Genomic DNA, 139,279 nt, shown 5'->3' on the forward strand with positions numbered 1-139,279 from the left:
CTTGAACCCTTGTCATGGGTGCTGCCTGGAAAGGCAGGCGGCGCTAGGCTCATTTGAACAAGTCGGGCCGAAAGGGCCATAGTGACCCGTTATAAAAACTCCCACGGGTTGGTGTATCCCTATGTCCCTGAACCTCTCATGCAGGAAATAGAGGATCAGAGGGTGGGTGGTTAAGAGAGACCATAGAGATGTATATTGTTAACAGAGGTGGCGGATGCACTGGGCGCCGGGCAGAAGAGAGGATTTCTCAACTCATGAGAGTGTGGAGTATAGGGCGCATTATATACATGCATAAAGTAGTGTATAGACCAGAGAATGGGTTACCCCGGGAGTACAATGTGACTGTAACAGACATGGCTGTCCGGGAGGTAAAGAAGCCAGATCCCAGACACTATTATTAGGTACAGAGATAGTGGGGTCTGCTTTGGGTACAGTGCCATCTGCTGGTCAGTGAGCATCATAGATAATATATCATGAAAACTGTATGATATAAATTTGTTGTTCATAATTATGTGTTATGTTTTGCAGTGCTTCCTGGACGAAGGTACACCAAATTTAGGTCCCAGACGGGTCATTGGGATTCACCAGGGGGAGAATGTAGCCATGCTGTAAAATGGCATACAGTTTTTTCTCATGCTGGCAGTAAGCCTGGTAAGTTACAGGGTTGCCAGCATCAATCATGGAGGTTTGCCCTCACACCCTGGTGAGGTGTCATATGTACTCAAGGGGAGTGGTAACATGCTCTGAGTCCACCGTTAGTGACATCAGAGATGTGCCTGTTCCTGAGGTATATAAGGCACAGAACTGCCCAAAGTTAGGATGTCAAGTGTGTTTTACAAGGCTGAGCAGAGCAGAAGGCCAGAGTGTCCACTAGTGAAGTAACTAGTGACACAGCTCTAACTCAAGGGCCAGCAGCAAAGCTGGCCAGGCCTACACTATGTCCAGGGACCTGGCACAGGAGGTGATCTCCCTGAGGGGAGAGGTGATCCCACTTCATTAGGCGAGCAGACCTTTCAAAAGGGAAGCACAAGCCAAGATGAGCGGCTGAGTTGCTGGCTGTGAAGGGCAGCTTGCCCATACCAACTATAATAAAGATGCCCCTGATCAAAGACACTCCACTGTGTGAGACTGAAGTTACTCTCCAGCGGAAAGCACCACCAAGACGGAGTTCCTCATCAGAACCATCTCCTTGCGGACATAGAGATCCTGATGAGGTGGAGGCGCTGCACTGTATGTAGGTAGGACTCTAACACACTACCTCAGCTGCCTGTCTGAGTTGACATCCCCACACAACATCATGTGGGAGACTCAGGAGCTCTGTTGCCAACAGGTGTACCACCAGACACTACCATGTAATGGGTACTGGTTAGACCACAGGGGCCAATGTGAGATTAAGTGGGTCAGCCAGGTGAGAATATCAATTACATAGGCCTTTTTAAGGACAGGGGCCCTTGGAGTTTTTCATCAGCCTCATCCCATTGGCAAGGAATTATCTTCCTCCTATCAGAGCCTGCCATGTCACGTGGGAAAATCCTACAGCCAGCCCAGGTAACTCTGAGCATGCTCAGTAAGCAGCTTGGTAGCACTGCTGAGTAAAAAGGGGCCTCTCGTTTCTGGGGACGCAACGTCTGGAGTTTAGTCCCAAGGTGTGAAATATCCAGGATGAGTAACAGGATCTGCTACTCAGAAACATCCCGGTTAAGTCACACTTTTAAGACTCTGGGGTCTTTCATCCCCCCGACCCATAGGCATCGCCTCAACAGGGGGCTCATGTATGCATAACATTTGTTCCTGAATGCATTACAAAGGCAGGCAGAAAAAATATAAGGAATAAATGCTGATCCAAAAAATGATCTAATAATAATAAATATGAATTAATATATATAAAAAGAACAAGCCTCAGCTAGGGGGCGCTCAAACCAATAACATAAGGACAATATATAATGTACAAAAATACAAATAATAAATTCATATAAATATATAAAAACCATGGAGTTAGAAAGTCCAGTTTGTTCAGGGGGTGCTGCTTTTCCAAATGCTGGGAACAACCCAACGTTCCACAAGGGTACTAGAATAGAGAAAAACAAGGACAAAGCGCACACCTCATAGTGTAGTAAGTTAGTTTACTTGACAAGAAAAGATAAAAGTTGCACTTACAAAATGTCAGTGCAAAGAAAGCACTGAATATGAACACTTCTGGGGGTATCTCAGCATAGATGGCAGCTGTGTACTCCCCTTAGGGTGGTTCTGGCTGGTCAGGACACTGTGTGGGAGGGTGAGAGGCAGGCTCTGTGGAAGAAGGAGAACTCGAGGAGACGCTGATCGAGTTACACAATTCCCCCTGCTCCTCCCGATCTGCTCGTGGTGCCGGAGCTCTGAGGCCAGTGATGTCACTACGTGGGAACGCAGTGACGCATTAATACAGCGGCGCCCCACGTGGTGTGGAAGCACCTTGTACTTGGAGGAACCTACACCAGCAGGGCAGACCTGACGGACGCGTCAGTGGAGGAGGACAGGAGTACACAGACGCTATCTATGCTGAGATACCCCCAGAAGTGTTCATATTCAGTGCTTTCTTTGCACTGACATTTTGTAAGTGCAACTTTTATCTTTTCTTGTCAAGTAAACTAACTTACTACACTATGAGGTGTGTTTTTTTTCTTGTTTTTCTCTAGGCAGAAACAATAGCATCCGGCCTGTACATTTTAAACCTGCAACAGAAAGGCACTTCATCAAAAATATATGTTTCCCTTATGACAAAGTTATATGTTTAACTAGCTGAGAGACCCGGCGTTGCCCGGGATGTAATTTTGGGGGGGCGGATGACAGGGTTGGGCTTCCCCCGGGTGACTGGGTGACTGACTGAATGGGTGGGTGACTGAATGGGTGGGTGACTGGGTGAGTGGGTGGGTGGGTGACTGAGTGAGTGGGTGGGTGGGTGACTGAGTGAGTGGGTGGGTGACTGAGTGACTGGGTGGGTGTGTGGGTGGGTGACTGAGTAAGTGGGTGGGTGACTGAGTAAGTGGGTGGGTGACTGAGTGAGTGGGTGGGTGACTAAGTGAGTGGGTGGGTGACTAAGTGAGTGGGTGGGTGGGTGACTGAGTGAGTGGGTGGGTGACTGAGTGGGTGGGTGAAAGTGGGTGACTGGGTGAAAGTGTCTGGGTGGGTGTGTGGGTGACTGTGTGGGTGACTGGGTGACAGTGCGTGGGTGGGAGACGGTGGGTGACTTACCTTGACCCCGTGGCATCTGGCTGGGGCAGGAGGTGAGTTCGGGAAGCTGGCGGGGGGGGGCAAGAGTGGCAGGAGGCCTGCGCCGCGCTTACCCTCCGTCTGGGAGCCGGCGCACGTGAGGGGGAGTGCAGGAGGCCCGGGCCGCGCCCCGCTTCCCCTCCGTTCCTCGTTGTGAGCGAGGGGGGAGGAGCCTGGTGTTTGCTGCTGAGCAGGAGGGCCGCGCTTCCCCTCTCCGGGAGCCGGCGCACGTGAGGGGGAGTGCAGGAGGCCCGAGCCGTGACGCGCTTTTCCTCGTGAGCGAGGGAGGAGGAGCCTGGAGTTTGCTGCTGAGCAGGAGGGCCGTGCTTCCCCTCTCCGGGAGCGGCGCACGGTGAGGGTGATGGTGCGGCTGGGGATGTTGCGGAGCGTGGGGATTTGGGTGAGGTGGGGAGGGGGGGGGAGAGGAGGGGCACCGGGAGAGGAGTGGGGGGGTGTGTGGAAGGTGAGCTGCGGTCCAACTGACGGGGGAGAGTGAGGCCAAGCAACAGAGTGTGTGTGTGTGTGTGTGTGTGTGTGTGTTTGTCGTCACTCCGCCTCAGGCCAATGAGAGGTGCGGGGGCGGGCGGCCCAAGGGACCAATGAGATTTCCCCTAGGGACACAGGAAGATGCAGACAGGCATACAGTGCTTTCACAAATATATAATAAGATATGTATGTGCTTGGGGTGTTATACTGAGGCTGCACGCCAAAAATCAGGGTGCTGGCTTGCTCCATTCCTAAATTAGCAGTCTTAATGGAACAACTCCTGTTATTCAGCATTGCAGGTAGTGACAAGCCTGCAAAAAGGGGACAACAATGCATAGAGGGGAGAATGCTACATGGGAACAGCATATAAAATTAACCCCTTCATCCCCAATACGAAATAAGGGTAACCAGCCGAGCACACTGCCTTTTATTAATCCGCTGATTACCTCCATTTTCGCCACAGGCCCCTGTACATTTATTCTGCGTAGTAGAGCATGGATATCACAGAGTTTTAAAAACTCGGATTGGAAATAGTCGAGCGCAGAATCAGGGTCGGGAATTAAATCGATTCTGTGCCATGGGCAGTTGGTAAGGTCATCCAGAAACTGTTCTGGGTTAAAGTTTCTAAATGTTCTAGTGAGGAGAACTTTAGGGCTTGAATGGGGCGGTTTAATTTTCCTTACACAGTACACTATTGCATGGTCACTGAAAATGACAGGAAGGATGCCACAGGATTGGATTCTGCTGGGGTTTGAGGAGAGAATCCAGTCTAGCAAGGAATGGTTGTGAGATTTCAGGTTTATCCGTGTGGGTTGGGAAATGAGTTGCGATAGGTTAAGCGATTTAATTTGTGTGTGGATTTTGTGGTTTTTAGGGTCAAGCCAGTTGAAGTTGAAATCCCCAAGAACTAGCAGCTCACTCTTCTCATTCAGAGAGGAAATGGAGCCAAGAAACTGGGTGATATCAGCCAGGGATTGTAGAGGGGCTTTAGGGGGGCGGTAGATGCCAGCAATCAGGACGGGCTTAGAAAAGGGGAGGCATATTCTGCCAACTATGATTTCAAAAGAGGGCGGGCTTGGGCGGCAATGTAACAGTGTAAATTGTAATGTGTCTGCAATATAAAATAACACCCCTCCTCCTCTCTTTGACCTATCTCTCCTAAAAATGGAGTATCCCTGAATAGCGATATTAGCATCAGGGGTTTTAGGGGTTAGCCATGTTTCTGTGAGAACGATGGCTTTGGGTTTCTGCATAAGGCACCATGCTCTTAGTCCGTCCAGTTTGGGCAGCAGGCTCCGGATATTTATACGGGCGACAGATAGACTTTTTGGAATTTTAAGGGGGTATTCTCAGTTGTATGGGACAGAGTTGAAAAGGGAGAGCCTGGGTTAATTTCAATATCACCTGCTAAAGAGGGAGGACAGTGACCTGGGGCGACTCGCCCTACACCCCAAGTTACTCATCAACAAGAATGGTGCAATGCTCTGGAATAGTTAACGGCGTGACTTATTAACACACGGCTCTCTGGGGACCTTACTCACTAATAACGGTCTTCATTACACGCGAGCGATCGCACGCTGCAGGGTATTCCTCCCCGGCCTTCAGGGAAGGGGGCGGGGGGCGGCTTTCTCTTGGAAAGAGGAGACTGCAGCCAGGTGAAGGGGGGGCAGTACATGGTGTGAGGGGGGGCATTACATGGTGTGTAAGGGGGGGGGGGGCAGTACATGGTGTGTGAGGGGGTGCAGTACATGGTGTGAGGGGGAGCAGTACATGGTGTGTGAGGGGGGCAGTACATGGTGTGTGTGGGGGGGGGCAGTACATGGTGTGTTAGGGGGGCAGTACATGGTGTGTGTGGGGGGGGCAGTACATGGTGTGTAAGGGGGGGGCAGTACATGGTGTGAGGGGGGGGCAGTACATGTTGTGTGTGGGGGGGGCAGTACATGGTGTGTAAGGGGGGGGGCAGTACATGGTGTGTGAGGGGATGCAGTACATGGTGTGTGAGGGGGGGGCAGTACATGGTGTGTGAGGGGGGGGGCAGTACATGGTGTGTGAGGGGGGGGCAGTACATGGTGTGTGAGGGGGGGCAGTACATGGTGTGTGAGGGGGGGGCAGTACATGGTGTGTGAGGGGGGGCAGTACATGGTGTGTGAGGGGGGGGGGGGCAGTACATGTGTGTGAGGGGGGGGCAGTACATGGTGTGTGAGGGGGGGCAGTACATGGTGTGTGAGGGGGGGGCAGTACATGGTGTGTGAGGGGGGCAGTACATGGTGTGTGAGGGGGGGGCAGTACATGGTGTGTGAGGGGGGGGCAGTACATGGTGTGTGAGGGGGGGCAGTACATGGTGTGTGAGGGGGGGCAGTACATGGTGTGTGAGGGGGAGGCAGTACATGGTGTGTTAGGGGGAGGCAGTACATGGTGTGTGAGGGGGGGGGCAGTACATTGTGTGTGAGGGGGGGGAGCAGTACATGGTGTGTGAAGGGGGGGCAATACATTGTATGTGAGGAGGGGCAGTACATGCTGTGTGAGGGGGGCAGTAAATGGTGTGTGAGGGGGGGCAGTACATGGTGTGTGAGGGGGGGGGCAGTACATGGTGTGTGAGGGGGGCAGTACATTGTGTGTGAGGGGGGGGAGCAGTACATGGTGTGTGAGGGGGAGGCAGTACATGGTGTGTTAGGGGGAGGCAGTACATGGTGTGTTAGGGGGAGGCAGTACATGGTGTGTGAGGGGGGGGAGCAGTACATGGTGTGTGAGGGGGAGGCAGTACATGGTGTGTGAGGGGGAGGCAGTACATGGTGTGTGAGGGGGGGGCAGTACATTGTGTGTGAGGGGGGGAGCAGTACATGGTGTGTGAAGGGGGGGCAATACATTGTATGTGAGGGGGGGCAGTACATGGTGTGTGAGGGGGGGGCAGTACATGGTGTGTGAGGGGGGGCAGTACATGGTGTGTGAGGGGGGGCAGTACATGGTGTGTGAGGGGGGGCAGTACATGGTGTGTGATGGGGAGGCAGTACATGGTGTGTGAGGGGGAGGCAGTACATGGTGTGTGAGGGGGGGCAGTACATGGTGTGGGGGGGGCAGTACATGGTGTGTGAGGGGGGAGCAGTACATTGTGTGTGAGGGGGGAGCAGTCCATGGTGTGTGAAGGGGGGGGGCAATACATTGTATGTGAGGGGGGGCAGTACATGGTGTGTGAGGGGGGGGCAGTACATGGTGTGTGAGGGGGGAGCAGTCCATGGTGTGTGAAGGGGGGGGGGCAATACATTGTATGTGAGGGGGGCAGTACATGGTGTGTGAGGGGGAGGCAGTACATGGTGTGTGAGGGGGGGGCAGTACATGGTGTGTGAGGGGGGGCAGTACATGGTGTGTGAGGGGGGGGCAGTACATGGTGTGTGAGGGGGGGCAGTACATGGTGTGTGAGGGGGGGCAGTACATGGTGTGTGAGGGGGGGCAGTACATGGTGTGTGAGGGGGGGGGCAGTACATGGTGTGTGAGGGGGGAAGCAGTACATGGTGTGTGAGGGGAGGCAGTACATGGTGTGTGAGGGGGGAAGCAGTACATGGTGTGTGAGGGGGGGGGCAGTACATGGTGTGTGAGGGGGGGCAGTACATGGTGTGTGAGGAGGGGGGCAGTACATGGTGTGTGAGGGGGGGCAGTACATGGTGTGTGAGGGGGGGGGGGCAGTACATGGTGTGTGAGGGGGAGGCAGTACATGGTGTGTGAGGGGGGGCAGTACATGGTGTGTGAGGGGGGGGGCAGTACATGGTGTGTGAGGGGGGGCAGTACATGGTGTGTGAGGGGGGGGGGCAGTACATGGTGTGTGAGGGGGGGCAGTACATGGTGTGTGAGGGGGGGGGGCAGTACATGGTGTGTGAGGGGGGGCAGTACATGGTGTGTGAGGGGAGGCAGTACATGGTGTGTGAGGGGGGCAGTACATGGTGTGTGAGGGGGGGGGGCAGCACATGATGTGTGAGGGGGGGCAGTACATGGTGTGTGAGGGGGGGGGGCAGTACATGGTGTGTGAGGGGGGGGGCAGTACATGGTGTGTGAGGGGGGGGGGCAGTACATGGTGTGTGAGGGAGGCAGTACATGGTGTGTGAGGGGGAGGCAGTACATGGTGTGTGAGGGGGGGCAGTACATGGTGTGTGAGGGGGGGCAGTACATGGTGTGTGAGGGGGGGTAGTACATGGTGTGTGAGGGGGGGCAGTACATGGTGTGTGAGGGGGAGCAGTATATGGTGTGTGAGGGGGGGCAGTACATGGTGTGTGAGGGGGGCAGTACATGGTGTGTGAGGGGGGGGGCAGTACATGGTGTGTGAAGGGGGGGCAGTATATGGTGTGTGAGGGGGGCAGTAAATGGTGTGCGATGGGGGGCAGTACATGGTGTGTGAGGGGGGGCAGTACATGGTGTGTGAAGGGGGGGGCAGTACATGGTGTGTGAAGGGGGGGGCAGTACATGGTGTGTGAGGGGGGGCAGTACATGGTGTGTGAGGGGGGGCAGTACATGGTGTGTGAAGGGGGGGGACAATACATTGTATGTGAGGGGGGGCAGTACATGGTGTGTGAGGGGGAGGCAGTACATGGTGTGTGAGGGGGGGCAGTACATGGTGTGTGAGGGGGAGGCAGTACATGGTGTGTGAGGGGGGACAGTACATGGTGTGTGAGCGGGGGGGGGCAGTACATGGTGTGTGAGGGGGGGGCAGTACATGGTTTGTGAGGGGGGGGGGAAGCAGTACATGGTGTGTGAGGGGGGGGCAGTACATGGTGTGTGAGGGGGGGCAGTACATGGTGTGTGAGGGGGGGGCAGTACATGGTGTGTGAGGGGGGGCAGTACATGGTTTGTGAGGGGGGGGAAAGCAGTACATGGTGTGTGAGGGGGGGCAGTACATGGTGTGTGAGGGGGGGCAGTACATGGTGTGTGAGCGGGGGGGGCAGTACATGGTGTGTGAGGGGGGGCAGTACATGGTTTGTGAGGGGGGGGAAGCAGTACATGGTGTGTGAGGGGGGCAGTACATGGTGTGCGAGGGGGAGGCAGTACATGGTGTGTGAGGGGGGGGCAGTACATGGTGTGGGAGGGGGGACAGTACATGGTGTGTGAGGGGGAGGCAGTACATGGTGTGTGAGGGGGGGTGGCAGTACATGATGTGTGAGGGGGGCAGTACATGGTGTGTGAGGGGGGAGCAGTACATGGTGTGTGAGGGGGGGCAGTACATGGTGTGTGAGGGGGCAGTACATGGTGTGTGAGGGGGAGGCAGTACATGGTGTGTGAGGGGGGGCAGTACATGGTGTGTGAGGGGGGGGCAGTACATGGTGTGCGATGGGGGGCAGTACATGGTGTGTGAGGGGGGAAGCAGTACATGGTGTGTGAGGGGGAGCAGTACATGGTGTGTGAGGGGGGGCAGTACATGGTGTGTGAGGGGGGGGGCAGTACATGGTGTGTGAGGGGGGGCAGTACATGGTGTGTGAGGGGGGGGAGCAGTACATGGTGTGTGAGGGGGCAGTACATGGTTTGTGAGGGGGGGAAGCAGTACATTGTGTGTGAGGGGGGGCAGTACATTGTGTGTGAGGGGGGGCAGTACATGGTGTGTGAGGGGGGGGGGGGCAGTACATTGTATGTGAGGGGGTGGGCAGTACATGGTGTGTGAGGGGGGGCAGTACATGGTGTGTGAGGGGGGGGGGCAGTACATTGTATGTGAGGGGGGGGCAGTACATGGTGTGCGATGGGGAGCAGTACATGGTGTGTGAGGGGGGAAGCAGTACATGGTGTGTGAGGGGGAGCAGTACATGGTGTGTGAGGGGGGGCAGTACATGGTGTGTGAGGGGGGGGCAGTACATGGTGTGTGAGGGGGGGGCAGTACATGGTGTGTGAGGGGGGGCAGTACATGGTGTGTGAGGGGGGGCAGTACATGGTTTGTGAGGGGGGGAAGCAGTACATTGTGTGTGAGGGGGGGCAGTACATTGTGTGTGAGGGGGGGCAGTACATGGTGTGTGAGGGGGGGGCAGTACATTGTATGTGAGGGGGGGGGGCAGTACATGGTGTGTGAGGGGGGGCAGTACATGGTGTGTGAGGGGGGGGCAGTACATGGTGTGTGAGGGGGGGCAGTACATGGTGTGTGAGGGGGGGCAGTACATTGTGTGTGAGGGGGGAAGCAGTACATTGTGTGTGAGGGGGGGGGCAGTACATGGTGTGTGAGGGGGGGCAGTACATGGTGTGTGAGGGGGGGCAGTACATTGTGTGTGAGGGGGGAAGCAGTACATTGTGTGTGAGGGGGGGCAGTACATGGTGTGTGAGGGGGGGGACAGTACATGGTGTGTGAGGGGGGGGCAGTACATGGTGTGTGAGAGGGGGGCAGTACATTGTGTGTGAGGGGGGGCAGTACATGGTGTGTGAGGTAGGAGATTTAAGAGTCAGTTTATGGGGTCTCTGGGAGGCTGGCGTTACTGCTTCAAGGTCCTTCTGATTGCGTGGGGTGGGAGATGTGCGGGGGAAGGGTCAGGGGGGTATTAGGTCAGATAAGGTATTAGAGCAGGGGCGGGCAACTCCAGTCCTCAAGGGCCACCAACAGGTCAGGTTTTCAGAATGTCCCATCTTCAGCACAGGGGGGCTCAATCAGTCCCTGCTTCAACACGTCTTTGACTGAGCCTGTGACTGAGCCACCTGTGCTGAAGCTGGGATATCCTGAAAACCTGCCCTGTTGGTTGCCCTTGAGGACTCCCCTGTATTAGAGGGTAATTTTCACACCTCTTCTCCCCCTAGGATGCCTCTTCTAACATGCAGCACACAGCTAGCCGCCCTGCAGAGGGCGCTGGCCCGCAACTTCCCCGAGTCCCTGAAGGTAAGGTGCAGACTGAGACGCTGACCTCTGACCTCTGACCTCTCTGGCCCAGCTGAGCTCTCTTCCGCTCCTGACCCGCAGGTGTATGGGGCTCTGCATTATGTGACCCGGGATAACCCCTTCAGGCTGCAGGTCGTGGTGGATCGGTGGCCAGACTTCTCCTCCGTCATATGTCGCCCCCCGCAGGAGGTGAGCGGAACAGACCTGGAATAACCCCAAATAAGAATCTCTCAGAAGCGGGGATCAAAAGCACCTCGCTGTCTCTCATGTCTGTCTCTGAGATTGCTCTGGATGTCACTTTGTAATGCCTCTGTCTCTTCCCTTTTATCTCCCCTCTCTCGTATCGTTCTCTCCTCCCCATCCTTCCTTCCTCCCCTCTCTTCCTCCGCTCTCACTCCCCGCTCTCACTCCCTTCTCCCCCTCCCTCTCCTTCTCTCCCTCCCCCTCCCCATCCCCCTCTCTCTCTCCCCCCCGCTCCCTCTCCCCCCCCTCCCTCTCCCCCTCCCCCCCCTCCTTCTCCCCCTCCCCCCCCTCCTCTCCCCCCTCCCCCCCTCCCACTCCCCCCTCCCCCCTCCCACTCCCCCTCTCTCTCCCCCTCCCCTCCCACTCCCCCTCTCTCTCCCCCCCTCCCTCTCCGCCTCTCTCTCTCCCCCCTCCCCCTCCCTCTCCCCCCTCCCTCTCTCCCCCTCTCCCTCCTCCTCTCCCTCTCCTTCCTCTCTCCCCCTCCCTCTCCCCCTCCCCTCCTTTATTTGTCTGTCTTGTACGCTGCTCATCGCTTATACCTCTCTTCCCAGGAAAGGATCGACCCCTTGGACCACTACACCAACACGTACTTCCTGTTCAGCAGGGACCCCCGCAGCCTGAGCCAGATGTTGCAAGACCCCCAAACTGTAGACTGGACCCAGAAGTTACAGATACAGGGTGAGGGGAAGAGATAAGGGGAGAGGAGCTGGTAACTGCCGCCTATGAGTTTGTAAACTCGCCCCCCCATAGCTTCTCACCGTGGGCCCCTCCACCTTCTCTCCGTGCCCCCCCCAGCTTCTCTACACCCCCCAGTTTCTCACCGTGGGCCCTCCACCTTCTCTCTGTGCCCCCCCCCCCAGCTTCTCTACACCCCCCTCTCGCCGTGGCCCCTCTAGCTTCTCTACACCACCCCAGCTTCACGCCGTGGCCCCCCCAGATTCTCTACACCCCCCAACTTCACATCGCGGACTCCCCCCCCCAGCTTCTCTACACCTCCCTGCCTCTCTCTGTGGCCCTCCTCCCAGCTTCTCTACACCCCACCGCCTGTCTCCGTGCCCCCCCTCATGCAGGTAAGAGGTTGCCCTGGGGGGAGGGTGGGATTTACTCATTCAGATAAGAGGTCGAACAGGGGGGAGGGCTTAACTCATGCAGGTAAGAGGTGAGGGGGAGGCAGGGTGTTGGGGTGTATAGGGGGGTATAACGGCAGTGAGGGGCAGCAGGATGTTGGGGTATATAGGGAGGGGTATAACAGGGCAGTGAGGGGACAGCAGGATGTTGGGGTGCATAGGACGGGGTATAACAGGGCAGTGAGGGGACAGCAGGGTGTTGGGGTGGATAGGACGGGGTATAACAAGGCAGTGAGGGGGCAGCAGGATGTTGGGGTATATAGGACGGGGTATAACAGGGCAGTGAGGGGGCAGCAGGATGTTGGGGTATATAGGACGGGGTATAACAGGGCAGTGAGGGGGCAGCAGGGTGTTGGGGTATATAGGACGGGGTATAACAGGGCAGTGAGGGGGCAGCAGGGGATAGGGGTGTATAGGACGGGGTATAACAGGGCAGTGAGGGGGCAGCAGGATGTTGGGGTGTATAGGACGAGGTATAACAGGGCAGTGAGGGGACAGCAGGGTGTTGGGGTGTATAGGACGGGGTATAACAGGGCAGTGAGGGGGCAGCAGGATGTTGGGGTGTATAGGACGGGGTATAACAGGGCAGTGAGGAGGCAGCAGGGTGTTGGGGTGTATAGGACGGGGTATAACAGGGCAGTGAGGGGGCAGCAGGATGTTGGGGTGTATAGGGAGGGGTATAACAGGGCAGTGAGGGGGCAGCAGGGTGTTGGGGTGTATAGGGAGGGGTATAACAGGGCAGTGAGGGGGCAGCAGGGGATAGGGGTGTATAGGACGGGGTATAACAGGGCAGTGAGGGGGCAGCAGGGTGTTGGGGTATATAGGGAGGGGTATAACAGGGCAGTGAGGGGGCAGCAGGAGGTTGGGATTTATAGGACGGGGTATAGCAGGGCAGTGAGGGGGCAGCAGAGTGGTGGGGTGGATAGGACGGGGTATAACAGGGCAGTGAGGGGGCAGCAGGAGGTTGGGGTGTATAGGACGGGGTATAACAGGGCAGTGAGGGACAGCAGGATGTTGGGGTATATAGGGAGGGGTATAACAGGGCAGTGAGGGGGCAGCAGGATGTTGGGGTGTATAGGATGAGGTATAACAGGGCAGTGAGGGGGCAGCAGGGTTTTGGGGTGTATAGGACGGGGTATAACAGGGCAGTGAGGGGACAGCAGGATGTTGGGGTGTATAGGACGGGGTATAACAGGGCAGTGAGGGGGCAGCAGGATGTTGGGGTGTATAGGATGGGTATAACAGGGCAGTGAGGGGGCAGCAGGGTTTTGGGGTGTATAGGACGGGGTATAACAGGGCAGTGAGGGGACAGCAGGATGTGGGGTGTATAGGACGGGGTATAACAGGCAGTGAGGGGGCAGCAGGATGTTGGGGTGTATAGGACGGGGTATAACAGGGCAGTGAGGGGGGCAGCAGGGTGTTGGGTTGGATAGGACGGGGTATAACAGGGCAGTGAGGGGGCAGCAGGATGTTGGGGTGTATAGGACGGGGTATAACTGGGCAGTGAGGGGGCAGCAGGATGTTGGGGTGTATAGGACGGGGTATAACAGGGCAGAGACGCCATTTTTAAATGCCTCAGCCACCGGACATCTGGCCCGCCTGCCAATGGCGTCTCTGGCCCGGTGGCGAGATGTCCTTGCCTCGAAGTGCGTAGCGGTGGATCGCCGGTGCCGACTTGGAGCGTATAACTGGGCAGTGAGGGGAGAGATGGTTACATTCCAAAGCGCCCGATGCGTTCCGCTGTGAAGTTTCTCTATAATCATCGCACTTTCATCCTGCCCCCCCCCCCCCCTCAGGGTGCCAGCCAGCGCTGGAGGCGGTGCTTAGTGATGTCAGCGCCAAGCGTGGAAGCAGCATACGGACCACCAGCAACCGTCTGTATGTAATGGAGGACATCCAAAGCACGGGGGGGCCCGAGAGCAAGCAGTCCTGCACTGCAAGGTAATCTCTCCCCCCCACCCCCGTCTCTCCCCCCCACTCCCGTCTCTCCTCCCCCCTGACCCCACACACATCCTGCCCTGCAGCCCTCTCTGCTATTCCTGCGCGTCTGTGTCTGATTGACGTCACATGACCCCACAAAGTCATTTGACGCCAGAGCCATGTAGGGAGAGGGGTGCTAGCCGGAGGGGAGATGGGGCGCATGTTGAAACTTTGTGCACCCCTGCTCTACGGTCTCCTGTTCCCCAGCGCACCTCTCTCCCTGTTCCCCAGCGCGCCTCTCTCCCTGTTCCCCAGCGCGCATCTCTCCCTGTTCCCCAGCGCGCATCTCTCCCTGTTCCCCAGCGCGCCTCTCTCCCTGTTCCCCAGCGCGCCTCTCTCCCTGTTCCCCAGCGCGCCTCTCTCCCTGTTCCCCAGTGTACCTCTTCCTGTTCCTCAGCGCGCCTCTCTCCCTGTTCCCCAGTGCACCTCTTCCTGTTCCTCAGCGCACCTCTCTCCCTGTTCCCCAGCGCCTCTCCCTGTTCCCCCGCGCCTCTCCCTGTTCCCCAGTGCACCTCTTCCTGTTCCCCAGCGCCTCTCTCCCTGTTCCCCAGCGCGCCTCTCTCCCTGTTCCCCAGCGCGCCCTCTCTTCCTGTTCCTCAGCGCGCCTCTCTCCCTGTTCCCCAGTGCACCTCTTCCTGTTCCTCAGCGCACCTCTCTCCCTGTTCCCCAGCGCCTCTCTCCCTGTTCCCCCGCGCCTCTCTCCCTGTTCCCCAGCGCGCCTCTCTCCCTGTTCCCCAGCGCGCCTTTCTCCCTGTTCCCCAGCGCACCTCTCTCCCTGTTCCCAAGCGCACCTCTCTCCCTGTTCCCCAGTGCACCTATCTTCCTGTTCCCCCGCGCACCTCTCTCCCTGTTCCCCCGCACCTCTCCCTGTTCCCCAGCGCGCCTCTCTCCCTGTTCCCCAGCGCGCCTCTCTCCCTGTTCCCCAGCGCACCTCTCTCCCTGTTCCCAGCGCGCCTCTCTCCCTGTTCCACAGCGCACCTCTCTCCCTGTTCCACAGCGCACCTCTCTCCCTGTTCCCCAGCGCACCTCTCTCCCTGTTCCCCCACGCACCTCTCTCCTGTTCCCCCGCGCGCCTCTCCCTGTTCCCCCGCGCCTCTCTCCCTGTTCCCCAGCGCCTCTCTCCCTGTTCCCCAGCGCCTCTCTCCTTGTTCCCCAGCGCGCCTCTCTCCCTGTTCCCCAGCGCGCCTCTCTCCCTGTTCCCCAGCGCGCCTCTCTCCCTGTTCCTATCCTTCTGGTGTTTTACGGTTGTCCTGACATAGATCTTCCCATGATTTGTCGACCACAAAACATCTCTCATTTTCCACTGGATTCGCTTCTCTCTAAAAATCCCCAGCGCCTCCTGACCTCTGACTCTTCTCCCCCCATCTCTCCTCCCGTCGTCTCTATTCCCTCCCACCCCCATCTCTCCTCCATCCCCCCGTGTCTCCTACCTCCGTCTCTCATCCCTACCCCCTCCGTCTCTCGTCCCTCCCCCCCTCTGTCTTTCCGCCCTCCCCCCTCACAGTCTCTCCTCCCCTCTCGGTCTCTCCTCCCACCCCCCACAGCTCGGCAGAATTGCAGTTCTCCTCCCTGTCCCCCCATGAAGCCTCCATCGTTAACACGTTCTGGGGGTTTGGCGGTAACGAGCGCAGCCTGCGTTACTTGGAACGCTGTATCCGGAGTTTCCCCACCCTCTGCGCGCGGGAAAGAAGTGGAGGGCCGCCGGTCGCCTGGGCGCTGAGCGAGCAGTCTGCAGAGTTACGTATGGGTTACACGCTCCCCGACTTCCGGAGACGGAGACTCTTCCGCAAGCTCATAGCCACGTTGGGGGCCACATTACATAAGAGGGGGGCTCCTATGTACTGTCACGTGGCCTTTGACAATATGTTCAGCCACGCGGCCACCCTGGGGGCAGGATTCAGGCTGGGGGGCAGATGGGAACAGTGGGAGGTGCAGCCTCTCTGAGATCACTGTCCCTAACACCAGATACCCCTCAATCTGCGGCCCCCATACTGTTCCTGCGCTGACCCCCACACACATCCTGCCCTGTGGACCTCTGCTATTCCTGCGCTGACCCCCCACACACATCCTGCCGTGCGGCCCACTGCTATTCCTGCGCTGACCCCCACACACATCCTGCCGTGCGGCCTCTCTGCTATTCCTGCACTGACCCCCACACACATCCTGCCGTGTGACCCTCTGCTATTCCTGCGCTGACCCCCACACACAGCCTGCCCTGCTGGACCCTCTTCTTTTCATGTGCTGACCCCCACACACATCCTGCCCTGTGGATTCCTGTGCTGACCCCCACACATCCTGCCCTGTGGCCCTCTGCCATTCCTGCACACACGGATCCTGGACTTTCCAGGTACAGACGTCCAGCTTTGGCTGCCAGTTGTGGTCACTCATGTTATCTTTCCCAAAAATTACACCTAAAATCTTAATGTCATCTTGTGGTTCAGGATATCCACCAGCTACCTGGAAATCAGGGTCAGGAGACCCTGCCCAACAGGAGACACATTTCTCATGGTTTGACACCGCTCCATATTCATCAATCAAAGTTCTTGCTTCTTTCACTTCCTCAGAGTTTGTTACACATATTGTTACATCGTCTGCGTAAGCAAGACATTGTATATTTCCATGAGAAGGGACTGGTAACAAAAACCCTTTTTTGTTTAGATTCCCCTCCAAAAGTCTGAAACAAGGATCGCTCTCAAAAACATATAGTAGGGGACTTAAAGGACATCCTTGTCTGACGCCTGATTTTTTTATTGAACCTCTCTCTTGCCACATATTCACTAGTGGGGTTCCTGATGCTCCATTATACAAAGTCTTAACCCAAATATAAACTTATTGGGAATCCTATAGCTTTTTAGAACACAAAATAGAAACGTATGATTATCTGTATCAAAGGCTTTGCTTTGATCAATACTTAGTACATAGCCCTTCATAGCATCCATCCTGCTGCATTTCTCTTACCAATAACCGATTATTCAATGTCTTTCTCACTAATCAGTGTCTCTGACACACAACTTAACCTAATAAATACAATCTTAGCTAAAATCTTGTAGTCCACGTTTAATAACGCTGCGGGTCTCCAATTTTTAAACAATAATGTTTACTCCCCTTTTTATGTGCTGATACTACTACGGATTCCTGCTGGGAGCTTGGGACATGGAACTGTAAAGCTGAGCTAGAAGCGACACTGAAACATCCTTGAAGTATTTATAAAACTCCGCTGTGAGTCCGTCTGACCCAGGAGTTTCCTTTCATTGTAAAGATGCTATGGCATCGCCTGGCTCGGAGTAACTGATGGGTCTTACAGGGCTGCGCTTATAGTGCCGGCGACGTCAGGCTGCGCTTATAGTGCCGGCGACGTCAGGCTGCGCTTATAGTGCCGGCGACGTCAGGCTGCGCTTATAGTGCCGGCGACGTCAGGCTGCGCTTATAGTGCCGGCGACGTCAAGCTGCGGTCGCTGGGCAAATCAAATTGAGATGACTTCCAGCGATCGCGACCAAGCCGTCTAGTATAGGTACGCCCAGCCTCCTCTAGAAACAGCCTTTTATCCATCCTTAAGGTTTGCATCTCTACACTTTATTGGAAAAACTTCATCATATGACAACTTTCCATGTTTCCCTGACCGGTCCTGATTACGTGTTCCCTGACCGGTCCTGATTACGTGTTGCACAAAGGAAATCTCCAGCTAATAGCACTGTTTTTCATGTAACTAAATATTGTTTTATTTGCTGAAATAAAGTTTCCTCATACACATTTTGGGGGTTTATAACCATTAATTACCCTATAATGTCTTTTGTCAAAAACAATGTCAATTAATAGACACCGACCTGGTGACATTCAAACTAATTTTGTGCACTGAAAATGTGCATCGAAAATAATAGTGCAGCTGTGGTAGCCCATGTGGCTAGTGGACTTGCCACCCCTGGAATCGCCGCACTCCTTGCCTCATGGGGAGGGGGGGCGACCCTGGATGAAAGGGTCTGGCTGCTTGAAGCTGCACAAGAGACAGCAGCCCCGCGCTCCCACCTTGTTAACGGGGAGCAAGCCGCCCCCCGAGGGGACCACCACAGCTCCGGGAAATTCGTGGATGGCACGGGCAAAATTCACGGGGTTTTTGAGGAACTTTGAGGCCCAGTGTCACAGATACCGGGGGCCAGAATGGGACTGGGTTTTATGGCCTGACCCGTTATTGTCCTGCGTGGCCAAGGAGACAGTCCAGGAAATCCCCGCCGAGGATGGCAAGGACTATGGACATGTAAAAGCCCTATACATAAAAACACACAAAGGGAGAAAACAAAAACTAAATTAGTAACAAAATATATACTTTATATGTCAATAATTGAAACATAGCACTCACATTAAAAGAGGTAGTTACATAGTTACATTATATAGTTACATAGTAGAAAAAAGACGTACGTCCATCAAGTTCAACCTATGCTAAATTTAGACAACAGATACTTTATCCTATATCTATACTTACTTATTGACCCAGAGGAAGGAAAACAAAAAACCCCATTAAGGGGAAAAATGTATTCCTTCCTGACTGCAAGAATTGTCAATCAGATTAATCCCTGGATCAACATCCTTCCCATGTATACTTATTTGGTATATCCCTGTATACCTTTCCTATCTTAAAAAAAAGATGTCTAACCTTTTTTTGAACAGATCTATTGTATCTGCCATCACAGTCTCCATGGGTAATGAATTGCACATTTTAACTGCCCTTACTGTAAAGAACCCTTTCCTTTGTTGCTGGTGAAATCTCCTTTCCTCCAACCTTAAGGGATGGCACCGAGTCCTTTGTACTGCCCGTGGGATGAATAGTTCTTTTGAAAGCTCCTTGTATTGTCCCTGAATATATTTGTATATAGTTATCATATCCCCTCTTAGACGCCTCTTTTCTAATGTAAATAAATCTAATTTAGCCTGCCTCTGCACATAAGTTAGATTGTCCATCCCTTTTATTCATTTGGTGACTCTTCTCTGCACTCTCTCTAGTTCCATAATGTCTTTTCTTAGGATTGGTGCCCAAAATTGTACTCCATATTCAAGGTGTGGTCTTACTAATGCTTTGTAAAGGGGCATAATTATGTTTACTTCCCTTCCATCCATTGCCCGTTTAATGCAAGATAAGATCTTGTTTGCCTTTGCAGCTACTGCCTGACTTTGGGCACTATTGCTAAGCCTGCTGTCTACAAGCACTCCTAAATCCTTCTCCATCAAGGATTCCCCCAATTTATCTCCATTTAATTTGTAATTCGCCTTTTTATTCTTGCATCCCAAATGCATAACCTTACATTTATCTATATTAAACCTCATCTGCCATTTACCTGCCCACGTTTCCAGTCTCTCCAAGTCCTTCTGGGGAGAAATTACATCCTGCTTTGATTCTATTACCTTACACAATTTAGTATCATCAGCAAAGATGGAGACTATGGGGGCTGTGCACTAAGCTCAATGCTTTTGCGTCCGACTGAAATAAAAAAAGCACGTCCGTTAAAAAGTGAGTCCGGAGACGCGATTCACTAAGGCCTTGAGCCCATTTTCTAACGTACGTGCTCAAAACAGCCACAGCGTATGTGTTGCTTTTTTCCCCCCTGCTAGCGTTCTGAAACTTCACGTACGCTAGCTGATAGAAAAAAAGCCGTCTGTAACATTTGCATGGAGATTCTGTATTTCCATGCAAGGCTGTTACAGGCGATCGTACACTAAAAAAAAAAAAATTTTACCAATCTTTTTCGTTTATTGGGAACTTGCAATAGAAGATACAAAGAGTAACAACAATATAGGCTTGGGAATGAAGTCAGAGGCACATGACCGCAGGCTGGTACAAGACAATGCAATCAACCATTTTCAGTTTTAAGGTAGATAGAGGGGGAGACGAGGGACGGGGGATAGACGGGAACGACAGGGAGAGAAGAGCGGAGGGAGGGGGGTTCGAGGTAAAAGGCAGTTCGGAGGTCTCCAATCGCCCTCCCCTAGAGGGGGGTCAATTTGAGGCTAGGATCTGTAGGAGCGGTGGGGCTCCGGAGGTTTTATAGAACTGGGGCATTTTCTGCTTTAACATGGCTGTAAGCCTTTCCATGCTCATGACTGTATTTATTCTGTTAACAACTGTTCTCCTGGAGGGTGCTTTTATTTGTTTCCAGGCCGCTGCCACTGAGCACCTAGCGGCTGTTAGGATAAAGGAGATCAGTCTGATCAGTGGTGCGAGGAGGTCCTCTAGTGGTTTTCCCAGCACGTACGTCAGAGGGTCCAAGGGGACCTCCAGTCCAAGGGTTTCATAGAGGAGCTTCTGAACTCTGGTCCAGAACTTCTGGATCTCCGGACATGACCACCAAATGTGGACCATATCCAGTGGTGGGACTCTGCCGGTTCGCACCGGTTCGGGAGAACCGGAACCTAAAATTTTCTTAGTTCCTAGAACCGGTGCGACCAGCCCTCCCTACCCCCACAGAACTCCGCACTGTGTCCTGCTGCTGCTAAGCTGTGCAGGACCCCATGTGGAGAAGCAATCAGCCGGAGCTCTGCCTCTAACACTTCCCGCATCTTCACAGTGCCAGGTCAGGGGAGGAGAGGGGGGGGGGGTCAAAGGGGTGGGTATGGAAGCCCAGAGCATGCACAAGCTGTGAGACCCTGGCGTCACTCCAGCAGTCTCTCTCCCTCTTCCCCCCATCTCTCTCCCTCTTCCCCCCGTCTCTCTCCCTCTTCCCCCCGTCTCTCTCTCCCCCCGTCTCTCTCCCTCTTCCCCCCCACCCATCTCTCTCCCTCTTCCCCCACCTGTCTCTGTCCCTCCCGTCTCTCACCCTCTTCCCCCGTCTCTCTCCCTCTTCCCCTCCGTCTCTCTCCCTCTTCCCCCTGTCTCTCTCCCTCTTCCCCCCACCCGTCTCTCTTCCTCTTCCCCCTCCATCTTTCTCCCTCTTCCCCCTCCGTCTCTCTCCCTCTTCCCCCCATCTCTCTCCCTTTTCCCCCGTCTCTCTCCCTCTTCCCCCTCCGTTTCTCTCCCTCTTCCCCCCCGTCTCTCTCCCGTTCCCCCACCTCTATCTCTCCCCCCCTTGTTTCTCTTTCCCCCCCTTGTTTCTCTTCCCCCCCCTTGTTTCTCGCCCCCCCTTGTTTCTCTTTCCCCCCCTTGTTTCTCGCCCACCCCCTTGTTTCTCGCCCACCCCCTTGTTTCTCGCCCATCCCCCTTGTTTCTCTTTCCCCCCCTTGTTTCTCTCCCGCCCCCCCCCCCACCCGTGAGAGAGAACCTGTTGCTAAAAATTTTGAATCCCACCACTGGCCATGTCTCCCCTTTGACCACATCCCCTCCAGCACAGGTCTGGTGTGCCGGGGAAGATCTGGCTCAGTCTGCTCGGGGTCAGGTACCATTGGAATAGGATTTTATAGATATTTTCTTTTGTTATGGTACAAATCGACATTTTGGTAGCTGATTCCCAGACATCCTCCCAGTCCTCCATGTCCATCTGGAGGTTAAGATCGGCAGACCACTTTTGCATATAGGAATGGGATGGGGGGGGGGGGGGAGAGTTGACTCTATCCCTCTATAAATCTCGGATACAAGTCCCTTTTGATATTCGCCTTTGAGACAGGGATTTAAATTTAGTCAGGGCGGGAAACTTAGAGTTTTGGGATAGGGCTCGGATAAAATGTCTGATTTGTAGAAATTTAAACAGGTGAAGGTCGTGTGAGTGATACTTATCTTGGAGCTCTTGGAAGGACAGAATTTCCTCTTTCTTCAGCAGATCTGCAACCATTCTAATATTTAGGTCCTGGAACTGACCGAATTGATTGCGGGAGCACCCAGGCGGGAATTCTGGGTTTACGAAGATAGGGGTGGGTTGAGAGGGGGATGCTGATAGGCCATACTTCCCTTTGTTTTTAAGCCAAATGGACCATGTGCATCTCATTGCTCCGAGTTCGAATTTCTGGGGTCGCTTTTCTTTGTTTGCTTGGGACCATAGGATAACTGGGAGGGGGGTGGGGGATGCGTGATAAGATTCTATCGCCAACCAGCAGTTGGAGGTCGGGGGATTATTCCAGACCACCGCCTGGCGTAGTTGGGCTGCTTGGTAGTATCTGATCACGTCAGGTGCGCCTAAGCCACCTCTCGTCTTTGATGATAGCATAACTGACCTCGAGACCCTGGGCTTACACCGTTTTCCGATAAATCGGAATATGTGGGACTGTATGTTTTTCAATTCTGATAGGGGTATTGTTACTGGGAGGGTCTGGAAGAAGTATAGTAAGCGGGGGAGGATATTCATTTTGCAGGAGACAATTCTGCCAAACCAGGAGATTTGGTGGTTGTTCCATGAGTCTAAATCTTTTATGATTCGATCAAATAGGGGAGGGTAGTTTGATTGGTAAAGAGATTTGTAAGTGTTGGTTATCTTTACTCCTAAGTATTTTATGTGGAAGAGTTCCATGTGTATTTATAGTTAGACTGTAGTAGTTTCCAGACAGGATCTGGTAAGGAAAGGTTAAGCACTTCTGATTTTTCCATATTAACCTTGTAGTCAGAGACCTGGCTGAATTGATCTAGTATTTTTTGGAGGTTAGGGAGAGAGATGTGTGGGTCTGCGAGGGTCAAGATTACATCGTCCGCAAAGAGGGACATTTTGTATTCCGTGTCTCCGATCGGGATACCTTTGATACTTGGTTCGGCTCTTATTTGGGCCGCTAATGGTTCGATTGTGATTGCGAATAATAGTGGGGATAGGGGGCAGCCTTGCCTTGTTCCATTTTTGATTGGGATTGGGTTTAGTTGTCCGCCTGGTAATTTAATGTATGCTGTGGGATTTTGATATAGGGCGCGGACTCCCTCTAGGAAGGGGCCTGTGAAGCCGAATTTGAGCAGAGTTTGGTCGAGAAAGGACCATTTGATTCGGTCGAATGCCTTCTCGGCATCGAGGCTCAATTTCATGGCTTGGAGAGGCTCTCACCTTGACAAAGACTGCTTATACGCAGTCGAAACATTGGAATTTTTGCTGGATTAAATATTTCTTTATTTGCAAAGACCGAGTGCCTGGACCTTCCTTCCTACCTATGTGATTTCTTGGGGATTTTGCAGGACTGTCCCCCTTGACCCGTGGGCACCGGCGTGTTATATCATCATTGTTATATTGATTGTGTGCCAGATCACCCATCTCTTATCAAGTATTACGGTCGCCAGGAAACCAATAGATATTTTTCATTAGAGACCTTCCCCGAGTATCCTCACTCTGAGAGTACCCATATAGCCCCACCCTCTGCCAACAATTTTCAATTTGTCCCAGTATCCGAAGAGGAGATTACACAAGCGCTCTTCAAACCAAAACTAAGCAGCCAATGTGGACCTAACTTACTGCAATGTTTGTTCCTAAGGCTGCTGCCTGCGCTGCACGCGTGTCTGCGAGGCAGGCGGCGCGTACAGCTGAGTCCCCCGGTCTGCAGAGAGCTGCAGGGGGAATGATGGGGGGGGGTGTGATGGGGGAGTGACGGGGGCACGGCCGTGACAACACCTGGCAGATTCGCTCTCATTGGCTGAACCGCCGGGGGTGTGGCCTAGCGCTCCGTCACAAGTCCTGCTCTCAATTTTCTTGAGAGCAGGAGTTTCCCTCAGCGCAGCGCGGCGGCCCCCCCCTCGCAGCGGGCCCAGCCCCATTGTGGGGCGGATCTTGTCCCTGTAGCGTCCGCCACAGTGGGCGCTGCAGTAGCCAGCGGGGACCTGGCCTAAGACTTGGTGCCCCAGCCATTGCCAAACTAATTGCTTCCATAGTCAACTCTAAATCCGCTGGATTGCGCCCAGTGGCCTATGCAAGCAGAAGTTTGACTCCTAGTGAGAAGAACTACCCAGTGCATAAATTGGAGTTTCTTGCCCTTAAGTGGGCCGTATCAGGAAAATTACATGACTACCTATATGGGGTCACCTTTGAAGTCAGGACAGACAACAATCCGCTGACCTATGTTCAAACAACTGCCAAATTGGATGCGACAGGTCATAGATGGTTAGCTACCCTCTCCAATTATCAGTTCACTCTGAAATATAAACCTGGGCCCCTCAACATAGGAGCCGATGCTCTATCTAGGAGACCGAGACTGGATGAGACATCCGACGATGGTCCCTGGGAAGAAATTCCAGGGCCAGGAATAAAAGCTATGTATTCCACCATGGCCATCTTAAACAACCGAGTGGCGTTCTCCGAGCTGCGAGCCGCAGATTCCTTAGGGTGCCGACCTCAAGCCCTTCCCGAAGCCTACTGTCACCCCGATGGCATGGGCATCAACCAGAATGTCATTTTCACTTGGAAAGAAGTGGTACTGACGCAAATAGATGATCCAGCGGCTAATGCTGTCTTCATTAATAAAAAGGGCTCCTCCTGATACTGTGGGCCTCCTCCTGATACTGTGGGCCTCCTCATGAGGGAATGGGATACATTTGAGATGGTTAATGGCCTCCTCTATAGAGTTGTTCGATATCACGACCATCCTGACAGACGACAACTGTTTCTACCCCGGCGCCTCGTTTTAAGATCACTACATGATGATCACGGACATTTGGGGGTGGTTAAACCTTTGGCTTAGTGAGAGATCGTTTTTTCTGGCCTAGAATGTGGGAGTCAGTGGAGCAACACTGCAGGAAATGTCTACGGTGCATACATAGAAAGACACTCCCCACCCGTGCTGCCCCAATGGGCCATCTCAAAAGCTCCGGTCCTATGGATTTAGTGTGTATGGACTTTTTGTGCATAGAGCCCGATTCAAAAGGCATCAGCAATGGCTGGTAGTGACAGACCACTACACTCGATACACCCAAGCGTTTCCCACTAAAGATCAAAAAGCCATCACTGTGGCAAAGTTTTCCAGGTCTTAGGGATATGGCCTGCAGACAGGATAGAGTTGACTATGGAAGCAATTAGTTTGGCAATGGCTGGGGCACCAAGTCTTAGGCCAGGTCCCCGCTGGCTACTGCAGCGCCCACTGTGACAGACGCTACAGGGACAAGATCCGCCCCACAATGGGGCTGGGCCCGCTGCAAGGGGGGCTGCCGCGCTGCGCTGAGAGAAACTCCTGCTCTCAAGAAAATTGAGAGCAGGACTTGCGACGGAGCGCTAGGCCACGCCCCCCGTGGTTCAGCCAATGAGGGCGAACCTGCCGGGTGATGTCACGGCCGTGCCCCTGTCACTTCCCCATCACACCCCCCGTCTTTCCCCCTGCAGCTCTCTGCAGACCGGGGGACTCAGCTGCACGCGCCGCCTGCTTCTCAGACACGCGTGTGCAGCGCAGGCAGCAGCCTTAAGAACGTACATTGCAGTAAGTCAGGTCCACATTGGCTGCTTAGTTTTCATTTGAGGAGCACTTGTGTAATCTCCTCTTTGGATACAGGGCCAAATTCAAAATTGTTGGGAGATGGTGGGGCTATAGGGGCACTCTCAGAGTGAGGTTCATGTTTGTGGTTTGGGTTGCGTTTTGCTAATAAATTAGTGGCACACCCCACAAAGTAATCGTTGAATGCATTTGCAATGTCAGTGGGGTTTGTCAGAGTAATATCCCCCTTAGTGATATTACTTGGTTGTTGATGGTTAGGAGGCTGGAATATATTGTTGATAACCTTCCAGAAGTTAGCTGGGTTTGATGTATTCTGGAGGAGATTGTCAGAGTAATATTGTGCTTTTGCATGCCTTGTTTGCCTTGTGCACATGTTCCGCAGGTATCTGTAGTGATTGAGATCCTTGGTAGTGCCAGTTACTTTGTAGCTTTTCCACAAGGCATCCCTGAACTGGTAGAGTGCTATAAGGTCAGGTGTAACCCATGGAAGGTGGGTCCCCCGTACCCTTATTCTGCGTAGTGGAGCATGGGTATCGCAGAGTTTTAGGAACTCGGATTGGAAATAGTCAAGCGCAGAATCAGGGTCTGGAATTAAATCCATTCTGTGCCATGGGCAGTTGGTAAGGTCATCCAGAAACTGTTGTGGGTTAAAGTTTCTAAATGTTCTAGTGAGGGGAACTTTAGGGCTTGATTGGGGCGGTTTAATTTTCCTTACACAGTACACTATTGCATGGTCACTGAAAATATCAGGAAGGATGCCAGAGGATTGGATTAGAGGAGAGAATCCAGTCTAGCAAGGAATGGTTGTGCGATTTCAGGTTTGTCGTTGGGAAATGAGTTGCGATAGGTTAAGTGACTTGAGTTGTATCTGGATTTTGTTGTTTTTTGGGTTGAGCCAATTGTCCCAAGAACTAGCAGCTCACTCTTCTCATTCAGAGAGGAAATGGAGCCAAGAAACTGGGTGATATCAGTCAGGGATTGTAGAGGGGCTTTAGGGGGGCGGTAGATGCCAGCAATCAGGACGAGCTTAGAAAAGGGGAGGCAGATTCTGCCAACTAGGATTTCAAAAGAGGACGGGCTTGGGGGGCAATTTAGCAGCGTTAATTGTAAGGTGTCTGCAAAATAAAATAACACCGCTCCTCCTCTCTTTGACCCATCTTTCCTAGAAATGGAGTATAGAAAGTGGTTGAATGTGGTGCTCAGCAATCAGGTATCTATCTAATGAGCATATATTCCATAAGTGTCCAGATGTAAATAAAATGTCCACAGAGTAATCACTGACAATAACTGAGAGGGGTACGTGCCTAGTGGTGTCCACTTAACAACCACACAGATTGACCCACCAATACCCACCCAATCAGTATTAGTACATAAAGCAATGTCCAGTATGAACAGGAAGAATTACAGGCACTGAGGCCCTTTACCTGTTAACTTGTGGGACATCCATAGCATCTGCGGCGCGCAATCCGTCCGAGTGGTAGGTCCAGGTGATAGCGTGTGAGACAGAGCACAGCCAGCGACTTCCAACGCTGAAGAGAGGAACAAGTCCAAGGCAACTCCAAAATAGCAAAATAGCAGATCAACATGTATTGCAAGCTATAAACAATACATGGACATGAGAATACATATAGTCCATGTATTGCAAGCTATAAACAATACATGGACATGAGAATACATATAGTCCATGTATTGCAAGCTATAAACAATACATGGACATGAGAATACATATAGTCCATGTATTGCAAGCTATAAACAATACATGAACATGAGAATACATATAGAATACATATAGTCCATGTATTGTTTATAGCTTGCAATACATGTTGATCTGCTATTTTGCTATTTTGGAGTTGCCTTGGACTTGTTCCTCTCTCCAGCGTTGGAAGTCGCTGGCTGGGCTCTGTCTCACACGCTATCACCTGGACCTACCACTCGGACGGCTTGCACACCGCAGATGCTATGGATGTCCCACAAGTTAACAGGTAAGGGCCTTAGTGCCTGTAATTCTTCCTGTTCATACTGGACATTGCTTTATGTACTAATACTGATTGGGTGGGTATTGGTGGGTCAATCTGTGTGGTTGTTAAGTGGACACCACTAGGCACGTACCCCTCTCAGTTATTGTCAGTGATTACTCTGAAGTCGCTGGCTGGGCTCTGTCTTCACACACTATCACCTGGAAATGGAGTATCCCTGAATAGCGATATTTGCATCGGGAGTTTTAGGGGTTAGCCATGTTTCTGTGAGAACGATGGCTTTGGGTTTCTGCATAAGGCACCATCCTCTTAGTCCGTCCAGTTTGGGCAGCAGGCTCCGGATATTTATACGGGCGACAGATAGACTTTTGGAATTTGAAGGGCGTATTCTCAGTTGTATGGGACAGAGTTGAAAAGGGAGGGCCTGGGTTAATTTCAATATCACCTGCTAAAGAGGGAGGACAGTGACCTGGGGTGACTCGCCCTACACCCCAAGTTACTCATCAACAAGAATGGTGCAATGCTCTGGAATAGTTAACGGTGTGACTTATTAACACACGGCTCTCTGGGGACCTTAGTCACTAATAACGGTCTTCATTACACGCGAGCGATCGCACGCTGCAGGGTATTCCTCCCCGGCCTTCAGGGAAGGGGGCGGGGGGGCGGCTTTCTCTTGGAAAGAGGAGACTGCAGCCAGGTGAAGGGAGGGCATTACATGGTGTGAGGGGGGGGGGCAGTACATGGTGTGTGAGGGGGGGGGGCAGTACATGGTGTGTGAGGGGGGAGGCAGTACATGGTGTGTGAGGGGGAGCAGTACATGGTGTGTGAGGGGGGGCAGTACATGGTGTGTGAGGGGGAGGCAGTACATGGTGTGTTAGGGGGGAGCAGTACATGGTGTGAGGGGGGCAGTACATGGTGTGTGAGGGGGGGGGCAGTACATTGTGTGTGATGGGGGGGCAGTACATGGTATGTGAGGGGGAGGCAGTACATGGTGTGTGATGGGGGGGCAGTACATGGTGTGTGAGGGGGGGGACAGTACATGGTGTGGGAGGGGGGACAGTACATGGTGTGTGAGGGGGGGACAGTACATGGTGTGTGAGGGGGGGCAGTACATGGTGTGTGAGGGGGGGACAGTACATGGTGTGGGAGGGGGGACAGTACATGGTGTGTGAGGGGGGGGGGCAGTACATGGTGTGTGAGGGGGGACAGTACATGGTGTGGGATGGGGGACAGTACATGGTGTGTGATGGGGGGGCAGTACATGGTATGTGAGGGGGAGGCAGTACATGGTGTGTGAGGGGGGGCAGTACATGGTGTATGAGGGGGGGGGGACAGTACATGGTGTGGGAGGGGGGACAGTACATGGTGTGGGAGGGGGGACAGTACATGGTGTGTGAGGGGGGGACAGTACATGGTGTGTGAGGGGGGGGTAATGTACATGGTGTGTGAGGGGGGGACAGTACATGGTGTGGGAGGGGGGACAGTACATGGTGTGTGAGGGGGGGCAGTACATGGTGTGTGAGGGGGGGACAGTACATGGTGTGGGAGGGGGGACAGTACATGGTTTGTGAGGGGGGGCAGTACATGGTGTGTGAGGGGGGGCAGGACATGCTGTGTGAGGGGGGCAGTAAATGGTGTGTGAGGGGGGCAGTACATGGTGTGTGAGGGGGAGGCAGTACATGGTGTGTGAGGGGGGGGCAGTACATGGTGTGTGAGGGGGGGCAGTACATGGTGTGTGAGGGGGGGCAGTACATTGTGTGTGATGGGGGCAGTGCATGGTATGTGAGGGGGAGGCAGTACATGGTGTGTGAGGGGGGGGGCAGTACATGGTGTGTGAGGGGGGGGACAGTACATGGTGTGGGAGGGGGGACAGTACATGATGTGTGAGGGGGGGACAGTATATGGTGTGTGAGGGGGGTGGCAGTACATGGTGTGTGAGGGGGGGACAGTACATGGTGTGGGAGGGGGGACAGTACATGGTGTGTGAGGGGGGGCAGTACATGGTGTGTGAGGGGGGGACAGTACATGGTGTGGGAGGGGGGACAGTACATGGTGTGTGAGGGGGGGGCAGTATATGGTGTGTGAGGGGGGGGACAGTACATGGTGTGTGAGGGGGGGGCAGTACATGGTGTGTGAGGGGGGGGGGCAGTACATGGTGTGTGAGGGGGGGGATTTAAGACTCAGTTTATGGGGTCTCTGGGGGGCTGGAGTGACTGCTTCAAGGTCCTTCTGATTGCGTGGGGTGGGGGAAGGGTCAGGGGGGTATTAGGTCAGATAAGGTATTAGAGCAGGGGCGGGCAACTCCAGTCCTCAAGGGCCACCAACAGGTCAGGTTTTCAGGATGTTCCAGCTTCAGCACAGGGGGCTCAATCCGTCCCTGCTTCAACACGTCTTTGACTGAGCCTGTGACTGAGCCACCTGTGCTGAAGCTGGGATATCCTGAAAACCTGACCTGTTGGTTGCCCCTGAGGACTCCCCTGTATTAGAGGGTACTTGTCACACCTCTTCTCCCCTAGGATGCCTCTTCTAACATGCAGCGCAACGCTAGCTGTCCTGCAGGGGGCGCTGGCCCGCAACTTCCCCGAGTCCCTGAAGGTAAGGCGCAGGCTGCGACGCTGACCTCTGACCTCTCTGGCCCCGCTGAGCTCTCTCCCGCTCCTGACCCGCAGGTGTATGGGGCTCTGCATTACGTGACCCGGGATAACCCCTTCAAGCTGCAGGTCGTGGTGGATCGGTGGCCAGACTTCACCTCCGTCATATGTCGCCCCCCGCAGGAGGTGAGCGGAACAGACCTGGAATAACCCCAAATAAGAATTTCTCAGAAGGGGGGATCAGAAGCCCTCGCTGTCTCTTTCTCATGTCTGTCTCTGAGATTGCTCTGGGATGTCACTTTGTAATGCCTCTGTCTCATCCCTTTTATCTCTCCTCCCTCTCTCGTATCGTTCTCTCCCTCCCCATCCTTCCTTCTCTCCCCATCCTTCCTTCCTCCCCTCTCTTCCTCCCTTCTCTCTCTGCTCTCACTCCTTTCTCTCTCTCCTCTCCCTCCCTTCTCTCTCTGCTCCCTCTCTCCTCTCCCTCCCTTCTCTCTCTCATTTCCCCCCTTCTATCCCTCCCTTCTCTCTGTGCTCTCCCTCTCTTCTCTCTCCACTCTCTCCTTTCCCCCCTTATCTCCCCTCCCTCCCCATCCTCCCCATCCCACACATCTATCCCTCCCTTCTCTCCCCTCTCTCCCTCCCTTCTCTCTCTCTCCTATCTATCCCTCTCTTCTCTCCCTACCTCCCCATCTTCCCCCTCCCTCACATCTCTCCCTCCCTTCTCTCCCTTTTCTCCCTCCCTTTTCTCCCCTCTCTCCCTCCCTCCTCATACTTCCTTCTCTCCTCCCTCCCTTCTCTCTCTCTCCTTACCTTCTCTCTACCTCCCTCCCCTCTCTCCCTCCCTTCTCTCTCCATTCCTTACCTTCTCTCCCTCTCTCCCTCTCTCTTCTCTCTCCCTCTACCTTCCTCTCTCCCTCTACCTTCCTCTCTCCCTCTCCCTTCTCTCTCCCTCTCCCTCCTTCTCTCCCTCTCCCTTCCTCTCTCCCTCCCCCTCCCCCTCTCCTCCTCCCTCTCCCCCCTCTCTCCCTCCTCTCTCCCTCCCCTCCTTTATTTGTCTGTCTTGTACGCTGCTCATCGCTTATAGCTCTCTTCCCAGGAAAGGATCGACCCCTTGGACCACTACACCAACACGTACTTCCTGTTCAGCAGGGACCCCCGCAGCCTGAGCCAGATGTTGCAAGACCCCCAAACTGTAGACTGGACCCAGAAGTTACAGATACAGGGTGAGGGGGAAGAGATGAGGGGGAGAGGAGCTGGTAACTGCAGCCTATGAGTTTGTAAACTCGCCCCATAGAAGCAATGTGAAATGCGTCAGGCGCCCGACGACTAACAGCGGGGAAATGTTTCTACCGGCCCCGGACAATTCCCCGGAGGGTTTGTTTTCATTTCGTTATTTTATTTTCACTCCACTGTGAATAGCCCCTACCCCTACTGCCCCCTCCCCCTACTGCCCCTACCCCTACTGCCCCCTCCCCCTACTGCCCCATACTTCTCTCCATGCCCCACCACTGCCCTCTACACTTCCTCTGTGACGACTCAGGAGATTCCTTCCCTTCCTCGTCCCTCTCTCCCATCTCCTGTCACTCCCTCTGCTCCTTCCCACTCCTCGTCCTTGCCTTCTACCTCTCTCCCATTGCCGCAGCGCATCCCCCGCAGGTCTCGCATACCCACGCGGTCCCTGAGTCCCTGCTATGATGCTCCCCGCTCCCTCTCTCCCGCGGTGCCCGCGTTACCTTCCCCAGCTGTTTCTCCCACTCCCTTACCTTCTTCCAGCATGGTACCCGAGGCACGGCGCTCTGCGCGCCTGGTGACGCGGCCGGTGCGTGCGCCCTCTTAACTCACGGAGGGCGCGCGCACACACTCCTCCTCTGGGCGCTGTGAACCGTCTGCCCCCTCCTCTCGGTCCCTGCGGGCTGTCTCCTTGGTGCAGCCGGTGCGTGCGTCTCTTCTGCCCATGGAGGCCGCGCGTGCACGCCCCTCCTTTGGGCTCTGTGCCCCTGCTGTTTCTTCCCCTCACTCCTTGCGGGCCGTCTCTGTGCTGCAGCCTGTGCGCGCGCATCCCCAGCTTACAGAGAGCGCGCGCACACACTCCTCTTATCCTGGCTGTCATGTCTCCGCCTCCCAAACCCTGCAGGTCATTCCCCTTACTGCCCCTTCTGTCTCCTCCTCTTCTCTCAATGACCTATCCCTATTGTCTCCCACTTCTCTCTATACTCCTCCCCTCTTTCCTATTGGTGTTCCCTCCTTTATTACCCCTGTCTGTCCACTTCTTCCCCGCTCTGCATAGTTCCTGTTTCCCTGTGTGTACCTGACCTATGCTGTGCTCCCTCTGTGTCCCTGCTGTTTCCTGCTCCTGTGTTATCTTGGATGTCCCTGGCTTTTGACCCCTGCTTGTCCTGGACTACTCTGCTCTCTGGTATCCCTGTGAACCTTGCTACGTACTCTACCTCGCTTACCTCTGGCTTCCTGGACCTGGCTTGTACTCTGACGACTCTACGCTCTGGATTCCTGAACATTGGCACACGGACACGACTATTCTGACGGACACCCCCAAGCGTTGCAAGTATATATCTAACTCTCTTCCAACAGACCCAGCAACGCTATACCACACTCCGGGCTTGCTCCCACTGCTGTGGGTGAATGGTGTCATACCGTTCCCACCTCAGTACTGGGGTCCTGCCAGGTCTGCGGGCATACAGGCGTGACATTATGCAGCGCCCAACAAACGCAGACCCCCTGAGGTGGGTACAAGTATTTCCATAGAGGCCTTACAATTTGTTAGCAATCAGCTGTCCACTGTCTCCCAGCAATTGGCTACCTTTTCCCTTCAGGAGGGTTCCACGGCTTCTACGCCACCAGTGGCTACCACCTACGCCAGTCCCGGCTCACGGATTCCCTCTCCAAATCACTACGATGGGGACCCCCTCACCTGCCGCGGTTTCTTAAACCAATGTGAGGTGCAGTTTGAGATGTCCCCCTCCCTGTTTCCAACTGGCTGTGCTAAGATTGCATATATATACGCTTTGCTCACTGGAGACGCTCTCGCTTGGGCCTCCCCCCTATGGGAGCGCAAATGCAAAGTAACGCAAGATTATCCATTGTTCAGATTTGAATTTCAACTTGTCTTTGATATTCCCGCACGGGGTGAGACAGCCGCCTTCTCCCTTTTTCATATTTCTCAGGGCCGAAGATCAGCTGCCAAATACGCCATCGAGTTCCGTACTCTGGCCGCCGAAGTCCAATGGAATGATGAGGCCCTCACCGCCGCGTACTGGCACGGACTCTCATATACGTTGAAAGACGACCTCGCGACTCATGCCCGGCATACAGCAGCGGCAGCTCTTATTCGAGCAAATGCCGCTGGCTGTATGAGGCTGGGAAGCGGGTAGCCGCGGCGCGTGGCGGCGCACTGTGACGTCACAGTCACATGCGCGCCCGTCTTCCCCGTCTTCCCCGGCTTCCCCAGGCTTCCCCGACACCCCTGGACATCAAATTAAGGTAAGCGGGGGTGCGGGGAAGCAGAGGGGCAGAGCAGAAGCCGGGCTCGGGGTCCGGAAGCATAATAAGTTGCGCGCGAGTTGGAGGGGGGGTGCGTGGGGGAAACGCAGCGGCGCGCGGTTATTACTGGCGGCAGCTGGGGTAGATCCCGGCATGCCGCCGGCATTTAGTGCGATAAAGTATGTCGCTACTGTACGTCCCTGGAGGAGTTAATCACTCTGAGCGTACGCATGGATCAGCGTACGCAGGAACGACGGCACGAAAGGCACTGTTCCCATTCTCCTTCCTCTGTTGTTTCTCACAGGTCACCCGCCACTCCTCTCCTGGCCCTGGAGGCCTCGGAACCGATGCAGGTCGGCAGTCAACAACTCCAGGCAACCGAGAGAGCGCGGCGCCGCCAGAACAGGCTGTATTTCTACTGTGCCTCTTCGGTACATCGTCTCCAGAATTGTCCCTTGAAGCCGGGAAACGGGCGCACCCAGTAAAGGTAGAGGGGCTTCTACTGGGTACTGTTTCTCCTTGCCCCTCTCCTTACGAAGCTCTCCCAAAGAAGTTCCTGCTTCCAGCCACGTTGGAAGGTCCAAACCTTTTCGTAAAGGTTGAAGCTTTCGTCGATTCAGGATCGGGTGGTAATTTCCTGGACCAGAAGTTCGCATTTGAGAATCAAATTCCCATGGTCAGAAGGAAGAGCCCTGTTGGCCTCGAGGCCATCGACGGACGACCCCTCCAGCCGGCATTCATCATTTGGGAGTCTATTCCTCTTACCTTGACCCTGGCTGATGGGCATAAGGAGGTAATTATCTTCGATGTTTTTCAATCTCCTACTGTGCAAATTATTTTAGGATTGCCTTGGCTTCAACTCCACAATCCGCGCATTGATTGGTCCGGCACTCTGCCTCTCCAGTGGCCCTCGTCCGCAGATGCCATTCCAGCAGGGACTCCCGTGGCTGTGCTTGCCGGTCTGGACTCCGTTTCTTCCAATCTATTGACCCTGCCTGCTGTGTACCATGAGTACTTGGATGTGTTCAACAAGGTACAAGCGGAGGTTCTTCCTCCTCATCGTCCGTACGATTGTCCCGTCGACCTCATCCCTGGGACTGTCCTGCCGAAGTCCAAGTCTTATCCACTCTCCGTCCCGGAAACCGAGGCCATGACTACCTAGATTCAGGAAAATTTGGAGAAGGTATTCATCTGCAATTCTACCTCCCCTGCCAGGACTGGCTTCTTCTTTGTGAAGAAGAAGGATGGATCACTGAGCCCATGCATTGACTTCCGCGGTCTCAATAAGATCACGGTTAAGAACCGGTATCCTCTCCCGCTCATTTCTGAACTGTTCATCCGTCTTCAAGGGGCCTCTATCTTCTCAAAACTTGACCTAAGGGGTGCCTATAATCTCATTCATATAAGAGAAGGAGACGAGTGGAAAAAAGCATTTACTGCTGCGGCACAGTTTATTCGAGCATTTGCCCGTTCTGTGCCGCAGCAGTAGCCTGGCGCGCGCCCGAGAGTGACGGGCGCACGCCGAAGCAGCGGAAGAGCGCCCTCCGATCGGGGCGCTCTCCCTACCGCTGCCGGGTCCGCCGGGTCCCCCGGAACCCCCTGCCGCTGTCCCGCGATCGCGGGACACCAGGGCTCCCTCGGGGAGCCCCTGGACGCGCGTGCAGGGGGCGCACGCTCCCGATGACGCGTGACCGCGCGTCTATGACGCGCGGCACGCCGAGGGGCGGCCACGAGCAAGCCGGGAGATTTCCCGGCTTGCGGTACCGACCACACTTCAATAAAGTGTGTCGGTAGTGTAACACACGTTCTGGACATTATGAATATCTTCTTATGCCCTTTGGGTTGTGTAACGCTCCTGCCGTGTTTCAGGAGTTCATGAACGACATCTTCCATGATGTATTGGGAACTTTTGTTATAGTCTACCTAGACGACATCCTTATCTTTTCTAAAAATCTGGAGGAACACATTCAACATACCAAACTTGTGCTGTCCAGGCTTCGTTCTAATCGCCTTTATGCCAAGATGGAGAAATGTCTGTTCCACCAGGCTTCTACTGCCTTCCTGGGTTATATCATCTCCAGCCAAGGCTTTTCCATGGACCCAGAGAAGCTGAAGGCGGTCCTCGACTGGCCACTCCCTAATTCACTCAAGGCTGTGCAACGTTTTCTTGGCTTTGCCAATTATTACAGGAAGTTCATCAAAAATTTTTATTCTATTGCTCTTCCCATCACCGCTTTGACCAAGAAGGGCGCCGACGTCTCATCCTGGTCACCTGAGGCCATCTCCGCCTTTGAGATTCTCAAGAAGGCGTTCGTGTCTGCTCCCATCCTTCGTCATCCGGATACCTCCCTCCCCTTCACTTTGGAGGTCGACGCCTCGGACGTAGGAGCTGGCGCAGTTCTTTCCCAGAGGACCTCCCCCCAAGAGAAACTTCACCCTTGTGGTTTTTTCACGGAAGTTCTCAGCGGCCGAAACGAATTATGATGTCGGTAACCGTGAACTTTTGGCCATTAAACTGGCTCTTCAAGAATGGAGACACCTTTTGGAAGGTTCCAAAGAACCAATCGCAATTTCACTGACCACAAAAATTTGTTATATATTGAGGGGGCTCTATGAGGGTTCGGGGATCGCGGCGCCCGTGGCCCGGCCCCTCCTCACCTTCTTCGCCTTCCGCTGCCGCTGTGGTGCGTGCCCCTCGCTGGCGCCGCTTACCTCCTGCTGTCCTGGAGGTTCCCCGCCGTCCCCGGCGGTCTGTCTTCCCTCCTGGGTCTTCCCTCTCCCATGTGGCTGCCGTGTGTCCTGGTCGCGCGCATGAACAGCGCGTGCCGGGTGAAGATAATTTATTCACTGCTCTAGCAGTGAAACCACACCCCCAGCAGACGAACAGGACCTCCTGCCAAAATAAAAGTACTCACCTGCCTGCCAATCAAGTGGACCTATCCAAGATAGCTCCACGCACTCCTCCAGGTCTGCCTCCACTTCTGATTGGTCAGCCGCACTTTATATTACCTGTCCTCTCACTCATTTCTCGACATAGTTTCCACTTGTGGATCACTACGCTGGCACTCTTTCTCATTTCTCTCAGGTCACGACTTGGCTCGGCGGACGTCTATCTCTGGCTCTCGACCCCTGCTTGGACAACGACCTTCCGGAATTCTCAAATCCCTGACCTTGGCTAAACGGCAACGACGACAGCACTTCTTTAGCGGTACCGGCAAGTATTGCTAGCTAACACCACCTGGCAACGCCTAAAAACACCACACTCCGGACACGCTCCTTTTGCTGCGGGTGCGTGCCCATATACGTTCCTCACTTCAGTACAAGGAACGGGTCTGGTCTGCGGGCAGCACCGGCGTAACATTATGTCGAGCCCACAAGACGCAGACCAGACAGACGTGGACTCTATGATGACGGCCATGTACCAACAAATCCAGGCCTTAACGGATCAAGTGGCTCTCCTCTCCCAACAGGTACAGAACCTTTCTCTTCAGGCACCACCTGTGGCTGCACCGCCGGCGCAGTCAGATTCAATATCCACTTCATCCCCAGGTCCGAAGATTCCGGCTCCGAAGCCGTACGCGGGGATCCCCACGCTTGTCGTGGCTTCCTCAACCAATGTGAGATCCAGTTCGAGATGGCCCCGCAGCTGTATTCCATGGTCGGAAAAAGGTAGCTTATGTGTACAGTCTGCTCACAGGTAATGCACTGGCATGGACCTCCCCGATCTGGGAACTGTGCCCCGATATTACCCGAGATTACGCAGCCTTCAGACGAGACTTTCGACAGGTCTTCGATACCCCCGCACGACAAGAGACTGCTTCTGATTCCCTGCTGCAGCTTACACAGGGACGTCGGCCTGTGGCCTAATACGCCTTGGATTTCAGGACCATAGCAGCTGAGACTCGTTGGGGTCAGGAGGCCTTAGTCTCCGTCTTCTGGAAAGGCTTATCGGACTCCCTGATGGATGAACTTGCTTCTCAACCCAGGCCGGGACTTCTGGAGGACCTCATCACCCTGGCCATTCGTATGGACCAGCGTCTTCAGGTACGCCGCGCTCAGCGTCAGCAACCCCGGTCTACTCCTTTCCGTGCTCCTTTCTCTAGGTTCTCTACTACCCCGAGACCCGTCTTCTCCCCGCTGCCTGCGCTGGAAGCCTCAGAGCCGATGCAATTCGGAGTCCAGCGTCCTCGGGTACCCTTACGACAATTTCGCTCAACCGGAGAGTCGTGTTATCATTGCGGATCTTCTGAGCAGCGTACTCGTGACTGTCCACAATCTCCGGGAAATGACCAAACCCAGTGAGTATGAAGGGGCTCTCCCTGGGTGCTAAATCTCCTTGTCCCCTATCCAAAAGGGAACTCCCTAAGAAATTGACCATTCCCGTTTCCCTCTCTGGCCCTACCTTCCGCACCTCCACAGCAGCATTTATCGATTTCGGCGCAGGAGGGAACTTCATGGACCAGACCTTCTCTGAACAAAATCAGATCCCACTTTCTAAGAAGAGGTCCCCCGTTGCCTTGGTCGGGATTGATAATCGGCCACTCACCCCGGCATATATCACCTTGGAGACCGGACCCATCACCCTTTCTTCTCAATCCCACAAAGAGACCCTGGACTTTGACGTGATTCATGCCCCGGGTACACCGGTCACGCTTGGCCTGCCCTGGTTGCAGAAGCACAATCCGCACATCGATTGGGTATCCCCTAATCCCATTGTCTGGAGGTCAAGGTCAGAGGAATCTTCTTCGTCTACGGAACGTCCGTCTCATCTACTAGCTAACACATCCAATCCTAAAAGGGAATTACCTTCCTCTTACGCTGAATTTTTGGACGTTTTTAGCAAGACGCAATCTGAGCTCTTACCCCCTCATCGTTCTTATGACTGTCCGATTGACCTGGTACCTGGATACACTTTGCCCAAGTCCAAATCCTATCCCCTCTCATTGCCCAAGACGGAAGCCATGGATGAATATATTCGTGAGAACTTGAAGCGTTGGCTTTATATGTCATTCCAACTCTCCCGCGGGGGCTGGATTCTTCATCATCAAGAAGAAGGATGGTACTCTCAGACCATGTATTGATTACCGGGGCCTGAATCACATTACGGTGAAGAATCGTTATCCACTCCCACTTATCTCCGAACTCTTCGACAGACTTCAAGGGGCCAACCTCTTTACCAAACTTGCCCTCCGTGGGGCATACAATCTCATCCGTATCCGGGAGGGCAATAAATGGAAAACTGCCTTCAACACCCGTAGCGGGCACTACGAATACCTGGTGATGCCCTTCGGTTTGTGCAATGCAACAGCAGTTTTTCAGGACTTTATCAATGACATCTTTCAGGATGTCCTTAATCGCTTTGTAATCGTCTATCTGGATGACATCCTTATTTTTTCCCAAAACTTACAGGACCATATCATCCACACGAAGTTTGTGCTTTCTCGTTTCCGAGAGAACCGGTTGTTTGCCAAAATGGAGAAATGCCTTTTTCACCAGTCTACCACTTCCTTTCTTGGGTACATTATCTCCAACAGTGGCTTGGCCATGGACCCATAGAAACTGAAAGCCGTAGTGGATTGGCCGCAACCCAATTCCCTCAAATCTATTCAGCGATTTTTAGGATTTTCCAACTATTACCGGAAATTTATTCGCAACTTTTCCACCATTATCGCTCCTATCACGGCACTGACCCAAAAAGGTGCAGATCCTTCATCTTGGTCACCCGAGGCAGTCACGGCTTTCAAAACGTTGAAACAAGCTTTTGTGTCTGCTCCCATCCTTCGACATCCGAACACTAATTTTCCATTCACTTTAGAGGTTGATGCTTCTGACTGTGGGGCTGGCGCGGTTCTATCCCAGAAATTTTCTCCCCAGGACAAACTTCACCCTTGCGGATTTTTCTCTAAGAAGTTTTCTCCAGCGGAGAGAAATTATGACGTGGGCAATAGGGAACTTTTGGCTGTCAAATTAGTTCTTCAAGAATGGAGGCACCTTCTGGAGGGGTCAAAAGAGCCATTCACGATTCTCACGGACCATAAAAACCTGTTGTACATCGAGAATGCCCGCCGCTTAGGTCCCCGCCAAGCCCGCTGGTCGTTATTTTTCTCCAGGTTTAATTTTATTCTGTCATATATTCCCGGCACAAAAAACGTCAAGGCGGATGCTCTCTCTAGACAATACTCTTCTGAAGAGAGACCGGAAAAGACCACAGAGTCCATCCTTCCTAAACAAAGGATCATAGCAGTTGCGGCGTTCAAGAATCTTGAGAAGATCATCAAATCTCAAAAACATCTTCCGACTGGTCTTGAGGTTCCGAAAGACACTTTGTACATAGAGCCCAAGTTCGTTCCTGAGATACTCGATTGGGGACATGCTGCCCGCTCGGCAGGACATCCAGGATTCAAGAAAACCTTGGATCTCATCCGTCGCACCTTCTGGTGGCCCAATATGGCCAAAACCATTCTCGAATTCACACGGTCCTGTCCGGTATGTGCACGCACATAACAAGATTCCTCGTCAGAAACCTCAGGGTCTTCTCTTACCTTTACCTATTCCGGAGCGTCCCTGGTCACATATCAATGGATTTTATTGTTGAGTTGCCTAGGTCGAATGGCATGAACACCATTCTAGTAGTAGTGGACCGGTTTTCCAAGATGGCACATTTTATCCCTCTCAAAGGATTACCCTCCTCACCCGCCCTAGCTGATATTTTCTCCAAAGAGATTTTCCGGATCCATGGGATTCCTACATCCATCGTATCTGATCGGGGCTCTCAATTCGTCTCCAGATTCTGGAGGACTTTCACCAAGAGACTGGGCATCTCTTCTTCCTTTTCTTCTTGATATCACCCTCAATCTAACGGACAGACCGAGAGGGTTAATCAATCCCTCGAGAAATATTTAAGGTGCTTCGTCTCTAACTCTCAGGATGACTGGGCAGAATTACTTACCTGGGCTGAGTATGCCTTTAATTCCTCCAGGAACGAGTCTGCCCGTGAGACTCCCTTCTTTATCAATTACGGATTCCACCCGGCTCGCCTACCTATTTCTAAAATCTCCTCTGGAGTACCAGCCGTGGACGAACACATCTCCCTCCTACAGGACTCTTGGTCCAGAATTCAATCTGCACTTCAAAAAGCCTCCTTGACATCTAAAACCCAGGCTGATCGTCACCGCCGACCTGCACCCAACTACAAACCCGGGGACAAGGTTTGGCTATCTTCCAAGAACATCCATCTCAAGACTCCTTCCCCCAAATTGGCACCTAGGTTTCTGGGTCCTTTTCCTATCGTGGAGCAGGTAAACCCGGTTTCCTTCTGACTTCAATTACCTCAAAGCATGAGAATCCTGAATGTCTTTCACACTTCGCTTCTCAAGCCCTTCATCTCCAGTAGCCTCTTTCTGGACCACACTTCTAAACCAGACCCTGTGATTGTACAGGGCAACGAAGAGTACGAGGTCCAGGCTTTACTAGATTCCTGTCTTTCGAGAGGTAAGGTCCACTTCTTGGTCCATTGGAAGGGTTTTGGACCCAAAGAGAGGTCATGGGTACCCCTTAAAGACATTCATGCACCCGGACTTCTCAAACGTTTCCGAAAGAAGTTTCCACCCAAACCATGGAAGGATCGTCCTGAGGCCGACCCTGAGGGGGGGGGGGGTACTGTGAGGATTCAGGGATCGCGGCGCCCGCAGCCTGGCCGCTCCTCACCTTCTTTGCCTTCCGCTGCCACTGTGGTGCGTGCCCCTCGCTGGCGCCGCTTACTTCTGCTGTCCTGGAGGTTCCCCGCCGTCCCCGGCGGTCTGTCTTCCCTCCTGGGTCTTCCCTCTCCCATGCAGCTGCCGTGTGTCCCGGTCGTGCGCGTGAACAGCGCGCGCCGGGTGAAGATAATTTATTCACTGCTCTAGCAGTGAAAAAACGCCCCCAGCATACGAACAGGACCTCCTGCCAAAATAAAAGTACTCACCTGCCTGCCAATCAAGTGGACCTATCCAAGATAGCTCCACGCACTCCTCCAGGTCTGCCTCCACTTCTGATTGGTCAGCCGCACTTTATATTGCCTGTCCTCTCACTCACTCATTTCTCGACATAGTTTCCACTTGTGGATCACTACGCTGGCACTCTTTCTAATTTCTCTCAGGTCACTACTTGGCTCGGCGGACGTCTATCTCTGGCTCTCGACCCCTGCTTGGACAACGACCTTCCGAAATTCTCCAATCCCTGACCTTGGCTAAACGGCAACGACGACGGCACTTCTTTACCGGTACCGGCAAGTATTGCTAGCTAACACCACCTGGCCTGGCAACGCCTAAAAACACCACACTCCGGACACGCTCCTTTTGCTGCGGGTGCGTGCCCATATACGTTCCTCACCTCAGTAGAAGGGACGGGTCTGGTCTGCGGGCAGCACCGGCGTAAAAGGCTCGTCGCCTGGGTTCCCGCCAAGCTCGCTGGTCACTCTTCTTTTCCCGCTTCAACTACACCATCTCATATATTCCTGGTACCAAAAATGTTAAAGCGGACGCCCTCTCTCGTCAGTTCACCACTGAGACTGAAGCTAAGGAAGTCTCGGAGCCTATTCTTCCTGCCAAGTGCATAATTTCTGCTAACAACTTCGATGTGTTGGACGAGATCAACAAGGATCAGGCCCATATTCCCAGCAGATTCAGGGTACCATAAGGACGTCTATAAACAGTTCCACGCTTTCGCCATAAACTGTTACTTTGGGGTCATTGCTCTAGAGCAGTTGGTCATCCAAGCTTCAAAAGGATGGCAGATCTCATTAAACTGACTTTTTGGTGGCCTAAGATGAATCAAGACATTCTTGAATTTACCACCGCCTGTCCTGTATGTGCCCAGAGCAAGACACTCCATCATAAACCTTCCGGACTTCTTTTACCACTTCCCATTCCGGAACAACCCTGGAAGCACATTTCGATGGACTTCAATGTTGAACTGCCCATTTCCAAAGGGATGAACACCATTCTGGTCGTAGTTGACAGGTTCTCTAAACAGGCACACTTTATCCCCCTCAAGGGTCTTCCCAACTCTGCTACTTTGGCTGACGTCTTCTCCAGAGAAATTTTCAGGTTACATGGCGTTCCCATTTCAATCGTCTCGGACCGTGGGTCTCAGTTCATCTCAAAATTCTGTCGGGCTTTCTCCCAAAGACTGGGTATATCTCTCTTGTTTTCCTCTGGATACCAGCCACAAACCAATGGTCAAACTGAAAGGATGAACCAAACCCTTGAACAGTATCTAAGATGCTTGATTACAGACTCACAAGATAACTGGGTGGATCTTCTGCCATGGGCCGAATTCGCCATAAATTCCCTGAAGAACGAGTCTACTCAGGAGTCACCCTTCTTTATCAACTTTGGTTTTCATCCCAGTAGTCTTCCTCTCTCACCTTCCCCTTCAGGTGTTCCTGCAGCTGACTCTCATATCGCCAAGTTACAAGAATGCTGGAAGAAGATCCTCAAGACCTTACAGACTGCGGTTGCCAAACAAAAAACCAAGGCAGACCGTCACCGTCAAAGGGGTCCTTCCTTCAAACCTGGCGATCTGGTGTGGCTGTCCTCCAAAAATATTAGGCTCAAAACTCCATCACCCAAATTATCTCCTAGATTCCTGGGACCATTAACATTTTTGGAGAAAGTTAATCCGGTAGTCTATCGTCTCGATTTACCTCCCACAATGAAGGTTCCGTCCGTGGTCCATGTGTCCCTCCTTAAAAGTTATATCCCCAGTCGTCATTTTTCTGACCCCTCTCGGAAACCCAATCCAGTGTCCACCCTGGGCCAACAGGAGTACGAAATACAGTCCCTCATCGACTCTCGCTGGTCTAAAAATAGACTTCAGTTTTTGGTACACTGGAAGGGTTACGGGCCTGAGGAACATTCCTGGGTACCTGCACATCACATCCATGCCCCAAGACTACTTTCACAGTTCCACCAGAAATTCCCCCTCAAGCCGTGGTTGGATCACTCGGAGATTGATCCTCAAGGGGGGATTCCTTCCCTTCCTCGTCCCTCTCTCCCATCTCCTGTCACTCCCTCTGCTCCTTCCCACTCCTCTCCCTTGCCTTCTACCTCTCTCCCATTGCCGCAGCGCATCCCCCGCAGGTCTCGCATACCCACGCGGTCCCTGAGTCCCTGCTATGATGCTCCCCGCTCCCTCTCTCCCGCGGTGCCCACGTTACCTTCCCCAGCTGTTTCCTCCACTCCTTTACCTTCTTCCAGCGTGGTACCCGCGGCACAGCGCTCCACGTGCCTGGTGACGCGGTCGGTGCGTACGCCCTCTCAACTCACGGAGGGCGCGCGCACACACTCCTCCTCTGGGCGCCGTCAACCGTCTGCCCCCTGCTCTCTGTCCGTCTCCTTGGTGCAGCCGGTGCGTGCGTCTCCTCTGCCCACGGATGGGGTGCGCGCATCCCTCTCCTCTGGGCTCTGTGCCCCTGCTGCTTCTTCCCCTCACTCCTTGCGGGCCGTCTCTGTGCTGCAGCCTGTGCTCGCGCATCCCTACCTTACAGAGGGCGCGCGTGCACGCTCCTCTTATCCTGGCTGTCATGTCTCCGCCTCCCAAACCCTGCAGGCCCTTCCCCTGACTGTCCCTTCTGTCTCCTCCTCTTCTCTCCCTGACCTATCCCTATTGTCTCCCACTTCGCTCTCTACTCCTCCCCTCTTTCCTATTGGTGTTCCCTCCTTTATAACCCTTGTCTGTCCACTTCTTCCTCGCTCTGCATAGTTCCTGTTTCCCTGTGTGTACCTGACCTATGCTTTGCTCCCTCTGTGTCCTTGCTGTTTCCAGCTCCTGTGTTTACCTTGGATTTCCCTGGCTTTCGACCCCTGCTTGTCCTGGACTACTCTGCTCTCTGGTACTCCCTTGAACCTTGCTACGTACTCTACCTCGCTTACCTCTGGCTTCCTAGGACCTGGCTTGTACTCTGACGACTCTACCCTCTGGACTCCTGGACATTGGCACACCGACACGACTCTCCATGCCACCCACTGCCCTCTACACTCCCTCCTACTTCTCTCCATGCCCCCCCCCACTGCCCTCTACACTCCCTCCTACTTCTCTCCATGGCCCCCCCCACTGCCCTCTACCCTCCCTCCTACTTCTCTCCATGCCCCCCCCCCACTGCCCTCTACACTCCCTCCTACTTCTCTCCATGCCCCCCCCCCACTGCCCTCTACACTCCCTCCTACTTCTCTCCATGGCCCCCCCACTGCCCTCTACACTCCCTCCTACTTCTCTCCATGCCCCCCCCCCACTGCCCTCTACATTCCCTCCTACTTCTCTCCATGCCCCCCCACCACTGCCCTCTACACTCCCTCCTACTTCTCTCCATGCCCCCCCCCCCACTGCCCTCTACACTCCCTCCTACTTCTCTCCATGGCCCCCCCCACTGCCCTCTACCCTCCCCCCTACTTCTCTCCATGCCCCCCCCCACTGCCCTCTACACTCCCTCCTACTTCTCTCCATGCCCCCCCCCACTGCCCTCTACACTCCCTCCTACTTCTCTCCATGGCCCCCCCACTGCCCTCTACACTCCCTCCTACTTCTCTCCATGCCCCCCCCCCCACTGCCCTCTACATTCCCTCCTACTTCTCTCCATGCCCCCCCACCACTGCCCTCTACACTCCCTCCAACTTCTCTCCATGCCCCCCCCCCACTGCCCTCTACACTCCCTCCTACTTCTCTCCATGGCCCCCCACTGCCCTCTACACTCACTCCTACTTCTCTCCATGCCCGCCACTGCCCTCTCCACTCCCTCCTACTTCTCTCCATGGCCCCCCCACTAGTCTCTCCACTCCCTCCTACTTCTCTCCATGCCCCCCACTGCCCTCTCCACTCCCTCCTACTTCTCTCCATGCCCCCCACTGCCCTCTACACTCCCTTCTACTTCTCTCCATGCCCCCCACTGCCCTCTATACTCCCTTCTACTTCTCTCCATGCCCCCCACTGCCCTCTACACTCCCTCCTACTTCTCTCCATGCCCCCCCACTGCCCTCTCCACTCCCTCCTACTTCTCTCCATGGCCCCCCACTAGTCTCTCCACTCCCTCCTACTTCTCTCCATGCCCCCCACTGCCCTCTCCACTCCCTCCTACTTCTCTCCATGCCCCCCACTGCCCTCTACACTCCCTTCTACTTCTCTCCATGCCCCCCACTGCCCTCTATACTCCCTTCTACTTCTCTCCATGCCCCCCACTGCCCTCTACACTCCCTCTTACTACGCTCCCCCATCAAGCTTCTCTACACCCCCCAGTTTCTCACCGTGGGCCCCCCCAGCTTCTATACACCCCCCGCCTCTCGCTGTGGCCCCCTAGCTTCTCTACACCACCCCAGCTTTACACTGTGGCCCCCCCAGATTCTCTACAACCCCCAGCTTTACATCGCAGACCCCCCCCAGCTTTTCTCTGTGGCCCCCCCCCCCAGCTTCTCTACACCTCCCACCCGCCTGTCTCCGTGCCCCCCCTCATGCAGGTAAGAGGTTGCCCTGGGGGGAGGGTGGGCTTTACTCATTCAGATAAGAGGTCGAACGGGGGGAGGGGGGCTTAACTCATGCAGGTAAATGGTGAGGGGGAGGCAGGTTGTTGGGGTGTATAGGAGGGGTATAACTGGGCACTGAGGGGGCAGCAGGATGTTGGGGTGTATAGGACGGGGTATAACAGGGCAGTGAGGAGGCAGCAGGATGTTGGGGTGTATAGGACGGGGTATAACAGGGCAGTGAGGGGGCAGCAGGGTGTTGGGGTGTATAGGACGGGGTATAACAGGGCAGTGAGGGGGCAGCAGGGTGTTGGGGTGGATAGAACGGGGTATAACAGGGCAGTGAGGGGGCAGCAGGATGTTGGGGTGTAAAGGACGGGGTATAACAGGGCAGTGAGGGGGCAGCAGGATGTTGGGGTGTATAGGACGGGGTATAACAGGGCAGTGGGGGGCAGCAGGATGTTGGGGTGTATAGGACGGGGTATAACAGGGCAGTGAGGGGGTAGCAGGGTTTTGGAGTGTATAGGACGGGGTATAACTGGGCACTGAGGGGGCAGCAGGGTGTTGGGGTGTATAGGACGGGGTATAAAAGGGCAGTGAGGGGGCAGCAGGATGTTGGGGTGTATAGGATGGGGTATAACTGGGCACTGAGGGGGCAGCAGGGTGTTGGGGTGGATAGGAGGGGGTATAAAAGGGCAGTGAGGGGGCAGCAGGATTTTGGGGTGTATAGGACGGGGTATAACTGGGCACTGAGGGGGCAGCAGGGTGTTGGGGTGTATAGGACGGGGTATAAAAGGGCAGTGAGGGGGCAGCAGGATGTTGGGGTGTATAGGACGGGGTATAACAGGGCAGTGAGGGGACAGCAGGGTGTTGGGGTCTATAGGACGGGGTATAACAGGGCAGTGAGGGGGCAGCAGGATGTTGGGGTGTATAGGACGGGGTATAACAGGGCAGTGAGGGGGCAGCAGGGTGTTGGGGTGTATAGGACGGGGTATAACAGGGCAGTGAGGGGGCAGCAGTGTGTTGGGGTGTATAGGACGGGGTATAACAGAGCAGTGAGGGGCAGCAGGGTGTTGGGGTGGATAGGACGGGGTATAACAGGGCAGTGAGGGGGCAGCAGGGTGTTGGGGTGTATAGGACGGTGTATAACAGGGCAGTGAGGGGGCAGCAGGATGTTGGGGTGTATAGGACGGGGTATAACAGGGCAGTGAGGGGGCAGCAGGGTGTTGGGGTGTATAGGACGGGGTATAACAGGACAGTGAGGGGGCAGCAGGGTGTTGGGGTGTATAGGATGAGGTATAACAGGGCAGTGAGGGGGCAGCAGGGTGTTGGGGTGTATAGGACGGGGTATAACAGGGCAGTGAGGGGCAGCAGGGTGTTGGGGTGGATATGACGGGGTATAACAGGGCAGTGAGGGGGCAGCAGGATGTTGGGGTGTATAGGACGGGGTATAACAGGACAGTGGGGGGGCAGCAGGGTGTTGGGGTGTATAGGACGGGGTATAACAGGGTAGTGAGGGGGCAGCAGGATGTTGGGGTGTATAGGACGGGGTATAACAGGGCAGTGAGGAGCAGCAGGGTGTTGGGGTGTATAGGACGGGGTATAACAGGGCAGTGAGGGGACAGCAGGGTGTTGGGGTTTATAGGACGGGGTATAACAGGGCAGTGAGGGGGCAGCAGGATGTTGGGGTGTATAGGACGGGGTATAACAGGGCAGTGAGGGGGCAGCAGGATGTTGGGGTGTATAGGGAGGGGTATAAAAGGGCAGTGAGGAGGCAGCAGGATGTTGGGGTGTATAGGGAGGGGTATAAAAGGGCAGTGAGGAGGCAGCAGGGTGTTGGGGTGTATAGGACGGGGTATAACAGGGCAGTGAGGGGGCAGCAGGATGTTGGGGTGTATAGGACGGGGTATAACAGGACAGTGAGGGGGCAGCAGGGTGTTGGGGTGTATAGGACGGGGTATAACAGGACAGTGAGGGGGCAGCAGGGTGTTGGGGTGTATAGGACGAGGTATAACAGGGCAGTGAGGGGGCAGCAGGGTGTTGGGGTGGATAGGACGGGGTATAACAGGGCAGTGAGGGGGCAGCAGGGTGTTGGGGTGGATAGGACGGGGTATAACAGGGCAGTGAGGGGACAGCAGGGTGTTGGGGTGTATAGGACGGGGTATAACAGGGCAGTGAGGGGCAGCAGGGTGTTGGGGTGTATAGGACGGGGTATAACAGGGCAGTGAGGGGGCAGCAGGATGTTGGGGTGTATAGGACGGGGTATAACAGGGCAGTGAGGGGGCAGCAGGATGTTGGGGTGTATAGGACGGGGTATAACAGGGCAGTGAGGGGGCAGCAGGGTGTTGGGGTGTATAGGATGGGGTATAACAGGGCAGTGAGGGGGCAGCAGGGTGTTGGGGTGTATAGGACGGGGTATAACAGGGCAGTGAGGGGGCAGCAGGGTGTTGGGGTGTATAGGACGGGTATAACAGGGCAGTGAGGGGGCAGCAGGGTGTTGGGGTGTATAGGACGGGGTATAACAGGACAGTGAGGGGGTAGCAGGGTGTTGGGGTGTATAGGACGGGGTATAACAGGACAGTGAGGGGGTAGCAGGGTGTTGGGGTGTATAGGACGGGGTATAACAGGACAGTGAGGGGGCAGCAGGGTGTTGGGGTGGATAGGACGGGGTATAACAGGGCAGTGAGGGGACAGCAGGGTGTTGGGGTGTATAGGACGGGGTATAACAGGGCAGTGAGGGGGCAGCAGGGTGTTGGGGTGTATAGGACGGGGTATAACAGGACAGTGAGGGGGTAGCAGGATGTTGGGGTGGATAGGACGGGGTATAACAGGGCAGTGAGGGGGCAGCAGGGGATAGGGGTGTATAGGACGGGGTATAACAGGGCAGTGAGGGGGCAGCAGGATGTTGGGGTGTATAGGACGGGGTATAACAGGGCAGTGAGGGGACAGCAGGGTGTTGGGGTATATAGGGAGGGGTATAACAGTGCAGTGAGGGGACAGCAGGATGTTGGGGTAGATAGGACGGGTTATAACAGGGCAGTGAGGGGGCAGCAGGATGTTGGGGTGTATAGGACGGGGTATAACAGGGCAGTGAGGAGCAGCAGGGTGTTGGGGTATATAGGGAGGGGTATAACAGTGCAGTGAGGGGACAGCAGGATGTTGGGGTAGATAGGACGGGTTATAACAGGGCAGTGAGGGGGCAGCAGGGTGTTGGGGTGTATAGGACGGGGTATTACAGGGCAGTGAGGGGCAGCAGGGTGTTGGGGTGTATAGGACGAGGTATAATAGGGCAGTGAGGGGGCAGCAGGATGTTGGGGTGGATAGGACGGGGTATAACAGGGCAGTGAGCGGGCAGCAGGGTGTTGGGGTGTATAGGACGGGGTATTACAGGGCAGTGAGGGGCAGCAGGGTGTTGGGGTGTATAGGACGGGGTATAACAGGGCAGTGAGGGGACAGCAGGATGTTGGGGTGGATAGGACGGGGTATTACAGGGCAGTGAGGGGCAGCAGGGTGTTGGGGTGTATAAGGAGGGGTATAACAGGGCAGTGAGGGGGCAGCAGGATGTTGGGGTGTATAGGACGGGTATAACAGGGCAGTAAGGGGGCAGCAGGGTGTTGGGGTGGATAGGACGGGTATAACAGGGCAGTAAGGGGGCAGCAGGATGTTGGGGTGGATAGGACGGGGTATAACAGGGCAGTGAGGGGGCAGCAGGATGTTGGGGTGCATAGGACGGGGTATAACAGGGCAGTGAGGGGACAGCAGGGTGTTGGGGTGTATAGGACGGGGTATAACAGGGCAGTGAGGGGGCAGCAGGGTGTTGGGGTGTAAAGGACGGGGTATTACAGGGCAGTGAGGGGCAGCAGGGTGTTGGGGTGTATAGGACGGGGTATAACAGGGCAGTGAGGGGGCAACAGGGTGTTAGGGTGTATAAGACGGGGTATAACAGGGCAGTGAGGGGGCAGCAGGGTGTTGGGGTGGATAGGACGGGGTATAATAGAGCAGTGAGGGGGTAGCAGCGTGTTGGGGTGTATAAGACGGGGTATAACAGGGCAGTGAGGGGGCAGCAGGGTGTTGGGGTGGATAGGACGGGGTATAACAGTGGAATGGGACTTTTGGCCGCCCCCGTGTTACAGTGAGCAGGCTGGCGCTCCCGCCACGCACCTTGACACAGGAACATCTCGTAAGTGAGCCGTCCGGTGGCTGCAGGCATTTAAAATGGCGTCTGTGACGGTAGGGCGTACCCGGCCTTCATTAATAGAGGTAAAGCCCGGCTGGCTGCCCCTAAATACTGTGTGGCAAGGGCTGAAGTGTCAGCTCCTGGGTCTCAATCTATTGTGACAATGTATTTTCCATCATATATCGGGTTTATGCCTTGTCGGGCGCGCCTGAGCTCAGGGACGTCTTGTGCGGGACTTTTAAGGGGGATATTTGGGTGAATCTGTTGTCAGAATGCGCCTACGGGGTCGGGAGCCAAGTTACCGGTTCTCCGGTAAAAGTACCCGGCGAGCAGGCACCGCCTGCGGGTACGCGTACGCACACGCCCCGGTAATATCTCCCCTTATAAACGTACCGTGACTCTTGGGTGCCCTGCATGGCACAGCCTGGCTGGCGTCAGCCATTTGAAAGTGTATTGTACCGATGCCGTGTGTCTGTAGCCGGGGTCCGGGTCACACGGTTATATCTATCCGCAGAAGGAGCGGTTACCCCGGGTCATACGGTTATATCTATCCGCAGAAGGAGCGGTTACCCCGGGTCACGGTTATATCTATCCGCAGAAGGAGCGGTTACCCCGGGTCACGGTTATATCTATCCGCAGAAGGAGCGGTTACCCCGGGTCATACGGTTATATCTATCCGCAGAAGGAGCGGTTACCCCGGGTCACGGTTATATCTATCCGCAGAAGGAGCGGTTACCCCGGGTCACGGTTATATCTATCCGCAGAAGGAGCGGTTACCCCGGGTCATACGGTTATATCTATCCGCAGAAGGAGCGGTTACCCCGGGTCACGGTTATATCTATCCGCAGAAGGAGCGGTTACCCCGGGTCATACGGTTATATCTATCCGCAGAAGGAGCGGTTACCCCGGGTCACGGTTATATCTATCCGCAGAAGGAACGGTTACCCCGGGTCATACGGTTATATCTATCCGCAGAAGGAGCGGTTACCCCGGGTCATACGGTTATATCTATCCGCAGAAGGAGCGGTTACCCCGGATCATACGGTTATATCTATCCGCAGAAGGAGCGGTTACCCCGGGTCACGGTTATATCTATCCGCAGAAGGAGCGGTTACCCCGGGTCACGGTTATATCTATCCGCAGAAGGAGCGGTTACCCCGGGTCACGGTTATATCTATCTGCAGAAGGAGCGGTTACCCCGGGTCACGGTTATATCTATCCGCAGAAGGAGCGGTTACCCCGGGTCATACGGTTATATCTATCCGCAGAAGGAGCGGTTACCCCGGGTCATACGGTTATATCTATCCGCAGAAGGAGCGGTTACCCCGGGTCATACGGTTATATCTATCCGCAGAAGGAGCGGTTACCCCGGGTCATACGGTTATATCTATCCGCAGAAGGAGCGGTTACCCCGGGTCATACGGTTATATCTATCCGCAGAAGGAGCGGTTACCCCGGGTCATACGGTTATATCTATCCGCAGAAGGAGCGGTTACCCCGGGTCACACGGTTATATCTATCCGCAGAAGGAGCGGTTACCCCGGGTCATACGGTTATATCTATCCGCAGAAGGAGCGGTTACCCCGGGTCACGGTTATATCTATCCGCAGAAGGAGCGGTTACCCCGGGTCACGGTTATATCTATCCGCAGAAGGAGCGGTTACCCCGGGTCACGGTTATATCTATCCGCAGAAGGAGCGGTTACCCCGGGTCACGGTTATATCTATCCGCAGAAGGAGCGGTTACCCCGGGTCACGGTTATATCTATCCGCAGAACGAGCGGTTACCCCGGGTCACGGTTATATCTATCCGCAGAAGGAGCGGTTACCCCGGGTCACGGTGGACCAGAACTTATTAACACTTTTATTTTTTTGGGATTCTCGATTTGAAGACAACAAGGAGGCAAAATAAATTGTCATTTATTTCCTTAATAGACAAACACACGACAACCTCAGAATACACGTAATACAACACTTACTGGGACGGGGAAACAAAATAAGTTGTCCTTTGCACGGAAGCGCAAGAAATAAAGTCTCTGGCTTAAAGTCCTCTTGGCTAGGTCGCAGGGCGCAGGGCGCAGGCCGCAGGGCGCAGGCCGCAGGTCGCAGGTCACAGGTCGCAGGTCACAGGGCGCCGAACTAATATTTCCGCCAAATGGAAGAAGTTTTTTCTTTTCCGTTGGAATTTGTCCGGGAGTCCCCAGGTCTAACGAATTCCTGAAGTAGGGGTAAATCCTTAGTTACCATGTTGTTAACCCCTTGCGTCCTGGAACCGCTACCGCTGTACTTGAACGGAATCTTGAGCAAAGCTTGGATAAGTCATGAATCACCCGGGGATAGCCCGGCAGGCAGGTTTATAGGCTTTTGCTCGCTCTCCCCCCGGCCCCCCCGAGCCCGCTCCCCGCTCGCTCCCCCCGGCCTCCCCGAGTACGCTCCCAGCCCGTTCCCCCCTGGCCCCCCCTAGCCCACTCCCAGCTCGCTCCCCCCGGCCCCCCCTAGCCCGCTCCCAGCCCGTTCTCCCGAGTCAGAGGAGGGCCGCAGGGTAGGAGCGCGCTCTAGCAGTGTGAGAAGTGTCTGCTGCTACAGCGAGCGCTTCTTACCCCGCGCAGTCCTGCCTGCCCTGCTCACACTATCCTGCTGCTACAGCGAGCGCTTCTTACCCCGCGCAGTCCTGCCTGCTCTGCTCACATTATCCTGCTGCTACAGCGAGCGCTTCTTACCCCATGCAGTCCTGCCCGCTCTGCTCACACTATCCTGCTGCTACAGCGAGCGCTTCTTACCCCGTGCAGTCCTGCCTGCTCTGCTCACACTATCCTGCTGCTACAGCGAGCGCTTCTTACCCCGTGCAGTCCTGCCTGCTCTGCTCACACTATCCTGCTGCTACAGCGAGCGCTTCTTACCCCGTGCAGTCCTGCCCGCTCTGCTCACACTATCCTGCTGTTACAGCGAGCGCTTCTTACCCCGTGCAGTCCTGCCCGCTCTGCTTACACTGTCCTGCTGCTACAGCGAGCGCTTCTTACCCCGTGCAGTCCTGCCCGCTCTGCTCACACTATCCTGCTGCCACAGCGAGCGCTTCTTACCCCGTGCAGTCCTGCCCGCTCTGCTCACACTATCCTGCTGCCACAGCGAGCGCTTCTTACCCCGTGCAGTCCTGCCCGCTCTGCTCACATTATCCTGCTGTTACAGCGAGCGCTTCTTACCCCGTGCAGTCCTGCCCGCTCTGCTTACACTGTCCTGCTGCTACAGCGAGCGCTTCTTACCCCGTGCAGTCCTGCCTGCTCTGCTCACACTATCCTGCTGCTACAGCGAGCGCTTCTTACCCCGTGCAGTCCTGCCTGCTCTGCTAACACTATCCTGCTGCTACAGCGAGCGCTTCTTACCCCGTGCAGTCCTGCCTGCTCTGCTCACACTATCCTGCTGCTACAGCGAGCGCTTCTTACCCCGTGCTGTCCTGCCTGCTCTGCTCACACTATCCTGCTGCTACAGCGAGCGCTTCTTACCCCATGCAGTCCTGTCTGCTCTGCTCACACTATCCTGCTGCTACAGCGAGCGCTTCTTACCCCGTGCAGTCCTGCCTGCTCTGCTCACGCTATCCTGCTGCTACAGCGAGCGCTTCTTACCCCGTGCAGTCCTGCCTGCTCTGCTCACACTATCCTGCTGCTACAGCGAGCGCTTCTTACCCTGTGCAGTCCTGCCTGCTCTGCTCACACTATCCTGCTGCTACAGCGAGCGCTTCTTACCCCGCGCAGTCCTGCCTGCTCTGCTCACGCTATCCTGCTGCTACAGCGAGCGCTTCTTACCCCGTGCAGTCCTGCCTGCTCTGCTCACGCTATCCTGCTGCTAAAGCGAGCACTTCTTACCCCGTGCAGTCCTGCCTGCTCTGCTCACACTATCCTGCTGCTACAGCGAGCGCTTCTTACCCCGTGCAGTCCTGCCTGCTCTGCTCACACTATCCTGCTGCTACAGCGAGCGCTTCTTACCCCGTGCAGTCCTGCCTGCTCTGCTCACGCTATCCTGCTGCTACAGCGAGCGCTTCTTACCCCGTGCAGTCCTGCCTGCTCTGCTCACGCTATCCTGCTGCTAAAGCGAGCACTTCTTACCCCGTGCAGTCCTGCCTGCTCTGCTCACACTATTCTTGTTCCCGCTGCCCCCCCCGCATCCCGGCATTTCCCCTCCGCCTGACTCCTGAGAGATGATCTGGGGGGATTATGATGATCGGAGGGGGTGATGATATGATGATGATGATGATGATGATGATGATGATGATGATCTGGGGGGGAGATGATGATGATGATGATGATCTGGGGGGGGAGATGATATGATGATCGGGGGGGAGATTATATAATCTGGGGAGTGGAGATTATATGATGCTGATGATGATCTTGGGGAGGGGAGATGATGATGATCTGGGGGAGATGATATGATGAGGGGGACTGAGGGAGATATGATGATGAGGGGGGCTGAGGGAAATATGATGATGATGAGGGGGGCTGGGGGAGATACGATGATCTGCAGGGGGAGATGATATGATGAGGGGGACTAAGGGAGATATGATGACGATGAGGGGGGCTGGGGGAGATATGATGATCTACGGGGGGAGATATGATGATGATCTAGGGGGGAGATGATATGATGATGGGGACTGAGGGAGGTATGATGATGATGAGGGGGCTGGTGGAGATATGATGATGATGGGCACTCCTGCAGCGTTGTTTGCTCTGGGCTGCAGGAGACTAGGGAGGACGTGGCGAACGCATCACAGAGCTGGTTGGCCCTCATTGGCTGAACCAGTGTCAGGTATCGGCGTTCTCCTCGCTCCCCACACAGAGCACTCCCTCCCCGCAGGGAGCCCCTGGACACACAAAACAATCCTGCCTTACCGGCCTCCATGGCTCCTCGCCCCTGCCGCCATCGCGGGATCACTCCTCTCGGCGATTCCTCTGCTCAGCGCCGGGCGCGCCCACGTCCTCCTACACGCACACCTGCACCATCAACTGTCTCGGTTCACACGCATACACGAGTTACTGAGCACGCTCAGTCTGCACACTCTTATTCCCGTCCCCCGGACCTCAGGCTCCGCCCCCGCACACTGCACGGGCATACTCAGGTTACTAACAAGACTCACCTGGCCTGTTATGCCTGCACCAATCTGCAGTGTCTCCCTGTAGCTCTTCCTGTCCCGCCTCTGTTCCTAATTGGACCTTCCTGCTTTATCTAGCTCCTCTCTGCTCTCAGTCTTTGCTCGACATAGTCTCTGTATGGAAGTACTTCTGGATTCTCTCAGTGTTTTCACAGGTTCTGATGCAGCTCGTACGACTACCCCCTCTGGCTCTCGATCTCGGCACTCCTTGGACAACGCTCACTCTGGTAACCCCTTGAACACGGCTTGGACTACGACCTATCTCCACTCTCCACTCCCTGACTTCGGCAAGGCATCATTCACTCTATCTCTACAACCGGTACCGGCAAGTATTGTCTACCTTACTACACCTGTCCTGGCAACGCTTCATACCACACTCCGGACACGCTCCCTTTGCTGCGGGTGCGTGTATTGCCACTTCCCCCTTCAGCTCAGGGGACGGGTCTGGTCTGCGGGCAGCACCGGCGTAACAACCAGCTCACGTGACGCTGACGTCACGCGACTGCAGCCTGGAAGACAAATTCACATGTCTTGGCAAAATGTCGCAGCGTCAACATGCTACAGCGCAGCGGGCACTTTTGGAACTACCCTTCGAGATCGTGTAAGTGTCCCAAAAATGCACGCGCGCGTCGTGACGCCGGCACCCTGAGCACGTGCGGTCCAAATCTGTTTTCCATGGAGCAGTTTGGCCCATCTCACTTTACAAGTTGTGCCGGCCTGGTCTATGCAGTCAGCCCGGGCAGTTACATAGATGCCAGGATGTCTGCACAGTCATTAAAGTTCAAAGGAGGAAGGAAGTCTGGAGCTCAGAGAACTGTTTGGTGAGCAGGGAAAGGCTAAGTGCCAGATCCAGAGGGGGCACCCCACCCTCTGGCCTGGTGAAGCCTGCGCAGCGGGGGAAATATGAATTAGCTGGGGGAAGTTGCTGCTCGGTGGCGCGTTTCCCATTGGCTAGTTCATATTTCCCCCTGTGACGGGAGCTTTGTGACAGGCTATTAATAATACACACAAAAAAAATAATATATATAACTGGGTTGAACTGGTACGAGACTTAGATATGATAAAATATAATTTATTCCTTGATAAAGGTGAACACACAAAATATACAAATAACAGGCAAAATATGGACACTTACTTAAAGATGGAAATGATGAAACAGTCACATCTGGACTGGCAGTTCATACCGCAATCTTTATCATCCCAAGACATTGCATAGCATTTCTCTCTGCAATCAAGATGGTATAAAAGAACCCAGGATATCTGGGTTACCACAATTTATATACCTTTGGTAACCCTATCCTTAACATTAAGTACAGGTGATTGGTTTGCAATTACCTCCAGCCACTCTCTAACGTGGGAACACATTTTGATACCCGCCCCCCAGCTAGTTGGCACAGGCGCAGTAGAACTCTGGGGTCTCATTTCTGCAGGCCCACATTTGCATCAGGAATGCCAGCCAGTCTACCAAACGGAATTCCTGGCAGGAAACCCTTTGTTGTAAGGTGTGAAATGGGACACTTAAAGCCTGCTCTGGTTTGAGTCGTCTCCGCCCTCAGGTAAACAGTGAAGGTGACAAAATCCTTTGAACAATACTTAAGTCCTAGACATTTGGTCGCCTCTCGGACCATATGCTGCCCTGTTATAAAAAAGAATTTCCTCTGGTTCCTGTCCATACCTTGGGACACAGTATTAAAGATAAAACACAAACCTATTAAAATATCTGGTTCCGTTGGGTCCTTGATAAAGGTGAACACACAAAATATACAAATAACAGGCAAAATATGGACACTTACATAAAGATGGAAAGAAATGATGAAACAGTCCCAGCTGGACTGGCAGTTCATACAGCAACCTTCATCATCCCAAGACACGAAAAGCCATGAAAAGACCTTGCATGCAGACATTGCATGAAGACATGAGGACATGAAAACATGAAGCACTGAGTAAGAGGGTGTTACGCCGGTACTGCCCGCAGACCAGACCCGTCCCTTCTACTGAGGTGAGGAATGTATATGGGCACGCACCCGCAGCAAAAGGAGCGTGTCCTGAGTGTGGTGATTTTGGCGTTGCCAGGTGACGTTTAGCTAGCAATACTTGCCGGTACCGGTGTAGAAGTGCCGTCGTCGTTGCCATTTTAGCCAAGGTCAGGGATTGGAGAATTCCAGAAGGTCGTTGTACAAGCGGGGGTCGAGAGCCAGAGAAAGACATCCGCCAAGCAAAGTCGTAACCTGAGAGAATGAGAGAGAGAATGCCAGAGTAGAATCCTAGTGGAAACTATGTCGAGCAATGAGTGAGAGAAAGTACAGGCATTATAAAGTGTGGCTGACCAATCAGAGGTGGAGGCAGGCCCGGAGGAGTGCGTGGAGCCATCCTGGATAGGTCCACTTGATTGGCAGGCAGATGAGGACTCTTGTTTTGGCAGGAGGTGCTATTAGTGTGCTGGGGGCGGGTTTTCACTGCTAGAGCAGTGAATAAATTATCTTCACCCGGCGCGCGCTGTTCAGGCGAGCGGCCGGGACACATAGCAGCTGCATGAGAGAAGGAAGATCTCGCAGGAGCGCGAGAACGCTGAGGACGGCGGGGAACCCCCAGGGCAGCAGGAGCAAACATCTCTAGCAAACATCTCTAACAAACATGTCTAGCAAACATCTCTTTGAAGCTTTTTGAAGCAGCTTTTTGACTTCCATTGAAGTGTGAAGTATCACATTTAAAAAAACATTCAGTTTCTTGGTTTCTGCCTCCAACATAAACAATTAGGCAATTTAGCCTTTGATCATTAGGCTATGTAAATTCTAGCATGATGTCCTTCCTGCTCATTACCATAATAGAGGGAGTCTGCAGTTTTCAGAACAGAACCAAAATTCCATATACACTCTAAATAACTTTATAACTTCAGTTCAGTAGTACTTACTGGCACGCGAGAAATTTTAATACATTCTGTCACACATGACGCTCCCAATGAGACTAAATATTACCGTGTAATACTAAAATTAAGCGAGATATTAATATCTGCCTCTTAGTATCTGTTAAACCTCAGGTGTCTGTATTAGTTAGTTGCGGGTAAGTCCCACGAATACACATACAGTATGTAGTTTTTAGCACGTTCAGCCGAGGACATCTCATAATATTCTTATATTTAATACGGTCACTCATCCTGATATCTCCCTGTGTAACCGCACTCCTGGCCCCCATCAAAAAATCCTTTGAAGCAGGGACCCCTGGGTAGGGAACATTTGTCACCTGGTGTTAGATGTCATACCCAATGCCCCAGACCTCCTGAATTAGAGGCGTTTGTAAGTGTGAGTTATAACGCTCACAACCCACTCTAGCTTCCTGCAAACAGGTATTAACATACTGTACACTAAAAACCCCTTCTGCTTTTTCCACCCAACTTCAATCAGCCCTTTGAAGCCCAGATTTTCTGAAAAGACACCCCACAGTTGTATTTGCTTAAACTGTAGCTTATTAACCCCTTAAGCCCCAGTGTGTGTGGTGCAGACACTGGCCCAGAAAAAATACATTTTTTACAGGGGAATAAGCATTTGGATATTGAAGCGAGGTAAAAACACATTACTGGACCTCAGTCCAGTTAACCCCTTGCTTCCCAGGTGAGGGTAGAGGGTGGCCAATTGGGGTGTAACCCCTTTAATCCCGGGCCAAATCCTCTCGATCGTCACACCTCCCCTGCTCAAGGGGTGCCTGGTGCCCCAGCTGCCTCCCCCTGGCACTGGGCTACCACTGGTGCCCTTGAAGCACTCAATAAGTCCTGAGGGGTTGGCCTGGCAAAATTGTCCTCCGGCATTGTCCAGTACATTGTCCTGGCCACAGTGGATCGTGAAGTCCAGATCCTGCGGAGCAGGGCTCCACCGTGGCCGCCGGGCATTCTCCTTTGCCTCCCTCTGCCTCCTACCCAGTGCCTGGTGAACCCAGTCCATGGTGAAGGGGCCCCTTTGCAGACCAGGCTGCACACTACCCAGAGACTGGCATGTCTCTGCACCAACAGGAGACTAGCTATCCAGCACAGACCGTCGCTTTCCTGTCAACCAAGTCTGGGACAGGGCTATGTCACCATTCTGTAGGGACCCTACCTGCCCTGGCCCTGTGCCCACCTGTAGCTGTTCTGCTATACTCCTGACTCTCCTCCCTGGCTGCCTATCTACCCACAGCCCGCCCTTTGGGAACCCTGGGGGATATGTCAGGGGGGTCACTCCTGGCCAGTCAGAACAAGGGACCTCCTGCCTACCTAGCCCACCCCTAGCTTCTACTAGCTGCCTGACACCCCACTGACTTCCTATCTCCCCCTGCTCCCCAGTGTCTCCTTGCCTAGCCTCCCCTAGGCCCAGCACCTCAGTCTGCTGCTTACCTCCCTGCAGCCCACCTGCACTCCTCTCCTCCCTGGGCAATCCTAACCCAGACCCTGGAACTACCTGAGTGCACTTACCTCCCTGACCTTGCCTCCCCCTTACCAGGGATGAGCTCAGGGGCACCTCTCCAGTTGCAACCGCCTTAGCTCTTGGCTGGCAGGTATCCCTGGGGTGGCACAAGCTGGCCACTGCCCATGATACCCCCAGCCCATAGCCAGGCTGCAACAGGGGGTTGCTGATCTGAGACACCCCCTGAGGCTCTGCCAGGGTAATGCAGACACCAGGTAGGTAAATAGAGAAAAATAATAAAATTTTATTTAAACTCATCTATTCCAAAAATATATATATATATATACATAAACACACTAATAAAAAGTTAAAACCAACGTCTCTCTTGTTTACACAGTATCTACCAGACTCTGCAAATATATTCAAACCTAGTGCCAAATGTCCACTGATTGTGATATTTTCTATGAAATGATATATATGCAAGATAGTCTGGGAAGTGTAGAGTACCCAAACTTGGGTTATGGCATGGGGAAAAGTATCAAATGGTTGCTACTAACGGTTTCAGTGTTTGAAACAAAGTAAGGGATAGTGTTGCAATCCTGACAGCTCAAAAAAGTGTGCGTGTCTGCTTCTGCTTGCAGCAGTGAATCCTACACATCCAATAACATTCTTGTGACCATTCAGCAGATGTATGTATTATTTAATCCTTCAAATACTTAAGATGTTCAGATTAGGTATATGCATTTGTCTTCATTTATGCAGTATAATCAAACAATAGACCATACAGTGCTGTCTAAGCTGTTTCTGAGGTCAGCCGTCACAGATGAACATCAGGGAGCATTGTCATTGCAGTTCATAACATATTTTTACCCCAATTAAATTACAGAAGTAGCAACTCATATACCAGTGAAACGCTATCTAAGCTGTTAGCCAACAGCCATCACAGATAAATTACACAAACTGACTCAAAAACGCAAATAGAGTGCCACGTGTTATACATGGGGTTAATACCCTCGTGGCATATATCAATCCTAATGCTTTAGTAGTATGACAAGGCTTAGTATTCCTGCGTTATACGAAAGTATATAGAGCCATACAACCGTGATTCTCCATGCCTCTGCTGTTAGTTCAATACACTGTGTACAGCGTGTTTCTCCAAGCTGACTGACATCATCAGTGGTGGCGTCGCCAGGCTGCCCTTAATATAATATAATAATAATGGGAAACTCTAGCTGCCATACCTGCTGCTGTCCCTCCCCGGCTACCACTAGCCCTTCTTCTCCCACTGAGATCTGATGCTGGCTACCTACCTGCAGCCTCCCCTCACTCCGCTTCTCCCTAGCTAATCCTAGCCTGGATCCTAGGGATACCTGAGTGAGGCCATCTCCCTGACACTGTCTCCCCATTACCGGGGATGAGCTCAGGGTTGCTGGTGCAGATGCACCCACCTTAGCTTCTGGCCGGCAGGTAATGTGGGGGTGGTCTAACTTTGCCACAACCCCTGATACCTCCAGCCCATAGCAAGGCTGCAACAGTGGGGCTCTTAACTGAGAGTCCCCTTGCTGCTCCGCCAGGGTAATGGGGAAGCCTGGCTGCCCTACAAGCTGCCCTTCCTTCCCCTCCCCTGGTACCCCTATCTCCTGCCACCCCCCGGTCACCCCTATAGTGAACAAACAGGGTACAGTCATAGGGAAAAATAAGTCAGAGTCAGTCTGTGACTTGGTCTGGCTTACCTCGCTGGTCCCCGCAGAGACCGCCGCCTTCGTTGGTCCCAATTGCAGGGGGACTGGAGTGGCCGCTGCCGGCACCATCTGGGCCGGTAAGCACCGGGCCGCTGCCGTGACAGCGTCCGGGTTGGGTACAGGTACAACGGTGCAGGACAAGGGTCCCAGGTCTTTGTGGAGGAACACAGCTCCATGCAAACTTGGTAAAATAACCCCTCCCGCAAACCCTGTCCCTCCCCCCAAATAAAATTGCCGCCGGCAGGATGCCGGAGTGGGGGCTTCTTCTCCGCCGCCGGTCCTCTGCCGGGATCAGGTGGATGGCCGCCGCTCTCCGCCGCTGTTGCTGATGCAGCCCGTCCAGGTTCTCCAGGAGACGTCCCGAGGAAGGTTGTCGCCCCGGCTGGGCGGGAGCCATCAGAGGATGCCGCTAACTGGGTCATCTTTTCCGGAGCTCGTGAGCGCTGGCCCTGAGGGGCGTCTTCGCCAGACCGTGCATGGTCAGGGCACCGGGCATTAATGTGGCCCGTTTGGTGGCAGTTCCGCAGCGCCTGCCGGAGCTTCTCCGCCACCGGTGGACTAACCCCAGCAAGGGGCAACGGAGTCCAGAGTGGAGTTGCTTGAGCGCCGGGCTCATTCCAGAGCTTCTCCGCTGCCGGTGGACTAACCCCAGCAAGGGGCAACGGAGTCCAGAGCGGAGTTGCTTGAGCGCCGGGCTCTGGGAGGGGATAAGCGGGTCGGTGTGGTACCGACGCCAGGAACTGGGTCCACTTCGCCGGGAACCACGTCTTGCCCAACGCACACACCAGTGCTAGCTCTTTCAGGGAAAATGGACGGACCACCACAACGGCCATTACCTCTCCTGGTGCAAGACTTCCGTGGTCTCCGAGACCACCCGCTCCCTCCCCAAGTCTCTGCCGTCCTGGAGCTGGGTCCATTCCCTGCTCTCCGGGGGGTTTGATGGTTACAGCAGCTGCAGCTGTGGATCTTTGCTCAGCCTGCCGGGTTTCATGCTCACCGATCGCTGACTCTCTCTCAGCCTTGCCAGCTGCTGGTCCCCGCGCCGACTTGATGCACTCCTCCGGTCTCGGTGCCCGGCTCCAGTCAGACGGATGGCCGGCACTTTGGTTCTGGAGGCAATGCTTCTCACAAGTAGGGGAACAGTGAGGAGGTGCCATATCTTGTGTTATATGTTGTACACTGTGTGTTCAATATCTTTAGTCCCAGGAACTTGCAATTACCATCAAGTTCCCACTATATTACAGTATCCCACAGTACACTAGTAATACAGGTCCAGTTCAATCCCACCGCTTGCCACCAGTTTTATTAATAAACCTGTGACGGGAGCTTTGTGACAGGCTATTAATAATACACAAAAAAAATATATATATAACTGGGTTGAACTGGTACGAGACTTAGATATGATAAAATATAATTTATTCCTTGATAAAGGTGAACACACGAGATATACAAATAACAGGCAAAATATAGACACTTACTTAAAGATTAGGACAAGAAAGCCATCAGGATACAGAATGGGCCATTTCTTCCGTATTTCAGCTGACATCACAGCAAGACTTGCAGCTCATGAATGAAGACACATGCATGAAGACATGAGGACATGAAAGACATGAAGCACTGAGTAAGGGGGGACTCTGGTTTATATACCATTTCCACCCTTCTCTTACATTCAAGGCACCGAGCTGTCTAGCAAACATCTCTTTGAAGCTTTTTGAAGCAGCTTTATGACTTCCATTGAAGTGTGAAGTATCACACTTAAAAAAACATTCAGTTTCTTGGTTCCTGCCTCCAATATAAACAATTAGGCAATTTAGCCTTTGATCATTAGGCTATGTAAATTCTAGCTGGATGTCCTTCCTGCTCATTACCATAATAGAGGGAGTCTGCAGTTTTCAGAACAGAACCAAAATTCCATATACACTGTAAATAACTTCATAACTTCAGTTGAGTAGTACTTACTGGCACGCGAGACATTTTAATACATTCCGTCACACATGACGCTCCCAATGAGACTAAATATTACCGTGTAATACTTAAATTAAGAGAGATATTAATATCTGCCTCTTAGTATCTGTTAAACCTCAGGTGTCTGTATTCGTTAGTTGCGGGTAAGTCCCACGAATACACATATGTAGCTTTTAGCACGTTCAGCCGAGGACATCTCATAATATTCTTATATTTAATATGGTCACTCATCCTGATATCTCCCTGTGTAACCGCACCCCTGGCCCCCATCAAAAAATCCTTTGAAGCAGGGACCCCTGGGTAGGGAACATTTGTCACCTGGTGTTAGATTTCACACCCAATGCCCCAGACCTCCTGAATCAGAGGCGTTTGTAAGTGTGAGTTATAATGCTCACAACTCACTCTAGCTTCCTGCAAACAGGTATTAACATACTGTACACTAAAAACCCCTTCTGCTTTTTCCACCCAACTTCAATCAGCCCTTTGAAGCCCAGATTTTCTGAAAAGACACCCCACAGTTGTATTTGCTTAAACTGTAGCTTATTAACCCCTTAAGCCCCAGTGTGTGTGGTGCAGACACTGGCCCAGAAACAATACATTTTTTACAGGGGAATAAGCATTTGGATATTGAAGCAAGGCAAAACACATTACTGGACCTCAGTCCAGTTAACCCCTTGCTTCCCACGTGAGGGTAGAGGGTGGCCAATTGGGGTGTAACCCCTTTAATCCCAGGCCAAATCTTCTCGATCGTCACACCTCCCCACCCAGTTTTTCAAACAGGCTTGGCACGCCCCCTCCTCTGACATCAGCAGCCAGACGAGCCCCGTTCTGATTGGCTGGTGGGAAAAGTTCCCACGCTCTGATTGGCCGCCAGTCCCTGTTCCATGTTAGACATAGGATACGAGGTCTATGTAAGGGACTGCCCAATCAGAGAGCTCCCTCTCTCTCTCTGTCTCTCAGACTGACAGGCAATCTTGGGACTGGGCCCAGTAACGCGCCGGCGGGTTTGCCCCAGTGTTTTGCTCGGAATAGCAAAGCTCTAGGCATTGAGGTGCCGGGGAGCCCAGCCGAGTGGAGGACAAGTTCTGAGGAATAATGTTACTTGCTCCAGTCCAGTGACGCGGAGAGGACGAGGTAAGCCTTTGCTGAAGCAGGCGCCCTGCACCTATTGGAGGCTAGTTGTCACCCCCAGACTCCCAGTGGATGATCCCAGAAAGGTATATGTGACATAGTGAAGTCAACCCCTATCAGTTATGCCTGGGAGACATATATCTGAGTGCTTCATCCAGCACTCATAAGGGTTAACTCAGGTGGAAGTTAGGTAAGCAGGATGTAAGCTGACACCTGATAGCCAGCAAAGTAGAAAAGGATCTTGTGACTGGCAGTAGCTGTCTCTCTCTCAGACCAGAGCACATGGATATATGTGCTGCTAGCCAGATGGATATAGTACACTACTTACTGCAACCAAAGAAAGAATTTTTCCTTTGTTTTTCTGACTGTTTAAAAGACTCTTATGGTTTGGTTCTGGTTTAGCCAGCCAGCCTGCTAGATAGGCCTGCTGTGTTAGTCATTTTCTCCCATTGTGGAGAAGGATTTGCTTTGTTTAAAGGGACAGTGTACCCGCATGTTATGTTGCTGTGGAGAAATAAAGCCACTGAACGTTTTCATTTACCCTGAAACTACACGTGTGGACTGTTCCCTGACCTCGGCTACAGGCCGTCCTGCCACAGGTGGTGTCAGAAGTGGGATGTCGGACGAGCCCTGTATCTGAAGGGCAAAAAAAAAAAATGGAGAAATTTTTTAATCAGTTCCTTGAGCAACAGCTCCAGCTAGCAGAGAAGCAAGCAGAGCGACAAGCCCAGCAAGATGAGCGAGAGGCCCGGCGAGAGGAAAAGCTACTCCAACTGCTGATCGAAGGCCGAGCCCCAGGCAGACCAGAGATTCCAAATAACCCACCGGTGATGCTGCATAAAATGAAGCCAACCGAAGACCCAGAGGCATTCCTCCTCACTTTTGAAACAGTAGCCACGGCCCACGGCTGGACAGTTGATCGCTGGGTAACGACTCTGGCTCCTCTCCTCATAGGAGAAGCTCAGGCAGCCTACCAGGCTCTTCCAGCAGATGAGGCCATGGACTATCAGCAACTTAAGGCTGCTATTCTGGATCGCCTAGGCCTTACTCCAGAGACCTACCATCAGCGGTTCCGGACAGTCAAATATACAAACCGAGACAGACCCCGGGTCGTAGCCCACCGCTTAGTAGACTTATGTACCAGGTGGATACAACCGGAGAAGCATACCCAGGCAGAGATCCTTGAACAGTTTGTGCTGGAGCAGTTCATACAGATACTGCCCCCCTCCTCCCGCTCCTGGGTAAAAAGACACGCTGCATTTTCCCTAAATTCAGCGGTCCGCTTGGTGGAAAACTTCCTTGGCGACGACATCCAACAGGATAGCTGGGAACGATCTGTGCAAACACCAGTTGCTTCCGGTGATGCTAGAGGCAGGAGAGCAGACAATCGAGGGGTCTACAACCCACCAGCTCGGGAGATCCAGTCAAGCCGATCGGAAGACCCTTTCCCATCTCGGAGGGTTCCTGGTACAAACTCCCGCAGAGACGCCCGTCCCGGGTCCGAGGCCATTGGATCACTCAAGGGAGGCCGCCACCCACAGTATTCCCCGAGAACCTGGACTCCTGTCACCCATCCGGTGGAGAGGATAACCCCACCAACCAGAAGGGAGGATCCCATCCAACAGCGGAGAGGTCCAAACACCGAGCCCCGTCGAGAGCTTCCGCTGACGACCGAGTTTGCGGACTCAGGAGATGATGAGGTGGACTGTTCATATGGCAGAACCACTGCCACAGCTTGTCTCCGAGGGGACCACAATCCGTGGTTAGTCCCAGCATCTCTGGAGGGGAAAAAAGTAAAAGCCATGCTGGACTCGGGATCTGGAAAAACCCTGATCCTAGAGGGCCTAATTCCAAGCAACAGACTATCTTATGACTCTCCTTGGAATATCTAATGTATCCATGGGGATACAAAGAGATACCCGACGGCAAACGTTCTACTGCGTATCCAGGATCAAGAGGCTAGCCTACTAGTGGGAGTTGCTCCCTGGCTACCTGCTCCTGTTCTACTTGGCCGAGACTGGCCCTACTTCGAAACATTCTTGGCCCCTACTCCTACGGAGCCTACTTCTCTGGTGCCAGAGAAGCCCGGAGACTTGTTTCCTTTTTCCCCAGAGATTTTCCCCCGAAGACACCACGTCCCAAAGACACGTAAACAGAGACGTGCGGAAAAAGAGGACTGGTTAAGAAAGGCTGGGACTCTTGGTAACATTAGTCAGCCCAAAGGACTGCAGGTCATGGCCGGGGATTACCAGGGTGGGGAACAGATAGATACGGGAATTTTGCCAAACCTGGATCTTCCTGACTTCTGTCAGAGGCAGAGGGAGGACCCAGCTCTGGCTAGACAATATGAGAAGGTGGTACAGGTCAACAACAAGATAATGGATGAACAAGGTGTAAAAGTGTTTCCACATTTTGAACTGTTGAATGACATCCTATATCGTGTAAATAAGGTTACACAAACAGGGGAGGTCATTCGACAGATGCTATTCCCTAAAGGGTTAATTAAAACAGTGTTCACCCTAGCCCATACTCTCCCATGGGGTGGTCATTTGGGCAGAGATAAGACCACGGACCGCATCTCGTCCCGGTTTTACTGGCCAGGCATACATGGTGACATCATGAAACTATGGGAGACATGTCCTGAATGCCAGTTAACTAGCCAAAAAGGACAGAAGCCGGCTCCCTTGGTCCCTCTGCCTTGGTAGCCGTCCCATTTGAGAGAATTGGGGTAGATCTGGTCGGACCTTTAGAACCCTCTGCGAAGGGACATAAATTTATACTCGTTGTTGTAGATTATGCCACCAGATATCCTGAGGCCTTCCCTCTGAGATCAGCCACTGCTAAACAGGTTGCCCACAGGCTGTTAGAACTGTTCTCTAGGGTAGGACTTCCCCAAGTAATGTTAACTGACCAGGGAACAAATTTCATGGCAAAGTTAATGCAGGATGTCCTGAAGTTATTGGAGGTAAAATCCGTCCGGACCTCAGTCAACCATCCTCAGACTGATGGATTGGTAGAGAGGTTTAACCGTACTTTAAAAACCATGCTTAGGAAGTTTGTGGACACTGAAAAGCGAGCTTGGGATGAACTTCTCCCTTTCCTGTTGTTTGCGGTACGAGAAGTTCCCCAATCATCCACAGGCTTCTCCCCGTTTGAGCTCCTATATGGACACCAACCTCTGGTTATTCTCGACCAACTGAAGGAATCCTGGGAGGAGGAGCCCTCCCCCTCCAAGAATACCCTTCAGTATGTCATAGACCTTAGAAACCGCCTAGACATGATAGGTCGGTTTGCTAAGGAAAACCTCAAATCTGCTCAAGAACGTCAAGAAAGGCAGTACAACCAGAATGCTCGCTTGAGGGTCTTCCAACCTGGGGACCAGGTAATGCTACTACTACCGACATCAGAGAGTAAACTCCTTGCGAAGTGGCAGGGTCCTTTCCAAGTTCTCCGCCGCACCGGGGAGGTGAACTATGAGATCTCTCAACCAGGGTCCAGGAAGGGTAAACAAATCTACCACGTGAACCTCCTGAAACCCTGGAAACCGATGAGATCGCTGTTCATCCACCCTCGGGAAGGAGAGACGGATTTGGGTCCACAGCTTCCAAAGGGTAGTACGTACAATGACCATCAGGTTCCCATGGGACGGCAGTTAACAACGGAACAAAGGTCAGACCTACTAGAATTATGTGACCAGTTCCCAGATGTTTTTTCTGAGCTGCCAGGGCAGACTGATTTAGTGTCCCATAAAATTGAGACAGAACCTGGCGTAAAAGTACGGTCCCGTCCCTATAGATTGCCAGAGGGCCGAAAAGACCTGGTAGAGAGGGAGATAATAGACATGTTGGAATTGGGCGTGATCGAGGAGTCCCACAGCGAATGGTGTAGCCCTATAGTGTTGGTCCCTAAACCAGATGGGAAGTTGAGGTTTTGCGTGGATCTGCGAAAGGTAAATGCTGTATCCAGATTTGATGCATACCCAATGCCTAGGGTGGATGAATTGCTTGACTCGCTTGGTAAAGCAGAGTATATCTCCACCCTAGATCTCACGAAAGGATATTGGCAGATACCTCTAGCGGAAGAATCCAAATGCAAAACTACCTTCGCCACCCCTCTCGGTTTATACCAATTCGTCACTATGCCATTTGGGTTACATGGGGCTCCAGCCACGTTCCAAAGGTTAATGGACAAGGTACTATGACCCCATAGGGCATATGCCGCGGCCTACTTGGATGACATTGTCATCTATAGCAGACACTGGCAGTCTCATATAAGAAGGTTAAGGGCAGTCCTAACGTCCTTAAGAGAAGCAGGGCTCACTGCAAATCCAAAAAAATGTGCCCTGGGTAAATCCACTACAAAGTACTTGGGCTATGCCGTTGGGGGAGGGATAGTAAGGCCACTAGCTAGCAAGGTGGCCGCCATAAAGGAAGTCCCCACCCCACAGACAAAGACACAGGTCCGCGCCCTTTTGGGGTTAGCAGGGTATTACAGGCGGTTTATCCCCAATTTTTCAGAAATTTCTGCACCCCTAACAGATCTGACAAAAAAGAGTGCCCCGACCCAAGTTAAATGGTCTTGGGAGTGCCAAGACGCCTTTGACATACTTAAAAGTGCCAGTCAGAGGGCCCCGCTCTTCGGAGCCCAGATTTTAAAGAGCCCTTCATCATCCAGACGGATGCCTCAGAGGTAGGACTGGGAGCAGTGCTGTCCCAGCAATTTGATGGTGTTGAACACCCCATACTGTTCATCAGCCGGAAGCCGTTCCCAAGGGAAGTGAGGTATTCTGTCATTGAGAAGGAGTGCCTCGCTGTAAAATGGGCAATTGAGGCCTTGAGACATTATGTCGCCAGAATACACTTCACCTTGGTCACTGACCATGCGCCCTTGAAGTGGTTAAACACCATGAAGTACACAAACTCAAGGTTGACAAGGTGGTATATGGCCCTCCTACCCTTCTCTTTTGATATTCAGCAGAGACCTGGAAAGGACCATGGAAATGCTGATTTTTTGTCATGAGAAGGAGTGGAGGGTCGGGCTTCAGCCGTGTGGGACACTAGCCACACACAAACAGGGGAGGTATGTGACAGAGTGAAGTCAACTCCTATCAGTTATGCCTGGGAGACATATGTCTGAGTGCCTCATCCAGCACTCATAAGGGTTAACTCAGGTGGAAGTTAGGTAAGCAGGATGTAAGCTGACACCTGAGAGCCAGCAAAGTAGAAAAGGATCTTGTGACTGGCAGTAGCTGTCTCTCTCTCAGACCAGAGCAGACGGATAGATGTGCTGCTAGCCAGACGGATACAGCACACTACTTACTGCAGCCAATGTAAGATTTGTTCCTTTGTTTTTCTGACTGCTTAAAAGACACTTACGGTTTGGTTATGGTTTAGCCAGCCAGCCTGCTAGATAGGCCTGCTGTGTTAGTCAGTTTCTCCCATTGTGGAGCAGGATTTGCTTTGTTTAAAGGGACAGTGTACCCGCATGTTATGTTGCTGTGGAGAAATAAAGCCATTGAACGTTTTCATTTACCCTGAAACTACATGTGTGGACTGTTCCCTGACCTCGGCTACAGGCCGTCCTGCCACAGTATAAATGTGTTAAAATTCCCGGTCTCCCATGTGCTGCGGCAGACACCAAATTGACCTAAGCCAGAGACGCAATTTTAAAATGTCCTTCTTCCCCTGACATCTGAGACGCCATTTTTAAATGCCTAAGCCCCGGACATCTGGCCCCCCTGCCAATGGCGTCTCTGGCCCAGCGGTGAGATGTCATTGACGCGAAGTGCGTAGCGGTGGATTGCCGGTGCCGACTTGGAGCGTATAACAGTGCAGTGAGGGGAGAGATGGTTACATTCCAAAGCGCCCGATGCGTTCCGCTGCGAAGTTTCTCTTTAATCATCGCACTTTCATCCTGCCCTCCCCCCCCCTTCAGGGTGCCAGCCAGCGTTGGAGGCGGTGCTTAGTGATGTCAGCGCCAAGCGTGGAAGCAGCATGCGGACCACCAGCAACCGTCTGTATGTAATGGAGGACATCCAAAGCGCGGGGGGGCCCGAGAGCAAGCAGTCCTGCACTGCGAGGTAATCTCCCCCCACGTCTCTCCTCCCCCCATCTCTCCTCTCCCCTGTCTCTCTACACTGACACCACACAAATCCTGCCCTGCAGCCCTCTCTGCTATTCCTGCGCTGACCCCAACACACAGCATCTGCGCGTCCGTGTCTGCGTGACGTCACATGACTCCACAACGTCATTTGACGCCGGAGCCAAGCAGGGAGAGGGGGTGCTAGCCGGAGGGGAGATGGGACGCATGTAGAAAATTTTGTGCACCCCTGCACTACGGTCTCCTGTTCCCCAGCGCCTCTCTCCCTGTTACCCCAGCGCCTCTCTCCCTGTTCCCCAGCGCGCCTCTCTCCCTGTTCCCCAGCGCGCCTCTCTCCCTGTTCCCCCGCGCCTCTCCCTGTTCCCCAGCACCTCTCTCCCTGTTCCCCAGCGCCTCTCTCTCCCTCTTCCCCAGCGCCTCTCTCTCCCTGTTCCCCCGCGCCTCTCCCTGTTCCCCAGCACCTCTCATCCTGTTCCCCAGCGCCTCTCTCTCCCTGTTCCCCAGCGTGCCTCTCTCCCTGTTCCCCAGCGCCTCTCTCTCCCTGTTCCCCAGCGCCTCTCTCTCCCTGTTCCCCAGCGCCTCTATTCCTGTTCCCCAGCGCACCTCTCTCCCTGTTCCCCAGCGCGCCTCTCCCCTGTTCCCCCGTGCCTCTCCCTGTTCCCCAGCACCTCTCTCCCTGTTCCCCAGCGCCTCTATCTCCCTGTTCCCCAGCGCCTCTCTCTCCCTGTTCCCCCGCGCCTCTCCCTGTTCACAAGCACCTCTCTCCCTGTTCCCCAGCGCCTCTCTCTCCCTGTTCCCCATCGCGCCTCTCTTCCTGTTCCCCAGTGCACCTCTCTCCCTGTTCCCCAGCGCACCTCTCTCCGTGTTCCCCAGCGCACCTCTCTCCCTGTTCCCCATCGTGCCTCTCTCCCTGTTCCCCAGCGCCTCTCTCCCTGTTCCCCAGCGCCTCTCTCTCCCTGTTCCCCAGCGCGCCTCTCTCCCTGTTCCCCAGCACCTCTCTCTCCCTTTTCCCCAGCGCCTCTCTCTCCCTGTTCCCCAGCACCTCTCTTCCTGTTCCCCAGCGCACCTCTCTCCCTGTTCACCAGCGCACCTCTCTCCCTGTTCCCCCGTGCCTCTCCCTGTTCCCCAGCACCTCTCTCCCTGTTCCCCAGCGCCTCTCTCTCCCTGTTCCCCAGCGCCTCTCTCTCCCTGTTCCCCCGTGCCTCTCCCTGTTCCCCAGCACCTCTCTCCCTGTTCCCCAGCGCCTCTCTCTCCCTGTTCCCCAGTGCACCTCTCTCCCTGTTCCCCAGCGCACCTCTCTCCGTGTTCCCCAGCGCGCCTCTCTCCCTGTTCCCCAGCGCGCCTTTCTCCCTGTTCCCCAGCGCACCTCTCTCCCTGTTCCCCAGCGCACCTCTCTCCCTGTTCCCCATCGTGCCTCTCTCCCTGTTCCCCAGCGCCTCTCTCCCTGTTCCCCATCGTGCCTCTCTCCGTGTTCCCCAGCGCACCTCTCTCCCTGTTCCCCAGCGCGCCTTTCTCCCTGTTCCCCAGCGCGCCTCTCTCCCTGTTCCCCAGCGCACCACTCTCCCTGTTCCCCAGCGCGCCTCTCTCCCTGTTCCCCAGCGCCTCTCTCCCTGTTCCCCAGCGCGCCTCTCTCCCTATTCCCCAGCGCAACTCTCTCCCTGTTCCCCAGCGCGCCTCTCTCCCTATTCCCCAGCGCAACTCTCTCCCTGTTCCCCAGCGCGCCTCTCTCCCTGTTCCCCAGCGCACCTCTCTCCCGATTCCCCAGCGCAACTCTCTCCCTGTTCCCCAGCGCCTCTCTCTCCCTGTTCCCCAGCGCCTCTCTCCCTGTTCCCCAGCGCCTCTCTCCCTGTTCCCCAGCGCACCTCTCTCCCTGTTCCCCAGCGCGCCTCTCTCCCTGTTCCCCAGGGCGCCTCTCTCCCTGTTCCCCAGCGCCTCTCTCCCTGTTCCCCAGCACCTCTCTCCCTGTTCCTCAGCGCCCCTCTCCCTGTTCCCCAGCGCCTCTCTCCCTGTTCCCCAGCGCACCTCTCTCCCTGTTCCCCAGCGCACCTCTCTCCCTGTTCCCCAGCGCCTCTCACCCTGCTCCTCAGCGCACCTCTCTCCCTGTTCCCCTGCGCACCTCTCTCCCTGTTCAACAGCGCGCCTCTCCCTGTTCCCCAGTACCTCTCTCCCTGTTCCCCTGCGCACCTCTCTCCCTGTTACCCAGCGTCTCTCTCCCTGTTCCCCAGTGCCTCTCTCCCTGTTCCCCAGCACCTCTCTCTCCCTGTTCCCCAGCGCACCTCTCTCCCTGCTCCCCAGCGCACCTCTCTCCCTGTTCCCCTGCGCACCTCTCTCCCTGTTCCCCAGCGTGCCTCTCCCTGTTCCCCAGTACCTCTCTCCCTGTTCCCCTGTGCACCTCTCTCCCTGTTACCCAGCGTCTCTCTCCCTGTTCCCCAGCACTTCTCTCCCTGTTCCCCAGCGCGTCTCTCTCTCCCTGTTCCCCTGCGCACCTCTCTCCCTGTTCCCCAGCACCTCTCTCCCTGTTCCCCAGTGCGTCTCTCTCTCCCTGTTCCCCAGCACCTCTCTCCCTGTTCCCCAGCGCCTCTCTCCCTGTTCCCCAGCACCTCTCTCCCTGTTCCCCAGCGCGTCTCTCTCTCCCTGTTCCCCTGCGCACCTCTCTCCCTGTTCCCCAGCACCTCTCTCCCTGTTCCCCAGCGCGTCTCTCTCTCCCTGTTCCCCAGCACCTCTCTCCCTGTTCCCTAGCGCCTCTCTCTGTTCCCCAGAGCGACTTTCTCCCTGTTCCCCAGCGCGCCTCTCTCCCTGTTCCCCAGCGCGCCTCTCTCTCTGTTCCCCAGCGCCTCTCTCCCTGTTCCCCAGCGCACCTCTCTCCCTGTTCCCCAGCACCTCTCTCCCTGTTCCCCAGCACCTCTCTCCCTGTTCCCCAGCGCACCTCTCTCCCTGTTCCCCAGCACCTCTCTCCCTGTTCCCCAGCGCCTCTCTCCCTGTTCCCCAGCTCCTCTCACCCTGTTCCCCAGCGCACCTCTCTCCCTGTTCCCCAGCACCTCTCTCCCTGTTCCCCAGCATCTCTCTCCCTGTTCCCCAGCTCCTCTCTCCCTGTTCCCCAGCACGCCTCTCTCCCTGTTCCCCAGCGCACCTCTCTTCCTGTTCCCCAGCGCACCTCTCACCCTGTTCCCCAGCGCCTCTCTCCCTGTTCCCCAGCGCCTCTCTCCCTGTTCCCCAGCGCGCCTCTCTCCCTGTTCCCCAGCGCCTCTCTCCCTCTTCCCCAGCGCACCTCTCACCCTGTTCCCCAGCGCGCCACTCTCCCTGTTCCCCAGCACCTCCCTCCCTGTTCCCCAGCGCCTCTCTCCCTGTTCCCCAGCGCCTCTCTCCCTCTTCCCCAGCGCACCTCTCACCCTGTTCCCCAGCGCGCCACTCTCCCTGTTCCCCAGCACCTCTCTCCCTGTTCACCAGCGCGCCTCTCTCCCTGTTCACCAGCGCGCCTCTCCCCCTGTTCCCCAGCGCCTCTCTCCCTCTTCCCCAGCGCCTCTCTCCCTGTTCCCCAGCGCGCCTCTCTCCCTGTTCCCCAGCGCCTCTCTCCCTCTTCCCCAGCGCACATCTCACCCTGTTCCCCAGCACCTCTCACCCTGTTCCCCAGCACCTCTCTCCCTGTTCCCCAGCGTCTCTCTCCCTGTTCCCCAGCACCTCTCTCCCTGTTCCCCAGCGCGTCTCTCTCTCCCTGTTCCCCTGCGCACCTCTTTCCCTGTTCCCCAGCACCTCTCTCGCTGTTCCCCAGCGCGTCTCTCTCTCCCTGTTCCCCAGCACCTCTCTCCCTGTTCCCCAGCGCCTCTCTCCCTGTTCCCCAGCGCGACTCTCTCCCTGTTCCCCAGCGCGCCTCTCTCCCTGTTCCCCAGCGCCTCTCTCCCTGTTCCCCAGCGCACCTCTCTCCCTGTTCCCCAGCACCTCTCTCCCTGTTCCCCAGCACCTCTCTCCCTGATCCCCAGCGCACCTCTCTCCCTGTTCCCCAGCACCTCTCTCCCTGATCCCCAGCGCCTCTCTCCCTGTTCCCCAGCTCCTCTCACCCGGTTCCCCAGCGCACCTCTCTCCCTGTTCCCCAGCACCTCTCTCCCTGTTCCCCAGCGTCTCTCTCTCTGTTCCCCAGCTCCTCTCTCCCTGTTCCCCAGCACGCCTCTCTCCCTGTTCCCCAGCGCACCTCTCTTCCTGTTCCCCAGCGCACCTCTCACCCTGTTCCCCAGCGCCTCTCTCCCTGTTCCCCAGCGCCTCTCTCCCTGTTCCCCAGCGCGCCTCTCTCCCTGTTCCCCAGCGCCTCTCTCCCTCTTCCCCAGCGCACCTCTCACCCTGTTCCCCAGCGCGCCTCTCTCCCTGTTCCCCAGCACCTCTTTCCCTGTTCCCCAGCGCGCCTCTCTCCCTGTTCACCAGCGCGCCTCTCTCCCTGTTCCCCAGCGCCTCTCTCCCTGTACCCTAGCGCCTCTCTCCCTGTTCCCCAGCGCGCCTCTCTCCCTGTTCCCCAGCGCCTCTCTCCCTGTTCCCCAGCGCGCCTCTCTCCCTCTTCCCCAGCGCACCTCTCACCCTGTTCCCCAGCACCTCTCTCCCTGTTCCCCAGCGCTCCTCTCTCCCTGTTCCCCAGCGCGCCTCTCTTCCTCTTCCCCAGCGCACCTCTCACCCTGTTCCCCAGTACCTCTCTCCCTGTTCCCCTGCGCACCTCTCTCCCTGTTACCCAGCGTCTCTCTCCCTGTTCCCCAGCACCTCTCTCCCTGTTCCCCAGCGCGTCTCTCTCTCCCTGTTCCCCTGCGCACCTCTCTCCCTGTTCCCCAGCACCTCTCTCCCTGTTCCCCAGCGCCTCTCTCTCCCTGTTCCCCAGTGCACCTCTCTCCCTGTTCCCCAGCGCACCTCTCTCCGTGTTCCCCAGCGCGCCTCTCTCCCTGTTCCCCAGCGCGCCTTTCTCCCTGTTCCCCAGCGCACCTCTCTCCCTGTTCCCCATCGTGCCTCTCTCCCTGTTCCCCAGCGCCTCTCTCCCTGTTCCCCATCGTGCCTCTCTCCGTGTTCCCCAGCGCTACTCTCTCCCTGTTCCCCAGCGCGCCTTTCTCCCTGTTCCCCAGCACGCCCCTCTCCCTGTTCCCCAGCGCACCACTCTCCCTGTTCCCCAGCGCGCCTCTCTCCCTGTTCCCCAGCGCCTCTCTCCCTGTTCCCCAGCGCGCCTCTCTCCCTATTCCCCAGCGCAACTCTCTCCCTGTTCCCCAGCGCGCCTCTCTCCCTATTCCCCAGCGCAACTCTCTCCCTGTTCCCCAGCGCGCCTCTCTCCCTGTTCCCCAGCGCACCTCTCTCCCGATTCCCCAGCGCAACTCTCTCCCTGTTCCACAGCGCACCTCTCTCCCTGTTCCCCAGCGCCTCTCTCTCCCTGTTCCCCAGCGCCTCTCTCCCTGTTCCCCAGCGCCTCTCTCCCTGTTCCCCAGCGCCTCTCTCCCTGTTCCCCAGCGCACCTCTCTCCCTGTTCCCCAGCGCGCCTCTCTCCCTGTTCCCCAGGGCGCCTCTCTCCCTGTTCCCCAGTGCCTCTCTCCCTGTTCCCCAGCACCTCTCTCCCTGTTCCTCAGCGCCCCTCTCCCTGTTCCCCAGCGCCTCTCTCCCTGTTCCCCAGCGCACCTCTCTCCCTGTTCCCCAGCGCACCTCTCTCCCTGTTCCCCAGCGCCTCTCACCCTGCTCCTCAGCGCACCTCTCTCCCTGTTCCCCTGCGCACCTCTCTCCCTGTTCAACAGCGCGCCTCTCCCTGTTCCCCAGTACCTCTCTCCCTGTTCCCCTGCGCACCTCTCTCCCTGTTACCCAGCGTCTCTCTCCCTGTTCCCCAGCGCCTCTCTCCCTGTTCCCCAGCACCTCTCTCTCCCTGTTCCCCAGCGCACCTCTCTCCCTGCTCCCCAGCGCACCTCTCTCCCTGTTCCCCTGCGCACCTCTCTCCCTGTTCCCCAGCGTGCCTCTCCCTGTTCCCCAGTACCTCTCTCCCTGTTCCCCTGTGCACCTCTCTCCCTGTTACCCAGCGTCTCTCTCCCTGTTCCCCAGCACTTCTCTCCCTGTTCCCCAGCGCGTCTCTCTCTCCCTGTTCCCCTGCGCACCTCTCTCCCTGTTCCCCAGCACCTCTCTCCCTGTTCCCCAGTGCGTCTCTCTCTCCCTGTTCCCCAGCACCTCTCTCCCTGTTCCCCAGCGCCTCTCTCCCTGTTCCCCAGCACCTCTCTCCCTGTTCCCCTGCACACCTCTCTCCCTGTTACCCAGCGTCTCTCTTCCTGTTCCCCAGCACCTCTCTCCCTGTTCCCCAGCGCGTCTCTCTCTCCCTGTTCCCCTGCGCACCTCTCTCCCTGTTCCCCAGCACCTCTCTCCCTGTTCCCCAGCGCGTCTCTCTCTCCCTGTTCCCCAGCACCTCTCTCCCTGTTCCCTAGCGCCTCTCTCTGTTCCCCAGAGCGACTCTCTCCCTGTTCCCCAGCGCGCCTCTCTCCCTGTTCCCCAGCGCGCCTCTCTCCCTGTTCCCCAGCACCTCTCTCCCTGTTCCCCAGCGCACCTCTCTCCCTGTTCCCCAGCACCTCTCTCCCTGTTCCCCAGCACCTCTCTCCCTGTTCCCCAGCGCACCTCTCTCCCTGTTCCCCAGCACCTCTCTCCCTGTTCCCCAGCGCCTCTCTCCCTGTTCCCCAGCTCCTCTCACCCTGTTCCCCAGCGCACCTCTCTCCCTGTTCCCCAGCACCTCTCTCCCTGTTCCCCAGCATCTCTCTCCCTGTTCCCCAGCTCCTCTCTCCCTGTTCCCCAGCGCACCTCTCTCCCTGTTCCCCAGCGCACCTCTCACCCTGTTCCCCAGCGCCTCTCTCCCTGTTCCCCAGCGCCTCTCTCCCTGTTCCCCAGCGCGCCTCTCTCCCTGTTCCCCAGCGCCTCTCTCCCTCTTCCCCAGCGCGCCTCTCTCCCTGTTCCCCAGCGCCTCTCTCCCTGTTCCCCAGCGCACCTCTCTTCCTGTTCCCCAGCGCACCTCTCTTCCTGTTCCCCAGCGCATCTCTCACCCTGTTCCCCAGCGCCTCTCTCCCTGTTCCCCAGCACCTCTCTCCCTGTTCCCCAGCGCGCCTCTCTCCCTGTTCCCCAGCGCCTCTCTCCCTCTTCCCCAGCGCACCTCTCACCCTGTTCCCCAGCGCGCCACTCTCCCTGTTCCCCAGCGCGCCTCTCTCCCTGTTCCCCAGCACCTCTCTCCCTGTTCCCCAGCACTCCTCTCTCCCTGTTCACCAGCGCGCCCCTCTCCCTGTTCACCAGCGCGCCTCTCCCCCTGTTCCCCAGCGCCTCTCTCCCTCTTCCCCAGCGCCTCTCTCCCTGTTCCCCAGCGCGCCTCTCTCCCTGTTCCCCAGCGCCTCTCTCCCTCTTCCCCAGCGCACATCTCACCCTGTTCCCCAGCACCTTTCACCCTGTTCCCCAGCACCTCTCTCCCTGTTACCCAGCGTCTCTCTCCCTGTTCCCCAGCACCTCTCTCCCTGTTCCCCAGCGCGTCTCTCCCTGTTCCCCAGCGCGTCTCTCTCTCCCTGTTCCCCTGCGCACCTCTTTCCCTGTTCCCCAGCACCTCTCTCCCTGTTCCCCAGCGCGTCTCTCTCTCCCTGTTCCCCAGCACCTCTCTCCCTGTTCCCCAGCGCCTCTCTCCCTGTTCCCCAGCGCGACTCTCTCCCTGTTCCCCAGCGCGCCTCTCTCCCTGTTCCCCAGCGCCTCTCTCCCTGTTCCCCAGCGCACCTCTCTCCCTGTTCCCCAGCACCTCTCTCCCTGATCCCCAGCGCACCTCTCTCCCTGTTCCCCAGCACCTCTCTCCCTGAACCCCAGCGCCTCTCTCCCTGTTCCCCAGCTCCTCTCACCTGGTTCCCCAGCGCACCTCTCTCCCTGTTCCCCAGCACCTCTCTCCCTGTTCCCCAGCGTCTCTCTCTCTGTTCCCCAGCTCCTCTCTCCCTGTTCCCCAGCACGCCTCTCTCCCTGTTCCCCAGCGCACCTCTCTTCCTGTTCCCCAGCGCACCTCTCACCCTGTTCCCCAGCGCCTCTCTCCCTGTTCCCCAGCGCCTCACTCCCTGTTCCCCAGCGCGCCTCTCTCCCTGTTCCCCAGCGCCTCTCTCCCTCTTCCCCAGCGCACCTCTCACCCTGTTCCCCAGCGCGCCTCTCTCCCTGTTCCCCAGTACCTCTTTCCCTGTTCCCCAGCGCGCCTCTCTCCCTGTACACCAGCGCGCCTCTCTCCCTGTTCCCCAGCGCCTCTCTCCCTGTTCCCCAGCGCCTCTCTCCCTGTTCCCCAGCACGCCTCTCTCCCTGTTCCCCAGCGCGCCTCTCTCCCTCTTCCCCAGCGCACCTCTCACCCTGTTCCCCAGCACCTCTCACCCTGTTCCCCAGCACCTCTCACCCTGTTTCCCAGCACCTCTCTCCCTTTTCCCCAGCGCTCCTCTCTCCCTGTTCCCCAGTGCGCCTCTCTCCCTCTTCCCCAGCGCACCTCTCACCCTGTTCCCCAGTACCTCTCTCCCTGTTCCCCTGCGCACCTCTCTCCCTGTTACCCAGCGTCTCTCTCCCTGTTCCCCAGCACCTCTCTCCCTGTTCCCCAGCGCGTCTCTCTCTCCCTGTTCCCCTGCGCACCTCTCTCCCTGTTCCCCAGCACCTCTCTCCCTGTTCCCCAGCGCCTCTCTCCCTGTTCCCCAGCGCGCCTCTCTCCCTGTTCCCCAGCGCCTCTCTCCCTCTTCCCCAGCGCACCTCTCACCCTGTTCCCCAGCACCTCTCACCCTGTTCCCCAGCACCTCTCTCCCTGTTCCCCAGCGCTCCTCTCTCCCTGTTCACCAGCGCGCCTCTCTTCCTGTTCCCCAGCGCGCCTCTCTCCCTGTTCCCCAGCGCGCCTCTATCCCTGTTCCCCAGCGCGCCTCACTCTCCCTGTTCCCCAGCGCGCCTCTCCCTGTTCCCCAGCACCTCTCTCCCTGTTCCCCAGCGCCTCTCTCCCTGTTCCCCAGTGCACCTCTCTCCCTGTTCCCCAGCGCCACTCTCCCTGTTCCCCAGCGCCTCTCTCTCCCTGTTCCCCCGCGCCTCTCCCTGTTCCCCAGCACCTCTCTCCCTGTTCCCCAGCGCCTCTCTCTCCCTGTTCCCCAGCGCCTCTCTCTCCCTGTTCCCCCGCGCCTCTCCCTGTTCCCCAGCACCTCTCTCCCTGTGCCCCAGCGCCTCTCTCTCCCTGTTCCCCAGCGCCTCTCTCCCTGTTCCCCAGCGCCTCTCTCTCCCTGTTCCCCCGCGCCTCTCCCTGTTCCCCAGCACCTCTCTCCCTGTGCCCCAGCGCCTCTCTCTCCCTGTTCCCCAGCGCCTCTCTCCCTGTTCCCCAGCGCACCTCTCTCCCTGTTCCCCAGCGCACCTCTCTCCCTGTTCCCCAGCGCGCCTCTCTCCCTGTTCCCCAGCGCGCCTCTCTTCCTGTTCCCCAGCGCACCTCTCTCCCTGTTCCCCAGCGCACCTCTCTCCCTGTTCCCCAGCGCGCCTCTCTTCCTGTTCCCCAGCGCGCCTCCCTCCCTGTTCCCCAGCGCCTCTCTCCTTGTTCCCCAGCGCGCCTCTCTCCCTGTTCCCCAGCGCACCTCTCTCCCTGTTCCCCAGCGCACCTCTCTCCCTGTTCCCCAGCGCGCCTCTCTCCCTGTTCCCCAGCGCACCTCTCTCCCTGTTCCCCAGCGCACCTCTCTCCCTTTTCCCCAGCGACTCTCTCCCTGTTCCCCCACGCCTCTCCCTGTTCCCCAGCACCTATCTCCCTTTTCCCCCGTGCCTCTCTCTCCCTGTTCCCCAGCGCCTCTCTCTCCCTGTTCCCCCGCGCCTCTCCCTGTTCCCCAGCGCTTCTCTCTCCCTGTTCCCCAGCGCGCCTCTCTTCCTGTTCCCCAGCGCACCTCTCTCCCTGTTCCCCAGCGTTTCTCTCTCCCTGTTCCCCAGCGCGCCTCTCTTCCTGTTCCCCAGCGCACCTCTCTCCCTGTTCCCCCACGCCTCTCCCTGTTCCCCAGCATCTATCTCCCTGTTCCCCAGCACCTCTCTCTCCCTGTTCCCCAGCGCCTCTCTCTCCCTGTTCCCCCGCGCCTCTCCCTGTTCCCCAGCACCTCTCTCCCTGTTCCCCAGCGCCTCTCTCCCTGTTCCCCAGCGCCTCTCTCTCCCTGTTCCCCCGCGCCTCTCCCTGTTCCCCAGCACCTCTCTCCCTGTGCCCCAGCGCCTCTCTCTCCCTGTTCCCCAGCGCCTCTCTCCCTGTTCCCCAGCGCACCTCTCTCCCTGTTCCCCAGCGCACCTCTCTCCCTGTTCCCCAGCGCGCCTCTCTCCCTGTTCCCCAGCGCGCCTCTCTTCCTGTTCCCCAGCGCACCTCTCTCCCTGTTCCCCAGCGCACCTCTCTCTCTGTTCCCCAGCGCGCCTCTCTTCCTGTTCCCCAGCGCGCCTCTCTCCCTGTTCCCCAGCGCCTCTCTCCCTGTTCCCCAGCGCGCCTCTCTCCCTGTTCCCCAGCGCGCCTCTCTCCCTGTTCCCCAGCGCACCTCTCTCCCTGTTCCCCAGCGCGCCTCTCTCCCTGTTCCCCAGCGCCTCTCTCCCTGTTCCCCAGCGCCTCTCTCTCCCTGTTCCCCCGCGCCTCTCCCTGTTCCCCAGCACCTCTCTCCCTGTGCCCCAGCGCGCCTCTCTCTCCCTGTTCCCCAGCGCCTCTCTCCCTGTTCCCCAGCGCCTCTCTCTCCCTGTTCCCCCGCGCCTCTCCCTGTTCCCCAGCACCTCTCTCACTGTTCCCCAGCGCGCCTCTCTCTCCCTGTTCCCCAGCGCCTCTCTCCCTGTTCCCCAGCGCACCTCTCTCCCTGTTCCCCAGCGCACCTCTCTCCCTGTTCCCCAGCGCGCCTCTCTCCCTGTTCCCCAGTGCGCCTCTCTTCCTGTTCCCCAGCGCACCTCTCTCCCTGTTCCCCAGCGCACCTCTCTCCCTGTTCCCCAGCGCGCCTCTCTTCCTGTTCCCCAGCGCGCCTCTCTCCCTGTTCCCCAGCGCCTCTCTCCTTGTTCCCCAGCGCGCCTCTCTCCCTGTTCCCCAGCGCGCCTCTCTCCCTGTTCCCCAGCGCACCTCTCTCCCTGTTCCCCAGCGCTCCTCTCTCCCTGTTCCCCAGCGCACCTCTCTCCCTGTTCCCCAGCGCACCTCTCTCCCTTTTCCCCAGCGACTCTCTCCCTGTTCCCCCACGCCTCTCCCTGTTCCCCAGCGCACCTATCTCCCTGTTCCCCAGCGCCTCTCTCTCCCTGTTCCCCAGCGCCTCTCTCTCCCTGTTCCCCCGCGCCTCTCCCTGTTCCCCAGCACCTCTGTCCCTGTTCCCCAGCGCTTCTCTCTCCCTGTTCCCCAGCGCGCCTCTCTTCCTGTTCCCCAGCGCACCTCTCTCCCTGTTCCCCCACGCCTCTCCCTGTTCCCCAGCACCTATCTCCCTGTTCCCCAGCACCTCTCTCTCCCTGTTCCCCAGCGCTTCTCTCTCCCTGTTCCCCAGCGCGCCTCTCTTCCTGTTCCCCAGCGCACCTCTCTCCCTGTTCCCCCACGCCTCTCCCTGTTCCCCAGCACCTATCTCCCTGTTCCCCAGCACCTCTCTCTCCCTGTTCCCCAGCGCCTCTCTCTCCCTGTTCCCCCGCGCCTCTCCCTGTTCCCCAGCACCTCTCTCCCTGTTCCCCAGCACCTCTCTCCCTGTTCCCCAGCGCCTCTCTCTCCCTGTTCCCCCGCGCCTCTCCCTGTTCCCCAGCACCTCTCTCCCTGTGCCCCAGCGCCTCTCTCTCCCTGTTCCCCAGCACCTCTCTCCCTGTTCCCCAGCGCACCTCTCTCCCTGTTCCCCAGCGCACCTCTCTCCCTGTTCCCCAGCGCGCCTCTCTCCCTGTTCCCCAGCGCGCCTCTCTTCCTGTTCCCCAGCGCACCTCTCTCCCTGTTCCCCAGCGCACATCTCTCTCTGTTCCCCAGCGCGCCTCTCTTCCTGTTCCCCAGCGCGCCTCTCTCCCTGTTCCCCAGCGCCTCTCTCCCTGTTCCCCAGCGCGCCTCTCTCCCTGTTCCCCAGCGCGCCTCTCTCCCTGTTCCCCAGCGCACCTCTCTCCCTGTTCCCCAGTGCGCCTCTCTCCCTGTTCCCCAGCGCACCTCTCTCCCTGTTCCCCAGCGCACCTCTCTCCCTTTTCCCCAGCGCGCCTCTCTCCCTGTTCCCCCACGCCTCTCCCTGTTCCCCAGCACCTATCTCCCTGTTCCCCAGCGCCTCTCTCTCCCTGTTCCCCAGCGCCTCTCTCTCCCTGTTCCCCCGCGCCTCTCCCTGTTCCCCAGCACCTCTGTCCCTGTTCCCCAGCGCTTCTCTCTCCCTGTTCCCCAGCGCACCTCTCTCCCTGTTCCCCAGCGCTTCTCTCTCCCTGTTCCCCAGCGCGCCTCTCTTCCTGTTCCCCAGCGCCTCTTACCCTGTTCCCCAGCGTTTCTCTCTCCCTGTTCCCCAGCGCGCCTCTCTCCCTGTTCCCCCACGCCTCTCCCTGTTCCCCAGCACCTATCTCCCTGTTCCCCAGCGCCTCTCTCTCCCTGTTCCCCAGCGCCTCTCTCTCCCTGTTCCCCCGCGCCTCTCCCTGTTCCCCAGCGCCTCTCTCCCTGTTCCCCAGTGCACCTCTCTCCGTGTTCCCCAGCGCCTCTCTCCCTGTTCCCCAGCGCCTCTCTCTCCCTGTTCCCCCGCGCCTCTCCCTGTTCCCCAGCACCTCTCTCCCTGTTCCCCAGCGCCTCTCTGTCCCTGTTCCCCAGCGCCTCTCTCTCCCTGTTCCCCAGCGCCTCTCTCCCTGTTCCCCAGCGCCTCTCTCTCCCTGTTCCCCCGCGCCTCTCCCTGTTCCCCAGCACCTCTCTTCCTGTTCCCCAGCGCTTCTCTCTCCCTGTTCCCCAGCGCGCCTCTCTCCCTGTTCCCCAGCGCACCTCTCTCCCTGATCCCCAGCGCACCTCTCTCCCTGTTCCCCAGCGCGCCTCTCTCCCTGTTCCCCAGCGCGCCTCTCTTCCTGTTCCCCAGCGCACCTCTCTCCCTGTTCCCCAGCGCACCTCTCTCCCTGTTCCCCAGCGCGCCTCTCTTCCTGTTCCCCAGCGCGTCTCTCTCCCTGGTCCCCAGCGCCTCTCTCCCTGTTCCCCAGCGCGCCTCTCTCCCTGTTCCCCAGCGCGCCTCTCTCCCTGTTCCCCAGCGCACCTCTCTCCCTGTTCCCCAGCGCGCCTCTCTCCCTGTTCCCCAGCGCACCTCTCTCCCTGTTCCCCAGCGCACCTCTCTCCCTTTTCCCCAGCGCGCCTCTCTCCCTGTTCCCCCACGCTTCTCCCTGTTCCCCAGCACCTATCTCCCTGTTCCCCAGCGCCTCTCTCTCCCTGTTCCCCAGCGCCTCTCTCTCCCTGTTCCCCCGCGCCTCTCCCTGTTCCCCAGCACCTCTGTCCCTGTTCCCCAGCGCTTCTCTCTCCCTGTTCCCCAGCGCGCCTCTCTTCCTGTTCCCCAGCGCACCTCTCTCCCTGTTCCCCAGCGTTTCTCTCTCCCTGTTCCCCAGCGTTTCTCTCTCCCTGTTCCCCAGCGCGCCTCTCTTCCTGTTCCCCAGCGCACCTCTCTCCCTGTTCCCCCACGCCTCTCCCTGTTCCCAGCACCTATCTCCCTGTTCCCCAGCGCCTCTCTCTCTCTCTGTTCCCCAGCGCCTCTCTCTCCCTGTTCCCCCGCGCCTCTCCCTGTTCCCCAGCACCTCTGTCCCTGTTCCCCAGCGCGCCTCTCTCCCTGTTCCCCAGCGCGCCTCTCTCCCTGTTCCCCAGCGCACCTCTCTCCCTGTTCCCCAGCGCCTCTCTCCCTGTTCCCCAGCGCACCTCTCTCCCTGTTCCCCAGCGCGCCTCTCTCCCTGTTCCCCCGCGCCTCTCCCTGTTCCCCAGCACCTCTCTCCCTGTTCCCCAGCGCCTCTCTCCCTGTTCCCCAGCGCCTCTCTCTCCCTGTTCCCCCGCGCCTCTCCCTGTTCCCCAGCACCTCTGTCCCTGTTCCCCAGCGCCTCTCTCTCCGTGTTCCCCAGCGCGCTTCTCTCCCTGTTCCCCAGCGCACCTCTCTCCATGTTCCCCAGCGCGCCTCTCTCCCTGTTCCCCAGCGCACCTCTCTCCCTGTTTCCCAGCGCACCTCTCTCCCTGTTCCCCAGCACCTCTCTCCCTGTTCCCCAGCGCGCCTCTCTCCCTATTCCCCAGCACCTCTCTCCCTGTTCCCCAGCGCCTCTCTCCCTGTTCCCCAGCACTCCTCTCTCCCTGTTCCCCAGTGCCTCTATCTCCCTGTTCCCCCGCACCTCTCCCTGTTCCCCAGCACCTCTGTCCCTGTTCCCCAGCGCCTCTCTCTCCCTGTTCCCCAGCGCGCCTCTCTCCCTGTTCCCCAGCACCTCTCTCCCTGTTCCCCCGCGCCTCTCTCCCTGTTCCCCAGCGCGCCTCTCTCCCTGTTCCCCAGCGCACCTCTCTCCCTGTTCCCCAGCGCACCTCTCTCCCTATTCCCCATCGCGCCTCTCTCTCTGTTCCCCAGCGCGCCTCTCTCCCTGTTCCCCAGCGCACCTCTCTCCATGTTCCCCAGCGCGCCTCTCTCCCTGTTCCCCAGCGCACCTCTCTCCATGTTCCCCAGCGCGCCTCTCTCCCTGTTCCCCAGCGCACCTCTCTCCCTGTTCCCCAGCGCACCTCTCTCCCTGTTCCCCAGCGCGCCTCTCTCCCTGTTCCCCAGCGCCTCTCTCCCTGTTCCCCAGCGCTCCTCTCTCCCTGTTCCCCAGCGCGCCTCTCTCCCTGTTCCCCAGCGCACCTCTCTCCCTGTTCCCCAGCGCGCCTCTCTCCCTGTTCCCCAGCGCACCTCTCTCCCTGTTCCCCAGCGCACCTCTCTCCCTTTTCCCCAGCGACTCTCTCCCTGTTCCCCCACGCCTCTCCCTGTTCCCCAGCACCTATCTCCCTGTTCCCCAGCGCCTCTCTCTCCCTGTTCCCCAGCGCCTCTCTCTCCCTGTTCCCCCGCGCCTCTCCCTGTTCCCAAGCGCTTCTCTCTCCCTGTTCCCCAGCGCGCCTCTCTTCCTGTTCCCCAGCGCACCTCTCTCCCTGTTCCCCAGCGTTTCTCTCTCCCTGTTCCCCAGCGCGCCTCTCTTCCTGTTCCCCAGCGCACCTCTCTCCCTGTTCCCCCACGCCTCTCCCTGTTCCCCAGCATCTATCTCCCTGTTCCCCAGCACCTCTCTCTCCCTGTTCCCGTGCGCCTCTCTCTCCCTGTTCCCCCGCGCCTCTCCCTGTTCCCCAGCACCTCTCTCCCTGTTCCCCAGCGCCTCTCTCCCTGTTCCCCAGCGCCTCTCTCTCCCTGTTCCCCCGCGCCTCTCCCTGTTCCCCAGCACCTCTCTCCCTGTGCCCCAGCGCCTCTCTCTCCCTGTTCCCCAGCGCCTCTCTCCCTGTTCCCCAGCGCTTCTCTCTCCCTGTTCCCCAGCGCTTCTCTCTCCCTGTTCCCCAGCGCACCTCTCTCCCTGTTCCCCAGCGCCTCTTACCCTGTTCCCCAGCGTTTCTCTCTCCCTGTTCCCCAGCGCGCCTCTCTCCCTGTTCCCCCACGCCTCTCCCTGTTCCCCAGCGCGCCTCTCTTCCTGTTCCCCCACGCCTCTCCCTGTTCCCCAGCGTGCCTCTCTCCCTGTTCCCCAGCGCCTCTCTCCCTGTTCCCCAGCGCCTCTCCCTGTTCCCCAGCGCCTCTCTCCCTGTTCCCCAGTGCACCTCTCTCCGTGTTCCCCAGCGCCTCTCTCCCTGTTCCCCAGCGCCTCTCTCTCCCTGTTCCCCCGCGCCTCTCCCTGTTCCCCAGCACCTCTCTCCCTGTTCCCCAGCGCCTCTCTGTCCCTGTTCCCCAGCGCCTCTCTCTCCCTGTTCCCCAGCGCCTCTCTCCCTGTTCCCCAGCGCCTCTCTCTCCCTGTTCCCCCGCGCCTCTCCCTGTTCCCCAGCACCTCTCTCCCTGTTCCCCAGCGCTTCTCTCTCCCTGTTCCCCAGCGCGCCTCTCTCCCTGTTCCCCAGCGCACCTCTCTCCCTGTTCCCCAGCGCACCTCTCTCCCTGTTCCCCAGCGCGCCTCTCTCCCTGTTCCCCAGCGCGCCTCTCTTCCTGTTCCCCAGCGCACCTCTCTCCCTGTTCCCCAGCGCACCTCTCTCCCTGTTCCCCAGCGCGCCTCTCTCCCTGTTCCCCAGCGCGCCTCTCTTCCTGTTCCCCAGCGCGTCTCTCTCCCTGGTCCCCAGCGCCTCTCTCCCTGTTCCCCAGCGCGCCTCTCTTCCTGTTCCCCAGCGCGTCTCTCTCCCTGGTCCCCAGCGCCTCTCTCCCTGTTCCCCAGCGCGCCTCTCTCCCTGTTCCCCAGCGCACCTCTCTCCCTGTTCCCCAGCGCGCCTCTCTCCCTGTTCCCCAGCGCACCTCTCTCCCTGTTCCCCAGCGCGCCTCTCTCCCTGTTCCCCAGCGCACCTCTCTCCCTGTTCCCCAGCGCACCTCTCTCCCTTTTCCCCAGCTCGCCTCTCTCCCTGTTCCCCCACGCTTCTCCCTGTTCCCCAGCACCTATCTCCCTGTTCCCCAGCGCCTCTCTCTCCCTGTTCCCCAGCGCCTCTCTCTCCCTGTTCCCCCGCGCCTCTCCCTGTTCCCCAGCACCTCTGTCCCTGTTCCCCAGCGCCTCTCTCCCTGTTCCCCAGCGCGCCTCTCTTCCTGTTCCCCAGCGCACCTCTCTCCCTGTTCCCCAGCGTTTCTCTCTCCCTGTTCCCCAGCGTTTCTCTCTCCCTGTTCCCCAGCGCGCCTCTCTTCCTGTTCCCCAGCGCACCTCTCTCCCTGTTCCCCACGCCTCTCCCTGTTCCCCAGCACCTATCTCCCTGTTCCCCAGCGCCTCTCTCTCTCTCTCTGTTCCCCAGCGCCTCTCTCTCCCTGTTCCCCCGCGCCTCTCCCTGTTCCCCAGCACCTCTGTCCCTTTTCCCCAGCGCGCCTCTCTCCCTGTTCCCCAGCGCGCCTCTCTCCCTGTTCCCCAGCGCGCCTCTCTCCCTGTTCCCCAGCGCACCTCTCTCCCTGTTCCCCAGCGCCTCTCTCCCTGTTCCCCAGCGCACCTCTCCCCCTGTTCCCCAGCGCACCTCTCTCCCTGTTCCCCAGCGCGCCTCTCTCCCTGTTCCCCCGCGCCTCTCCCTGTTCCCCAGCACCTCTCTCCCTGTTCCCCAGCGCCTCTCTCCCTGTTCCCCAGCGCCTCTCTCTCCCTGTTCCCCCGCGCCTCTCCCTGTTCCCCAGCACCTCTGTCCCTGTTCCCCACGCCTCTCTCTCCGTGTTCCCCAGCGCGCCTCTCTCCCTGTTCCCCAGCGCACCTCTCTCCCTGTTCCCCAGCGCACCTCTCTCCCTGTTCCCCAGCACCTCTCTCCCTGTTCCCCAGCGCGCCTCTCTCCCTATTCCCCAGCACCTCTCTCCCTGTTCCCCAGCGCCTCTCTCCCTGTTCCCCAGCACTCCTCTCTCCCTGTTCCCCAGTGCCTCTATCTCCCTGTTCCCCCGCACCTCTCCCTGTTCCCCAGCACCTCTGTCCCTGTTCCCCAGCGCCTCTCTCTCCCTGTTCCCCAGCACCTCTCTCCCTGTTCCCCAGCGCACCTCTCTCCCTATTCCCCATCGCGCCTCTCTCTCTGTTCCCCAGCGCGCCTCTCTCCCTGTTCCCCAGCGCACCTCTCTCCATGTTCCCCAGCGCGCCTCTCTCCCTGTTCCCCAGCGCACCTCTCTCCCTGTTCCCCAGCGCACCTCTCTCCCTGTTCCCCAGCGCGCCTTTCTCCCTTTTCCCCAGCGCCTCTCTCCCTGTTCCCCAGCGCTCCTCTCTCCCTGTTCCCCAGCGCGCCTCTCTCCCTGTTCCCCAGCGCACCTCTCTCCCTGTTCCCCAGCGCGCCTCTCTCCCTGTTCCCCAGCGCACCTCTCTCCCTGTTCGCCAGCGCCTCTCTCCCTCTTCCCCAGCACCTCTCACCCTGTTCCCCAGCGCGCCTCTCTCCCTGTTCCCCAGCGCGCCTCTCTTCCTGTTCCCCAGCGCGACTCTCTCCCTGTTCCCCAGCGCGCCTCTCTCCCTGTTCCCCAGCGCACCTCTCTCCCTGTTCCCCAGCGCCTCTCTCCCTGTTCCCCAGCGCCTCTCTCCCTGTTCCCCAGCGCGCCTCTCTCCCTGTTCCCCAGCACCTCTCTCCCTGTTCCCCAGCACCTCTCTCCCTGTTCCCCTGCACCTCTCTCCCTGTTCCCCAGCGCACCTCTCTCACTGTTCCCCAGCGCACCTCTCTCCCTGTTCCCCAGCGCCTCTCTCTCCCTGTTCCCCAGCGCGCCTCTCTCCCTGTTCCCCAGCGCGCCTCTCTCCCTGTTCCCCAGCGCGCCTCTCTCCCTGTTCCCCAGCGCCTCTCTCCCTGTTCCTCAGCGCGCCTCTCTCCCTATTCCCCAGCGCACCTCTCTCCCTGTTCCCCAGCACCTCTCTCCCTGTTCCCCAGCACCTCTCTCCCTGTTCCCCAGCGCGCCTCTCTCCCTGTTCCCCAACGCACCTCTCTCCCTGTTCCCCAGCGCACCTCTCTCCCTGTTCCCCAGCACCTCTCTCCCTGTTCCCCAGCACCTCTCTCCCTGTTCCCCAGCGCGCCTCTCTCCCTGTTCCCCAGCGCACTTCTCTCCCTGTTCCCCAGCGCCTCTCTCTCCCTGTTCCCCAGCGCACCTCTCTCCCTGTTCCCCAGCGCGCCTCTCTCCCTGTTCCCCAGCGCACCTCTCTCCCTGTTCCCCAACGCACCTCTCTCCCTGTTCCGCAGCGCACCTCTCTCCCTGTTCCCCAGCACCTCTCTCCCTGTTCCCCAGCACCTCTCTCCCTGTTCCCCAGCGCGCCTCTCTCCCTGTTCCCCAGCGCACCTCTCTCCCTGTTCCCCAGCGCCTCTCTCTCCCTGTTCCCCAGCGCACCTCTCTCCCTGTTCCCCAGCGCGCCTCTCTCCCTGTTCCCCAGCGCGCCTCTCTCCCTGTTCCCCAGCGCGCCTCTCTCCCTGTTCCCCAGCGCCTCTCTCCCTGTTCCCCAGCGCCTCTCTCCCTGTTCCCCAGCACCTCTCTCTCCCTGTTCCCCAGCGCGCCTCTCTCCCTGTTCCCCAGAGCGCCTCTCTCCCTGTTCCCCAGCGCCTCTCTCCCTGTTCCCCAGTGCGCCTCTCTCCCTGTTCCCCTGCGCACCTCTCCCTGTTCCTCGGCGCACCTCTCTCCCTGTTCCCCGGCGCATCTCTCTCCCTGTTCCCCAGCGCACCTCTCTCCCTTTTCCCCAGCGCACCTCTCTCCCTGTTCCCCAGCGCGCCTCTCTCCCTGTTCCCCAGCGCCCCTCTCCCTGTTCCCCATCGCGCCTCTCTCCCTGTTCCCCAGCGCACCTCTCTCCCTGTTCCCCAGCGCACCTCTCTCCCTGTTCCCCAGCGCACCTCTCTCCCTGTTCCCCAGCGCGCCTCTCTTCCTGTTCCCCAGCGCGTCTCTCTCCCTGGTCCCCAGCGCCTCTCTCCCTGTTCCCCAGCGCGCCTCTCTCCCTGTTCCCCAGCGCGCCTCTCTCCCTGTTCCCCAGCGCACCTCTCTCCCTGTTCCCCAGCGCGCCTCTCTCCCTGTTCCCCAGCGCACCTCTCTCCCTGTTCCCCAGCGCACCTCTCTCCCTTTTCCCCAGCTCGCCTCTCTCCCTGTTCCCCCACGCTTCTCCCTGTTCCCCAGCACCTATCTCCCTGTTCCCCAGCGCCTCTCTCTCCCTGTTCCCCAGCGCCTCTCTCTCCCTGTTCCCCCGCTCCTCTCCCTGTTCCCCAGCACCTCTGTCCCTGTTCCCCAGCGCTTCTCTCTCCCTGTTCCCCAGCGCGCCTCTCTTCCTGTTCCCCAGCGCACCTCTCTCCCTGTTCCCCAGCGTTTCTCTCTCCCTGTTCCCCAGCGTTTCTCTCTCCCTGTTCCCCAGCGCGCCTCTCTTCCTGTTCCCCAGCGCACCTCTCTCCCTGTTCCCCCACGCCTCTCCCTGTTCCCCAGCGCCTCTCTCTCCCTGTTCCCCAGCGCCTCTCTCTCTCTCTGTTCCCCAGCGCCTCTCTCTCCCTGTTCCCCCGCGCCTCTCCCTGTTCCCCAGCACCTCTCTCCCTGTTCCCCAGTGCGCCTCTCTCCCTGTTCCCCAGCGCGCCTCTCTCCCTGTTCCCCAGCGCACCTCTCTCCCTGTTCCCCAGCGCCTCTCTCCCTGTTCCCCAGCGCACCTCTCCCCCTGTTCCCCAGCGCACCTCTCTCCCTGTTCCCCAGCGCGCCTCTCTCCCTGTTCCCCCGCGCCTCTCCCTGTTCCCCAGCACCTCTCTCCCTGTTCCCCAGCGCCTCTCTCCCTGTTCCCCAGCGCCTCTCTCTCCCTGTTCCCCCGCGCCTCTCCCTGTTCCCCAGCACCTCTGTCCCTGTTCCCCAGCGCCTCTCTCTCCGTGTTCCCCAGCGCGCCTCTCTCCCTGTTCCCCAGCGCACCTCTCTCCCTGTTCCCCAACGCACCTCTCTCCCTGTTCCCCAGCACCTCTCTCCCTGTTCCCCAGCGCGCCTCTTTCCCTATTCCCCAGCACCTCTCTCCCTGTTCCCCAGCGCCTCTCTCCCTGTTCCCCAGCACTCCTCTCTCCCTGTTCCCCAGTGCCTCTATCTCCCTGTTCCCCCGCACCTCTCCCTGTTCCCCAGCACCTCTGTCCCTGTTCCCCAGCGCCTCTCTCTCCCTGTTCCCCAGCACCTCTCTCCCTGTTCCCCAGCGCACCTCTCTCCCTATTCCCCATCGCGCCTCTCTCTCTGTTCCCCAGCGCGCCTCTCTCCCTGTTCCCCAGCGCACCTCTCTCCATGTTCCCCAGCGCGCCTCTCTCCCTGTTCCCCAGCGCACCTCTCTCCCTGTTCCCCAGCGCACCTCTCTCCCTGTTCCCCAGCGCGCCTCTCTCCCTGTTCCCCAGCGCCTCTCTCCCTGTTCCCCAGCGCTCCTCTCTCCCTGTTCCCCAGCGCGCCTCTCTCCCTGTTCCCCAGCGCACCTCTCTCCCTGTTCCCCAGCGCGCCTCTCTCCCTGTTCCCCAGCGCACCTCTCTCCCTGTTCCCCAGCGCCTCTCTCCCTGTTCCCCAGCACCTCTCACCCTGTTCCCCAGCGCGCCTCTCTCCCTGTTCCCCAGCGCGCCTCTCTTCCTGTTCCCCAGCGCGACTCTCTCCCTGTTCCCCAGCGCGCCTCTCTCCCTGTTCCCCAGCGCACCTCTCTCCCTGTTCCCCAGCGCCTCTCTCCCTGTTCCCCAGCGCCTCTCTCCCTGTTCCCCAGCGCGCCTCTCTCCCTGTTCCCCAGCACCTCTCTCCCTGTTCCCCAGCACCTCTCTCCCTGTTCCCCTGCACCTCTCTCCCTGTTCCCCAGCGCACCTCTCTCACTGTTCCCCAGCGCACCTCTCTCCCTGTTCCCCAGCGCCTCTCTCTCCCTGTTCCCCAGCGCGCCTCTCTCCCTGTTCCCCAGCGCGCCTCTCTCCCTGTTCCCCAGCGCGCCTCTCTCCCTGTTCCCCAGCGCCTCTCTCCCTGTTCCTCAGCGCGCCTCTCTCTCTATTCCCCAGCGCACCTCTCTCCCTGTTCCCCAGCACCTCTCTCCCTGTTCCCCAGCACCTCTCTCCCTGTTCCCCAGCGCACCTCTCTCCCTGTTCCCCAACGCACCTCTCTCCCTGTTCCCCAGCGCACCTCTCTCCCTGTTCCCCAGCACCTCTCTCCCTGTTCCCCAGCACCTCTCTCCCTGTTCCCCAGCACGCCTCTCTCCCTGTTCCCCAGCGCACCTCTCTCCCTGTTCCCCAGCGCCTCTCTCTCCCTGTTCCCCAGCGCACCTCTCTCCCTGTTCCCCAGTGCGCCTCCCTCCCTGTTCCCCAGCGCACCTCTCTCCCTGTTCCCCAACGCACCTCTCTCCCTGTTCCCCAGCGCACCTCTCTCCCTGTTCCCCAGCACCTCTCTCCCTGTTCCCCAGCACCTCTCTCCCTGTTCCCCAGCGCGCCTCTCTCCCTGTTCCCCAGCGCACCTCTCTCCCTGTTCCCCAGCGCCTCTCTCTCCCTGTTCCCCAGCGCACCTCTCTCCCTGTTCCCCAGCGCGCCTCTCTCCCTGTTCCTCAGCGCGCCTCTCTCCCTGTTCCCCAGCGCGCCTCTCTCCCTGTTCCCCAGCGCCTCTCTCCCTGTTCCCCAGCGCCTCTCTCCCTGTTCCCCAGCACCTCTCTCTCCCTGTTCCCCAGCGCGCCTCTCTCCCTGTTCCCCAGAGCGCCTCTCTCCCTGTTCCCCAGCGCCTCTCTCCCTGTTCCCCAGTGCGCCTCTCTCCCTGTTCCCCTGCGCACCTCTCCCTGTTCCTCGGCGCACCTCTCTCCCTGTTCCCCGGCGCATCTCTCTCCCTGTTCCCCAGCGCACCTCTCTCCCTGTTCCCCAGCGCACCTCTCTCCCTGTTCCCCAGCGCGCCTCTCTCCCTGTTCCCCAGCGCCCCTCTCCCTGTTCCCCATCGCGCCTCTCTCCCTGTTCCCCAGCGCACCTCTCTCCCTGTTCCCCAGCATCTCTCTCCCTGTTCCCCAGCGCGCCTCTCTCCCTGTTCCCCAGCGCACCTCTCTCCCTGTTCCCCAGCGCCTCTCTCCCTGTTCCCCAGCGCGCCTCTCTCCCTATTCCCCAGCGTGCCTCTCTCCCTGTTCCCCAGCGCGCCTCTCTCCCTATTCCCCAGCGCACCTCTCTCCCTGTTCCCCAGCGCCTCTCTCCCTGTTCCCCAGCACCTCTCTATCCCTGTTCCCCAGCGCGCCTCTCTCCCTGTTCCCCAGAGCCTCTCTCCCTGTTCCCCAGCGCTCCTCTCTCCCTTTTCCCCAGCGCGCCTCTCTCCCTGTTCCCCAGCGCGCCTCTCTCCCTGTTCCCCAGCGCACCTCTCTCCCTGTTCCCCAGCGCCTTTCTCCCTGTTCCCCAGCGCGCCTCTCTCCCTGTTCCCCAGCGCGCCTCTCTCCCTGTTCCCCAGCGCACCTCTCTCCCTGTTCCCCAGCACCTCTCTCCCTGTTCCCCAGCACCTCTCACCCTGTTCCCCAGCGCGCCTCTCTCCCTGTTCCCCAGCGCGCCTCTCTTCCTGTTCCCCAGCGCGACTCTCTCCCTGTTCCCCAGCGCGCCTCTCTCCCTGTTCCCCAGCGCACCTCTCTCCCTGTTCCCCAGCACCTCTCTCCCTGTTCCCCAGCACCTCTCTCCCTGTTCCCCAGCGCACCTCTCTCCCTGTTTCCCAGCGCGCCTCTCTCCCTGTTCCCCAGCGCACCTCTCTCCCTGTTCCCCAGCGCCTCTCTCTCCCTGTTCCCCAGCGCACCTCTCTCCCTGTTCCCCAGCGTGCCTCTCTCCCTGTTCCCCAGCGCGCCTCTCCCCCTGTTCCCCAGCGCGCCTCTCTCCCTGTTCCCCAGCGCCTCTCTCCCTGTTCCCCAGCGCACCTCTCTCCCTGTTCCCCAGCGCCTCTCTCTCCCTGTTCCCCAGCGCACCTCTCTCTCTGTTCCCCAGCGCGCCTCTCTCCCTGTTCCCCAGCGCCTCTCTCCCTGTTCCCCAGCGCGTCTCTCTCCCTGTTCCCCAGCGCGCCTCTCTCCCTGTTCCCCAGCGCACCTCTCTCCCTGTTCCCCAGCGCCTCTCTCCCTGTTCCCCAGCGCGCCTCTCTCCCTATTCCCCAGCGTGCCTCTCTCCCTGTTCCCCAGCGCGCCTCTCTCCCTATTCCCCAGGGCACCTCTCTCCCTGTTCCCCAGCGCCTCTCTCCCTGTTCCCCAGCGCGTCTCTCTCCCTGTTCCCCAGCGCGCCTCTCTCCCTGTTCCCTAGCACCTCTCTCTCCCTGTTCCCCAGCGCCTCTCTCCCTGTTCCCCAGCGCCTCTCTCCCTGTTCCCCAGCGCTCCTCTCTCCCTGTTCCCCAGCGCGCCTCTCTCCCTGTTCCCCAGCGCACCTCTCTCCCTGTTCCCCAGCACGCCTCTCTCCCTGTTCCCCAGCGCACCTCTCTCCCTGTTCCCCAGCGCCTCTCTCCCTGTTCCCCAGCACCTCTCACCCTGTTCCCCAGCGCGCCTCTCTCCCTGTTCCCCAGCGCGCCTCTCTTCCTGTTCCCCAGCGCGACTCTCTCCCTGTTCCCCAGCGCGCCTCTCTCCCTGTTCCCCAGCGCACCTCTCTCCCTGTTCCCCAGCACCTCTCTCCCTGTTCCCCAGCGCACCTCTCTCCCTGTTCTCCAGCGCGCCTCTCTCCCTGTTCCCCAGCGCGCCTCTCTCCCTGTTCCCCAGCGCACCTCTCTCCCTGTTCCCCAGCGCCTCTCTCTCACCCTGTTCCCCAGCGCGCCTCTCTCCCTGTTCCCCAGCGCGCCTCTCTCCCTGTTCCCCAGCGCGCCTCTCTCCCTGTTCCCCAGCGCCTCTCTCCCTGTTCCCCAGCGCACCTCTCTCCCTGTTCCCCAGCGCCTCTCTCTCCCTGTTCCCCAGCGCACCTCTCTCTCTCTTCCCCAGCGCGCCTCTCTCCCTGTTCCCCAGCGCGCCTCTCTCTCTCTTCCCCAGCGCGCCTCTCTCCCTGTTCCCCAGCGCGCCTCTCTCCCTGTTCCCCAGCGCGCCTCTCTCCCTGTTCCCCAGCGTCCCTCTCCCTGTTCCCCAGCGCACCTCCCTCCCTGTTCCCCAGCGCCTCTCTCCCTGTTCCCCAGCGCGCCTCTCTCCCTGTTCCCCAGCGCCTCTCTCTCCCTGTTCCCCAGCACCTCTCTCCCTGTTCCCCAGCGCGCCTCTCTCCCTGTTCCCCAGCGCACCTCTCTCCCTGTTCCCCAGCGCCTCTCTCTCCCTGTTCCCCAGCGCACCTCTCTCCCTGTTCCCCAGCGCGCCTCCCTCCCTGTTCCCCAGCGCACCTCTCTCCCTGTTCCCCAACGCACCTCTCTCCCTGTTCCCCAGCGCACCTCTCTCCCTGTTCCCCAGCACCTCTCTCCCTGTTCCCCAGCACCTCTCTCCCTGTTCCCCAGCGCGCCTCTCTCCCTGTTCCCCAGCGCACCTCTCTCCCTGTTCCCCAGCGCCTCTCTCTCCCTGTTCCCCAGCGCACCTCTCTCCCTGTTCCCCAGCGCGCCTCTCTCCCTGTTCCCCAGCGCGCCTCTCTCCCTGTTCCCCAGCGCGCCTCTCTCCCTGTTCCCCAGCGCCTCTCTCCCTGTTCCCCAGCGCCTCTCTCCCTGTTCCCCAGCACCTCTCTCTCCCTGTTCCCCAGCGCGCCTCTCTCCCTGTTCCCCAGAGCGCCTCTCTCCCTGTTCCCCAGCGCCTCTCTCCCTGTTCCCCAGTGCGCCTCTCTCCCTGTTCCCCTGCGCACCTCTCCCTGTTCCTCGGCGCACCTCTCTCCCTGTTCCCCGGCGCATCTCTCTCCCTGTTCCCCAGCGCACCTCTCTCCCTGTTCCCCAGCGCACCTCTCTCCCTGTTCCCCAGCGCGCCTCTCTCCCTGTTCCCCAGCGCCCCTCTCCCTGTTCCCCATCGCGCCTCTCTCCCTGTTCCCCAGCGCACCTCTCTCCCTGTTCCCCAGCATCTCTCTCCCTGTTCCCCAGCGCGCCTCTCTCCCTGTTCCCCAGCGCACCTCTCTCCCTGTTCCCCAGCGCCTCTCTCCCTGTTCCCCAGCGCGCCTCTCTCCCTATTCCCCAGCGTGCCTCTCTCCCTGTTCCCCAGCGCGCCTCTCTCCCTATTCCCCAGCGCACCTCTCTCCCTGTTCCCCAGCGCCTCTCTCCCTGTTCCCCAGCACCTCTCTATCCCTGTTCCCCAGCGCGCCTCTCTCCCTGTTCCCCAGAGCCTCTCTCCCTGTTCCCCAGCGCTCCTCTCTCCCTTTTCCCCAGCGCGCCTCTCTCCCTGTTCCCCAGCGCGCCTCTCTCCCTGTTCCCCAGCGCACCTCTCTCCCTGTTCCCCAGCGCCTTTCTCCCTGTTCCCCAGCGCGCCTCTCTCCCTGTTCCCCAGCGCGCCTCTCTCCCTGTTCCCCAGCGCACCTCTCTCCCTGTTCCCCAGCACCTCTCTCCCTGTTCCCCAGCACCTCTCACCCTGTTCCCCAGCGCGCCTCTCTCCCTGTTCCCCAGCGCGCCTCTCTTCCTGTTCCCCAGCGCGACTCTCTCCCTGTTCCCCAGCGCGCCTCTCTCCCTGTTCCCCAGCGCACCTCTCTCCCTGTTCCCCAGCACCTCTCTCCCTGTTCCCCAGCACCTCTCTCCCTGTTCCCCAGCGCACCTCTCTCCCTGTTCCCCAGCGCGCCTCTCTCCCTGTTCCCCAGCGCACCTCTCTCCCTGTTCCCCAGCGCCTCTCTCTCCCTGTTCCCCAGCGCACCTCTCTCCCTGTTCCCCAGCGTGCCTCTCTCCCTGTTCCCCAGCGCGCCTCTCCCCCTGTTCCCCAGCGCGCCTCTCTCCCTGTTCCCCAGCGCCTCTCTCCCTGTTCCCCAGCGCACCTCTCTCCCTGTTCCCCAGCGCCTCTCTCCCTGTTCCCCAGCGCGTCTCTCTCCCTGTTCCCCAGCGCGCCTCTCTCCCTGTTCCCTAGCACCTCTCTCTCCCTGTTCCCCAGCGCCTCTCTCCCTGTTCCCCAGCGCCTCTCTCCCTGTTCCCCAGCGCTCCTCTCTCCCTGTTCCCCAGCGCGCCTCTCTCCCTGTTCCCCAGCGCACCTCTCTCCCTGTTCCCCAGCACGCCTCTCTCCCTGTTCCCCAGCGCACCTCTCTCCCTGTTCCCCAGCGCCTCTCTCCCTGTTCCCCAGCACCTCTCACCCTGTTCCCCAGCGCGCCTCTCTCCCTGTTCCCCAGCGCGCCTCTCTTCCTGTTCCCCAGCGCGACTCTCTCCCTGTTCCCCAGCGCGCCTCTCTCCCTGTTCCCCAGCGCACCTCTCTCCCTGTTCCCCAGCACCTCTCTCCCTGTTCCCCAGCGCACCTCTCTCCCTGTTCTCCAGCGCGCCTCTCTCCCTGTTCCCCAGCGCGCCTCTCTCCCTGTTCCCCAGCGCACCTCTCTCCCTGTTCCCCAGCGCCTCTCTCTCCCTGTTCCCCAGCGCACCTCTCTCCCTGTTCCCCAGCGCGCCTCTCTCCCTGTTCCCCAGAGCGCCTCTCTCCCTGTTCCCCAGCGCCTCTCTCCCTGTTCCCCAGTGCGCCTCTCTCCCTGTTCCCCTGCGCACCTCTCCCTGTTCCTCGGCGCACCTCTCTCCCTGTTCCCCGGCGCATCTCTCTCCCTGTTCCCCAGCGCACCTCTCTTCCTGTTCCCCAGCGCACCTCTCTCCCTGTTCCCCAGCGCGCCTCTCTCCCTGTTCCCCAGCGCCCCTCTCCCTGTTCCCCATCGCGCCTCTCTCCCTGTTCCCCAGCGCACCTCTCTCCCTGTTCCCCAGCATCTCTCTCCCTGTTCCCCAGCGCGCCTCTCTCCCTGTTCCCCAGCGCACCTCTCTCCCTGTTCCCCAGCGCCTCTCTCCCTGTTCCCCAGCGCGCCTCTCTCCCTATTCCCCAGCGTGCCTCTCTCCCTGTTCCCCAGCGCGCCTCTCTCCCTATTCCCCAGCGCACCTCTCTCCCTGTTCCCCAGCGCCTCTCTCCCTGTTCCCCAGCACCTCTCTATCCCTGTTCCCCAGCGCGCCTCTCTCCCTGTTCCCCAGAGCCTCTCTCCCTGTTCCCCAGCGCTCCTCTCTCCCTTTTCCCCAGCGCGCCTCTCTCCCTGTTCCCCAGCGCGCCTCTCTCCCTGTTCCCCAGCGCACCTCTCTCCCTGTTCCCCAGCGCCTTTCTCCCTGTTCCCCAGCGCGCCTCTCTCCCTGTTCCCCAGCGCGCCTCTCTCCCTGTTCCCCAGCGCACCTCTCTCCCTGTTCCCCAGCACCTCTCTCCCTGTTCCCCAGCACCTCTCACCCTGTTCCCCAGCGCGCCTCTCTCCCTGTTCCCCAGCGCGCCTCTCTTCCTGTTCCCCAGCGCGACTCTCTCCCTGTTCCCCAGCGCGCCTCTCTCCCTGTTCCCCAGCGCACCTCTCTCCCTGTTCCCCAGCACCTCTCTCCCTGTTCCCCAGCACCTCTCTCCCTGTTCCCCAGCGCACCTCTCTCCCTGTTCCCCAGCGCGCCTCTCTCCCTGTTCCCCAGCGCACCTCTCTCCCTGTTCCCCAGCGCCTCTCTCTCCCTGTTCCCCAGCGCACCTCTCTCCCTGTTCCCCAGCGTGCCTCTCTCCCTGTTCCCCAGCGCGCCTCTCCCCCTGTTCCCCAGCGCGCCTCTCTCCCTGTTCCCCAGCGCCTCTCTCCCTGTTCCCCAGCGCACCTCTCTCCCTGTTCCCCAGCGCCTCTCTCCCTGTTCCCCAGCGCGTCTCTCTCCCTGTTCCCCAGCGCGCCTCTCTCCCTGTTCCCTAGCACCTCTCTCTCCCTGTTCCCCAGCGCCTCTCTCCCTGTTCCCCAGCGCCTCTCTCCCTGTTCCCCAGCGCTCCTCTCTCCCTGTTCCCCAGCGCGCCTCTCTCCCTGTTCCCCAGCGCACCTCTCTCCCTGTTCCCCTGCACGCCTCTCTCCCTGTTCCCCAGCGCACCTCTCTCCCTGTTCCCCAGCGCCTCTCTCCCTGTTCCCCAGCACCTCTCACCCTGTTCCCCAGCGCGCCTCTCTCCCTGTTCCCCAGCGCGCCTCTCTTCCTGTTCCCCAGCGCGACTCTCTCCCTGTTCCCCAGCGCGCCTCTCTCCCTGTTCCCCAGCGCACCTCTCTCCCTGTTCCCCAGCACCTCTCTCCCTGTTCCCCAGCGCACCTCTCTCCCTGTTCTCCAGCGCGCCTCTCTCCCTGTTCCCCAGCGCGCCTCTCTCCCTGTTCCCCAGCGCACCTCTCTCCCTGTTCCCCAGCGCCTCTCTCTCCCTGTTCCCCAGCGCACCTCTCTCCCTGTTCCCCAGCGCGCCTCTCTCCCTGTTCCCCAGCGCGCCTCTCTCCCTGTTCCCCAGCGCCTCTCTCCCTGTTCCCCAGCGCACCTCTCTCCCTGTTCCCCAGCGCCTCTCTCTCCCTGTTCCCCAGCGCACCTCTCTCTCTCTTCCCCAGCGCGCCTCTCTCCCTGTTCCCCAGCGCGCCTCTCTCTCTCTTCCCCAGCGCGCCTCTCTCCCTGTTCCCCAGCGCGCCTCTCTCCCTGTTCCCCAGCGCGCCTCTCTCCCTGTTCCCCAGCGTCCCTCTCCCTGTTCCCCAGCGCACCTCCCTCCCTGTTCCCCAGCGCCTCTCTCCCTGTTCCCCAGCGCGCCTCTCTCCCTGTTCCCCAGCGCCTCTCTCTCCCTGTTCCCCAGAGCACCTCTCTCCCTGTTCCCCAGCGCGCCTCCCTCCCTGTTCCCCAGCTCCTCTCTCCCTGTTCCCCAGCGCACCTCTCTCCCTGTTCCCCAGCGCCTCTCTCTCCCTGTTCCCCAGCGCGCCTCTGTCCCTGTTCCCCAGCGCTACTCTCTCCCTGTTCCCCGCGCACCTCTCTCCCTGTTCCCCAGCGCGCCTCTCTCCCTATTCCCCAGCGCACCTCTCTCCCTGTTCCCCAGCGCCTCTCTCCCTGTTCCCCAGCGCGTCTCTCTCCCTGTTCCCCAGCGCGCCTCTCTCCCTGTTCCCCAGCACCTCTCTCTCCCTGTTCCCCAGCGCGCCTCTCTCCCTGTTCCCCAGCGCCTCTCTCCCTGTTCCCCAGCGCTCCTCTCTCCCTGTTCCCCAGCGCGCCTCTCTCCCTGTTCCCCAGCACCTCTCTCCCTGTTCCCCAGCGCCTCTCTCCCTGTTCCCCCGTGCACCTCTCTCCCTGTTCCCCAGCGCACCTCTCTCCCTGTTCCCCAGCGCGCCTCTCTCCCTGTTCCCCAGCGCGCCTCTCTCCCTGTTCCCCAGCGCCTCTCTCCCTGTTCCACAGCGCACCTCTCTCCCTGTTCCCCCGTGCACCTCTCTCCCTGTTCCCCAGCGCCTCTCTCCCTGTTCCCCAGCGCACCTCTCTCCCTGTTCCCCAGCGCCTCTCTCTCCCTGTTCCCCAGCGCACCTCTCTCCCTGTTCCCCAGCGCACCTCTCTCCCTGTTCCCCAGCGCGCCTCTCTCCCTGTTCCCCAGCGCGTCTCTCTCCCTGTTCCCCAGCGCGCCTCTCTCCCTGTTCCCCAGCGTACCTCTCCCTGTTCCCCAGCGCACCTTCCTCCCTGTTCCCCAGCGCCTCTCTCCCTGTTCCCCAGCGCGCCTCTCTCCCTGTTCCCCAGCGCACCTCTCTCCCTGTTCCCCAGCACGCCTCCCTCCCTGTTCCCCAGCGCCTCTCTCCCTGTTCCCCAGTGCACCTCTCTCCCTGTTCCCCAGCGCGCCTCTCTCCCTGTTTCCCAGCGCGCCTCTCTCCCTGTTCCCCAGCGCACCTCTCTCCCTGTTCCCCAGCGCACCTCTCTCCCTGTTCCCCAGCGCCTCTCTCCCTGTTCCCCAGCGCGCCTCTCTCCCTGTTCCCCAGCGCGCCTCTCTCCCTGTTCCCCAGTGCCTCTCTCCCTGTTCCACCGCACCTCTCTCCCTGTTCCCCAGCGCGCCTCTCTCCCTGTTACACCGCGCCTCTCTCCCTGTTCCCCAGCGCCTCTCTCCCTGTTCCCCCGCGCCTCTCTCCCTGTTCCCCAGCACTTCTCTCCCTGTTCCCCAGCGCGCCTCTCTCCCTGTTCCCCAGCGCCTCTCTCCCTGTTCCCCAGCGCGCCTCTCTCCCTGTTCCCCAGCGCGCCTCTCTCCCTGTTCCCCAGCGCACCTCTCTCCCTGTTCCCCAGCGCCTCTCTCCCTGTTCCCCAGCGCCTCTCTCCCTGTTCCCCAGCGCCTCTCTCCCTGTTCCCCAGCGCACCTCTCTCCCTGTTCCCCAGCGCCTCTCTCCCTGTTCCCCAGCGCACCTCTCTCCCTGTTCCCCAGCGCCTCCCTCCCTGTTCCCCAGCGCGCCTCTCTCCCTGTTCCACAGCGCGCCTCTCTCCCTGTTCCCCAGCGCCTCTCTCCCTGTTCCCCAGCGCACCTCTCTCCCTGTTCCCCAGTGCCTCTCTCCCTGTTCCCCAGCGCCTCTCTCCCTGTTCCCCAGCTCGCCTCTCTCCCTGTTCCCCAGCGCACCTCTCTCCCTGTTCCCAAGCGCCTCTCTCCCTGTTCCCCAGTGCGCCTCTCTCCCTGTTCCCCAGCGCCCCTTACCCTGTTCCCCAGCACACCTCTCTCCCTGTTCCCCAGCGCACCTCTCTCCCTGTTCCCGAGCGCGCCTCTCTCCCTGTTCCCCAGCGCGCTTCTCTCCCTGTTCCCCAGCGCCTCTCTCCCTGTTCCCCAGCGCCTCTTACCCTGTTCCCCAGCGCGCCTCTCTCCCTGTTCCCCAGCGCACCTCTCTCCCTGTTCCCCAGCGCGCCTCTCTCCCTGTTCCCCAGCACGCCTCTCTCCCTGTTCCCCAGCGCGCCTCTCTCCCTGTTCCCCAGCGCGCCTCTCTCCCTGTTCCCCAGCGCGCCTCTCTCCCTGTTCCCCAGCGCGCCTCTCTCCCTGTTCCCCAGCGCGCCTCTCTCCCTGTTCCCCAGCGCCTCTCTCCCTGTTCCCCAGCGCCTCTTACCCTGTTCCCCAGCACGCCTCTCACCCTGTTCCCCAGCGCACCTCTCTCCCTGTTCCCCAGCGCACCTCTCTCCCTGTTCCCCAGCGCCTCTCTCCCTGTTCCCCAGCGCCTCTCTCCCTGTTCCCCAGCGCGCCTCTCTCCCTGTTCCCCAGCGCACCTCTCTCCCTGTTCCCCAGCGCACCTCTCTCCCTGTTCCCCAGCGCGCCTCTCTCCCTGTTCCCCAGCGCCTCTCTCCCTGTTCCCCAGCACCTCTCACCCTGTTCCCCAGCGCGCCTCTCTCCCTGTTCCCCAGCGCGCCTCTCTTCCTGTTCCCCAGCGCGACTCTCTCCCTGTTCCCCAGCGCACCTCTCTCCCTGTTCCCCAGCACCTCTCTCCCTGTTCCCCAGCACCTCTCTCCCTGTTCCCCCGCGCCTCTCTCCCTGTTCCCCAGCACTTCTCTCCCTGTTCCCCAGCGCGCCTCTCTCCCTGTTCCCCAGCGCCTCTCTCCCTGTTCCCCAGCGCCTCTCTCCCTGTTCCCCAGCGCACCTCTCTCCCTGTTCCCCAGTGCACCTCTCTCCCTGTTCCCCAGCGCCTCTCTCCCTGTTCCCCAGCGCTCCTCTCAACCTGTTCCCCAGCGCACCTTTCTCCCTGTTCCCCAGCGCACCTCTCTCCCTGTTCCCCAGCGCCTCTCTCCCTGTTCCCCAGCGCCTCTCTCCCTGTTCCCCAGCGCACCTCTCTCCCTGTTCCCCAGCGCCTCTCTCCCTGTTCCCCAGCGCACCTCTCTCCCTGTTCCCCAGCGCCTCTCTCCCTGTTCCCCAGCGCGCCTCTCTCCCTGTTCCCCAGCGCACCTCTCTCCCTGTTCCCCAGCGCACCTCTCTCCCTGTTCCCCAGCGCCTATCTCCCTGTTCCCCAGCGTGCCTCTCTCCCTGTTCCCCAGCGCACCTCTCTCCCTGTTCCCCAGTGCCTCTCTCCCTGTTCCCCAGCGTGCCTCTCTCCCTGTTCCCCAGCGCCTCTTACCCTGTTCCCCAGCACACCTCTCTCCCTGTTCCCCAGCGCGCCTCTCTCCTTGTTCCCCAGCGCCTCTCTCCCTGTTCCCCAGCGCCTCTCTCCCTGTTCCCCAGCGCCTCTCTCCCTGTTCACCAGCGCACCTCTCTCCCTTTTCCCCAGCACCTCTCTCCCTGTTCCCCAGCGCCTCTCTCCCTGTTCCCCAGCGCTCCTCTCACCCTGTTCCCCAGCGCACCTCTCTCCCTGTTCCCCAGCGCACCTCTCTCCCTGTTCCCCAGCGCCTCTCTCCCTGTTCCTCAGCGCCTCTCTCCCTGTTCCCCAGCGCGCCTCTCTCCCTGTTCCCCAGCGCGCCACTCTCCCTGTTCCCCAGCGCACCTCTCTCCCTGTTCCCCAGCACCTCTCTCCCTGTTCCCCAGCACCTCTCTCCCTGTTCCCCCGCGCCTCTCTCCCTGTTCCCCAGCACTTCTCTCCCTGTTCCCCAGCGCGCCTCTCTCCCTGTTCCCCAGCACGCCTCTCTCCCTGTTCCCCAGCGCCTCTCTCCCTGTTCCCCAGCGCGCCTCTCTCCCTGTTCCCCAGCGCACCTCTCTCCCTGTTCCCCAGCGGCTCTCTCCCTGTTCCCCAGCGCCTCTCTCCCTGTTCCCCAGCGCCTCTCTCCCTGTTCCCCAGCGCACCTCTCTCCCTGTTCCCCAGCGCCTCTCTCCCTTTTCCCAGCGCACCTCTCTCCCTGTTCCCCAGCGCCTCTCTCCCTGTTCCCCAGCGCGCCTCTCTCCCTGTTCCCCAGCGCGCCTCTCTCCCTGTTCCCCAGCGCGCCTCTCTCCCTGTTCCCCAGCGCACCTCTCTCCCTGTTCCCCAGCGCCTATCTCCCTGTTCCCCAACGTGCCTCTCTCCCTGTTCCCCAGCGCACCTCTCTCCCTGTTCCCCAGCGCCTCTCTCCCTGTTCCCCAGCGTGCCTCTCTCCCTGTTCCCCAGCGCCTCTTACCCTGTTCCCCAGCACACCTCTCTCCCTGTTCCCCAGCGCACCTCTCTCCCTGTTCCCCAGCGCGCCTCTCTCCCTGTTCCCCAGCGCGCCTCTCTCCCTGTTCCCCAGCACGCCTCTCTCCCTGTTCCCCAGCGCCTCTCTCCCTGTTCCCCAGCGCCTCTCTCCCTGTTCCCCAGCGCGCCTCTCTCCTTGTTCCCCAGCGCCTCTCTCCCTGTTCCCCAGCGCCTCTCTCCCTGTTCCCCAGCGCCTCTCTCCCTGTTCCCCAGCGCACCTCTCTCCCTGTTCCCCAGCACCTCTCTCCCTGTTCCCCAGCGCCTCTCTCCCTGTTCCCCAACGCTCCTCTCTCCCTGTTCCCCAGCGCACCTCTCACCCTGTTCCCCAGCGCACCTCTCTCCCTGTTCCCCAGCGCACCTCTCTCCCTGTTCCCCAGCGCCTCTCTCCCTGTTCCCCAGCGCCTCTCTCCCTGTTCCCCAGCGTGCCTCTCTCCCTGTTCCCCAGCGCCTCTCTCCCTGTTCCCCAGCGCGCCTCTCTCCCTGTTCCCCAGCGCGCCTCTCTCCCTGTTCCCCAGCGCGCCTCTCTCTCCCTGTTCCCCAGCGCCTCTCTCCCTGTTCCCCAGCGTGCCTCTCTCCCTGTTCCCCAGCGCCTCTCTCCCTGTTCCCCAGCGCGCCTCTCTCCCTGTTCCCCAGCGCACCTCTCTCCCTGTTCCCCAGCGCCTCTCTCCCTATTCCCCAGCACCTCTCACCCTGTTCCCCAGTGCCTCTCTCCCTGTTCCCCAGCGCCTCTCTCCCTGTTCCCCAGCACCTCTCACCCTTTTCCCCAGCACCTCTCACCCTGTTCCCCAGCGCCTCTCTCCCTGTTCCCCAGCACCTATCACCCTGTTCCCCAGCACCTATCACCCTGTTCCCCAGCGCCTCTCTCCCTGTTCCCCAGCGCACCTCTCTCCCTGTTCCCCAGCACCTCTCACCCTGTTCCCCAGCACCTCTCACCCTGTTCCCCAGCGCACCTCTCTCCCTGTTCCCCAGCACACCTCTCTCCCTGTTCCCCAGCGCCTCTCTCCCTGTTCCCCAGCGCCTCTCTCCCTGTTCCCCAGCGCGCCTCTCTCCCTGTTCCCCAGCGCACCTCTCTCCCTGTTCCCCAGCGCGCCTCTCTCCCTGTTCCCCAGCGCACCTCTCTCCCTGTTCCCCAGCGCCTCTCTCCCTGTTCCCCAGCACCTCTCACCCTGTTCCCCAGCGCGCCTCTCTCCCTGTTCCCCAGCGCGCCTCTCTTCCTGTTCCCCAGCGCGACTCTCTCCCTGTTCCCCAGCGCGCCTCTCTCCCTGTTCCCCAGCGCACCTCTCTCCCTGTTCCCCAGCGCACCTCTCTCCCTGTTCCCCAGCGCGCCTCTCTCCCTGTTCCCCAGCGCCTCTCTCCCTGTTCCCCAGCACCTCTCACCCTGTTCCCCAGCGCGCCTCTCTCCCTGTTCCCCAGCGCGCCTCTCTTCCTGTTCCCCAGCGCGACTCTCTCCCTGTTCCCCAGCGCACCTCTCTCCCTGTTCCCCAGCACCTCTCTCCCTGTTCCCCAGCACCTCTCTCCCTGTTCCCCCGCGCCTCTCTCCCTGTTCCCCAGCACTTCTCTCCCTGTTCCCCAGCGCGCCTCTCTCCCTGTTCCCCAGCGCCTCTCTCCCTGTTCCCCAGCGCCTCTCTCCCTGTTCCCCAGCGCACCTCTCTCCCTGTTCCCCAGTGCACCTCTCTCCCTGTTCCCCAGCGCCTCTCTCCCTGTTCCCCAGCGCTCCTCTCACCCTGTTCCCCAGCGCACCTTTCTCCCTGTTCCCCAGCGCCTCTCTCCCTGTTCCCCAGCGCACCTCTCTCCCTGTTCCCCAGCGCCTCTCTCCCTGTTCCCCAGCGCCTCTCTCCCTGTTCCCCAGCGCACCTCTCTCCCTGTTCCCCAGCGCCTCTCTCCCTGTTCCCCAGCGCACCTCTCTCCCTGTTCCCCAGCGCCTCTCTCCCTGTTCCCCAGCGTGCCTCTCTCCCTGTTCCCCAGCGCGCCTCTCTCCCTGTTCCCCAGCGTGCCTCTCTCCCTGTTCCCCAGCGCGCCTCTCTCACTGTTCCCCAGCGCACCTCTCTCCCTGTTCCCCAGCGCGCCTCTCTCCCTGTTCCCCAGCGCGCCTCTCTCCCTGTTCCCCAGCGCGCCTCTCTCACTGTTCCCCAGCGCGCCTCTCTCCCTGTTCCCCAGCGCGCCTCTCTCCCTGTTCCCCAGCGCGCCTCTCTCACTGTTCCCCAGCGCGCCTCTCTCCCTGTTCCCCAGCGCGCCTCTCTCCCTGTTCCCCAGCGCGCCTCTCTCCCTGTTCCCCAGCGCACCTCTCTCCCTGTTCCCCAGCGCACCTCTCTCCCTGTTCCCCAGCGCCTATCTCCCTGTTCCCCAGCGTGCCTCTCTCCCTGTTCCCCAGCGCCTCTCTCCCTGTTCCCCAGCGCGCCTCTCTCCCTGTTCCCCAGCGCCTCTTACCCTGTTCCCCAGCACACCTCTCTCCCTGTTCCCCAGCGCACCTCTCTCCCTATTCCCCAGCGCGCCTCTCTCCCTGTTCCCCAGCGCGCCTCTCTCCCTGTTCCCCAGCGCGCCTCTCTCCCTGTTCCCCAGCGCGCCTCTCTCCCTGTTCCCCAGCGCGCCTCTCTCCCTATTCCCCAGCGCGCCTCTCTCCCTGTTCCCCAGCGCGCCTCTCTCCCTGTTCCCCAGCGCACCTCTCTCCCTGTTCCCCAGCGCACCTCCCTCCCTGTTGCCCAGTGCCTCTCTCCCTGTTCCCCAGCGTGCCTCTCTCCCTGTTCCCCAGCGCCTCTTACCCTGTTCCCCAGCACACCTCTCTCCCTGTTCCCCAGCGCACCTCTCTCCCTATTCCCCAGCGCGCCTCTCTCCCTGTTCCCCAGCGCGCCTCTCTCCCTGTTCCCCAGCACGCCTCTCTCCCTGTTCCCCAGCGCGCCTCTCTCCCTGTTCCCCAGCGCCTCTCTCCCTGTTCCCCAGCGCGCCTCTCTCCCTGTTCCCCAGTACGCCTCTCTCCCTGTTCCCCAGCGCGCCTCTCTCCCTGTTCCCCAGCGCCTCTCTCCCTGTTCCCCAGCGCGCCTCTCTCCTTGTTCCCCAGCGCCTCTCTCCCTGTTCCCCAGCGCCTCTCTCCCTGTTCCCCAGCGCCTCTCTCCCTGTTCCCCAGCGCACCTCTCTCCCTTTTCCCCAGCACCTCTCTCCCTGTTCCCCAGCGCCTCTCTCCCTGTTCCCCAGCGCTCCTCTCACCCTGTTCCCCAGCGCACCTCTCTCCCTGTTCCCCAGCGCACCTCTCTCCCTGTTCCCCAGCGCCTCTCTCCCTGTTCCCCAGCGCCTCTCTCCCTGTTCCCCAGCGCGCCTCTCTCCCTGTTCCCCAGCGCACCTCTCTCCCTGTTCCCCAGCACCTCTCTCCCTGTTCCCCAGCACCTCTCTCCCTGTTCCCCCGCGCCTCTCTCCCTGTTCCCCAGCACTTCTCTCCCTGTTCCCCAGCGCGCCTCTCTCCCTGTTCCCCAGCACGCCTCTCTCCCTGTTCCCCAGCGCCTCTCTCCCTGTTCCCCAGCGCGCCTCTCTCCCTGTTCCCCAGCGCACCTCTCTCCCTGTTCCCCAGCGGCTCTCTCCCTGTTCCCCAGCGCCTCTCTCCCTGTTCCCCAGCGCCTCTCTCCCTGTTCCCCAGCGCACCTCTCTCCCTGTTCCCCAGCGCCTCTCTCCCTTTTCCCAGCGCACCTCTCTCCCTGTTCCCCAGCGCCTCTCTCCCTGTTCCCCAGCGCGCCTCTCTCCCTGTTCCCCAGCGCGCCTCTCTCCCTGTTCCCCAGCGCGCCTCTCTCCCTGTTCCCCAGCGCACCTCTCTCCCTGTTCCCCAGCGCCTATCTCCCTGTTCCCCAACGTGCCTCTCTCCCTGTTCCCCAGCGCACCTCTCTCCCTGTTCCCCAGCGCCTCTCTCCCTGTTCCCCAGCGTGCCTCTCTCCCTGTTCCCCAGCGCCTCTTACCCTGTTCCCCAGCGCGCCTCTCTCCCTGTTCCCCAGCGCCTCTCTCCCTGTTCCCCAGCGCACCTCTCTCCCTGTTCCCCAGCGCCTCTCTCCCTTTTCCCAGCGCACCTCTCTCCCTGTTCCCCAGCACCTCTCTCCCTGTTCCCCAGCGCACCTCTCTCCCTGTTCCCCAGCGCGCCTCTCTCCCTGTTCCCCAGCGCGCCTCTCTCCCTGTTCCCCAGCACGCCTCTCTCCCTGTTCCCCAGCGCCTCTCTCCCTGTTCCCCAGCGCCTCTCTCCCTGTTCCCCAGCGCGCCTCTCTCCTTGTTCCCCAGCGCCTCTCTCCCTGTTCCCCAGCGCCTCTCTCCCTGTTCCCCAGCGCCTCTCTCCCTGTTCCCCAGCGCACCTCTCTCCCTGTTCCCCAGCACCTCTCTCCCTGTTCCCCAGCGCCTCTCTCCCTGTTCCCCAGCGCTCCTCTCTCCCTGTTCCCCAGCGCACCTCTCACCCTGTTCCCCAGCGCACCTCTCTCCCTGTTCCCCAGCGCACCTCTCTCCCTGTTCCCCAGCGCCTCTCTCCCTGTTCCCCAGCGCCTCTCTCCCTGTTCCCCAGCGTGCCTCTCTCCCTGTTCCCCAGCGCCTCTCTCCCTGTTCCCCAGCGCGCCTCTCTCCCTGTTCCCCAGCGCGCCTCTCTCCCTGTTCCCCAGCGCGCCTCTCTCTCCCTGTTCCCCAGCGCCTCTCTCCCTGTTCCCCAGCGTGCCTCTCTCCCTGTTCCCCAGCGCCTCTCTCCCTGTTCCCCAGCGCGCCTCTCTCCCTGTTCCCCAGCGCGCCTCTCTCCCTGTTCCCCAGCGCCTCTCTCCCTATTCCCCAGCACCTCTCACCCTGTTCCCCAGTGCCTCTCTCCCTGTTCCCCAGCGCCTCTCTCCCTGTTCCCCAGCACCTCTCACCCTTTTCCCCAGCACCTCTCACCCTGTTCCCCAGCGCCTCTCTCCCTGTTCCCCAGCACCTATCACCCTGTTCCCCAGCACCTATCACCCTGTTCCCCAGCGCCTCTCTCCCTGTTCCCCAGCGCACCTCTCTCCCTGTTCCCCAGCACCTCTCACCCTGTTCCCCAGCACCTCTCACCCTGTTCCCCAGCGCACCTCTCTCCCTGTTCCCCAGCACACCTCTCTCTCTGTTCCCCAGCGCCTCTCTCCCTGTTCCCCAGCGCGCCTCTCTCCTTGTTCCCCAGCGCCTCTCTCCCTGTTCCCCAGCGCCTCTCTCCCTGTTCCCCAGCGCCTCTCTCCCTGTTCCCCAGCGCACCTCTCTCCCTGTTCCCCAGCACCTCTCTCCCTGTTCCCCAGCGCCTCTCTCCCTGTTCCCCAGCGCTCCTCTCTCCCTGTTCCCCAGCGCACCTCTCACCCTGTTCCCCAGCGCACCTCTCTCCCTGTTCCCCAGCGCACCTCTCTCCCTGTTCCCCAGCGCCTCTCTCCCTGTTCCCCAGCGCCTCTCTCCCTGTTCCCCAGCGTGCCTCTCTCCCTGTTCCCCAGCGCCTCTCTCCCTGTTCCCCAGCGCGCCTCTCTCCCTGTTCCCCAGCGCGCCTCTCTCCCTGTTCCCCAGCGCGCCTCTCTCTCCCTGTTCCCCAGCGCCTCTCTCCCTGTTCCCCAGCGCGCCTCTCTCCCTTTTCCCAGCGCACCTCTCTCCCTGTTCCCCAGCGCCTCTCTCCCTGTTCCCCAGCGCGCCTCTCTCCCTGTTCCCCAGCGCGCCTCTCTCCCTGTTCCCCAGCGCGCCTCTCTCCCTGTTCCCCAGCGCACCTCTCTCCCTGTTCCCCAGCGCCTATCTCCCTGTTCCCCAACGTGCCTCTCTCCCTGTTCCCCAGCGCACCTCTCTCCCTGTTCCCCAGCGCCTCTCTCCCTGTTCCCCAGCGTGCCTCTCTCCCTGTTCCCCAGCGCCTCTTACCCTGTTCCCCAGCGCGCCTCTCTCCCTGTTCCCCAGCGCCTCTCTCCCTGTTCCCCAGCGCACCTCTCTCCCTGTTCCCCAGCGCCTCTCTCCCTTTTCCCAGCGCACCTCTCTCCCTGTTCCCCAGCACCTCTCTCCCTGTTCCCCAGCGCACCTCTCTCCCTGTTCCCCAGCGCGCCTCTCTCCCTGTTCCCCAGCGCGCCTCTCTCCCTGTTCCCCAGCACGCCTCTCTCCCTGTTCCCCAGCGCCTCTCTCCCTGTTCCCCAGCGCCTCTCTCCCTGTTCCCCAGCGCGCCTCTCTCCTTGTTCCCCAGCGCCTCTCTCCCTGTTCCCCAGCGCCTCTCTCCCTGTTCCCCAGCGCCTCTCTCCCTGTTCCCCAGCGCACCTCTCTCCCTGTTCCCCAGCACCTCTCTCCCTGTTCCCCAGCGCCTCTCTCCCTGTTCCCCAGCGCTCCTCTCTCCCTGTTCCCCAGCGCACCTCTCACCCTGTTCCCCAGCGCACCTCTCTCCCTGTTCCCCAGCGCACCTCTCTCCCTGTTCCCCAGCGCCTCTCTCCCTGTTCCCCAGCGCCTCTCTCCCTGTTCCCCAGCGCGCCTCTCTCCCTGTTCCCCAGCGCCTCTCTCCCTGTTCCCCAGCGCGCCTCTCTCCCTGTTCCCCAGCGCGCCTCTCTCCCTGTTCCCCAGCGCGCCTCTCTCTCCCTGTTCCCCAGCGCCTCTCTCCCTGTTCCCCAGCGTGCCTCTCTCCCTGTTCCCCAGCGCCTCTCTCCCTGTTCCCCAGCGCGCCTCTCTCCCTGTTCCCCAGCGCACCTCTCTCCCTGTTCCCCAGCGCCTCTCTCCCTATTCCCCAGCACCTCTCACCCTGTTCCCCAGTGCCTCTCTCCCTGTTCCCCAGCGCCTCTCTCCCTGTTCCCCAGCACCTCTCACCCTTTTCCCCAGCACCTCTCACCCTGTTCCCCAGCGCCTCTCTCCCTGTTCCCCAGCACCTATCACCCTGTTCCCCAGCACCTATCACCCTGTTCCCCAGCGCCTCTCTCCCTGTTCCCCAGCGCACCTCTCTCCCTGTTCCCCAGCACCTCTCACCCTGTTCCCCAGCACCTCTCACCCTGTTCCCCAGCGCACCTCTCTCCCTGTTCCCCAGCACACCTCTCTCTCTGTTCCCCAGCGCCTCTCTCCCTGTTCCCCAGCGCGCCTCTCTCCTTGTTCCCCAGCGCCTCTCTCCCTGTTCCCCAGCGCCTCTCTCCCTGTTCCCCAGCGCCTCTCTCCCTGTTCCCCAGCGCACCTCTCTCCCTGTTCCCCAGCACCTCTCTCCCTGTTCCCCAGCGCCTCTCTCCCTGTTCCCCAGCGCTCCTCTCTCCCTGTTCCCCAGCGCACCTCTCACCCTGTTCCCCAGCGCACCTCTCTCCCTGTTCCCCAGCGCACCTCTCTCCCTGTTCCCCAGCGCCTCTCTCCCTGTTCCCCAGCGCCTCTCTCCCTGTTCCCCAGCGTGCCTCTCTCCCTGTTCCCCAGCGCCTCTCTCCCTGTTCCCCAGCGCGCCTCTCTCCCTGTTCCCCAGCGCGCCTCTCTCCCTGTTCCCCAGCGCGCCTCTCTCTCCCTGTTCCCCAGCGCCTCTCTCCCTGTTCCCCAGCGTGCCTCTCTCCCTGTTCCCCAGCGCCTCTCTCCCTGTTCCCCAGCGCGCCTCTCTCCCTGTTCCCCAGCGCACCTCTCTCCCTGTTCCCCAGCGCCTCTCTCCCTATTCCCCAGCACCTCTCACCCTGTTCCCCAGTGCCTCTCTCCCTGTTCCCCAGCGCCTCTCTCCCTGTTCCCCAGCACCTCTCACCCTTTTCCCCAGCACCTCTCACCCTGTTCCCCAGCGCCTCTCTCCCTGTTCCCCAGCACCTATCACCCTGTTCCCCAGCACCTATCACCCTGTTCCCCAGCGCCTCTCTCCCTGTTCCCCAGCGCACCTCTCTCCCTGTTCCCCAGCACCTCTCACCCTGTTCCCCAGCACCTCTCACCCTGTTCCCCAGCGCACCTCTCTCCCTGTTCCCCAGCACACCTCTCTCTCTGTTCCCCAGCGCCTCTCTCCCTGTTCCCCAGCGCCTCTCTCCCTGTTCCCCAGCGCGCCTCTCTCCCTGTTCCCCAGCGCACCTCTCTCCCTGTTCCCCAGCGCGCCTCTCTCCCTGTTCCCCAGCGCGCCTCTCTCCCTGTTCCCCAGCGCACCTCTCTCCCTGTTCCCCAGTACCTCTCTCCCTGTTCCCCAGCACCTCTCTCCCTGTTCCCCAGCGCACCTCTCTCCCTTTTCCCCAGCGCACCTCTCTCCCTGTTCCCCAGCACCTCTCTCCCTGTTCCCCAGCGCACCTCTCTCCCTTTTCCCCAGCGCACCTCTCTCCCTGTTCCCCAGCACCTCTCTCCCTGTTCCCCAGCACCTCTCTCCCTGTTCCCCAGCGCGCCTCTCTCCCTGTTCCCCAGCGCACCTCTCTCCCTGTTCCCCAGCGCGCCTCTCTCCCTGTTCCCCAGCGCACCTCTCTCCCTGTTCCCAAGCACGCCTCTCTCCCTGTTCCCCAGCGCGCCTCTCTCCCTGTTCCCCAGCGCCTCTCTCCCTGTTCCCCAGCGCCTCTCTCCCTGTTCCCCAGCGCCTCTCTCCCTGTTCCCCAGCGCACCTCTCTCCCTGTTCCCCAGCGCGCCTCTCTCCCTGTTCCCCAGCGCCTCTCTCCCTGTTCCCCAGCGCGCCTCTCTCCCTGTTCCCTAGCTCGCCTCTCTCCCTGTTCCCCAGCGCCTCTCTCCCTGTTCCCCAGCACCTCTCTCCCTGTTCCCCCGCGCGCCTCTCCCTGTTCCCCAGTGCGCCTCTCTCCCTGTTCCCCAGCGCGCCTCTCTCCCTGTTCCCCAGCTCGCCTCTCTCCCTGTTCCCCAGCACCTCTCTCCCTGTTCCCCAGCACCTCTCTCCCTGTTCCCCCGCGCCTCTCTCCCTGTTCCCCAGTGCGCCTCTCTCCCTGTTCCCCAGTGCGCCTCTCTCCCTGTTCCCCAGCGCGCCTCTCTCCCTGTTCCTATCCTTCTGGGGTTTTCCGTTTGTCTTGACATAGATCTTCCTGTGATTTGTCGACCACAAAACATCTCTCATTTTCCACTGGATTTGCTTCTCTCTAAAAGTCTAAATCCCCAGCGCCTCCTGAGCTCTGACTCTCCTCCCCCCCATTCCCCCGTGTCTCCTACCCCCTCCGTCTCTCATCCCTCCACCCTTCTGTCTTTCCGCCCTCCCCCTAACAGTCTCTCCTCCCTTCCTACCCCCCTCACAGTCTCTCCTCCCCCCCTCGGTATCTCCTCCCCCCCCCCACAGCTCGGCGGACTTGCAGTTCTCCTCCCTGTCCCCCCACGAAGCCTCCATCGTTAACACGTTCTGGGGGTTTGGCGGTAACGAGCGCAGCCTGCGTTACGTGGAACGATGTATCCAGAGCTTCCCCACCCTCTGCGCGCGGGACGGAAATGGAGGGCCGCCGGTCGCATGGGCACTGAGCGAGCAGTCTGCAGAGTTACGTATGGGTTACACGTTCCCCGACTTCCGGAGACGGGGACTCTCTCGCAAGCTCATAGCCACGCTGGGGGCCACATTACATAAGAGGGGGGCTCCCTTGTACTGTCACGTGGCCTTTGACAATACGTTCAGCCACGCGGCCGCCCTGGGGGCAGGATTCAGGCTGGGGGGCATGTGGGAACAGTGGGAGGTGCAGCCTCTCTGAGATCACTGTCCCTAACACCAGATACCCCTCAATCTGTGGCCCCCTCTGCTATTCCTGTGCTGACCCCCACACACATCCTGCCCTGTGGCCCCCTCTGCTATTCCTATGCTGACCCACACACATCCTGCCCTGTGGCCCCCTCTGCTATTCCTGCACAGATACTACACACACACATCCTGCCCTGTGGCCCCCTCTACTATTCCTGCACAGATACTACACACACATCCTGCCCTGTGGCCCTCTCTGCTATTCCTGCACAGATACTACACACACATCCTGCCCTGTGGCCCCCTTTGCTGTTCCTGCACATATACTACACACACACATCCTGCCCTGTGACCCCCTCTGCTATTCCTGCACAGATACTACACACACACATCCTGCCCTGTGGCCCCCTTTGCTATTCCTGCACAGATACTACACACACATCCTGCCCTGTGGCCCCCTCTGCTATTCCTGCACAGATACTACACACACACATCCTGCCCTGTGGCCCTCTCTGCTATTCCTGCACAGATACTACAAACACATCCTGCCCTGTGCGCCCTTTGCTATTCCTGCACAGATACTACACACACACATCCTGCCCTGTGGCCCCCTCTGCTATTCCTGCACAGATACTACACACACATCCTGCCCTGTGGCCCCCTCTGCTATTCCTGCACAGATACTACACACACATCCTGCCCTGTGTCTCCCTCTGCTATTCCTGCACAGATACTACACACACATCCTGCCCTGTGGCCCCCTCTGCTATTCCTGTGCTGACCCCCACACATATCCTGCCCTGTGGGATTTCTCTGCTATTCCTGCGCTGACCCCCACACACACCCTGCCCTGCGGACCCTCTTCTAGTCCTGCGTTGACCCCTACACACATCCTGCCCTGTGGGATACCTCTGCTATTCCTGTGCTGACCCCCACACATCCTGCCCTGAGGTTCCTCTGCTATTCCTGCACACACGTATCCTGGACTTTCCAGGTACAAACGTCCAGCTTTTGCTGCCAGTTTTGGTCACTCATGTTCTCTTTCCCACAAATTACACCCAAAATCTTAATGTCATCTTGTGGTTCCGGATATCCACCAGCTACCTGGAAATCAGGGTCAGGTGATACACCAGCTACCTGGAAATCAGGGTCAGGATATCCACCAGCTACCTGGAAATCAGGGTCAGGAGACCCTGCCCAACAGGAGAAACATTTCTCATGGTTTGACACCGCTCCATATTCATCAATTAAAGTTCTTACTTCTTTCACTTCCTCAGAGTTTGTTACACATATTGTTACATTGTCTGCATAAGCAAGACATTGTATATTTCCATGAGAAGGGACTGGTAACAAAACCCCTTTTTTGGTTATATTCCCCTCCAAAAGTCCGAAACAAGGATTGCTCTCAAAAACATATAGTAGGGGACTTAAAGGACATCCTTGTCTGACGCCTGATTTTTTTATTGAACCACTCTCTTGCCACATATTCACTAGTGGAGTTCCTGATGCTCCATTATACAAAGTCTTAACCCAAATATAAACTTATTGGGAATCCTATAGCTTTTTAGAACAAAATAGAAACGTATGATTATCTGTATCAAAGGCTTTGCTATGATCAATACTTAGTACATAGCCCTTCATAGCATCCATCCTGCTGCATTTCTCTTACCAATAACCGATTATTCAATGTCTTTCTCACTAATCAGTGTCTCTGACACACAACTTAACCTAATAAATAAAATCTTAGCTAAAATCTTGTAGTCCACGTTTAATAACGCTGCGGGTCTCCAATTTTTAAACAATAATGTTTACTCCCCTTTTTATGTGCTGATACTACTACGGATTCCTGCTGGGAGCTTTGGACATGGAACTGTAAAGCTGAGCTAGAAGCGACACTGAAACATCCTTGAAGTATTTATAAAACTCCGCTGTGAGTCCGTCTGACCCAGGAGTTTCCTTTCATTGTAAAGATGCTATGGCATCGCCTAGCTCGGAGTAACTGATGGGTCTTACAGGGCTGCGCTTATAGTGCCGGAGACGTCAGGCTGCAGTTGCTGGGCAAATCAAATTGAGATGACTTCCAGCGATCGCGACCAAGCCGTCTACTATAGGTACGCCCAGGCTCCTCTAGAAACAGCCTTTTATTTGGAAAAACTTCATCATATGACATCTTTCCATGTTTCCCTGACCGGTCCTGATTACGTGTTCCCTGACCGGTCCTGATTACGTGTTACACAAAGGAAATCTCCAGCTAAAAGCACCGTTTTACTTGTAACTAAATATTGTTTTATTTGCTGAAATAAAGTTTCCTCATACACATTTTTGGGGTTTATAAGCATTAATTACCCTATAATGTCTTTTGTCAAAAACAATGTCAAGTAATAGACACCGACCTGGTGACATTTAAACTAATTTTGTGCACTGAAAATGTGCATCGTAAATAATAGTGCAGCTGTGGTAGCCCATGTGGCTAGTGGACTTGCCACCCCTGGAATCGCCGCACTCCTTGCCTCATGGGGAGAGGGGGCGACCCTGGATGAAAGGGTCTGGCTGCTTGAAGCTGCACAAGAGACAGCAGCCCCGCGCTCCCACCTTGTTAACGGGGAGCAAGCCGCCCCCCGAGGGGACCACCACAGCTCCGCGAAATTCGTGGATGGCACGGGCAAAATTCACGGGTTTTTGAGGAACTTTGAGGCCCAGTGTCACAGATACCGGGGGCCAGAATGGGACTGGGTTTTATGGCTTGACCCGTTATTGTTCGGCGCGGCCAAGGAGACAGTCCAGGAAATCCCCGCCGAGGATGGCAAGGACTATGGACATGTAAAAGCCCTATACATAAAAACACACAAAGGGGCGCAAAAAGGGAGAAAACAAAAACTAAATTAGTAACAAAATATATACTTTATATGTCAATAATTGAAACATAGCACTCACATTAAAAGTGGTAGGTACATAGTTACATTATAAAGTTACATAGTAGAAAAAAGACGTACGTCCATCAAGTTCAACCTATGCTAAATTTAGACAACAGATACTTTATCCTATATCTATACTTACTTATTGATCCAGAGGAAGCAAACAAAAAACCCCAGTGTCATATCACCCAATGATATCTCATAAGGGGAAAAATAAATTCCTTCCTGACTCCAAGAATTGTCAATCAGATTAATCCCTGGATCAACATCCTTCCCATGTATACTTATTTGGTATATCCCTGTATACCTTTCCTTTCTAAAAAAAAAAAAAAAAAGATGCCTAACCTTTTTCTGAACAAATCTATTGTATCTGCCATCACAGTCTCCATGGGTAATGAATCCCACAGTGTAACTGCCCTTACTGTAAAGAACCCTTTCCTTTGTTGCTGGTGAAATTTCCTTTCCTCCAACCTTAAGGGATGGCCCCGAGTCCTTTGTACTGCCCATGCGATGAATAGTTCTTTTGAAAGCTCCTTGTACTGTCTCCGAATATATTTGTATATAGTAATATCCCCTCTGAGATGTCTCTTTCTAATGTAAATAAATCTAATTTAGCTAGCTTCTCATAAGTTAGATTGTCCATCCCCTTTATTCATTTGGTGACTCTTCTCTGCACTCTCTCTAGTTCCATAATGTTTTTTCTTAGGATTGGTGCCCAAAATTGTACTCCATATTCAAGGTGTTGTCTTACTAATGCTTTGTAAAGGGGCATAATTATGTTTACTTCCCTTCCATCCATTACCTGTTTAATGCAAGATAAGATCTTGTTTGCCTTTGCAGCTACTGCCTGACTTTGGGCACTATTGCTAAGCCTGCTGTCTACAAGCACTCCTAAATCCTTCTCCATCAAGGATTCCCCCAAGTTATCCCCATTTAATTTGTAAGTCGCCTTTTTATTCTTGTATCCCAAATGCATAACCTTACATTTACAGAGTATCTGTATTAAACCTCACCTGCCATTTACTTGCCCACGTTTCCAGTCTCTCCAAGTCCTTCTGAAGAGAAATTACATCCTGCTCTGATTCTATTACCTTACACAATTTAGTATCATCGGCAAAGATGGAGACTTTGCTCTCTATCCCAACCTCAAGGTCATTAATAAACAAGTTAAAAAGCAGGGGTCCCAGTACCGATCCCTGGGGTACTCCACTCACGAGAAACAAAGCGATAAAAGTGTGCTACTAAAATCAAACTCAATATTGAACCACAAAAAACCCAAGTGAGATTGTGGAAATACAAAATGATAAAATGAACTAATTACGTGATCCTAAAATGTGATTGGAAGAGAGCGTCTGCAGCTGTAGAAGCAGGGGTGGCTCAAACACCCCCCAAACTATAACAGAGAAAAACACAAAAAACAGCGCACAACGCTCATAGTGCATTAAATAAAATATCATTGGGTTACACAATACATGATAAGTAATCTGCGTACATCAAGGAAGAGTTATAACAGCATTTCATAATGTTACCCAAGCGCCAACCAGCAGGAACAGGTATCTCCAGCAAGATGTCATCTAGTGTATCCACAGATATTTAACTGGCAGATCCAGAATCGTCACACTGCTGCCTTTGGTCAGTGCCTAAGGTAAGTCTGTGGCTTGGTTGCCTATATTGTTCCAGACTAGGATGAAGAAACTTTTCGGTTTCGAAACGCGTTGGATAATATCACGACTAGAGATCTCAGTGATCCAAGGACATTAATATCCATCTTGCTGCTGAGGTGATTTGAGATCGGTGAGAACCGGGGTGTGCGACACACGGAGTCACAGCCGGGTGACGTCATTGACGGCCAGACGGAGTGACGGTCGGAGGCTTACTCCCAGAGAACCACAGCTACCAAACTACCCCCACAAACGGATTCCTCACCATTCACCAGCAGTAAAACTGTAATATTGGGACACCCTGGCATGTATCACACTCCTAGTCTGAAACAATATAGGCAACCAAGCCACAGACTTACCTTAGGCACTGTCCAAAGGCAGCAGTGTGACGATTCTGGATCTGCCAGTTAAATATCTGTGGATACACTAGATGACATCTTGCTGGAGATACCTGTTCCTGCTGGTTGGCGCTTGGGTAACATTATGAAATGCTGTTATAACTCTTCCTTGTATTGTATTGTATGTCTTTATTTATATAGCGCCATTAATGTACATAGCGCTTCACAGTAGTAATACATGTTGTAATCGAATAAATAACAGATATTATAAATAACAGATCATGGGAATAAGTTCTTTAGACATAAACATAACATTAAGGAAGAGGAGTCCCTGCCCCGAGGAGATTACAATCTAATTGGTAGGTAGGGAGAACGTATAGAGACAGTAGGAGGGAGTTCTGGTAAGTGCATCTGCAAGGGACCAAGCTTTATGTATCATGTGTTCAGAATATTCACAGTGCTATTCGTATGCTTCTTTAAGCAAGTGTGTCTTAAGGTGGGTCTTAAAGGTGGATAGAGAGGGTGCTAGTCGGGTACCGAGGGGAAGGGCATTCCAGAGGTGTGGGGCAGTCAGTGAAAAAGGTTTAAGGTGGGAGAGGGCTTCAGATACAAAGGGGGTAGAAAGAAAACATCCTTGAGCAGAACGCAAGAGTCGGGATGGTGCATAGCGAGAAATTAGGGCTGAGATGTAAGGAGGGGCAGAAGAGTGTAAAGCTTTAAAAGTGAGGAGAAGAATGGAGTGTGAGATGCGGGATTTGATTGGAAGCCAGGAGAGGGATTTCAGGAGGGGAGATGCTGAGACAGATCTAGGAAAGAGTAGAGTGTTCCTTGATGTACGCACATTACTTATCATGTATTGTGTAACCCAATAATATTTTATTTAATACACTATGAGCGTTGTGCGCTGTTTTTGTGTTTTTACTCCACTCACGAATTTAGCCCAACCTGAAAAAGTTCCATTTCTGACAAACCTCTGTTGTCTGTCCTTTAACCAGTTTTCAATCCAGGTGCATATATTATTACTGAGTGCAATTGTCTTCATTTTGTACACCAATCTCTTGTGTGAAACCGTATCAAAAGCCTTTCCAAAATCTAAGTAGACCACATCAACTGCATTATCATGGTCTAAATTCCTACTTACCTCCTCAAAGAAACAAATAAGGTGAGTGTGACAGAGTAAATAAAAGCCACCAGCTATGCCTGGCAGACATATGTTTAGTCTGCAGTGCAGCAGTGACTAGGTTAACTTCAGCTGGGAACCTCAGGACATTTAGTTGGATCCCAGCTGCCTAATCAAGGTGTGTTTAAAACCCTAGGCTGTAGACACATGCTGATTGGCTGTTCAGGAGAGAGGAGATTACTGATAGAAGGTCTGTCTGTTGTATGCTATCTGAAACAGGAAAATCCCCTGAAACTCTGGAGAGAGAACAGCTTGATACAAGGTTAGTTGCCTTATTTTTACTCTGTCTGATAAAGAGAAACTGTTTTGTCTGCTGAAGAAAAATACATTTTTCTTTTGTTTGCTGATGAAAAGCTATTTTTGTTTTGTGTGCTGTATAAATTAAGGCTAAATAAATAAGCCTTATCCAAAGAACCTGTGTGTGTAGTTGCATTTACCCTGCAACATATGGTGTTAGAAGTGGGATTTTCAAAAGGCACCTGCAGTTAAAGGGCCACACACACACAAGAATGGAAGACATTTTGAAAGAGTTTCTGTGCGAGCAGACCAGACAGCAGGGACAGTTAATGCAGGAGCAGGCCAGGCTACAAGCGGAGAGAGATGAAAGACTACAGGCAGCACAAGATGAGTGGATTGCCAAGCTGCTTACTCATTTCCAAGCGTCTGCCAGTCCAGAACTTGCAAACAGACCCCCGATACTCCTGAGGAAAATGGCGCCGAACGAGGATCCAGAGGCTTTTTTACTGACAATTGAAAGAGTTGCCGAAACTCAGGGCTGGGCTACAGATCGCTGGGCAACTGCTTTGGCTCCGCTCCTCATAGGAGAAGCCCAGGCCTCATATCAGGGTCTCCCAGCAGATCAGGCAATGGACTACCGACAAGTAAAAGCCACCATACTGGATCGCTTAGGTCTGGCCCCACAGACCTACCGTAAGCAGTTCCGGAACATGAAGTACACAGCTAAGATGAGACCCCGGGTCCTCGCTCAGCGGTTATTGGACTTATGTACGCGCTGGATACAACCCGAGCAGTGCACTAAGGAGGCAATTCTTGAGCAGGTGGTTTTGGAACAATTTCTACAAATAATACCCCCTCCCGCACGCTCGTGGGTAAAATGCCACGCTGCTGAAACCCTAGCTTTGGCGGTCCGACTCGTGGAGAACTTCCTTGGGGCTGAGCAGCAGGCAAGTGTCCTAGACCCGACTCCACCGGCAATTGCGGACGCCCAAAGAGGGAGGTCGGATCAACGGGGAACCTACGGCCCGTCCATACGCAACCGCCAAGTCCAACGGAAGGAGCAGTCGTTCCAGCAAGGACGGAGTACAAATGCTGGTCCCCGCCGAGACCCTCATCTCCTTCCGGATGTCGGCTCGTCGCAAAATGAGAGGAACTTCCGAGGACGTCGCCCACAGGACCCACCAGATGCCTGGTCACCAGTATCCGGTCCAGCGGAGTGCTATCCACAGCCCCCTCCTGCGAAGGAACCCTCTCCATGTTCCGCCTGCGGAGAACAAGGCCACCGGTATGTGGACTGTCCACAGATGGATTGTTCATTCAGCAGGACCATCGCCTCGGCCTTACCTGGTGAAAATTACAAGCCCTGGCTACTTCCAGCCCTGATTGGGGGAAAAAACGTCCAGGCCCTTGTAGATTTGGGCTCTGGGAAAACTCTGGACCTCCAGGAACTGTTACCGCCTAACGTGTGTTCATTTGACTCCCCATGGAGCATAGAATGTATACACGGCGATGTAAAACGCTATCCGACGGCCAAAATCTGGCTGCAGGTAAAAGGTCAGGAGGCTTACCTCGAAGTAGGAGTCGCTCCTTGGCTCCCTGCCCCCGTTGTGCTCGGCCGGGACTGGCCTTTCTTTTCAGACCTAGTGGCTCCAGTCTCTCACGAGGAGCCCCCTTCTATGGCTCAGGAGAACCCTGGCAAACTGTTCCCCTTCTCGGCAGACCTTTTTCCCAGTAGACACCGGGTTCAAAAGACTCGGAAGCAAAGATGCTCTGACAAACAGGACTGGTTGCAGAAATCTGGGTCTCAAGGTGACCATTCTAGTAGTCAGAGGTCACAAGTGATGGCTGGGGATGGCCAGAGGGAGGGGGATATGGGTCCTGGAGATTTACCAGACCTGTACCTCCCTGACTTTCGCCAGAAGCAAAGGGAAGATCCAGTCCTTGCTAGACAGTATGACAAGGTGGTGAAAATTGATGAGCAGATTTTAAATGCACAGGGGGTGATAGTATTCCCCCATTTTGAGCTATCAAATGATATCCTGTATAGGTTGACTAGGCAGACACAAACAGGGGAGGTCACCAGACAGATATTGGTTCCCAAGGCGTTTGTTAAATCTGTGTTCACTCTAGCCCATACTGTCCCTTGGGGTGGCCACCTGGGCAGGGATAAAACATTGGACTGTATTTCGCCCCGATTCTATTGGCCAGGGATGCATAGCGATATTGCTAAGTTATGTGTGGCATGTCCGGAGTGATAGCTAACTTGTCCAAAGGGACAAAAACCAGCCCCTTTGGTTCCTCTACCTTTGGTGTCAGTTCCCTTTGAGAGGATTGGGGTAGACTTGGTAGGATCTCTAGAACCTTCTTCGAAAGGGCACAGGTTTATTCTTGTAATTGTTGATTATGCAACAAGATATCCTGAGGCGTTTCCCCCGAGAACAGCAACGGCGAAGCAAGTAGCCAACAAGTTGTTGGAGCTGTTCTCACGGGTTGGACTTCCCCAGGTTATGTTGACAGACCAAGGTACAAATTTTATGGCTAAGTTGATGCAGGATGTCTTAAATTTACTAGAGGTCAAGTCTGTTCGGACATCGGTCTACCATCCACAGACTGACGGATTGGTGGAAAGATTTAACCGAACTCTAAAGGGGATGCTGAGGAAATTTGTAGATTCAGAGAAGAGAGCCTGGGATGAACTTCTCCCTTTTCTGCTATTTGCAGTGCGGGAAGTTCCTCAGGCCTCCATGGGATTCTCCCCATTTGAACTGCTCTATGGCCGCCAACCCCGGGGTATCCTAGACCTCCTAAAGGAGTCCTGGGAGGAACAGCGGTCCCCTTCTAAGAATACCCTGCAATATGTATTAGACCTTAGGAAGCGCCTAGATGTGGTCGGCCATTTTGCTAGGGAGAATCTTAGATCAGCCCAGGACAGTCATGAGAAACATTACAATTAGAATGCTCGCATGAGAGTGTTTCACCCAGGAGACCAGGTGATGTTATTGTTACCCAGTTGCGAGAGTAAACTCCTGGCCAAATGGCAGGGCCCATTCGAAGTACTCCGCCGCACGGGTGATGTGGATTATGAGATCGCTTAACCAGGATCCAGGAAGGGTAAGCAAATTTACCATGTGAACTTGCTGAAACCCTGGAAGATGCAGCGGTCTCTATTCATTCACCCAGTGGAGGAGGAAACGGATTTGGGTCCTCAGCCTCCACGGGAGAACATCGTGAGTGACGATAAAATCCCAATGGGTAAACAGTTGTCCTCTGAACAAAAAGGGGACTTGTTAGCAATAATGACCCAATTCCATGATGTTTTTTCTGATTTACCAGGGCAAACTAATTTAATTTCACATGCAATCGAGACAGTACCTGGGGTAAAAGTACGTTCCCGTCCTTTTAGATTGCCTGAAAGTCGTAGGCCCCTGGTAGAGAAGGAGGTACAAGAAATGTTACACTTAGGAGTGATTGAGGAATCATGCAGTGAGTGGTGCAGTCCACTAGTTATGGTCCCTAAACCTGATGGCAAGGTAAGATTTTGTGTGGACCTCCGAAAGGTTAATGCGGTATCCAAGTTTGATGCATATCCGATGCCAAGGGTGGATGAATTAATTGACGCCCTTGGTAACGCGGAATATATATCCACGCTGGACTTGACAAAAGGATACTGGCAAATACCCTTAGAGGAAAAGTCCAAGTGCAAAACAGCCTTTGCCACTCCCATGGGTTTATACCAGTTTGTGACAATGCCATTTGGACTGCATGGAGCCCCAGCCACATTTTAGAGACTCATGGATAAGGTACTGAGACCCCATAGGACTTATGCCGCAGCCTACCTAGATGACATTGTCATTTATAGTAAACACTGGCGGGCCCATCTAAATAGGCTGAAAGCGGTCCTCAAATCTCTAAGAGAGGCAGGGCTCACAGCCAACCCTAAGAAATGTGCCTTGGGTAAAGCGGAAACCAAATACTTAGGGTATGCAGTGGGAGGTGGAAAAGTAAGGCCACTAGCCGACAAGGTACTTGCCCTGAAAAAAGTTCCGACCCCCCAAACAAAAACGCAGGTACGCTCTCTGCTGGGTTTAGCAAGGTACTATCGGCGGTTCATCCCCAACTATTCGGAAGTGGCAGCCCCTTTAACGGACCTCACAAAAAAGTGTGCCCCTACACAAGTGGTATGGTCAAGGGAGTGTCAGAGAGCCTTTGAGGACATAAAAAGGTGTCTATCAGAGGGTCCCGTCCTTAGAAGTCCAGACTTCAACAGCCCTTTTGTAGTGCAAACAGATGCATCAGAGATAGGGCTAGGGGCAGTGTTGTCACAACAGTTTGAGGGAGTTGAACACCCTATCCTTTTCCTGAGTAGGAAATTGTTCCAGAGGGAAAAAAACTACTCAGTGATTGAGAAAGAGTGCCTCGCAGTAAAGTGGGCAATCGAGGCTTTAAAGCATTACCTGGCAGGAGTCCATTTTACTTTGGTGACGGACCATGCTCCACTAAAGTGGTTAAATAGTATGAAGGATTCCAATGCTAGATTGACTAGGTGGTATATGGCCCTCCAACCCTTCTCATTTGAGATTCAGCACAGGCCGGGAAAAGAGAACGCAAATGCTGACTTCTTTTCCAGAGAGGGGTGGATGGTCGGGCTTCAGCCGTGCATAGCCCCAGCCGCACACTAACAGGGGAGGAAATTGACAGGGTAAATAAAAGCCACCAGCTATATGCCTGGCAGACCTATGTTTAGTCTGCAGTGCAGCAGTGACTAGCTTAACTTCAGCTGGGAACCTCAGGACAATTAGTTGGATCCCAGCTGCCTAATCAAGGTGTGTTAAAAACCCCAGGCTGTAGACGCATGCTGGCTGTTCAGGAGAGAGGAGATTACTGATAGAAGGTCTGTCTGTTGTATGCTATCTGAAACAGGAAAATCCCCTGAAACTCTGGAGAGAGAACAGCTTGATACAAGGTCTGTTAGCAAAGTGCATGGTTTATGAACTGTCTGTCTCCTGCATAGAAAAGAGTAGTTGCCTTATTTTTACTCTGTCTCACAGCTGAACTGTCTGATAAAGAGAAACTGTTTTGTCTGCTGAAGAAAAATAAATTTTTCTTTTGTTTGCTGATGAAAAGCTATTTTTGTTTTGTGTGCTGTATAAATTAAGGCTAAATAAATAAGCCTTATCCAAAGAACCTGCGTGTGTAGTTGCATTTACCCTGCAACATATGGTGGTTGAAGTGGGATTTTCAAAAGGCTCCTGCAGTTAAAGGGCCACACACACACACACACAAGAATGGAAGAAATTTTGAAAGAGTTTCTGTGCGAGCAGACCAGACAGCAGGGACAGTTAATGCAGGAGCAGGCCCAGCTTCAAGCGGAGAGATATAAAAGACTACAGGCAGCACAAGGTGAGCGGATTGTCAAGCTGCTGACCCATTTCCAAGCGTCTTCCAGTCCAGAACTTGCAAACAGACCCCCGATACTCCTGAGGAAAATGGCGCCGAACGAGGACCCAGAGGCTTTTTTACTGACATTTGAAAGAGTTGCCGAAGCTCAGGGCTGGGCTACAGATCGCTGGGCAACTGCTTTGGCCCCGCTCCTCATAGGAGAAGCCCAGGCCTCATATCAGGGTCTCCCAGCAGATCAGGCAATGGACTACCGACAAGTAAAAGCCGCCATACTGGATCGCTTAGGTCTGACCCCACAGACCTACCGTCAGCAGTTCCGGAACATGAAGTACACCGCTAAGATGAGACCCCAGGTCCTCGCTCAGCGTTTATTGGACTTGTGTACGCGCTGGATACAACCCGAGGAGTGCACTAAGGAGGCAATTCTTGAGCAGGTGGTTTTGGAACAATTTCTACAAATAATACCCCCTCCCGCACGCTCGTGGGTAAAATGCCACGCTGCTGAAACCCTAGCTTTGGCGGTCCGACTCGTGGAGAACTTCCTTGGGGCTGAGCAGCAGGCGAGTGTCCTGGACCCAACTCCACCAGCACTTGCGGATGCCCAAAGAGGGAGGTCGGCTCAACGGGGAACCTACGGCCCATCCATACGCAACCGCCAAGTCCAACGGAAGGAGCAGTCGTTCCAGCAAGGACGAAGTCCAAATGCTGGTCCCCGCCGAGACCCTCATCTCCTTCCGGATGTCGGCTCGTCGCAAAATGAGAGGAACTTCCGAGGATGTCGCCCACAGGACCCACCAGATGCCTGGTCACCAGTATCCGGTCCAGCGGAGCGCTAGCCACAGCTCCCTCCTGCGAGGGAACCCTCTCCATGTTCCGCCTGCGAGAACAAGGCCACCGGTATGTGGACTGTCCACAGATGGATTGTTCATTCAGCAGGACCATCGCCTCGGCCTTCACTTGTGAAAATTACAAGCCCTGGCTACTTCCAGCCCTGATTGGGGGAAAAATCGTCCAGGCCCTTGTAGATTCGGGCTCTGGGAAAACTCTGGTCTTCCAGGAACTGTTACCGCCTAACGTGTGTTCTTTTGACTCCCCATGGAGCATAGAATGTATACACGGCGATGTAAAACGCTATCCGACGGCCAAAATCTGGCTGCAGGTAAAAGGTCAGGAGGCTTACCTCGAAGTAGGAGTCGCTCCTTGGCTCCCTGCCCCCGTTGTGCTCGGCCGGGACTGGCCTTTCTTTTCAGACCTAGTGGCTCCAGTCTCTCACGAGGAGCCCCCTTCTATGGCTCAGGAGAACCCTGGCAAACTGTTCCCCTTCTCGCCAGACCTTTTTCCCAGTAGACACCGGGTTCAAAAGACTCGGAAGCAAAGATGCTCTGACAAACAGGACTGGTTGCAGAAATCTGGGTCTCAAGGTGACCATTCTAGTAGTCAGAGGTCACAAGTGATGGCTGGGGATGGCCAGAGGGAGGGGGATATGGGTCCTGGAGATTTACCAGACCTGTACCTCCCTGACTTTCGCCAGAAGCAAAGGGAAGATCCAGTCCTTGCTAGACAGTATGACAAGGTGGTGAAAATTGATGAGCAGATTTTAAATGCACAGGGGGTGATAGTATTCCCCCATTTTGAGCTATCAAATGATATCCTGTATAGGTTGACTAGGCAGACACAAACAGGGGAGGTCACCAGACAGATATTGGTTCCCAAGGCGTTTGTTAAATCTGTGTTCACTCTAGCCCATACTGTCCCTTGGGGTGGCCACCTGGGCAGGGATAAAACATTGGACTGTATTTCGCCCCGATTCTATTGGCCAGGGATGCATAGCGATATTGCTAAGTTATGTGTGGCATGTCCGGAGTGATAGCTAACTTGTCCAAAGGGACAAAAACCAGCCCCTTTGGTTCCTCTACCTTTGGTGTCAGTTCCCTTTGAGAGGATTGGGGTAGACTTGGTAGGATCTCTAGAACCTTCTTCGAAAGGGCACAGGTTTATTCTTGTAATTGTTGATTATGCAACAAGATATCCTGAGGCGTTTCCCCCGAGAACAGCAACGGCGAAGCAAGTAGCCAACAAGTTGTTGGAGCTGTTCTCACGGGTTGGACTTCCCCAGGTTATGTTGACAGACCAAGGTACAAATTTTATGGCTAAGTTGATGCAGGATGTCTTAAATTTACTAGAGGTCAAGTCTGTTCGGACATCGGTCTACCATCCACAGACTGACGGATTGGTGGAAAGATTTAACCGAACTCTAAAGGGGATGCTGAGGAAATTTGTAGATTCAGAGAAGAGAGCCTGGGATGAACTTCTCCCTTTTCTGCTATTTGCAGTGCGGGAAGTTCCTCAGGCCTCCATGGGATTCTCCCCATTTGAACTGCTCTATGGCCGCCAACCCCGGGGTATCCTAGACCTCCTAAAGGAGTCCTGGGAGGAACAGCGGTCCCCTTCTAAGAATACCCTGCAATATGTATTAGACCTTAGGAAGCGCCTAGATGTGGTCGGCCATTTTGCTAGGGAGAATCTTAGATCAGCCCAGGACAGTCATGAGAAACATTACAATTAGAATGCTCGCATGAGAGTGTTTCACCCAGGAGACCAGGTGATGTTATTGTTACCCAGTTGCGAGAGTAAACTCCTGGCCAAATGGCAGGGCCCATTCGAAGTACTCCGCCGCACGGGTGATGTGGATTATGAGATCGCTTAACCAGGATCCAGGAAGGGTAAGCAAATTTACCATGTGAACTTGCTGAAACCCTGGAAGATGCAGCGGTCTCTATTCATTCACCCAGTGGAGGAGGAAACGGATTTGGGTGCTCAGCCTCCACGGGAGAACATCGTGAGTGACGATAAAATCCCAATGGGTAAACAGTTGTCCTCTGAACAAAAAGGGGACTTGTTAGCAATAATGACCCAATTCCATGATGTTTTTTCTGATTTACCAGGGCAAACTAATTTAATTTCACATGCAATCGAGACAGTACCTGGGGTAAAAGTACGTTCTCGTCCTTTTAGATTGCCTGAAAGTCGTAGGCCCCTGGTAGAGAAGGAGGTACAAGAAATGTTACACTTAGGAGTGATTGAGGAATCATGCAGTGAGTGGTGCAGTCCACTAGTTATGGTCCCTAAACCTGATGGCAAGGTAAGATTTTGTGTGGACCTCCGAAAGGTTAATGCGGTATCCAAGTTTGATGCATATCCGATGCCAAGGGTGGATGAATTAATTGACGCCCTTGGTAACGCGGAATATATATCCACGCTGGACTTGACAAAAGGATACTGGCAAATACCCTTAGAGGAAAAGTCCAAGTGCAAAACAGCCTTTGCCACTCCCATGGGTTTATACCAGTTTGTGACAATGCCATTTGGACTGCATGGAGCCCCAGCCACATTTTAGAGACTCATGGATAAGGTACTGAGACCCCATAGGACTTATGCCGCAGCCTACCTAGATGACATTGTCATTTATAGTAAACACTGGCGGGCCCATCTAAATAGGCTGAAAGCGGTCCTCAAATCTCTAAGAGAGGCAGGGCTCACAGCCAACCCTAAGAAATGTGCCTTGGGTAAAGCGGAAACCAAATACTTAGGGTATGCAGTGGGAGGTGGAAAAGTAAGGCCACTAGCCGACAAGGTACTTGCCCTGAAAAAAGTTCCGACCCCCCAAACAAAAACGCAGGTACGCTCTCTGCTGGGTTTAGCAAGGTACTATCGGCGGTTCATCCCCAACTATTCGGAAGTGGCAGCCCCTTTAACGGACCTCACAAAAAAGTGTGCCCCTACACAAGTGGTATGGTCAAGGGAGTGTCAGAGAGCCTTTGAGGACATAAAAAGGTGTCTATCAGAGGGTCCCGTCCTTAGAAGTCCAGACTTCAACAGCCCTTTTGTAGTGCAAACAGATGCATCAGAGATAGGGCTAGGGGCAGTGTTGTCACAACAGTTTGAGGGAGTTGAACACCCTATCCTTTTCCTGAGTAGGAAATTGTTCCAGAGGGAAAAAAACTACTCAGTGATTGAGAAAGAGTGCCTCGCAGTAAAGTGGGCAATCGAGGCTTTAAAGCATTACCTGGCAGGAGTCCATTTTACTTTGGTGACGGACCATGCTCCACTAAAGTGGTTAAATAGTATGAAGGATTCCAATGCTAGATTGACTAGGTGGTATATGGCCCTCCAACCCTTCTCATTTGAGATTCAGCACAGGCCGGGAAAAGAGAACGCAAATGCTGACTTCTTTTCCAGAGAGGGGTGGATGGTCGGGCTTCAGCCGTGCATAGCCCCAGCCGCACACTAACAGGGGAGGAAATTGACAGGGTAAATAAAAGCCACCAGCTATATGCCTGGCAGACCTATGTTTAGTCTGCAGTGCAGCAGTGACTAGCTTAACTTCAGCTGGGAACCTCAGGACAATTAGTTGGATCCCAGCTGCCTAATCAAGGTGTGTTAAAAACCCCAGGCTGTAGACGCATGCTGGCTGTTCAGGAGAGAGGAGATTACTGATAGAAGGTCTGTCTGTTGTATGCTATCTGAAACAGGAAAATCCCCTGAAACTCTGGAGAGAGAACAGCTTGATACAAGGTCTGTTAGCAAAGTGCATGGTTTATGAACTGTCTGTCTCCTGCATAGAAAAGAGTAGTTGCCTTATTTTTACTCTGTCTCACAGCTGAACTGTCTGATAAAGAGAAACTGTTTTGTCTGCTGAAGAAAAATAAATTTTTCTTTTGTTTGCTGATGAAAAGCTATTTTTGTTTTGTGTGCTGTATAAATTAAGGCTAAATAAATAAGCCTTATCCAAAGAACCTGCGTGTGTAGTTGCATTTACCCTGCAACATATGGTGGTTGAAGTGGGATTTTCAAAAGGCTCCTGCAGTTAAAGGGCCACACACACACACACACAAGAATGGAAGAAATTTTGAAAGAGTTTCTGTGCGAGCAGACCAGACAGCAGGGACAGTTAATGCAGGAGCAGGCCCAGCTTCAAGCGGAGAGATATAAAAGACTACAGGCAGCACAAGGTGAGCGGATTGTCAAGCTGCTGACCCATTTCCAAGCGTCTTCCAGTCCAGAACTTGCAAACAGACCCCCGATACTCCTGAGGAAAATGGCGCCGAACGAGGACCCAGAGGCTTTTTTACTGACATTTGAAAGAGTTGCCGAAGCTCAGGGCTGGGCTACAGATCGCTGGGCAACTGCTTTGGCCCCGCTCCTCATAGGAGAAGCCCAGGCCTCATATCAGGGTCTCCCAGCAGATCAGGCAATGGACTACCGACAAGTAAAAGCCGCCATACTGGATCGCTTAGGTCTGACCCCACAGACCTACCGTCAGCAGTTCCGGAACATGAAGTACACCGCTAAGATGAGACCCCAGGTCCTCGCTCAGCGTTTATTGGACTTGTGTACGCGCTGGATACAACCCGAGGAGTGCACTAAGGAGGCAATTCTTGAGCAGGTGGTTTTGGAACAATTTCTACAAATAATACCCCCTCCCGCACGCTCGTGGGTAAAATGCCAGGCTGCTGAAACCCTAGCTTTGGCGGTCCGACTCGTGGAGAACTTCCTTGGGGCTGAGCAGCAGGCGAGTGTCCTGGACCCAACTCCACCAGCACTTGCGGATGCCCAAAGAGGGAGGTCGGCTCAACGGGGAACCTACGGCCCGTCCATACGCAACCGCCAAGTCCAACGGAAGGAGCAGTCGTTCCAGCAAGGACGAAGTCCAAATGCTGGTCCCCGCCGAGACCCTCATCTCCTTCCGGATGTCGGCTCGTCGCAAAATGAGAGGAACTTCCGAGGATGTCGCCCACAGGACCCACCAGATGCCTGGTCACCAGTATCCGGTCCAGCGGAGCGCTAGCCACAGCTCCCTCCTGCGAGGGAACCCTCTCCATGTTCCGCCTGCGAGAACAAGGCCACCGGTATGTGGACTGTCCACAGATGGATTGTTCATTCAGCAGGACCATCGCCTCGGCCTTCACTTGTGAAAATTACAAGCCCTGGCTACTTCCAGCCCTGATTGGGGGAAAAATCGTCCAGGCCCTTGTAGATTCGGGCTCTGGGAAAACTCTGGTCCTCCAGGAACTGTTACCGCCCAACGTGTGTTCTTTTGACTCCCCATGGAGTATAGAATGTATACACGGCGATGTAAAACGCTATCCGACGGCCAAAATCTGGCTGCAGGTAAAAGGTCAGGAGGCTTACCTCGAAGTAGGAGTCGCTCCTTGGCTCCCTGCCCCCGTTGTGCTCGGCCGGGACTGGCCTTTCTTTTCAGACCTAGTGGCTCCAGTCTCTCACGAGGAGCCCCCTTCTATGGCTCAGGAGAACCCTGGCAAACTGTTCCCCTTCTCGCCAGACCTTTTTCCCAGTAGACACCGGGTTCAAAAGACTCGGAAGCAAAGACGCTCAGACAAACAGGACTGGTTGCAGAAATCTGGGTCTCAAGGTGACCATTCTAGAAAGTAAGAGGTCACAAGTGATGGCTGGGGATGGCCAGAGGGAGGGGGATATGGGTCCTGGAGATTTACCAGACCTGTACCTCCCTGACTTTCGCCAGAAGCAAAGGGAAGATCCAGTCCTTGCTAGACAGTATGACAAGGTGGTGAAAATTGATGAGCAGATTTTAAATGCACAGGGGGTGATAGTATTCCCCCATTTTGAGCTATCAAATGATATCCTGTATAGGTTGAATAGGCAGACAAAAACAGGGGAGGTCACCAGACAGATATTGGTTCCCAAGGCGTTTGTTAAATCTGTGTTCACTCTAGCCCATACTGTCCCTTGGGGTGGCCACCTGGGCAGGAATAAAACATTGGACTGTATTTCGTCCCGATTCTATTGGCCAGGGATGCATAGCGATATTGCTAAGTTATGTGTGGCATGTCCGGAGTGCCAGCTAACTAGTCCAAAGGGACAAAAAACAGCCCCTTTGTTTCCTCTACCTTTGGTGTCAGTTCCCTTTGAGAGGATTGGGGTAGACTTGGTAGGACCTCTAGAACCTTCTTCGAAAGGGCACAGGTTTATTCTTGTAATTGTTGAGGATGTATACCAAAAGTCTCCTTTTTTCTTATAGGTATTTACACCATACATATATATATATATATATTCCCCATTGATTGCTATCCCTATGGGAGAAGCGCAGGGATTCACTTTCTGTTTTGCACATTTGTATGGCCATTTCCTTCACTAGCTGCATGCTCTTTACATGGAGAAGCGCAGTGATTATATTTGTTTTATATTATTTGTTGGGCCGATTTTAATCCTTTGCAGCACGTTCCTAGAGGGCAACACTACTATGGTGTAATTGAATATATTTAGCCAATCACCTGCAACTGCTTATTGAGCAGTTTGTGGCAGGCCAGCCCCTCCTCTTCTAGGTATATAATCTCCTAGCAAGGTCCCCTTATTCCACTTCACTTACATGTGAGTATCTGTACTGGTGTATACCAGTTTTTAATTGCACTAGGTTATACAAGCATATGCTTTGATATTTTAACCCCTTCTGGGCTTATTTCACATAACACTAGTATGCATTTAGCGTAGGGACCTGCTAAAGAGACTTACCTTGACGTGGTTAGCAGGCTTGGCATTATTTGATCAAAGGATGTATACCAAAAGTCTCCTTTTTTCTTATAGGTATTTACACCATACATATATATATATATATATTCCCCATTGATTGCTATCCCTATGGGAGAAGCGCAGGCATTCACTTTCTGTTTTGCACATTTGTATGGCCATTTCCTTCACTAGCTGCATGCTCTTTACATGGAGAAGCGCAGTGATTATATTTGTTTTATATTATTTGTTGGGCCGATTTTAATCCTTTGCAGCACGCTCCTAGAGGGCAACACTACTATGGTATAATTGAATATATTTAGCCAATCACCTGCAACTGCTTATTGAGCAGTTTGTGGCAGGCCAGCCCCTCCTCTTCTAGGTATATAATCTCCAAGCAAGGTCCCCTTATTCCACTTCACTTACATGTGAGTATCTGTACTGGTGTATACCAGTTTTTAATTGCACTAGGTTATACAAGCATATGCTTTGATATTTTAACCCCTTCTGGGCTTATTTCACATAACACTAGTATGCATTTAGCGTAGGGACCTGCTAAAGAGACTTACCTTGACGTGGTTAGCAGGCTTGGCATTATTTGATCAAAGGATGTATACCAAAAGTCTCCTTTTTTCTTATAGGTATTTATACCATACATATATATACAGGCATACCCCGCTTTAAGTACACTCACTTTAAGTACACTCGCGAGTAAGTACATATCGCCCAATAGGCAAACGGCAGCTCACGCATGCGCCAGTCATCACGTCCTGAACAGCAATACTGGCTCCCTACCTGTACCGAAGCTGTGCGCAAGCGGGGAGACTGTAGAGCCTGTTACAAATGTGGTTTTTACATCAGTTATGCACGTATGTGAAGATTGCAGCACAGTACATGCATCAATAAGTGGAAAAAAGGTAGTGCTTCAGTTTAAGTACATTTTCGCTTTACATACATGCTCCGGTCCCATTGCGTACGTTAATGCGGGGTATGCCTGTATATATATTCCCCATTGATTGCTATCCCTATGGGAGAAGCGCAGGGATTCACTTTCTGTTTTGCATTGTTGATTATGCAACAAGATATCCTGAGGCGTTTCCCCCGAGAACAGCAACGGCGAAGCAAGTAGCCAACAAGTTGTTGGAGCTGTTCTCACGGGTTGGACTTCCCCAGGTTATGTTGACAGACCAAGGTACAAATTTTATGGCTAAGTTGATGCAGGATGTCTTAAATTTACTAGAGGTCAAGTCTGTTCGGACATCGGTCTACCATCCACAGACTGACGGATTGGTGGAAAGATTTAACCGAACTCTAAAAGGGATGCTGAGGAAATTTGTAGATTCAGAGAAGAGAGCCTGGGATGAACTTCTCCCTTTTCTGCTGTTTGCAGTGCGGGAAGTTCCCCAGGACTCCACGGGATTCTCTCCATTTGAACTGCTGTATGGCCGCCAACCCCGGGGTATCCTAGACCTCCTAAAGGAGTCCTGGGAGGAACAGCGGTCCCCTTCTAAGAATACCCTGCAATATGTACTAGACCTTAGGAAGCGCCTAGATGTGGTCAGCCATTTTGCCAGGGAGAATCTTAGATCAGCCCAGGACAGTCAGGAGAGACATTACAATCAGAATGCTCGCATGAGAGTGTTTCACCTGGGAGACCAGGTGATGTTATTATTACCCAGTTGCGAGAGTAAACTCCTGGCCAAATGGCAGGGCCCATTCGAAGTACTCCGCCGCACGGGTGATGTGGATTATGAGATCGCTTAACCAGGATCCAGGAAGGGTAAGCAAATTTACCATGTGAACTTGCTGAAACCCTGGAAGATGCAGCGGTCTCTATTCATTCACCCAGTGGAGGAGGAAACGGATTTGGGTCCTCAGCCTCCACGGGAGAACATCATGAGTGACGATAAAATCCCAATGGGTAAACAGTTGTCCTCTGAACAAAAAGGGGACTTGTTAGCAATAATGACCCAATTCCATGATGTTTTTTCTGATTTACCAGGGCAAACTAACTTAATTGCACATGCAATCGAGACAGCACCTGGGGTAAAAGTACGTTCTCGTCCTTATAGATTGCCTGAAAGTCGTAGGGCTCTGGTAGAGAAGGAGGTACAAGAAATGTTACACTTAGGAGTGATTGAGGAATCATGCAGAGTGGTGCAGTCCACTAGTTATGGTCCCTAAACCTGATGGCAAGGTAAGATTTTGTGTGGACCTCCGAAAGGTTAATGCGTATCCAAGTTTGACGCATATCCGATGCCAAGGGTGGAAGAATTAATTGACGCCCTTGGTAACGCGGAATATATATCCACGCTGGACTTGACAAAAGGATACTGGCAAATACCCTTAGAGGAAAAGTCCAAGTGCAAAACAGCCTTTGCCACTCCCATGGGTTTATACCAGTTTGTGACAATGCCATTTGGACTGCATGGAGCCCCAGCCACATTTTAGAGACTCATGGATAAGGTACTGAGACCCCATAGGACTTATGCCGCAGCCTATCTAGATGACATTGACATTTATAGTAAACACTGGTGGGCCCATCTAAATAGGCTGAAAGCGGTCCTCAAATCTCTAAGAGAGGCAGGGCTCACAACCAACCCTAAGAAATGTGCCTTGGGTAAAGCGGAAACCAAAAACATGTAGTTTGAAGGATTCCAATGCTAGATTGACTAGATGGTATATGGCCCTCCAACCCTTCTCATTTGAGATTCAGCACAGGCCGGGAAAAGAGAACGCAAATGCTGACTTATTTTCTAGAGAAGGGGTGGATGGTCGGGCTACAGCCGTGCATAGCCCCAGCCGCACACTAACAGGGGAGAAATGTGACAGGTTAAATAAAAGTCACCAGCTATATGCCTGGCAGACCTATGTTTAGTCTGCAGTGCAGCAGTGACTAGCTTAACTTCAGCTGGGAACCTCAGGACAATTAGTTGGATCCCAGCTGCCTAATCAAGGTGTGTTAAAAACCCCAGGCTGTAGACGCATGCTGGCTGGCTGTTCAGGAGAGAGGAGATTACTGATAGAAGGTCTGTCTGTTGTATGCTATCTGAAACAGGAAAATCCCCTGAAACTCTGGAGAGAGAACAGCTTGATACAAGGTCTGTTAGCAAAGTGCATGGTTTATGAACTGTCTGTCTCCTGCATAGAAAAGAGTAGTTGCCTTATTTTTACTCTGTCTGATAAAGAGAAACTGTTTTGTCTGCTGAAGAAAAATACATTTTTCTTTTGTTTGCTGATGAAAAGCTATTTTTGTTTTGTGTGCTGTATAAATTAAGGCTAAATAAATAAGCCTTATCCAAAGAACCTGCGTGTGTAGTTGCATTTACCCTGCAACAGTTAGTTTGGCAAGATCTATCCTTCATAAATCCATGCTGACTATTACTAATAATTTTGTTTTCCATTAGGTATTTCTGAATATTATCCAGTATTAAACCTTCAAGTAGTTTCCCTACGATTGAAGTCAGGCTTGCAGGTCTGTAATTCCCCGGTTATGATCTAGCTCCCTTTTTAAATATAGGCACCACATCTGCTTTACGCCAATCTTGTGGTACTGAGCCTGTGGAAATGGAGTCCTTGAATATTAAATGTAATGGTTTGGCTATTACTGAGCTTAACTCCTTGAGAACTCTTGGGTGTATGCCATCGGGGCAAGGTGCCTTATTTACTTTCATTTTTTCAAGCCGCTTATGAACTTCTTCCTCAGTTAACCAATTGTTCATTAATATGGAGGTTGTGGCTTCCTCCTGCTATTGAACTTGATTCTTTCCTGGTAAACACAGAGGCAAATAATTTGTTTAATACCTCTGCTTTTTCCTTATCTCCAATAATCTGCCTACCCATCTCACACTGAAAGGGTCCTATATTTTCTTTTCTCATTTTTATTAAGGTATTTAAAGAACTTTTTAGGGTTGACCTTACTTTCTATTGCAATCTTTTTTCATTTCCATTTTTGCTAATTTGATTGCCCTTTTGCTATTTTTGTTATTCCTTATAATTCTGATACGATGTCTCCGTCCCTTCTGACTAAAAGAATCTAAACGCCTTCCTCTTCTTGTCCATTTCCTCCCCTACCTGTTTATTTAGTCACATTGGTTTTGACTTATTTCTTTTATACTTATTACCCAAAGATATACACTGATAAGTGTGCTTTTCTAGCTATGTTTTAAAGACTGCCCATTTATCTTCTACATTTTCCCCTGCAAAAAAATCATCCCAGTGTATTACTACTAGATTAGACCTCAGTTTATTAAAATCTGCCTTTCCAAAGTTGAAGGTCTTTGTTGAACCCAAGTAATCTGTTTTTTGATAATTTATTTCAAATGAGACCATGTTATGATCACTGTTACCCAAATGTTCCAGGACTTGAATATTTGTTATTACTTCTACATTGTTTGATATTACCAAATCCAGTACTGCCCCTCTCCTGGTTGGTTCCTCAATAATTTGGGTCATATAATTGTCTTTAAGAACCCCCTAAAACCTGTTTCCTTTTGTTGTAATGCTAATCTCATTTCCCCAATCTATGTGTGGATAGTTAAAATCCCCCATTATGCTAACATGACCCAGTTTTGATGCCTTCTCCAATTGCAAAAGTATTTTAGCTTCCTCAATCTCACAGATATTTGGGGGTTTATAGCATATTCCCACAAACATTTTCTTTATACTTTTACCTCCACTGCTAATTTCTATCCACAAGGTCTCTACATTTTCATCATTCCCTTTATAAACATCATCCCTAATCAAAGGTTTTAGATCCGGTTTAACATATAAACATACTCCACCTTCCCTTCTATTTGTTCGATCTTTCCGAAAAAGGGAATAACCCTCTAAATTAACTGTCCAGTCATGAGTTTCATCCCACCATGTTTCAGTAATGCCTATGATATCACACTGCTCCCCTGCAGCTATTAATTCAAACGCCCCCATTTTATCTGTCAGGCTTCTTGCATTAGCAAGCATGCATTTAAGTATTTTTTCAGCCTGTACTATTATCTTATCTGCTCCTTCCTTTCTGCGCCCACTTGGTTTAGTCTTTAGAAGTTTTCTAGTATTATCTGTATTTACTATGGGTGTCTCGCTGCTTGTCACACTCGCACTTGCCCCCATTCTACCTCCATACCCCCTTGTATCCTCCTCTTTTCCATTTAGTTCATTATCTGTTTCAATCCCCTCTCCCCTCCATCTTAGCCAGGTTCCCCCCTCTGAGGTTGTGCCCCCTGGCTGCGTTACCTCCGTTTGTGCAAGAGAGTGGCGGACGGTTGCTGGGGCGTGCGGAGAGGAGGCGTGCAGCGGGAGGTTGCTGGTGTGCGCCGAGGGGGTGATTGCGTCGCCGGGGGCTCGGGTGCTTGCAGAGAGAGCCACCATCTTGGGGAAGCTTGCACATGCGCAGAGCGGTGGCGGCCATTGTAGGTCGCGCATGTGCAGTGAGAAAGCGCGTGAACATTAGACAATCAGGGAAGGCTAGGGGAAAGTACTACAAGTCCCATGAGCCTTAGGCGTTTACCACCTGATGCCAGGGAGCGAATAGGAGCTGTAGAAGTGCTGCAGGGAGGATTAGGAATTGTGTCACAGGAGGAAGCGTGTCAGAGTGTGACAGGGAGAGGTAGGGGACAGAGGGTCCGTGTGGAGGGCAAGTAAGGCCAGCATATACACTAGGCCAGCATATACCCCCCTAGGTCCAAGATGGACCCCGAGTCATTCATAGCTTGTGGCTGCTACAGAGACAGGCCCTAGCTTAGGAAACGGATCCCTGTAGTGACTAGATATATTAGGGACACAGCAGACGCTGAACTCCTTGCAGAGAGGGTTGAGATCAGGCCTCACTGAAGAGACTGCAGAGACCTTGCCTTGGTGGGATCACTTTGATGACATCGCGGAGAGAGGGATGATCGGCGGATCCTTTGTGAAGCTTCATCAGACCGGGTGCTGTCGCGCCCGGCAGGTAACAGACAACAAGTGCACCAATATACCGGTCTATACCCAGGCACTGATCACCCCTATAAGGGTGGGTTCCTTGGGGACACTGGGACTAGTGGCCAAGGGACTTTACACGCTGTGGAACTCTCAGGGACTCTGTGAGATACACATTTCTCTGGGCACGGTGGTGGGACACGGTGGTGGGACACGGTGTGGGACACGGTGGTGGGACACGGTGGTGGGACACGGTGTGGGGCACGGTGTGGGGCACGGTGTGGGGCACGGTGTGGGACACGGTGCTGAGACAAGGTGTGGGACACGGTGGTGGGACACGGTGGTGGGACACGGTGTGGGACACAGTGGTGGGACACTGTGTGGGACATGGTGGTGAGACACGGTGGTGGGACACGGTGTGGGACACAGTGGTGGGTGGCACTTCCGGATAATAAGCCCTGCAAGGCGTATGGTAACTGTGCATCTGTAACTACTCATAAGGGAGAGTAATTCATCATTCATATCAATCGCTTCACAGTAACGGTTGCATTATGTTACACTGTGTGGGTGTGTATTATTGTGTCCTGTGAGGGGCTGCTTCCGCTCTGCTGGGATCCCTCACAGGTGGAGGCGCTGCACCAGAGTAAGTACACAAACCCGGGGTCTCCATGGCGGAGGCTCAGACTCCTGGAGCCAACAGGTATAAGAGCAGCAATCGGTAGTGTCCGGTGTTCCGGGGGAAACA

General features: G+C 56.4%; 2 protein-coding genes across 6 annotated transcripts; both read left to right on the top strand.

Annotated features, from left to right (window-relative positions):
• The first annotated feature begins 2,321 nt into the window (after positions 1-2,321).
• LOC142483291 (glycine N-acyltransferase-like) lies at positions 2,322-17,691 on the top strand. Of its 4 annotated transcripts, none has more exons than XM_075583385.1 (6): positions 2,322-2,647; positions 10,489-10,567; positions 10,649-10,756; positions 11,362-11,488; positions 13,734-13,878; positions 15,462-17,691. In XM_075583385.1, exons 1-6 carry the CDS (start codon positions 2,643-2,645, stop codon positions 15,859-15,861), a joined length of 864 nt encoding a protein of 287 aa, XP_075439500.1. In that variant the 5' UTR covers positions 2,322-2,642; the 3' UTR covers positions 15,862-17,691. The 4 variants fall into 4 exon arrangements, with proteins under 4 accessions (XP_075439500.1, XP_075439501.1, XP_075439502.1 ...); XM_075583386.1 differs by having other exon boundaries at positions 2,323-2,592; XM_075583387.1 differs by lacking the exon at positions 2,322-2,647 and adding an exon at positions 3,314-3,601.
• Positions 17,692-27,506: 9,815 nt separating this feature from the next.
• On the top strand, positions 27,507-115,098 carry LOC142483290 (glycine N-acyltransferase-like). 2 transcript variants are annotated; one of them, XM_075583383.1, is made up of 6 exons: positions 27,507-27,895; positions 29,715-29,793; positions 29,868-29,975; positions 30,877-31,015; positions 70,243-70,387; positions 112,959-115,098. In XM_075583383.1, exons 2-6 carry the CDS (start codon positions 29,716-29,718, stop codon positions 113,356-113,358), a joined length of 870 nt encoding a protein of 289 aa, XP_075439498.1. In that variant the 5' UTR covers positions 27,507-27,895; position 29,715; the 3' UTR covers positions 113,359-115,098. The 2 variants fall into 2 exon arrangements, with proteins under 2 accessions (XP_075439498.1, XP_075439499.1); XM_075583384.1 differs by having other exon boundaries at positions 27,516-27,895; positions 30,889-31,015.
• The last annotated feature ends 24,181 nt before the right edge of the window (positions 115,099-139,279 follow it).

Source organism: Ascaphus truei, unplaced genomic scaffold (genome assembly GCF_040206685.1).
Source record: "Ascaphus truei isolate aAscTru1 unplaced genomic scaffold, aAscTru1.hap1 HAP1_SCAFFOLD_315, whole genome shotgun sequence".
Taxonomy (NCBI): domain Eukaryota; kingdom Metazoa; phylum Chordata; class Amphibia; order Anura; family Ascaphidae; genus Ascaphus; species Ascaphus truei.

Bases quoted from the DNA above. Each gene is read 5' to 3' on its own strand.
- LOC142483291 (XM_075583385.1), top strand. The intron at 10,568-10,648 runs GTAAGGTGCAGA...CCTGACCCGCAG, and splicing joins ACTTCCCCGAGTCCCTGAAG to GTGTATGGGGCTCTGCATTA. The intron at 13,879-15,461 runs GTAATCTCTCCC...CACCCCCCACAG, and splicing joins AAGCAGTCCTGCACTGCAAG to CTCGGCAGAATTGCAGTTCT.
- LOC142483290 (XM_075583383.1), top strand. From the start codon at position 29,716: ATGCCTCTTCTAACATGCAGCGCAACGCTAGCTGTCCTGCAGGGGGCG. The intron at 29,794-29,867 runs GTAAGGCGCAGG...CCTGACCCGCAG, and splicing joins ACTTCCCCGAGTCCCTGAAG to GTGTATGGGGCTCTGCATTA. The intron at 31,016-70,242 runs GTGAGGGGGAAG...CCCCCCCTTCAG, and splicing joins CCAGAAGTTACAGATACAGG to GGTGCCAGCCAGCGTTGGAG.